The sequence below is a fragment of the Podarcis cretensis genome (assembly GCF_951804945.1).
Source record: "Podarcis cretensis genome assembly, chromosome: 10".
In the NCBI taxonomy this organism is placed as follows: domain Eukaryota; kingdom Metazoa; phylum Chordata; class Lepidosauria; order Squamata; family Lacertidae; genus Podarcis; species Podarcis cretensis.
Genome location: NC_137179.1, coordinates 37,025,949 through 37,134,871, shown reverse-complemented (window position 1 = coordinate 37,134,871; position 108,923 = coordinate 37,025,949). Strand labels below are relative to the sequence as shown.

The window sequence follows — 108,923 nt, the reverse complement described above, 5'->3', positions numbered from 1 at the left end:
CCAACCCCACTATGTATATTTTCCTCTCTTATTGGCAATTATTGTCATTCTGAAAACAGAAAATATGTAATTTATAGTGGACATATTTTAAATAAACCCAGCATAATAACAACTAAATTTAAAAACCTTTATTTTGTTTTTTTAAAAGGTGGCTCCTTGGGTCAGTCATTATCACCTTATGAAATCTACAGAACACAATAAAGAATGCAAATACATTTATATTTACACAGTGCCACACAAAATGTAAGTGGTATGGTTACACTGTATGTTACATACACGGAGACAAAATTGTCATTCAGTGAAAATGGATTGTTCTGAAGACTTTTAAGTAGACTTTCCCCACAGTGCCTAATTGGCATTACTTACAAAAACAAGAGGAAGGAAAAGTCTGAGGAACAACTTAATTCACTAAACATATGCAATAAATTAAAATCTTACATGACAGCTCAACCAGTCACCATGCAAACAATATGTACAGTGTTTTAATTCATACTGAGAACAAAGATTCTAAACCTAGATTTGTACGATAACTCAAGACATGAAAGATTCCATGAGTATTTCAGGAACCTGAAAGGTTCTGCCTGAAATCTATAATCTTTTTTTAACGCAGAATTAGCTTACATGTAAACATGCTATCTGCTTAGTTCTACTTTGCACATCCTTATTCTATAGCCACATCATTTCATTTATAACCAAACCAGGCAGACACTGACACAGTGCAATATATAACTCTTAGCATTAAATTCTTTCTAAGAAGCTAAACAGTCTTATAAAATACATTGATGATTTATATTTAGAACATAAAGTATGGATTTTTGATGTTTAAAATTATATATAAATATATTCAGTAGTGAAGTAGCAAGACCTAGTATAATTGAGAATTTGACAAAGTAAAAGCACCTTTGTGTTCCATGAAGAAGACACTATAAAAGGCCAAAATAATGATGGTGATGATAAGGTAAATGAGAATTCATGATTCTGTTGTGGGAAAAAATTGTAGCAGTTAAATCTTTTGACTCAGAACTGCATCACACATTACAGTTTTACACATACACATAAACAGGATATGAGTGCAAACACATGCATGTTTGCAGACACAAGTCTTATAAAGATAACAAGAAGTCACAAAGTGAATACGAAAGGCAGTTCCAAGGGAGTCTACTCTTAATTCACTTTGGTTCCTTGGATGTTTCTGTGAACCTCTGACTAGTACACCCACAAAGAAGCTGGGTTTGGCTAAAACAAAGCTTTGTTATGAAGTAATCCTAAAATGTGGGACCTGACATTCTAAGAGAGATCATTGTTTTGATGTGTACAAATTTGATTAGAACCAACTGGTTTTGTGCCAGTTATGGTTACTGCAATACCACCAAACAATTTACTAATATAGTAGATTAATTATTTGATGGTGGTGCGGTCATTCCTATTTTAATATTTTGGAAAAGTAACTTCCAGGTTGGTTGGTTGGTTTGTTTAAGTGAAAATCTGATTAACAAATCAGCATAGATTGTGTTTGTAAGAGGAATGGTTTGCTATTGACATCATTGGAACTTTCTTCAAAATAAATATACTTAGGATCAGGTGTAAATTCAAGCACTCCATTAAAAATCAAGTGATTCCCATTTCAGTCAATTGAAACAAAATGATTTATATACTATTATTTTGGCTTAAGGAGAGTTATCAATTTCACTGAAAGCTTGCACACAGAATTTCAAATTCTGCATTGCGTCCCTCTAACAATTTGAATGTTACGACCACCTTATTCATCTGTGCCTTTCATTAGCATGTTCTGCAGTTGCAGAAGTTGCTCATGAAAAACTGCAAAGGGTTTTTTTGGGGTGGGAGGGGAAGGAAGGGGGCATCTGTGCTCAATGGTCTGCTATGGTCCTTGTGCTTGTCAAAGCCTCCTTACCAATTTCCAGTAATACTTGGGGGGGGGGGGGACTTCCACTGGCATCAGTATAACTGCCCAGCAAAATCAGTGCTACTGCAAAAGGCCTGGGAAAGTTTAAAGTAACTGAAGATTCTATTAAAAAACAACAACGGCCAAAGGGCAATAAGTATTTCTCCTTTTTAAGATATTAATGCTTTAAAAGTGTTCTGCTCTCTCCCTCTTCAGATTGCAATGCACCTTCCCCTTAGCCAAGCCAGTATTGGCTACAATGGCTCCAAACTTCTGCTTAAAATCTGTATCTGGGCATGAATTCTATTGGATTCCCACTTCTCACTTTTTCCCTTCATCCAAGTTGTTGTCTAGAAGAAATCTGGTAATGGATTTCTTCAGGTACCCAGCAATTGTCTTGCATGTCTATCTATACCCCCTTCCTACAATGGCTTACCTCTGACTCAGGAGTCCTCTGTTCCTACATTTGGAATGATCACATTGGTTTCAATTAGGCATGTCCTTATTGCAATAAATTAAAGCCAGGTCTGCAAATGCTTTTAAATTTTACAATGGGACTTTAGGGTTCTGTGAACTTTGCTGGCAAGTTGTGACCTAATATTTTTATGCAGCTACATTTAATTCCTGGACCAAGTCTGTGCAATCTCAGTTAAATGCTGTGAGATTGTACAAACCTGGCAAGATCATTATTATACACTGAGTTAATTAACAGTGATGGTTTTGTTCCTTACAAACCTGAATGTACATCCTGCTGCTGCTGTTCAGCACTGCTAAATTCTTCTGCTTTATCATTTAGATGCTAGCTAATTACAGCAGCAGTATAAATACAGCAAGCTACATCTGACACAGAAATAATGACAGTGTATTTGGATAAATGTTGAAGATTAATTTCTTCTAGGCCAGATAATAGATTTTTGGAATATAATTCTGTTCTGCAGTTTGGAAGGTGTTTCGGTGGCATCAAAATCTAAAATAATGTGAGCTGTTAAATGTTAGATTTATCTTAGCTGTTTGGTATGGAACTGAGATAGGACCAGGAACAGAAAATGCAGAGATGTCAGTTAGTCTAAAGAAAGTTTCAAGTAAACAAAGACACTGTTTGGACATAACACATGCCACTCACTTGGATAGCCTTTGGAATTATCCCCATTCCTATGTAAATAGGGAAAATTCCCACTAGAGTGTGTCTTCTGTGTAGAGTCAAGCATTGCACAAGCTCCATTAATTTCAACAGGTCTTACATAAGCTTCACTTACAGATAGGTAGCCGTGTTGGTCTGCCATAGTCAAAACAAAATAAAAAAATTCCTTCCAGTAGCACCTTAAAGACCAACTAAGTTAGTTCTTGGTATGAGCTTTCGTGTGCATGCACACTTCTTCAGATACCAGATTCGTATCTGAAGAAGTGTGCATGCACACGAAAGCTCATACCAAGAACTAACTTAGTTGGTCTTTAAGGTGCTACTGGAAGGAATTTTTTTATGAGCTTCACTGAGATGAATGGTGGTTTATATCATTACTTAGAAGACTGCACCATAAATTAGTAAGAAACAGGAAACAGTATAAAGTTTGATCTTTTTTGTTTCTTCTTCAAAATAGTAAAGCTACTAACAAGTGAATCCCACATTTTGTAAAACATAAAGTATCCCAATATTTTACATATCATCTCAATAGGCCAGCCTGCAGTACTATACATGTAAAATAGGAGAGTGTAAACAAGATATTACTCATTTGCAGCAATGGGTGATACATTAAGAAAAAATGACTGTTGCACCTGAGGGGGGTAAAAAAGAGAAAAGGATACTAAACTAGAGTCAGAATTAAATAGTATATAAGAGAATCCTTAGTAGTTTTCAGGTAGGGAGAAATAGTTTTTTAAATTGCCTGATGCAAACAGATGTATAACAGAGAAAGCTTTCTGTGTCTGGAGCATAGTGTCAAGTTCATGGTCTGGAATATCCCTATTGTCATATCCCATATTAATAAAGATGGGAAAGCACTGTTGAACCAAAGGAAAAGCAAGATATTCCACAGCTGCGTCACAAGGGCTGGTAATCAAAACAAGGGAAATCCTCCTGAACAGAAGGGAAGTAATCTCAGGACAAAGTCCCAAGAAAAATAAATGCCATTACCCAGAAGAAACGCTTGGGGCCAGAGCTGGGGAGGGTCGGGAAATTACTCAGTTGGCACATTAGCTTTAAAACAACAGCACATATGCTACTGCAAGAACTTACTATTGTTCAGGCAAGGTACTTTGGGAACAAATTTAGCCACGGTCAAAATACATAAGCAAGATGCAACAACTCATGATTAAGAGGACATAGGAGATATACTCCTACGGTGGAATTCCACATAACGCTAAAGAGAACATTTTGTCAGGCAAGGAATGATCTTCTCTCCGCAGGCTGTTTGGGGGTTCTCATGGCTCTCCAGAGCAGATTTGAGGGAGAGGGGAAAGCCCTGTTATGCTAGTGTGACTCCTTGCACTGGCTTCCACTTGTGGAACCAGAGGTGAATTTAGGGCAGCATGGCTGGTTCTGCAGCACTGGGCACTGAGCCCAGGCGATTCAGCAGTGTATCACAACTATGACATATTGAACTGAGCAGAACGGAAGTTGATAGATGGGGGAGATGCCAAATTTTGGCCTCGCACAGGGTGCCACTGAAATTTGAAAGTCCGCTCTTGAATTTGAGTTGTTGAGTTTTGGGGCTGGGGTGGGGCAAAGTTCACCAAAATCTACACTTCTGACATGGACTGCCATACATCCAGATTTCCTCAGACACTTCAGTGATTTCTGCCCAGAGGGCCAAATGGCAGCTATATCCGGGAAATTCTGGGTGTATGGCAACCCTATCAGAATCACTGAACCTGGCCTTTAACATATCTGGTAAAGAAAATAGCCAAATGTGTCCAAAGGAGGTTTGGGGAAAAGAACCTAAAAGGATCCATAAAAGGAACAAACTATTATCCTGAAAATTTTAGAGGATATGATGTAGATTAAGGCACCCAGTTTAGTCTCCTACCCCCCCCCCCCCAAAAAAAAATTAGGGGTACTTTGGGATCTTTTGCAAAGAATTCAGTTTATTTGGGTATTCTGTCTCATACTTGTTGTATGAGGGGGAGAAGGGGAGCAAGCCTGTTGGCCCTATTCCATAAATTGCACTTTCAACACTGTTTCCATGTATTGGGAAGGCAAACATCTGCAGAGGGACCTCTTTTATTGGGTGAAGCTCCTTGTGGGAACCACCAACATCCCATGCAGGGAGTTTACATGTGTAAGACCAGACTCTTCACTTGATAAATTCTTCCCTCTGTGGCATGGAGGTCAATGCCTCCACAGGCTCTGACATTGGAGGGGGGTAGACCCAGTACACTCACCCACACTCTTCCTCCCTCAAATTAGAGATTTTAATGCAACAATAAGGGAATATTGGGGAATAAATAGAAAAATAAAGGACTTTTAAAATAATATATGCCTGTTGTCTCCATTGTCTTCTCGATATAGTTAGCAATGCTGTATATATAGACAGATGTCTTAGTCTTTGTCGTCAGCAAGTTCAGTTCCACGTTTTTGTTTTGTTTTTTTTAAAAAAACAACACGAAAACAAAACATTGCACATATTGATTTTTTAAACCATTTTTAAAGTGCAAACTTTACCAGTATTTACATCGTTAGCAAATTAGCTCCTGAAATTATGTCAAGCCTCAAGGGGGCTTTCCAAACTCTGGGCTTTTCTCAGGAGAACTGCACAGCCTTTACTAAGCCTTCACTGTTCAACAAAATACAATTCTCACAAGTGCTGCCACTATTACTTTCCTAGCACTAAAACTGCTAAGTAAACACTAGCCCTGATCCTTCCATGACAGGCAGGATTCTTACTATAGCAGGCTGGCAACCGCACAGTGCTAGTCTTCTACACAATTACATTCAGAGGCAGATGCCTGCATCTGGAAGTGCCCTTGGAGCACAGTTTCTCCTGTGTGAGGTAGAGATGAGGGAGAAATCTGGTTTGGTTCACATCTTAATGGACTTATCCATGCCGCTGTTTAATGTCAACAGTAACCTACCTGTACCTCCATTAATTCTCCATTGTCCACATGGCATTCTCTTCCAAGTCACATTCTATCCTCCTCCAGATTTTCTCACGCCCTCTCCTTTTGGAGCATCCCTGGTATGAAAGAATCCAAACTGAGGGAGGTCAGTGATTTGGAGGAGAACATCATATGGACAATGGACAATTAATGAAAGTACAGGAAAACTTACTGTTCCTATTAAACTACAGTATGGAAGAGCCCAATGTGAACATACCTTATTCACACTTCCTGAAACAATGTATGTGAATTTAAATACAGGTAGCTTTCAAAATTCACAGTTCTGTTAATTTTCATGACGCAGTTCTCCAACCCAAAGATGTGTACAAAAATGCATATATTAGGGGGAAATGTACATTACTGTAAAATGCATAACTAAAACATAAAATAGCAAATGGATGCATAAATGTGGTAAACTAAACTTAAAATTATAAAAACGTGAAACTCATGAGAAACTGAAACTTAACAGTTTCATCATTCTCTAGTATGAACCCCATTAAAATTAATGAGACATGTGCAACAGGGTAATTCATTAGAATTCAAGCAAATTACTGTTACAACATTCTTCTGCAACCAGTGCTGATAATTAAATTGGCAGATGCCTTTTAATCATTTTTTAAACAAACAAAAAAAGCACCACTAATGTATTTCTCACCTTTTCACTTCCTAACCATATTTATTCACATATCTTATACAAGTATTTTCATACATGAAGTTTTATTTCAATACAAACTTCACAGTGATTGCGGTATTATTTTAGGCTAAAGACATTGATTTGAGAATACTGCCCTGCTATAGCTAGATGTTGGGAGAGCATCACAAATTATCTCCAGAGAAATACATCGGACAATGTATTTTAGTGGTTAAAAGTAAAAAAACAACCAACAACAACAAAAATGAAAACAAAAGCCGAAAAGATTATACTGTTTGGACTGCATGCTATTGTTCTTATTTGCTCATGGCAACATCACTCACTAGACAGCTGCAGGTTTCTAAAGGGATGTGATGAGTGACTCCTATCACTGCATTTCAGCCAAAAAGTAGTTCCCATTAGACAACATAGATTTATCAAAAAGAGATAAATACCCATGTTTGGACCACATGATTGGCAAATCCTCATTTATTCAACAGTTGGGACAGCTATGTATATATATTTAAGATCATGAAACAGAAGTGGAATGGAATATAATATTTAATATAAACTAAATTGTAAGGCAAAAACAATTTTGGGGCAAGGTTTAAGTAAGAATCCTCTTTGACTATTGGGCCAATGTCAGCAGCAGGCAAGAGAGATAACAAACTCCATCACAGTTTCTACCTTATAAATATCTGTCTTCAAGAGATGCCAAAAATGTCCATTTCTCCAAGGTGTGTAAATCTCAACTTTCTGTTTGCATATGCTTCATAAGGGAACAGTAGCGACTATGTAAAGTGGAATGATGCAGGTGACTGTTCATGAATATGCAACCTCCCAACTAGGATTGCTGTTTCTTATTTATACTATACTTCTCCTAAACCCCAGTCTAGTTAAGATCATGTATTCAAGACTTGACTGTTCAGGATTTCTGCAGCGTAGAAAAAGTAGATTAGATTAAGGCAGAAAGATTTACACAAGTAATTAGTCTATAACAGATTCACCTCATTTCATATAAGGTGACTGATGAGGTGAAATACACTGCCAGGAGTTATCACCATCACATTTTAATACCCAATAGAAAAGTCTTCATTTAGTCTGCACAGGTAAACTGCAAAATTAAAGATTTGGTAGTTTGTTTAGAAGTATTTCTTCTTTTAAAAACAAAAATGCTCTGGGCATCATGGATTCATCTTGGTATGATCATCTTTTCTATGGCACAGACAATGTGATCCCAGTTTTTGCATAAAATTGCAAGAAGAGTTACTGCAAAGAAGGTGCAAATGATATGGAAACGGCTTCTCATCATAGGAGCTATAAACTTGGCTATGGTGGAGACGCACACTAGGATTACGGTCATGAAGGCCAAGACTACGTTTATACATTTCCCCAGCAAGACTTTGGCATTAACGGTTTCTGACTGCAGGGCTTGCTGTTCTTGCTGATGAATCTCCAGCTTAGAGACCCGTGTTTGGCAAGATTCCAAAGCTTCCTGTCGGTATAAAATAGGAAGAGGAAGGAGGGAAATAAAAGTTAAGGAACCATCACTTTCGTACATAAAATACATTTTCATTCTATCTGATCAGTTAAGGACATTACCCCCATCTGTGCATAAATCAATTAGCAAAACAATTTACAACTCTTTGATCGCGAACTCTACAATTCTATAATTCTATGCACCTCAAAGTTGAAAATGTATTAACACAAAAACATTAGAACAGGCAGCTGGATTAGGCCAATGGTCCATCTTGTCCAGCATCCTGTTCTCACGGTGGACAACCAGATTTGAACACAAGATCACTCTTCCTCTGCCTGTCTCCAGCCATCCATAAATGTACAGTACACAGATTCACAGAATTGTAGATGTCTTTTTCCTCCTTGAAGGAGAACTGTGCAACGGCCAGTGTTCATGTTCAGTCTCATATCCTCTGATTACACAGACTGATTAAAAGCTTGGTGAACAATTCTTTCAACAGAACTTTTCTATACTTATTTTGTTCATTCCCACAACAGCCTAGTGAGGGGGGTTATAATTTTTCCCATGGAGAACTGCAGTTGTTCCTATCTTGCAAGAGCAATGTCATTTCCACACTACAGCCCCATCAGAGATAAATGTGAAAAGTTAGTGGTTAGATGTGAAAGCTCTGGCTATGAGTTTATGGCTGCAATCCTAAAAGTGAAAGGGAATAAGCTTTATTGAATGCAGTGGGGACTTACCATATTTTTTGCACCATAACACTCACTTTTTTCCTCCTAAAAAGTAAGGGGAAATGTCTGTGCGTGTTATGGAGGGAATGCCTACGGGTGGCATGCCTATGGATTTTCCTGCTCTAAAAACTACGTGCGTGTTATGGTCGGGTGCGTGTTATAGAGCGAAAAATACGGTAGGCATCTGAATAAAGCTGCATTGGATTCGCAGTATTTCTTTGAGAGGGAGATGCAAAAGTTCTTTTTAAAGACATAAAGAATAGGAAGCATGAGTGACTTCCTTCTCCATCTCCAAAGGCCCAAATCTAGTCTTAAATTGGAACTCAGATCTTTCAGTCTAAAAAATCCTGTGCTTTCATCACTGGACCACAGTGCCTAATTCTTTGGAAACAAAAAAATAATCTATTACTTAATTTCAAAAGTTGGTACCTGAACATCTCGCGACCGTTCATACGCCTGATACGCCACCTTTTCTTCAATACTAGCAAGTTCTTGCTTCAAGTTGGCTGTCTCGTGCTGGTGGAGGTCTGTTAGATCATTCAGCTGGTCTTCCAATCGCTCATACCTTAACAAAAACAAAATTTACTTGGCTTTTATGTGAAATCTAATGAAAGTGCATCCCTCCTTATTTGTAGGTTGCATCATCACCATTCTTTATCAGGGTAACTTTTTGTTTCCCTCAGCTGAAACCCTACTGGCATTAGAAAAGTATACTACCTTGAATACAAGCTGAACATTGTAAACCTTTTAAAAATTATTATTATTATTATTATTATTATTATTATTATTATTATTATTATTATTGGCATTCTCACTAAGTTGTAAGTTTTTGCATGTCATTATAGAAACTAACATGACAAGAGGTTTTTTACCCCATGAGTGCTCACCTGATAAGCCTGCTGAGAACTCTGAGAATACACTTCACACATGACCCTAACAGCAAATTTGGTAGCCTCTTCAAGTGCATATATGATGGGGAAGCATTAACATGTGCCTATGTAGTACATGCAGCTGATCATTTTCATGGGTGGAGTTCAAGGGTACTTAGTTCAATCTTCTCTTTGTTGCATTGCTTTGACACCACCTCATTCTCACCTATCTGTGAAAATCAATTTCAAATGGCCAACATAATAACGTACCTGTACCTTTCCTCCTGCAGCGTTTGAGAAATAAAGCCATACTCTCTTTTGAATTGTACTTTTAAATTCTCAATGTCATCTGCCAACTGGGATTGTGCTTCCTTTATTTCCCGCAGTCCCTCAAAGAGAATTGATAGTTTCCCATGGCTTTCCAGAGCATTTGTTCCACCATGGCCAAAGGACTGGTTTCCATTGCTGTCCGCAGAGCCAGATGTTGCACTTGAGCACTCATCATCACTGGTGTATTTTGGCTTGGCCACTATAGTAGCACTTCCGCCGTAGGCCCTGGAAGTAGTTTCCGGCCTAAAATCATCCAGGCTGCTCTTTAAGTGAGCAATATTGTCAGCACTACCAAATTTATTCCGGATCAGGTTTGCAAACTCTCTGGATTTGCTGAAAACAAACACTGGTGGTGTCAAGGAGACTCCTGGAACACCTGTTTTGCTGCTCTCATTGCTCTGGCCAGTAGTACGAGATTTCCCATGGGCATCTTTCAGGGAATGTTGGATTTCCTTCAGGCTGTCTTTGGAAGTATCCTTGGTACTTTTGGAGGAACCATTTTGTTCTATCTCTTTGAGCTTTCTGTGATATTGTTCCAATTTCTTCTGCAACTGGGCTATGGAATGGGCAGACTTTTGATTCTTCTTTTCAAATACTTGTTTAATTCGCCCTGCTTGTTGTTTGTCCGCACTGTTCACGAGCTTCAAATACTCTGCCACATTCCCATCCCGAGCTGTTTGTTCTATTTTGATCTGCTCCGTAACTTTCAGAATCTTTTGCTTCAAACTGTCTGCACTGAGTTTTACTTTGTGAAACTCAAACACACCATCAGGTACATCGAAGTTGAGGTTGGTGTCCGAACCTCCCCGGCGAATATTAAGAGGAAGGCTGAGGGTATTCATATCATGTCTTTCCACCTATAAGAGATTAAAATTCAACCTTAGTTTTCTATGAAATCATTCATAAATAATTCTAAGAAGAAATTAATATAAGATCACAAAGCATGACATTATTTGTGATGTGGGAACATTATTGCAATGCAGGAACTTGGGCCAATGGGGAAATAAGTGTTCTGCTCATTCAGCCATGCAGAACACTAGTATAAACATCGTTAGCACCACACAATCCCATAAAATAGTAAATATTAGGAATCTAATGTTGTAGTCCTATACTGTACACACTTGCCTGGGAGTAAGCACAACTGAATATAACAATTCCTTCTGAGTAGACTATGCTGCTCATACCAAAATAGTGCCATATTACCGGTACTCAAAACTGGAATCAAATGATAAAGTTAATACCATAATAAGCACAAAATGTCTTCCAGATTAAAAAAATCCATAAGGTTTTTAGTTTGATACACAAATAAATTATCCTCCATTTTCCTAACTACACTCTCTATATTAATTTTGCTGAGCAACTGTTTCTGATTTTCAGACCAAGCAAATACTTCAGTTCCTTTTTATCAACTTAGTAGCAAATGCAACACATTGCTTTTTTTTTTTACCTCTTATTCTGTAGCTCAACTGGTACCCCTAGCAATTTGATCCAATACTACATTATTTCCCTCCCCTGCAAATGAGCAGAGCTAGTTCCTCACAGCTCATGAATATTATGTACATCTGACAAATACATAGTAAGTATGCTTCCTGAGACAGTACACATACCTTTAAAGCACACTTTAAGCAAATACTCTCAATCAAAGAATGTTGGGCACTGCAATTCACCCCTCAATGAGTTACAATTCTCAGCAATGACAGTGCCTAAAATTCTTTGAGGAAAGAATAATGTGCTTTGAATGTGCTTTACAGTGCTTACACAGCCTGAGTGCAAGTAATATACCTATAATTGTACCCTAAGTCTGAAAAGCTATCCAGTCATGAAGTGGAAAAGTGCTAAGATGATAAGAGAACCTGGTTTGTAGTGCAATGTACAAGGCAGCAGTACTGTATCTTTAAGTTATAACCTACTGGATACTTTGCACATTGGACCTGATAAGCATAGTCACACAATGCAATAAAGGAGGTAATCGTTATTATCCTTATCCTGATTCTTAATTGCAGCAAAACATAATTTTAATTGCCTAGAAAAAACAACAAATCCCATAGAAATGAAAATGTTCCCTTATACAACACTTCTTATGTAGTGTTTGTGCACATGCATGACGAGGCTGTGGTCAACATTATTCTAACTAGGATGTAATATGCAGTGCAGATGAGATGTAACATGCTCATCACAAAAGATACGTGCACCATCAGCCTTAGCATTCAAATTATGGTAGGTGTTTTTAATTAAACATGAATGAATTTTTACCACACATAATAGCCAGACTAAATCGGAAGTCTCTGCTGATGAGAGAAAGCAAAGAGACTGACTATATACATACATACACCCACCATAATCCCGAAGCCCAGCAGCTCGCTTACTCAGCTTTGGGAAGGCAACGCGTGGGCTGTGTGTGTGTGTGTGTGTGTGCGTGCGTGTGCACCAAAAAAGGCCTTGAGGGGCCATGTGTTGGACCACCCTAGCCTAGAGGCCTACTTAAAATGACAGTGAGGCTGAATTCCTTCATAACAGATTTTAAGAAGAAACTATTTTCTTAGAGACTGGCCATGTTCCAAACAGGAAGGAAGAATATCACTGTTGGTATTTTAGTAAAGATTTATTAGTTTATTTCAAATATTTACATTCTACCTCCTGGCCTTCATTCTCAAGATAGCTTGCAACAAAATTTAACAATCCATGCAAAATAAAATGCAGGCAGTAGCCGAACATGTTATTGCTCGCTCAGTTCACAGTATAGGACAGTTTTGATGATTGAGATTAATGGTCTGCCATGCTAATGAAATGACAAATGCATTGGCTGAACAAAATTCAATCCAAATTAAGCAGAAGCATTTCAATATTATCTCAGATCTAACACTGGACAACTGACAAGAATTATGAATTATAAGATGCTCCTATAATATATGTGGGCATAATATTTATATTTATAAAAGCAGCATCTATTCCATAATAATGATCTAATATCCAATATGGTTTGCTTTTTGAAAGCAGTAAAAAAGTAATCTCTACTCTGAATTCGTCTGCATGTTCATCCGTCACACTTTATAACTGTTACTCAATAGGCGTACAACACACTGCAAATGTATAATCGATAGTCTGACGTATTGCCACAGGAATTTTAAGAATTATGGGAGTTAGAGCACAGAGTGATTACAGTGACATACAATACGCTACATAGCAATTCAGCACCAAAAGCAGAAACGTCCTCAGACCTTCATGATTTTAACTCTTGTACGTTAACACGGAGCCACTCATTTCCTAAAGCAATTCAGCCCTCTCGACTCATAGCAAACTCAGACTAACATTGTCAGCTAACTAACATGTTTATACAAAATCTAATCAGCAATGTTACCCAGGACAAAATGTACATACTTCCAAGGCCGGGTGGCTCTGCTCACAATCCTACATAAATGTTTATTTCCTTTAGTACAAAAGTATTCTAAAAATATTTTGCATATACCAAGACATGAGTCTCAACAGCTGCTGTTCTGACCCTCTTCCTCCCTACTTTAAACGATGGAATCTCTCTTCCTCACAGAGGTAAATTGCTCCCCAAGCTCTGTGGTTTCCTATGACATGCCATAAAACTGGACAAAAGGCAAGGGAAGGAACAGGGGAGAGTTCATCTAAGGCTGTGAACTTACCCCATTTACTCTGCTTCCAGTGCACTACCACTGCCGGTCTGAGAAGCAGTGTACACATAACATAAGTTGTAATTCGTATCTACATGTACTGTAATTCAAATCATATCTGTCTTTTTTAAAAATCAAATACTGTGTTTTGATGCATTATTCCCCACACCAGCTTCAATCCAAACTGAGAAAAAGAACAACCAATTGTATGTTAAGCTGGTACTGTGTACATAGTGTTAGCTAGAGGGAATCACATCACCTACTAACGCCATGGGGTGTAACGGGTGTTAGAGCAGGGCTGGTACTTCTGGTGGGGGGGACACATTGTGCTTTTTCTGGGGTGGTTTGCCCATCTTTGGTCCCCACTCTGCACTCAGCTCTCACCTGTGGCTCATAGAAACTATTAGCATGTGACAGTGGCCACATCCTGGGAACGGCTTCGACTGGCCTTAAACCATCAGTGAATTAAGGACTTTCCCTGCATGCAAAGAAAGGCTCTGGTGGATAGAGCAGACGAGAAAATGGAAGCTAAATTGTTAGGCTGGGATGCGCCAGATTCAGCACATCTTGCCTGTGCTAAAAGATCTATAGAGGCTACCAGTCTGTTTTCAGGCACAACTGAAAGGGCTGTTCTTGACCTTTAAAGCCCCAAATGGCTTGTTAGCAGAATTTTTAAAGGACTGCCTTCTTCAATAGAAATCTTCCCAAAAGATCTGCTTCTGAGACTGGTCTACAGATAACCCAATATTCAGGAGATGAGGTGAATGGCAACTGGGGAATTAGCTTCTTCAGTGGTAGCCTCTTACCTTTGAAATAGCTTTCCTGGGCAGATTGTGAAGTGCCTATATCATCATAAGGTGAAACCTACTACATTTTAAAAACATGTTACTGAATTCAAAGTTTCGGTGAACTGCTGTTTTTAAAATTGTTGGCTGCTTGTTGTTTCATATATATTTTTGTTGTTTCATTGCTATTGCTTTAAAATGCTTAACATAATAATTTGTTTTTGAGGTGCTGGTCAGAAAGCAACTCACCAGAGCACAATGTTAACTATCTCCCATTACAATATTCATTGTAGGTATGTGAACATGAATAAGTAAAGGGTGTGCCACACTTATCTGGGGTGGATCCAGAGCTAAGTTAGGTGAACTCAGTACACACTGAAAACAATAGGAGTCAGGTAGTTGTCAAAATCTGACCATTATCCTTTCCTCTCCTCCAAATTCCAGCAGGTAGTTATTTTTTAATGATATCTTGTTAATATTTCAGCAATTCCCCTTTGTACCTGGATAGCTAGCTAACATGCTCTCCTTTTGTTTCAACACATGAGCATCTCTGTGTGGTTTTAGCTTCTTTTCTCCTTTTTGTATGCTACTCTCCAGGATAGAAAGATGTGCTAAGAAGGAATGCACAGCAGCTAATTTTGGTAACATACCTCCAGCTAAAAGCTGAAATGGTTGTGCTCTATCATTTACACACATATACTTCTCCATATATACCCCACTGTGTGGAAGGAAAGCACTATGCGGAGAGAAAATAAACTTAACATTGTCGTGTGGAACTTCCCCAAATGCCATTGCTCAGCTGCAGCTTCCTTAACACATAATCACTCTTAGTTTGAAAGAATATATGTCTACAGCATTTCACGACTCTATAAATTATTCCATCATGCAGACAGTACACAAGTGAGTCATTTGCTTATTGTTATCCAACCCTTCCCATTTTCCTATATACTGAGAGTAAGAAAGCCTTCATATGCAGATTTTGACTGCAGAAGAGGCTGTAGATGTATACTGTAAAAGAGAAGTGATGAAACAGCAAAACCGAATACTGAACTTATTAAAATCTGCCCAGCATGTGCTATCCTGAAAAGAGTTATCAGCAGAAGGACTAGTGTTCTAAGTGTTCCATACGCCTTAACATTTCTTTTCCATGTATTCTACAGTGAAGACCAAATCTTTGTTCACATTTTGCTTGCAAATGTAGATTTGTTGTAGATTTAATTACCTATCTGTACCTTTTGTTTACTATGAGGGGAGAAAGCATTAATGGGGATAATGAAAATAATGATGCAATTGAAGGAAAATTAGACAAAGTAGTCTCATTGAAATCTTTTGTTGTTTCCAATGAACTAAAGAGCATATAGCTTTATCCAGATTACACTCATTAAACTCTAAGACGAATATACAAGCATTATGCAAGAGCAGCTTCACATCTGGACTGTCACAATCAGCAAACGAGAAATGTGCACACCCTAGAATGTGCAATGTGCTCATGCCATGCACAGTACTCATAATGTATGTTCCGGTGACCCACACAGAATTATCTCCTTTACAGTGTAGCAGAGGATCAAGCCAGGTCACATAAACCAAAAAACCTGTGCTAATCCTTGCTGTGATGTTCATGCAGCTTCCAAGAGCTGCCCAGGGGAGCAGCTTTGGCCGTCTGTGTCCCGAGTCAACTGTCAGCAAATTAGATTGAAGGATAAGAGGCAGCTCCAGATGTGCCCTAACGGCTTCATCAACACACAGTCTGTTCCTAGTATTTACGTCGCTGGAAATGTAAGATGCAATCATGATTTGGAGAAACATATTCAAACATTATTTTTGCTGTGTCCGTGACTGAAATGATAAGACTGTAAGACAGCCTGGGATTCTGCATGTCTAGGCAGGGTATTTGCAAATGCCCAGCAGCGCAATTCAGAATGCTTAACACCTACAAGCACTGGGGATTGTTCTGATTGCTGCCTGTTGACTAGCAGAATAAGCACGGGTACTACTATCACTTAACTAACATCGTATGACATTTCTGGCTAGGATTTACTTCTGAGATGCTGCCTGGTGTACTTTTTGTGCTCCTAAAGAAGCTTTTGACTGGAAGCTCCCAGTGTTTGCAAGCAGGGCTGCCTAAGTAAAGATAAAGGGACCCCTGACCATTAGGTCCAGTCGCAGATGACTCTGGGAGTTGGGGCGCTCATCTCGCTTTATTGCCCGAGGCAGCCGGTGTACAGCTTCTGGGTCATGTGGCCAGCATGACTAAGCCGCTTCTGGTGAACCAGAGCAGCACACGGAAACGCCGTTTACCTTCCCGCCGGAGTGGTACCTATTTATCTACTTGCACTTTGACGTGCTTTTGAACTGCTAGGTGGGCAGGAGCAGGGACCGAGCAACGGGAGCTCGGGATTCGCGCCGCCGACCTTCTGATCGGCAAGCCCTAGGCTCTGTGGCTGAACCCACAGCACCACCCGTGTCCCAATAGGCCTGCCTACACAACCATATATTTAAGGCACCCAGATAATCTCCAAGAATCATGGGAACTGTAGATTACCTCTCCCAGCACCCTTAAAAACCCCTACAGTTGAAATGCATGCATTTTCTCACTCAGAGACCAGTTTTATACAAATATGAATGCCACTTGGTATCATTAAGATTATATTAACCTTAACTATACCAAGTGTGCAAGCACATAGAATTTGAGAGGTATTAAAATGCACTCTGTGCGTAGTAACTGTCAAGTGCCAGCAGATGGAGCTGCTGCTTTTAATCAACTATATTGAGAGGAACAGCAAACCTGAGGGCTAGAATAATATGGCCTCTCTGGATATTGTGATAGTTATGTTTTTCTTCTTGGTCTCGTTCTCAGACTGCTTAGTGGTCTTTTTTTTTTTTTTAACCCCATATCTTTTCAACTCATCCACAGATTCCTAAGACCACTGAAGTGAAATGAAGTGAAACTCACTGGTTGACTTTGGGCCAGTCACACTCGGTCAGCCTAACCTACCTCGCAGAGTTGTTGTGAACATAAAACAAGGAAGCGGGTGAATGGTTTATTCCACCTTGAGCTCCTCAGAGGGAATATTTTATTTATTATTACATTTATAATAAATCCTATTTATTGGATTGTAGGCAACCTAGCAAATGGCATTATCAGGTACAGGGGTCACATTCACCCCAATATTTATTTTAATAATAAAATAATAAAAAATAATAAAAGTCCCAACATTGAAGAAACTAGGCTAGTAATGTGGCAACAGAAAGGGTCAACAAAAGTTAATTCCACATCAGTCATGCAAATGTTTGTAATTCTAATCCTTGTGCATTGTTTTGTACAAGAAGATCAAAACACAGAGAGCATTGACTGTTAACAGGAAATTGTGCACACAGATAAAATGAAAACATCAATGTGGACACCGCCCTAGTCCTTAATTTCCTTTCTCTCTGTGGCATTGGATTTCCACTCGTGTCCCCATGAAAATAGGTACAATGCTGTCTTATTATTGATCTTTGTTTTGCTTTGATTCTTAGAGAAAGAGTTACTTTGCTGAGATCCCTTTTGTTCATGTTCTTACAAACAGAAGCTAAAATTAGTAGGACAAATTATTATCTAAATAGGGCTCAGGTCTGTGTGCTATACATAAAATATTATCAGGAAGTGAAATATAATTTCTCATATATGTATAAACAAATGATATAAAAGTGTCATTTTTTTCTAGAAAAAACATGTATTACAGACAATATTTTTCTACAAAAATGCATCTCAGAAGCCCTGCCTTAATTCTCTTAAGTAGTATGCCATTTTATCATTTTCAAAAGTCACTTATTAGTATTTCATTATCAGAATGTCAAAACTGAAAAGATGTTTAATACCCCAGATAATATCATTAACAATTATATAGCCAGAGTACACCTGTCAAAATCAAAACTTCTCAGGACTAACTTAAGTTAATAGTTTTCCATTTATCTACCCTAAAAATGACAGGAAGTTGGCTATCACCCACTGTGTTTCACTATTCATTTTCCATTAAATTAATTAAAAATGAATTCGTCTGTTCCAGGTTCCGAAATAAAAAGTCCATATGGTATGCAAGTACTTTTGTTTTATTACATAACATCTAATTTAGTAATGTGCTGTGACCGAAAAACTCATTAAGTATCTCATTTGACCAAAAGATACAAAGATTCCTATACTACAGAGGACAACCAATTCAGCTACAAGCATCGCTTTTAATACCCTCAACACTATTTGTTAACAGCGTTCTCAAATATTATCATAATTAGCCTTCCAAAGCCATGAAAACCTCATTTGGCAGCTGCAATCTCAGTATTAACAAAGGAAAGACGAACAGCTTAGAGCCAGTGATGTGGTGCTCATTCTGTTCCCTCATCTGGAATTAGGCAGGCTAAAATAGAAGGGAGGTCCAGGAAAGCAAAAAATCCTTACAAAAACAAAGATTGAGATATTTGTAGATTGTACCCATCAATCAGAATAACCTTTGCCCATTATCTCTCAGGCAAAAACAATATTTGTTTTTTTTTTTCTACATAGGTTCTGAGTATTGAATTAATCAGAAAGCTTCAGGAAGAGGAACTGCATCCCACTGCCAGTTATTCAAAAGAAGATGGCTTCTCACGTACGTGGTACCTAGGGTTACAGATGCTTCAGGTTACAGACACTTCAGGTTACAGACTCCGCTAACCCAGAAATAGTACCTCGGGTTAAGAACTTTGCTTCAGGATGAGAACAGAAATCACGCAGCAGCGGTGCGTGACAGCAGGAGGCCCCATTAGCTAAAGTGGTACCTCAGGTTAAGAACAGTTTCAGGTTAAAAACGGACCTCTGGAACGAATTAAGTTCTCAACCTGAGTACCACTGTACTACTTACCAGGAAGGAACGTGGAGCAAAAACCAAGTATGGACCAAACATGCAAGGCTGCTTGAAACCATTGTCTAGTGACATAGGCGGTAGATACACCATGCATAGCAAGGAAAGAACAAAAATTGTTTGTTTTCAACGAGCAGCACCACTTTATTTAGACTTCCATAGATAATTTACTTTCCATGCTCCCAAACACGAAAAGGGCCAAACAAGACACATATTTAAATACATAACTATGTTGTTTTCCACAGGAGTTACAGAACCTAGGGGTGAGCAGGAAGGTTAGGCTTATGTCTTCATCACTCCCACACTGCAGTTTGAGTGAGATCATGCTCCCTGGCATGGCTAGGAATCTTAGAGGGGGAATTTTCTACCCCTGTAATTAGATAGGAAAAACAAAGTACATAGCTGCCTGCTACGTATTTAAGCAAACTTGTAGTCTGGTCTTCAGTCATCCAGTGACATAGATTCAAAAGGAAGTATTTCTTCTTACAGTGCCTAATTACCTCTGACTGTCTCCACCTTGCCCTACTTGTGAGCTCCTCGGTGTTGTGGTTCACATGTAACATTACACTATACTTAATTAAAAGCAAACTATGATTTACTGTGAATTCGCAGTGAGCTAGTGCACAATGCCAAAAACGTACCACTCTGCTCTGTCCCCGACTCCTGCTCCTCTCCCCTGCCAAGGAACAAGACATTGTGTGGCTTGGTTGCGACATCCAAACCTCTTGCATCTGAAGTACCGTATTTTTCGCTCTATAAGACGCACCCGACCATAACACGCACGTAGTTTTTAGAGGAGGAAAACAAGAAAAAAAATATTCTAAACAAAACAGTGGATGTATGATTTTTGTGGTTCATGCTGTGGCCACAGACATGTGATCTGACAGTGAGTTTGGAGTAGCCCAATGCAAAAATCCGGAGGATCCATGTGGATCCATGTTTGTAACCATGTTTTTGCACCACTGCAGCCCCAGGCAACAGTGGGTGCATGATTTTTTTGGTGCAAGATGTAGCCATGGACATGCTATGTGATCTGATGGTGAATTTGGGGTGACCCAGTGCAAAAATCCTGAGGATCCATGTGGATCCGTGCTTTGTAACCACGTTTTAAGTGGGGAGGGAAGGAAAAGCACTCAAGGGACAAGGAGCACGCGTGGGGTGGGTGGAGAAGGATGCTGCTAATAATGAAGAAGAGGGGTATAAGGGGAGGAACCAACCGGACAGGACTCGTGTAAGCGGCTCCTCTCCTCTCCCGCTTTGCTCCTTTAAAGAAGCAGGCTCTCTGTCCCTCTCTCTTCCCCACTCAGCGGCTCTTCTCCCGCTTTGCTGTTTCAAAGCGAGCCACGGAGGAGGGAAGGAAGGGGAACCATGGATCCTCTGCTCACGACTGCAGCAGATCCCCCCTGCCACCCGTAGGCATTCCCTCCATAACACGCACAGACATTTCCCCTTACTTTCTAGGAGGAAAAAAGTGAGTGTTATGGTGCAAAAAATACGGTAGTTTGTTTGGAGAGTGCTCCAAACAATCAAGTGGCAATCAAGCTTTCTTTTTTGCTTACTTGTGGTGCTTGGGGAGAAACAAACTGGTGCAGCCAGAGCCGAGGAAGAGCGGAAAAGAAGGAGCAGCATGATACGCATTCACTTTAAGCCATTGTTTTTAACTATGGTTTAATGTGACATGTGGACTGGGCTACAGTGGTACCTCGGGTTACATACACTTCAGGTTACAGATTCCACTAACCCAGAAATAATACCTCGGGTTAAGAACTTTGCTTCAGGATGAGAACAGAAATTGTGCTCTGGGGGCACAGCAGCAGCGGGAGGCCCCATTAGCTAAAGTGGTGCTTCAGGTTAAGAACAGTTTCAGGTTAAGAACTAACCTCCGGAACAAATTAAGTATTTAACCCAAGGTACCACTGTATTGACATGTGCAGGCTGCTGGATAAGATTGGCTTTTGACAAGATTTAGAATACTATTCCTTACTTTCTGAAGAAAAGAAAAAACCTTTTCTGATCAAATTTCATGTGGACTCTGATTTCAGAAACCTTTCAGTGGGCGACTATACAGGCAGACCTGCTTTCTGTACCTCAATATAGAGGGCAGGTGCAACCTGTTATATAGGGATTAAAAAGCTCTGCTTGCCAGAACTCCTACTCAACACAGACCTTAAAAGGTACTGCAGCCTTCCTTTCCCAATAGACTTATTATTCTAAAAAATGTCTCTCCTGGCTTTAACAAGAGGCACATGTACCACTTCATCGCCAGTCCACCGTACAACCACAAATCCATTAACAGAAGCCATGTGTGTGAACAGGTAAACATTGATTAGCATCAAGCTGCTGTTTCTATCACAAAATAAACTGAATGTATATAGAAACCAACCAACAGACTAAAAACCTCACTAGACTGCCACAAGAAAAACTGTTAACAAGTTTAGAAAATTGATTCTTTGACATATTACAATATTTGCAATGATCTAACATGAAGAAAGTAAGATACCCAAGTCTTCTGTTCAGCTCTCAGCAGGCAGATGAAATTTTATGTTTCCTATTAAAACATCATTTAAAAATATGGTTTCTGTGCAGTGATCCAAATGACAGTTTAGACCTATTACAGTTTAACACAGTAAGTTGATAACCTATGCAGAATGTTCCACACTGGAAGTGTGAGTGTGTGTGTGTGTGTGTGTGTGTGTGTGTGAAGCAAGCCTTAGGAATTAAATATACCTACCAGTTATACTCAATGGATTCTACTTTCAAGTGGAGAATGTGATTCAAATGTTGTCTTGTGCCCACAGTTGCATTAAAAATATGTTTGAGTATTCCAGTAGTTGCTGGTGAGTGACTGGTGATTAATAGTCAGGGAGTGGATTTATAATCATGCAGTTTAAGTGGCTACACAGGGAGTAAGGGACTTGGTCTGGCACAGACTGAAAATGATGACCAAAGAGATAATAAAACTGCCCACTCACCTGAAATGGTTGGTGGGTTGGCATGGGGGGTGAATTATGGGACTTGGGTACCAGGGCTTACTTGGCTATACTAGGCCTTGGTCAAAGGACAGGAATGGAATAACTTCTCTAGGTTGCTTTTGGCAACTGGTGTCAGAGATCAAACAGTTCATGAAGGAAACAATGCCAAGCCACTGCTACCACTAGTAGCAGTTTAATTTTAGTGTCCCATTAGCAATTCCCCCCACACCCCTGGAGCTGTCCCATAATATCTCAGGAAGTCCAGCCAAAGGGAATGAATAACACTAGCTGAAACTGAAACATGCTATTTGTGAAGAGTAATACTCAGAGAGAAGGCTATAAACTCAAGTTTAATCACCTGGCTGATGACAGCATTGTTTACAATTCAAGCAACAGCAAATGCTTCAAAGCAGCACTTTGGGTTATGAAACTATTTTTACAAAGGTTGCACCACCTCCAGTCTCTGCCAAATGGTAGCAAGATTCCAGGGGGTTCCAGGAGCTTACCAAAGGTTGTGTTTCCAGGTATCAAGGTATTGTGTCTTTAAGAAATATGGTTTATTGTACACATATTTACACCTGGGTCTACTTTGGAGAGAGTTCATCTCACGAGGCACTTGTTCCTCCGAGCAGTGCAACCCTGGAGTCCAAGGCATCCTGCATGCCATCTCCATGCCTCTGTCCCACCCTCCCAAGGTGGTTCTGGCCTTGACAGAAGCTCATGGAGTTCTGCTCACTTCTTCTGCCCTACAGCCTTTGCAGAAAACAGCTCTTCCCCATCTCTCTGTTCTCTCCCCCCCCCTTCCAGAACTCTGATTTTTTTGAAAGGGCAATATTTTTCCTGTGTGACACAACACCCACACCCTGCCACCTTGGCAACCTCCTCCCCTCACTGCCAGAGCCTCCATTGATGAGTTAATGATTTGCTTCCAGCATCTTAACAACAACTATACCAGGTGATCACACAGGGTCCCCGGACGTTTAACAGTCTACTGATCCCTGTGCCACCACTATGATCACTTCCCCACTGACACCAACCCATTTCTCTCGCGTACACACTGAGTCCAGACAGTTGTTAACATTAAAACAAACAATCAAGTTTGTTTTATAAGCATTAACAAGGTTATGGTTTCAGATAATTTTTCTTGTCAGTTTCTTAATCTTAGTTTCTTTACTGACCTATACCTTCCTAATAACTCCCAACTGATTATCCCACTATCTATCTGACTCCTCCTAACAGTTTCTCCCACTCTCTCACATCAGAACCAGGCCAACCCACAGACTTATCCTCCCTCTTCCTTCTCCAACTCTCAACTGACTCCTTAACAACACTAACTCTAACTCCTCCCCTTGGGTTCCCACTGGCCAATCACTTCACACTCATTTAACCCTTTCCTTATGACCCACCTAGGAGGGCAAACGCCACAGGCCCTGACCTGGGAAAGAAGCTTAGCCTGTATCTTTCACTGGCTTTGGCATCTTCCCTACAAAACTCCAAATAGTATATAAATTCTACTATTTATTACTTTCTAACATTCACTAAATCTAGCAGTTATGGGCGCCCTTGCACCCCCCCAAACTCTGTTACCCCAGATCTGTTACCCCAGATCTGTAACATTATGCTTTATGCATGCCACACTGTGCTTCCCAATAATGTTTTTTTTAATCACTTCTATCGTTTCCCTTTTTTATAGTTAAGCGTTTCTGTTTCATGTCACAGTATTGTTTAAAATTATAAATATAACCCCACCACCACCCAGAAAAACCCAGCAACAACTTGAAGCCAAGGGCTGAAAATGAGGTCAACTAATGTAAATAGTGGTTGCAATTTATGCAAGACAGGGAAAAGAAGGATTAAAGAACCAGATTATCTTGAAGCTCAACTAATAGTTGATTAAAGGAAGGAAGTCGCTTTCCTGATTTCGTTACTGTGAAAATATTCCTTTTGCTCCCATGGAGAATAAAGCTTTCAATGGCTGCTAGCCACATTGGCTAGGTTTTACCTCCAATGTCAGATCAGGGGCAGTACTGTATGTCTCTGAATACAAGCTGCTGGGAACAACAACTGCTGGGAACCACAAGTGGGTGGAGCCCAGTTCTGTTCAGATCCTGCTTGCAGTCTTCCCATAGGCATTTGTTGGTCACTGCAGACAAAAGAATGCTAGACTAGCTGGACTGATCCTGTAGGGCTCTTCTTGTGTTCTTATGTACATTTAGGATAAACATACTAGGATGCAAGTCCAAGACTTACTTCTGAGCAGACATGTTTGCATTTACAAAAACCCTGCCACTACATTGTTGCTATGTTGCTTTGTTTATGTTTTGCACTTGCCAACATTTAATTTCAATCTTTGCTAGGTGCTATTTTATTCAGACCTAAAGAAATACAGAAAATGAATACAGTAATTAGGCCTATCTCACCTGCCTTTGTAACATGCTGAACAAAGCAGAGCATATAGCCCTGAAAACCTACAAAATGCAGTGCTCTCTGTCTTAACATAGCTATTACAAACAATCCTTCCTTAATCTCATTTTTGTAAGCTAACTAAATCAAGAAGACATTTGCTTGAACTTTTAACCTTAACGTATTCTGAACTTACTTTTTTATATTAAAAAAATGCTGTAGCTAGTCCAGATCTTTGTTAGCTGAAATTGTTCTTGAAAAAAGGTGCTTTGAACTTCAGAATTTTGCCAAAGTACCATCAAGTGCAGCATGAGTACTGACTGTGTGGATATACTATCACAGATCAAACAACACAGATGGAACAAACAAAATGCTTTTCAAAAGAGGTAGTTTATAGAAGGGGTAGCTAACAAATGTTGTTGGACTACAGCCTCCATAATCCCTAACTGTTAGCCATGCTGCCTCAGGCTTATGGGAATTGAAGTCTAACGACATCAGGAGGGCACAACATTGACTAGCGTGATTTACATTGTCAGTGATAAGTTATCATGTACTGAATAAACAAGCAATGAGTGATAAAAGTGATGTACAAATTGCATAATTTGCCTATGCACATCTGAAAAGATTGCATACACAAATGTAGAAAGGGGATTACATAGTGGTTTTGTTGCCCAATACTTCAAGATCACAAGTATAAAGTTCCCAAGTATAAGCATGCAAGGAATATCAGTATGATATTCTGAAAGAATATCTAAAGAAAGAAGAAGAAATAATCTCAGAATCAGCATCAAATTAAGAAGAAGAAGAAGAGGAAGAAGCATTATAGAAGAATAGCTTCTGGAAATAAAAAGTAGAATTACTATAACATAACATTTCCAGATGAGCAAAAACAGAAGAATGATTTGTGGCACCTCAAAAACCAACAAATTATGATTGCATACGCTTTTATGGACTACAGAAAATTTCATCATAATATAGATTGGTGTTGTCATCTCTGAGAGTTTCCTATTGCTGTTATTCAAAGTCTGGTAGAGTGTCTATTTTATATTGTCACATGACCAGGTATCACTGCAACACAGAATGCTTTACAACCACCCACCAAGAAAATGTAGCTCTTAATTTGTGTGTGTCATCGCAGTGCAATTTCAATGTCATTGTGAAAATATAGAAGCGAGAATGAAACCAGTTGTTTGTTTTCCCTGAAATCTGAGTTGACATTTAAATTGGCTATGAAACTTGCATAACAGAATAGTAAACTGATACACCATAACATGCTTTCTACAAAGGGTGGCTTAACAGTTACCCAGTGCAAATACAGTAGAAATAACTGCTCTGCAATACTAACATTACATGGCAAAACAAAACAAAACATTAGGACCAACTACAACAGCTCCTTTCTTACTAGCACTTTTGTTCAGGTTTTACACCATTTGCTTATTTAGTTCTGAGAATACAGAAAACATTCATTAAAAAAAAGTTTTTGCATCTCCTTGTACTCCCCTTCTCATTCCATTTTTGTTCACAGGCTAAGAAAAATTATTACATTTTCAACACAACTGTACTATATTTTTTTAGGCACAAACTGAGTGTAGAACCATTGGCTCACTAGGGGCTGAAGCATGTGCAGTGGCTTTGCTGACAGTGTGCAATCTCTCCAGCTCCAACAACATCTGACAGGATTCCAGAGAAGGCTAGTGATATTGACATATCAATTTCTCAAGCCTTTGTCAAACTTGCTGAAGGAAAATGTCTTGTCGATTTCATCAGCGCTGCTTATCAGCTGGAGAACAGAACAATGCAGTTAACAAGTCCTTCCCTCTACCTCTGCCTCTGTCTAGAAAACCCTGGTGAAAGCCTTGTCAGTTTCACCAGGTTCCCCTGGAATCACAGCTACAGGTGTCTGGAAACACAATAAACTGCATATTTCTGTCAACTCAGAAAATAAACCTATAGTCCATAATGCTAAGGCTCTATGAGCTAAAGCCCTCTCCACTGCCCATTGTTAATCTGTTGCTGCTTCTCATCAGATGATAATGTTTTCAAACAATACCAGCTAAATTACAAATGAAGGAGATTACGATATTGTGTGCAGAGAAAAGCAGAATGACTCAGTATGAGATTAATCGCCAACAATCTTTGCAGTTCTGAAATATATACACATTAACAAAGAAAGCTCTCTCTTTTTATGACCCCAGATTTTCCATTGAAATAATATCTTGTCCTTTGTGACAACGATCTCTCACAATCTAGTGTCATGAAACCTAGGATGATATAAAACTTTTTTATTTCTCTCTCACAAATAAGTATAAAAGTTAGACATGGAAAAGTCAATGATGGAAATTTCTGTCTGTTGGGGCAGGGGAATCTGTACTTTAAAATAAAAGCCAAGCTGTACTAATTTTAGTACATTTCAAATAGAAAGCCTACCCCTGCAATATGCTGACTCTCACAACACTGAGAACCTAGCTCCCTTAGCCTAATGAGTTGTGATCCATCATCATCTCTCTCTCTCTCTCTCTCTCTCTCTCTCTCTCACACACACACACAGCATGGGGCTTAATTTGGCCAGTAACTATAATGCACATATCTCCCTAATATACAACTTCCTCCAGAGGAACAGTTTGTACTTCCTCACCCTCCAAGGCTAACAATGTTTCTCCAGCCAAACATCTACAGTATTTGCAAAACACAAGGACTTGAAGTAAGACTCATTTGAGGGTTGACAAAATTCTCCATTGAAAGAATTATAATTATTTCTCAGTATTAACCCCTGCCATAGTGTGAGGTTGGTGGGGTGTTTTTTTAAGGTACAGAAAATTATTGAATTTAGGCACACTTTGCCAAACAATCCAAAGATTGATAAGTGACTATGAAATGGGATCATACTGATTAATTATGGCTTTTAGTACTCACACTGTACTGATTTCTGTACTTGCAGTAGAATCATAGCTGGGAATAAGCCTCACAGAATTCATTTGTAATTTCATGGTGAGGATTGGGCAGTTAGGCCTGAACTCCACTAAGACTGCATAGAATTGCAGCCACAGAATGCTATACAAAAGCGACCTTCAAAATTATCAAATACACTGAAGGAAGAGGAAGCAATAAGGGATTTGCGTTTCTAGATAACATATAGAAATAGTTAGCTGTGGTGTTAGTTTCTAAATAACTGCTATCCATTTCTAGATACAAAGATTCTATTTGTAAATTCACAGGGTAAGTGAATCATTTTTCAAAGCACAGGATGAACAGTGAAAACAGCATCAGCTATCTAAATACTGCTTAAAAGGGCAATCAGGTCCCTGTAACAATTAAATTCTGTGTCATTGATTCCTGTTCCTCCCCCTACAAACTTTGGAGGTGCTTTCCTGTTCAGAAGTCACACCACCAACCCTCCGCAAAGCAAGCGTTTTTCTATACTCTGTCTGGGTCTTTGTCTTACGTTGCGTCCTAATGTCTGAGCTTCTTTGCCTTCTTTTTCTCAAATTCCCCAGTGAAAATGCTTGTGACTGTCTTCTAACATAACTAGCAAAAACAAAACCTTCAGGGTGCATTTGTGCCACTATTTAAATGGGTGGGAAATAAATCGCTTCAGAAGCTTATAGGGCACGGTCACATTGTTAGTCTTGCAAGCTGCACAGAAAATATTTAAAAGGTTTTGTGGTGAGAGGGGTGCAAGGGAAAATACGTTGCTCTCTGAAGCACATATCCTTCAAAAGCAACATATGTACAATTAGGTAGTTAGGTTATTTATAAATATAACCAAGGAGAATAACAACAACCAAGAATTCTTCAGTTACTACCATCACCATTGCAACATCTATGAATCAGCTGTTTCTTAAGTGCATAGGCTCCTTTACAAAAGAATGCTATGAATGGGATTTTTTTAAAAAAACAACTAGATTCAAATATTTTTAAATGGTTTATTTTGCACCATTTACCCATATGGCAGTCTAATTTAGCTGATTGCTACACACAAATGCTCTCATGGGACAGGGATTGAAACGATCTTTCCGGCAAAACCCCCCATGGAAATCGTACTTATCTGTCTAATCTTTTAACAAGCAGACCTACTTTTCTAACCCCAACTTTCTCAGTCATTTATTCTTAGTGAAAGGTCTTTGAAATAAACAAGGTAACTGCAAAGATGTTGACCAGGAAAAGGCTTTGACCTCACCATGATTTAGGAATATCTTTCACCAAAATTAATTATTTAAAAAAACAAAAACAGGAGGAGCAACATCTTTTTAGCTAAGACAGAGTTCAAATCTAAGGATGATTTGTGGCATCAGAAGTTCCACATTACCTCCAAATACAACCAATCTCTTCATTCATGCTATGAGGGAGTGCTGATCATTATGTAGCCACATGCAAGAGGGAGATATTATGAGGCTTGGTGAAATCCCAGGATTTGCAAAAGTACAAAACATCTTTAGAAGACAAAAAAAGCTAACCCTCACCCACCTCCACAAACAGAGTCTAATGGTGACTGAACATGCTCAATGACCATTAAATGCTGCCCAACTGTTGGAGGGGGAGGGGAATGAAATGGAGCAGTCCACATTGGAGAATCTCTACCCCTCTCCCTTTTTTGCAGGTCCCTCTTGCTTTTCAGAATTCAGCTCTTTGTGTCTGAGGTGCAAGTGGCTTCCAGGAAGTGAAAGTGAAGTACTTGTGCAGATCAAAGAAGGCATCAGAAATAAAAACTGTCCCTGTATATACTTGTAAGAAATAATCTCCATCGTACCAGTCAGCGACACATTCTGAGGAAAAATACATACATACATAAATCTCTATTTATTTATTTTTATGCCGCTTTTCCATAGTTAAAATCATGGTCAAGGTGGCTGACAACATGAAAAAAAATCACATAATTTCAGAGGTAACAAAAGCAGTCATAAAGAAAACACATCAAATAGAATACAACTAAATTGATCTGAAAATAAAGAATAGAAGACGGAGGAGGAAATGGTGGTGTCAGAATAATCTGCAGCATCAAAGTTAGTGGTTCAGCAAAACCACAGGCCTAGCTGAAGAAGAGGAAGAAAATAAGACAATGGCCTCCTATAGTAATAATCATATCTGGACAAAGTCTAGAGAACAAATGGTGGCATCTGTGGAAGGCATGTTTGCAGAGAAAGGAGAGAGAACAAGAGGCAGCGTGTCTTCTGGTATACACCAACCTCCTTAATACTTCAGCATCTCCTCTGGGCTTAAAATCCACAAGCATGGTCACCTGTACCATTGCAGGCACACGTTTCTAAACAAACATAATGGATAATTTCAACACATTAAGTACAATAGTTTATTCCAATATTACTACAGTGGTACCTCGGGTTAAGTACTTAATTTGTTCCGGAGGTGCGTTCTTAACCTGAAATTGTTCTTAACCTGAAGCACCACTTTAGCTAATGGGGCCTCCTGCTGCTGCCGCGCCACCAGAACACAGTTTCTATTCTCATCCTGAAGCAAAGTTCTTAACCCGAGGTAATATTTCTGGGTTAGCGGAGTCTGTAACGTGAAGCGTATGTAACCTGAGGTACCACTGTACTCACCAAGCTGTATACAGTACTTGACATTAGTTACAACAAATTTGTCTTTCTAAATGGTATGATATTTTCCCCTATTTTACTATCAAGACAACACAGTGGATCCAATTCATTTCTGTACGCCTTTGAATTAGAGAAAAGCTACTTCGGAATAGGACGCACTAAAATTCTATCTTATATCAGCAGACCATTGTCCTTCAGAGTTATCATGTTACATATTTTTCAAAAGGAAAATACTAAGCAAAGGTCATGAAGATAATTCAGGTTTGCAGAAAGAGGCAGGAATGCATGTTCATAGAATCATAGAATCGTAGAATCATAGAGTTGGAAGAGACCACAAGGGCCATCGAGTCCAACCCCCTGCCAAGCAGGAAACACCATCAGAGCACTCCTGACATATGGTTGTCAAGCCTCTGCTTAAAGACCTCCAAAGAAGGAGACTCCACCACACTCCTTGGCAGCAAATTCCACTGTCAAACAGCTCTTACTGTCAGGAAGTTCTTCCTAATGTTTAGGTGGAATCTTCTTTCTTGTAGTTTGGATCCATTGCTCCGTGTCCGCTTCTCTGGAGCAGCAGAAAACAACCTCCTCTATGTGACATCCTTTTATATATTTGAACATGGCTATCATATCACCCCTTAACCTCCTCTTCTCTAGGCTAAACATGCCCAGCTCCCTTAGCCGTTCCTCATAAGGCATCGATTCCAGGCCTTTGACCATTTTGGTTGCCCTCCTCTGGACACGTTCCAGTTTGTCAGTGTCCTTCTTGAACTGTGGTGCCCAGAACTGGACACAGTACTCCAGGTGAGCTCTGACCAGAGCAGAATACAGAGGCACTATTACTTCCCTTGATCTAGATGCTATACTCCTATTGATGCAGCCCAGAATTGCATTGGCTTTTTTAGCTGCCGCATCACACTGTTGGCTCATGTCAAGTTTATGGTCAACCAAGACTCCTAGATCCTTTTCACATGTACTGCTCTCAAGCCAGGTGTCACCCATCTTGTATTTGTGCCTCTCATTTTTTTTTTTTTTTTTTGCCCAAGTGCAATACTTTACATTTCTCCCTGTTAAAATTCATCTTGTTTGTTTTGGCCCAGTTCTCTAATCTGTCAAGGTCGTTTTGAAGTGTGATCCTGTCCTCTGGGGTGTTAGCCACCCCTCCCAGTTTGGTGTCATCTGCAAATTTGATCAGGATGCCCTTGAGTCCATCATCCAAGTCGTTGATAAAGATGTTGAATAAGACCGGGCCCAAGACAGAACCCTGTGGCACCCCACTAGTCACTCTTCTCCAGGATGAAGAGGAACCATTGATGAGCACCCTTTGGGTTCGGTCAGTCAGCCAGTTACAAATCCACTGAGTGGTAGCATAGTCAAGACCGCATTTTACCAGCTTCTTTACAAGAATATAATGGGGCACCTTGTCAAATGCCTTGCTGAAATCAAGGTAGGCTACATCCACTGCGTACCCTTCATCTACCAGGCTTGTAATTCTGTCAAAAAACGAGATCAGGTTAGTCTGACATGACTTATTTTTCAGAAATCCATGCTGACTATTGGTGATCACAGCATTCCTTTCTAGCTGCTCACAGACTGTTTGCTTAATGATCTGCTCCAGAATCTTCCCTGGTATTGATGTCAGACTGACTGGGCAGTAATTATTTGGGTCCTCTCTTTTCCCCTTTTTGAAAATAGGGACAACATTTGCCCTCCTCCAGTCTGCCGGGACTTCGCCTGTTCTCCAGGAATTCTCAAAGATGATTGCCAGTGGTTCTGAGATCACATCTGCCAGTTCTTTTAATACTCTTGGATGCAGTTCATCTGGCCCTGGAGACTTGAATACATCTAAACTAGCCAAGTATTCTTGTACTATCTCCTTAGTTATTCTGGGCTGTGTTTCCTCTGCTGAATCATTTGCTCCAAATTCTTCAGGTTGGGCATTGTTTTCTTTATCGGAGAAGACTGAGGCAAAGAAGGCATTGAGGAGTTCAGCCCTTTCTGTGTCCCCTGTTTGCATTTCACCATCTTCTCCTCTGAGTGACCCCACTGTTTCTTTGTTCTTCCTTTTGCTACGAACATACCCATAAAAGCCTTTTTTGTTGCTTTTAACCTCTCTAGCAAGCCTGAGTTCATTCTGTGCTTTAGCTTTTCTGACTTTGTGTCTACACGTGCTGGCTATTTGTTTGAATTCCTCTTTGGTGGTTTCCCCCCTTTTCCATTTTTTGTACACATCCTTTTTTAATCTTAACTCAGTTAAAAGTTCTTTAGATAGCCACCCTGGCTTCTTTAGGCACCTTCCATGTTTCCGTCTCATTGGTATTGCCTGAAGTTGTGCTTTTACTATCTCCCTCTTAACAAACTCCCAGCCATCATGAACTCCCTTTCCTTTTAGTATTACTGTCCATGGGATCTCACCCAGCACTTCCCTAAGTTTTATGAAGTCGGCTTTCTTAAAGTCAAGAAATTGAGTCCTAGTATGCTTGGCTGCTCCTTTCCTCTGTATAGTAAACTTCAGAAGAGCATGATCACTCGCGCCTAATGGTCCTTCCACTTCTACCCCACTAACCAGGTCATCAACATTGGTTAGGACCAGATCTAAAATGGCTGTTCCTCTTGTTGCTTCTCCCACTTTCTGGACAATGAAGTTGTCTGCAAGGCCAGTGAGGAATCTGTTTGACCTTATGCTCTTGGCTGAGTTTGACATCCAACAAATATCCGGGTAATTGAAGTCCCCCCTTACTACTATCTCCCTTCCTTTTGCATGCTTGGCCATCTGTTCCAGGAAGGCATCATCTATGTCCTCCGTTTGGCTTGGGGATCTATAGTAAACTCCCACAATGAGGTCACTGTTATTATTCTCTCCCTTAATTTTGACCCAAATGCTCTCACTTTGGCTTTGAGGTTCTAAATCTTGGATCTCTTCACAGGTATACACATCCCTGACATATAACGCCACTCCTCCTCCTTTCTTGTCTGGTCTGTTTCTCTGAAATAGATTGTATCCCTCCATTATTACATTCCAATCATGGGACTTATCCCACCAGGTTTCAGTGATGCCTATTATGTCATATTTAGTTTGCTGTACCAAGAGCTCAAGCTCATCTTGTTTATTTCCCATGCTTTGCGCATTAGTGTACAGACATTGAAGTCCATTAATCATTCCCCCGTGTCTCTTATTTAAGGATTTTTTCCTCCCACCACTAGGTCTGCGTGCTGTTTGCTCCATTTGGTCTATGACATTTGGATGATCATCTTCATCAATTGATAGACTCCTACCTTCAGGAGCACTGTCTCCCTCCCCCACATTAGTCAGTTTAAAGCCCTCCTGATGAGGTTTCTGAGATTTTTGGCAAAAACATTCCTCCCAACCGTTGTGAGGTGCAGCCCATCGCTTGCCAGAAGTCCATCTTCAAGAAACTGCAGTCCGTGATCTAAGAATCCAAACCGTTCCTGTTTACACCATTTGCGAAGCCAGCTGTTCACTTCCACTATTTTTCCCTCTCGCCCTGGGCCACGTCGTTCAACTGGGAGGACAGATGAGATGACAATTTGTGCATTTAATTGCTTCAATTTCCTGCCCAGAGCCTCGTAGTCTCTTTTGATCTTCTGGAGGCTATTGCTTGCAGTGTCATTGGTTCCCACATGAACCAAGAGGAAGGGGTATTTGTCAGTGGGTTTTATGATTCCTTGCAGTCGTTCAGTTACATCTTGGATCTTAGCCCCGGGGAGACAGCACACTTCCCAAGACATCTTGTCAGGCCCACAGATCACTGCTTCTGTTCCCCTCAGTAGGGAATCCCCTATCACCACTACACGCCTCCTCTTAGGGGTTCTTCCGTGAGCTGTCCGTTCCAAGGTCGCCTGCACATTCCCTGAGGACTGACTTTGCTGCTCGTCTTCATATACCTGATCGACTGTAATGAGGGAGAGATCCTCAAATGGAGTCTGCTCTTCGTCTTCCATGCTAGGGGAGAGGACCTCAAAGCGATTGTGTATTTCTAAACAATCAGAGCGAACCCTGGGCCTCCTACTTCTTTGAGTCACGTTTCTCCATATATCTGGCTCCTGTGTTGGTGAACTAGCCTCCTTCTCAGGGGAGTCCCCTGTCTCCTCCTAGTAAACATTTAAACATCTGCATATACAGAAACATCTATTGGTATTTAGTTGTTTAATGTTTTAATGGATACACTGCTTTGCTTTGCTATATAGTATTATCTTTTTTTAAGTGACAGCTTATTTTAACAGAAATATACATAAAGATGATCACAGACAACACATAGTGTTCAAGGGTTTGTCCCAAAAGACTTGAAGGTTTAGATTCTTTTAAAAGCTTAACATTTTCTTCCATAATTAACAAGAACTGTTACAAATTTTGTTATTCCCACTTCTCAGACATTAGCAAGATGACACACCTACTCATAAGGTAACATATGAGTTGTTGTTTTCTTTAAAAAACTCACCACAAACATAAAATTGTAACTTTAATTATGTGCATGAAACTATAATTGATACAATGATTCATTTTGTTCGGATACGTCAAGAAGGTTAAGTGTGACACCTTACCTTAAACTACCTCAAAACACTTGACTACCTTAAACAAATTGAGTCACGGAGTATATATTTATCTGTCTAGCCAGCCTATTAGTCATCAGTCATGAAAAAAACATTTGTCACTATATAAAAGGATTCAGAAACATGCTTCTGAAAACATTTGGAAGCTGTCATTTGGACCCTTGAGAATCAGAAGACACTTTGACTACCTTTGTATTATTAAAAGCTACAACTGCCTTAATTTGTTTAGCCACATAGGATTATGGTTCTTCCTATTTTATTTTTTTTAAGTAACACTTTCTTGTTTCCTATGTTTCCTATGGGCGAACTGCTTAGAAAGTACCTGCACATTTTGTCCTACAACTTTCTTTTTAGGAGGACTAGCAAAACTGGGAGGAGCCACTTTATACAGTAGGCTACATTCCAATAAGGAAATGTCTGCAGTTTCTAGACATGCACACATTTCTCCATCTTTCAAGCAGGCAAGCAAGAGTTGTTACTATAGTTTAAGAACACACTCCACACCAGTAAAAGCATTCAAGGAGACTGCAGAGCAAGTGCGGGGACAGGAATAGCCTGGAGGGAGGGCATGGCTTAAGGAAAGCCCAAACTGCCAGACAGAGAGACCTGGAGGATTACATTCATTCCCAAGGCCTGAGGTTCCCACTCCTGCAGCAGGCAAGGGACCTGCTATTTCCTCAGACCACCACCCTTCAGCTCACGTGTTACTTTCAGGTTGTCACAGTGTTTGTTCAATACAGTGGACGCTTGGGTTGCGAACGTGATCCGTGCGGGAGGCACGTTTGCAACTCGCAGTGCCGCGTCTGCACACGCGCAGGTCACAATTCAGCGCTTCTGAACATGCGCAAAGAGTGATTTAGCAGTTCTGTGCATGCGCAAGCGCAGAAACCCAGAAGTAACCCATTCCAGTACTTCCGGGTTTGGCGCGGTGCGCAACCTGAAAACGCACAACCTGAAGCGTCTGCAACCTGAGGTGTGACTGTATTTCATTTGCAAATATTCCAGAATAGTATATATTTAGAAATACAGCACTGTCCTTGTCTCATAACCTCTGCCTACCTTAAGAGAGGCCTTTGAAGAAGACACTTGTCACAGCAACTTAACTTTCATTTTGTGACTAAGCATGCAAGAAGCTACATGGAATGTAGAAATTAATTCAGCTCCCAGCCTAGAGATCTTATAATCTATTTCAGAGGCACAAGGCAAGAGGGGTATACACATGGCCACACACTGAATGAATGCATGGAGGCAGTCTGGGGGACAAGTGAAGTAGCCCTGCCAACCACCACTGGCACACACACTGGCACACACCAACAAACATCTGTTTGGCATTCATCAGTAACCTGCACGTACAACTATACATGCGGAGAGTGTCATGAGCCCTGCAGAACTGTCAGCCTCAGGCTGGGATTGGCAGACTCTGACACAGGAGGAGGAAGAAGAAACAGAGGAGGCGGTTGAATTGTGGGAACCTGGGTTCAAGAAGGGGGCATTTCCCATGTTAGTAGCTTTGGAAGCAGGACAAGGGATGCTGGTTCTCCCCTCCAACCTTTCTGCAAGGCAGAGTGCTTCAGGGGAGGGCTCTGATCAGCTGAGGCAGGAAGCTGAGCACAAAACATCTGAGACTGTGTGGTGTACTGTGGACTGCAGTGGACTGTGTGGAGAGCCAGTGTGGTGTAGTGGTTAAGAGGGGTAGACTCGTAATCTGGTGAACCAGGTTCGCGTCTCCGCTCCTCCACATGCAGCTGCTGGGTGACCTTGGGCCAGTCATACTTCTCTGAAGTCTCTCAGCCCCACTCACCTCCCAGAGTGTTTGTTGTGGGGGAGGAAGGGAAAGGAGAATGTTAGCCACTTTGAGACTCCTTCAGGTAGTGATAAAGCGGGATTTCAAATCCAAACTCTTCTTCTTCTGACTGAACAACAACCTGGACAGGAGGGTCCAGCCTTGCCACCTAGAACCAGGCACTGCCTTTACAGATTGGAGCAGGTGCTTGCAATATTGATAGAGAAACGCTGTAGGAGAGGCTCTTTGCTTCCATCTGGTTATGAACCTCTTTCTGTGCTCCGGAACTCCTGCACTGTGAGTCTTAAGCACTATGTCTACTGTTCACAGGGCTGGCCAAAGACATTTTGATACCTGAGGCAAAATCCCAAAATGGTGCCTCCTCTGCCAGGGAAGAAGGGAATGAGTGAAGAGCTACATCAGGAACAAAGGAGCAATGATGATCTACTTTGGGATTTGCTGCCCATCTGAGGCGGTTGCCTCACCTTGCCTAGGTTGGCCCTATCTGCCTAGCCTGCATTGTCACTTGCCTGAATAAAAACCTCCTTTCTACTTGCAAGTAACAGCTCTGTCTTCATGTTTGGGGCAAGAGTCAGGTCAGAGAGCTCATATATGCAGGAATGGGTCCTCTTCCAGGATTGCTGGAAGACTGGATAAAAGGGCAAGTATGTGTTAATAGAGAACTAGGCAGCAGTAGCAGTGTACTAAGTAAGGATGTGGGATGTGAGGATAGTAGGATGGCTCAGAAAACAGAGCACAGTAACTATGAAATAGAGGGTGTTCCAAACAGAGAGAGCAGCATGGCAGAAGGCACAGAGGTGGGAGTAGAACAGAAATATGAAAGGAAGCAGATAAGAACACAAGATGTGCCCTTCTGGATCAGGCCGAGGGGCCCATACAGTCCAGCATCCTGTTCTCTGCGTGGCCAGCCACATTCCTATGGAAAGCTTGCATGCATGAAATGTATCTGAGAAATGGCAAGCTGCTGGCCTTGGTGACAGTAACTGCACCCTATACTCGCTGACTAAGAAAAACAAAAATACAGAAGCAGTCCACCCATAATAAAACACAGACCAATTTGTACACAAAACCTGCTGTACCTCTCTGCTTTCCAAAAGCAGTACTCACTAGACGAGGATTTGTTTTTTGGGAATATGATTTCCAGTAATATGGCCAAGTCCTGTAGCTTGTGAAATAATAACAGAAAAACAGTGTCTCTAAACATGCGCAGAATGCTTTTCCCCACCACAAAGAAAGCACGCAGCCTGTTGCCGGACCATGATGGTTAAGAAGCAGGGTTTTACAGGGCAAATGCTAAGGGTCAAAACCACAGGATTAATTACAGTAGCAGAAATGCTGGCAAACATAGATAGCTGAAGAAAATTGGTATGATTCCCACAACGATTCAAAGAACTCTTTATCAAGTGAAAGTCTGCTTTGGAATGCTGCAGCATGAAAATACATTTCAAGCAGTTGCAACAAGCTTGGTAAAGAATTCTTCAAAACCAACTTATATCTTTGTGTTTGGCAAAAGCTGTAACTCACAGGTAGGCTTGAGCCCCAGGACTACTATACCTGGAAATCAAGCACTGCTCTAGATTCAGATAGGATACTGCTACACAGGCTGGTCAAATGATACTCATGTTGAGACTGCCGTTCTTCCTTTCCAACGCTTCCTAGAATAGAACTAGGTTATTTGTATTAGGCATCACAGATTGTGCTCTTGTTCAACAGGGCACAGAGTACACAAGTTCTCAAAGATACCATTTGTTCTTCTGTAATTTTGCAAAATGATTGCATAAGGCTTCATGTTTTTTAGCATATACTTTGCAAGTGTAAAAAAAAAAGGTAGCCTTGTTTGTTTTCTGCGTAAAATCCAATGTGCCAAGTCACAGAGTTTCAGCATCAGGAAGGAACTGAATCAGTCTGAGGAAGACTACGAAGGACAAACTTTAATGCGTGGTTTGATTAGTCTTGTCAGCCAGAAAGGTTGTTTCTAACTTTAATTACAAAACTAGAGTCCAAACAAAATGTGTTGCACAATGATAAGTTTAGCTTATATTGTAACTTTGAAATTATCTTTCCCATATTTATTGAAGAGCAGAAAGCAAGCTGTGCATTCATACTAGTGGTTATGACAACTGGTTGTTAGAGGTTATGGGAAGGTCAGTAGGAGAGCAGATTTTCAGAAAATTAAGCCTTTGACTCTCAACTACATTACAAACATGGGAGCAGTTTAAAAATGCCTTAATTGTTGAAGGCAAAAGCACAAAGTAATTAGAAAAAGTTAAGGGTAATAAATGCATATGAAGCAATTCCACATCAGAAGCAAAAGCCCAACGCAGTAAAAAGAAGAGGAGGAAGAATAATAATTAAATTCAAACTTCTGCAGAACTAATTAGAGTGTATGGAAATGTTAGGTAAATCTGAAGCAAACAAATTATTCAGGAATATTCTGGATTCTTCTTTCTGTGAGATTGACTAGGTAAGCAACCAATAGTTGTTTAAATCTAGGATATCATACCTCAGTATGAAGTTCCCTTTAAACACAGTGACTAATTCTCAATAAAACACCCAAGAGAAGGGAGCACTGTCCTAAATCACTTAGAAATGTATAGGTGAGCTCCAATGGTCCAAATTTGAACTGCAAGAAGAAACAAACAGAGCACGTCTTGGCATGTTTGCTTCAGCCAATGTATGGGTTGGCTTGTCAGCTGCTGTTCTAGCTCACTGCAGTCTAAAATAAATAGTGAGAATAAAGTTGCATTCCAACTATTTACTCCCCAGGCTATTTAATATCTACATGAATCGAACCACTGCCTGAGTTGTCCAGGGGCCAACGTGATGATAATCCAACTCTATTTCTACTTTTTAACTGAGTCAAACAAATATGTGTCAGGATTATGGAAAGAGTGACAAGATAGGGGTATTGTACAGGTGGGGAGAACTTAATCTATGCAAGAGCTGGTTCTCTGACTATGCTGGATAGAGTCACATTTTGCTTAAAATGTCAGGGCTGTAGCCCGGGATGTTCTTGCCTTTGGAGTCCAAGTGGCATCCATGTCTACTTGAAGCACCTCTTATCAGCTGCAAACGATACATCAGCTGCAGTAGTTCTTGAACAGGAATGACCCTCCCATAGGAGATATCCATGCTTTGGTCACATAAAGATTACTCTAATGTGTTTTACGTGGGCCTGCCTTTGATAACCACTCATAAACTTCAGTTGGGCCAAAAATGTAACAGCAAGACTTCTGATTGCATTATCTCACAATGGACTCATTAACCTAGCCTGCAAAATCTACATCAACTTCTGGAGTGTTACCAAATGCAATTCAAACTGTTGGACTTTGTCTATATAGCCCTAAATAGCTTGGGACTAGTGTATCTGAAGATTTCTTCCTCGTGTACAATCCAGCTCATATGCTTTGGATGACATTCTCCCCCCCCCCCCCAAGATGACCTGATAAATAACTAAAAATGTCTTCACCACTGGGCTGGCATGCCTATGGAACCCTCTTCCCTAAGTGTTTAGGTTCCAAGCAAAGAATTACCCTACCCAGACTAGCCCTAACCATTAGACAGAATGAGGCAGCTGCCTCAAGCAACTGATTTTCCGTGTGAAAAGCAAGCTCAGAAAATGGTCCTATTGGTTTAATTGGGCCAACAAACTGTAACTGGCTATCCCACAATGCCAGGGGGACTTCTGACCTAAACTGTAGTATTGAGTAACAAATCAAAGTCTAACTCCAAGAAGTGAAACTGACAGCCTCTGGAGTGCAGAGACATGGTGCCAGCTGGCATTGCATCTGAACATTTTGCACAGAGACAGCAGCAACGACAAGTGAGCAAACTGGAACTCCTTAGTTGTCTGTGTCCCACCAGGGAAATGCCAAACTGACAGAAGGAGAATTACATGTCCTTCAAAGTTTTCCAGAAGCACGATCCATGGTTTCTCAACAGAAATGTTAAGAAAAAGGAAGGCATGCACAGGTTTCAATATAATGCTGCCTTCAATCCCAGTCGGTCACTCAGTCACGTAACAAACATCTCACTAGCCAAGTCAAACAGCTACTAAAATGCTTTAGAGAGGTAGGGCTGTCCACAAGCTTTAGGCCAGGGACGAGGAAGCTTTCACCCTCAAGATGTTATTAGCTTGCAACTCCCATCAGTTGCAGCCACTATGTCCAGAGATGGTTGGAGCTGTAATTAAACATCATCTGGAAGGTCATATATTTTACTGGATGGTCACGTGTTTTATTCAGAAATAAGTCACCCTGTTTTCAATAGGCCTTACTCCCAGGTTTATGCTGATGGCATTGCATATCCTGAGTACATGGTAAGCTGAGTTAGGTTTGATAAGAATATAATTACAATGAATATTTTGGTTTTTCACAAAATTCCCATTTACCTCAATAATAATAATAATAATAATTTATACCCCACTCATCTGGCTGGGTTTCTGTAGCCACTCTGGGCAGCTTCCAGCAGGATATTAAAAACATAGTAAAACATCAAACATTAAAAACTTCCCTAAACAGGGAAGTCTTCAGATGTCTTCTAAAAGTCAGATAGTTGTTTATTTCCTTGAAATCTGATGGGAGGGCATTCCACAGGGTGGGTGCCACCACTGAGAAGGCCCTCTGCCTGGTTCCCTCTAACCTCACTTCTCGCAGTGAGAGAAGTGCCAGAAGGCCCTCGACGCTGGAGCTCAGTGTCTGGGTTGAACAATAGGGGTGGAGAAGCTCCTTCAGGTATACTGGGCCGAGGCAGTTCAAAATATAAAATAAAACAGAAGATTTCTCTCCCAGTATCTTCAAATTTTCCACCCACTCTGCTCCTGCTTCCTCTTGTTTGAAACTTATTTGGAATAAACAACTTTGGAAAATCTGGGAGAAGAAGCAGTAAATCAGACCAGTGAGGCTGATGCATTATTCAGAATTTGACAGCAGATAATCCCATCACTGAGCTTCTGACTGCTTTAAGTAAACCAGTTTTCTGTTCTCTGTATCTGTGAAGAAAATATTCAAAACAGAAAACCAGGTTACTTAAATGATACACTAACCCAAGGTTTTTAGTCCAGATTGCTGTATGCGGTTGAAACAGTCCTTACATTGGGGGGAACATAAATGTGCCCGATGGAGTATGTGGCTTAGAATCAATATCATTTTGTCATATTCGTTATAAAGCATAATGAAAAGCAATGGCATTACTGAAACTTCATAGGAGCCCGGAGCTCTGGAGCCCTGAATGATTCAACAAAGTGGCTTTCAGAAGAAAAATGAACCTGGCTGGCTGTTTCAGTGGGAAAACCTCCAGAGTAATATGGTGTAATTTAAAATATGTAAAAACTTCAGTGACTCCCAAGTTGCTTACACAACTATTTAAACATGATCCTCTAGGAAGAGCAGTCCCCTATTAACTCATACTCTACTTCTAGAATGTTACCGTCAGCTTTGAAAAACATATACCGGTACTTTACAAATCGCAGCAGATCTCTGCCAGAATATAAACAGAACCATCTTAGAGCGGTATGTATCTCTGCATTTCAATTTGATAAGAATGTCACTGTAATTTGGACCCGTTACTCATTCAGTTCTCTAACAAAGAGTAACAAATAATAAATAATAATAAAGACTAACGAATTTATTATTGCATACAGTGGCGTAGTGGGGGTGAGGTGGGAGGGCCATGATACCTGCCACAAATTTATGAGGGGGTGCAACGAGGCACCCCCACAACAGGCTGCCTCATTGAGGCCGGAGCTGCAGGGAAGCAAACCACACCCGGCTGGGCCTTCAAGGCTGGGGTTGCGCCTCTTCATGCCTGGCAAAGGGACACCCATATGCGCCCTGACCCTTGGCCAGCAGAGAGAGAAGGAGGGGGAGGGTGCTGCAGTTGCCCACCAAGAAGGGAGGGAGGAAGAGGAAGGCAGGAAAGCACTGCCGGAGCCAGGTGCATTGCCTAGAGTGCCTTGCTACAAGGACAGGAGGGCGACACATTTCTCTGCCTTATCTCTGTTTCCAGGTCGGGGCTAGTTTGCAAGGACAGACTCCCTTGATTGGATGCTGGCCAGCGAAGGAAATGATCACGGCCTAGTCCACCAGGGGGGCACATCCCACCCCACGCCGGGCGCAGGCAACCCATGCTATGCCCGTCATTGCATAAGCTGTCATGGATCACAGTCCACTGCATCAGATGCATAAAGCAATACTTATATTTATAACAGCGGTTTCCCCCCAAAATACCACCTGCATAGGGTGGGGGGAGAAAGAGTTTTCAGGGAGGAGACTGTAAACAAGGAGGTCAGATGGAAAGCTGCTTTTAAAAAGAACATATACTGTACGTTTTCATTGTTTTATAATTGTAACGGTTATATTATATTGTTGTAACCCGTTTTGGAACTTATAGTAAAAATTGGGTAAGAAATCTTAAAAATAAATAAATGGATCAGGATTTTTTTTCAATAAGGAGACAACTCAAAAGAATGGGCTGTTTTTGAAGTTATCACCCGAACTTCATCTGGTTTTTATCTGTCTTCAGTTCGACTTCATGAGTTTGAGACACCAAGAATCATCCATCAAAACACACAAAAATATTTTGGGTCCCCGCCACTTACCACCCTGCCCCCTGCCAGTAGTCATACTAAATTTCAATCCATAAAGTGAACAAAAAGTTCACTGTTTCCGGTACTGTCTTGTAGAGAAATAGCACTTGAGTTAAGCACAGATTTGTACAATGATGACAGTTTGCTAACAATCAAACCCACAGCAAATGACCTTATTTATTTTAAAATGTTTAATTATGCAGAAACAATCTGAAGCACACCCTCTGTTTAGCACTGTCCCTTAATGTGACGAGGGGAGCAGAAAGAGAGCCTAACATTCTGTTCAGGAAGATTACTTCCTTTCCTACACAGATAAATAATCCAACTGCTTCAAGCTGTGAAGTTTGTTTCTTTTAAAGCACTAAACATCTCATCCTAGAAGAGGAGAAGCAGACTTCTCATCTCCAGAGCCAAAACCAGCAAGGTCAAATTATAATGTAAACAAGACTCACTTGCTTTGTTTTTTACTAGACTGATATTACTTTACTTACTCATAGCTGACTGCCTAAATTTGTGCAAAGTAGGCAATTCTTTTAACTACTGTAGTCATTTAGGAAGCAAACTTGGTGCAGAACAGTCATCTAGGTTTATCAACACTGCATACAACACTTATCCAATCTCCCAACTAAGAACAGCTCCCCATGTGACATTTTAATATTAAGATATCATGTTGGGGTAAGAAAAAGCATGTGCAATGCATGCAATCATATGCAAAAAGCCTGGCCATTTTATATGCACATACATTGAGAAGTCATAGTGGATAACTGCTCCCCACCAGGTAGTTACTCAGGTGTTCATGGTGAGTTCCAGCACCTCTCTTTCTAGAAAAAATGGCACTGGAAATACTACTATATTTGTCCAATTGTTCCTATACAGGGGTAGGGGATATTTCTGGTCGGGGACATGTTGTGCTCCTTCTGGAGTAGTTCATCCACATTTGGTCCCCTCCATGCACTCAGCTCTTACTTCTGGCTCCTAGAAGCTGACAGCACTCACACCCTGGGAAATTGATTTGACTGGCTGGCTAAACCAGGCGAGGGTAGCCAACGGGTCTTAAACCCTTGGTACTGGTAAGTCAGGTGAGTCTCCTGCATGCGAAGACAAGCTCTGGCATATTGAGCAGACAAGGCCAACAGTGGGTTCAATGGTCAAGAAGATGGTTTCTGTGTGTGCTGTTGAGGGAAATGAGGGGGAGATGGGCCTTGTTGACCAGGGAAGATAGTCCATCTAAAAGAAGGAAAACACTGGTCCTAAACCTCCACAATGCTCCTTCATGAGAAAAGCTTTGGGAATAAACCCCGAGGAACAATCCATACTCATTGCCTCATGGGACGTCATGGAAAGAAGATATGGTTAAATAGTAAACAAGGGGTTCTCAAGCTTATTTTTCTGGGCCACACTTTCAGAATATAAATTTGCTCACACCACGCCAATTTTTCAATTGCTAAGAAATACACTGGAAAACAAAAAGAACTCCTGGCAGTGTTTGATTTACTACACAGAACACAACTACTTTAGCCTATGATCACGGGACACCCAGAAAGTATTAAAAAATGCAGCTATGAAAGAGTATGAATCATTCCCAAAATATAATTATAGACGAGTCTCTTACATATGTATCTTAAGCATGTACACAAACTCAATGTGAGGTCTGAGCTTGCTTTTGCCGGGTAATCTCATTTATATTTGAGACAAGCAAACTCTAATCTCCTCATCAGCATAAAGAAGCCTTTCTCTTTTCTGACCTTTTATATTTGTCAGAGTTGAAAACCCCTCTTCACAACAATATGTGAAGAACTGTAGAATCTCCCCGCCACACTTGGCATCCTCTCTTGTCATATCAGTGTGGCAGTCGACGACACCCTTTCAGAACCAATGGAGCAAACCCTACACAAATCCAGAGAGGAGTCCTGATGGCGGGTGGAGTCTTGTACACATCCTTCTGGCAGCTCCTGCAGCCAAGCTGGTGCCAAATATATTGCTTTCCTTTCCTTTAGACCACATCAACAAGGCTGAGAGGTGAGCTGTTTTGTCTGGGCAGCCCAGGACCTCCACACGCACTGCCCTGGCTTGTGCCCCGGAGAGTTCACTTTGGTGCTGTTAACACAGCAAAAACAACACGGGAGGCAGCAGTTATGATTTATAAGCTCAGCCTGATTGTTGCAAGATAGAAGTGCTATGGGTTGCCTTAATTGGTAGGAGTAATCATCATGTCTGACTGGTCAGCTAACACCCGCCTTAAGCTCGGCAGCTCCTGGTCCATAAAGTACTGACCCAGCACTGTCAGCCTACTTCAATGGGAGCTTTGAGGTTAGAGCATCATTCAACAAGCCAACCAGGCACTCTCCTGCATCAATCTGTACAGCCACAGCAGGCGCTGTAACTCTCCAATGGTTTTATTTCACCCCCGAAGGTACACTTTCCCATTGTCTTCTAAGATAGATGCCAATGAATAGTTCCTATACAGGGCCAAACCAAGAGCAAAACTTTGTTTCAGTGATTATATCTGGCAGCTCTTGGCATCAGTTGCAGGGGGATTCAGTCACAGTGGGGTTAAGATGTTGACAACAGTCCTGTTTAAAGGGCCCTGGACCCAACCAATGGAACACAAATGTTACAAAGAGAGGAAAATCACATGGGGTTAGAGGATGAAGCAGGCAAGGTGGCAATGACAAGGAGGTGGAGCTGTGAAAGTGGCACAGAAACCTTCCCACGCACTGTGTATTGAGAACTTGGGAGGAATGACTTAACACCTCTGCCTAGACAGAATTCAGGATAAAAGGCATGGGGCAATCTTAAAGTGCCTGGGGAGAGGGAAGACCTATGCCATACGCCACCCCTGTTTAGACACTCCAATAATAAACACCTGACTTGCTTTTCACTCTTCAGATTTTTGCATGTGGTCTTCTCATTTACTTAACTTTATTCAAGCTCCATCTTCGCAATTTTGGCCTTGTACAAATGTCAACACATTTTACCACTTAAACAGAAAGCAACATAGACTTGGTTTAAAATGAAGGTATTGTGAAGATCTTTCTTCTAAAACCAAAACCCAGATCTTATAATAATTTCAATGTGGCACTCCAGTTATGAAATAATAATTGTACAGAATGGATCATACCGCTATCCAAAGTTGCTGGTTCCTGCCCCACACTCCAAACAGCACAATTATTGCTGAGCAGAAGCTGGCTGCAGTAAAATCTTTGGCACTGGCAGATACTGCCTGTGATGTCAGTGGGATCTTCCAACTTTACTTTGAAACCAGCCCTAGCGTGCTCTACTTTTTATTAGATCATCAACACTGGCCAAAATGGGAGAGTTAACCCTTTCCCCTGTGCCATTTCCCTGATCTATTATTAGCTAAGATACTATTAGCCCATATTTCACCCAGGTGAGACTAATAACTCCACAACAACAATTTAGATCATACAAAAACTCTCGTGGGTGTAACCCTCCATCCTCAGTCCTCTGCCCTGATCGCATCTGAGCAGGTCCTGGCAGCTTTAAGCTGTGCACACATTACCATTTACTCTGGCTCCTGTGCGCTCCCAGCACTGGTGTTTGAAGCTGCGTACACATGACATTAGCTATAATCCCTATCTAGAGTTCCTCGAGAAATACTGCTATTTGATGTTTTCCCCACCCAACCGCTTAAACCATCTTCCATTCAGTTTGAAAGCATAAGCCACTTTCACTCTGCAGTTATACGGAAGTGTGTAAATTTGAGACAGCCATTGCACATGCGCAGACGACAGCATATGCACAGATGACAGCCCCATGAATGGGTTGCTGGGTGGGTTTCATGAGTGAGAAAACCAAAAAGGCAATGTGCTTCAGGTGAAGACATCCCAGCCCCCTCCCTCTCTGGTGTGTACAGAACCATGGAAATGCAACAGGCAGACACCGCAACCTCAATGCATTTTAAACCGCTAATGTGTACCTAGCCATAAGGTCAAAAGAGCGAATGTTGAGTGCTCAGAACCACAGACCCAAAGGAGGGCCTAGGTGAGTAGTTTGATGCAGGGATACAAAAAAAGGCTGTAAAAGTGCCAGAATGGCCAGCTCTAGTGCTTTATTAATTAAGAGTGCAAACTTTACAACACGGCATGCAGAACATCACTGCCTTTACACATATGGGACAGACACTGCAACAATGAGAGGTTGTCATGACTTGTCTGCACTCAAGCAAACGTATACAGTACATCCTTTATGCAAAAAGCAGCATATGTCAGTTTGCCCAGAATCTCCCATCACTCCTGGGATAGGTGACAGCTATCCAAAGCTTCTCCCCTCTCTGGGTCTAGAACCCATCATCCCAAGGTCCACAGATAAGCATAGCATCAAAGCAAGCCAATTAGCATATATCAAAGCAAGCGAATACTGGATAAACATATGTATAAGCTCATTCTTGCCACAACTACCAGTTAGTTTGGGGGTTATCCTGTCTACGAAGATGGGATTTGTAGGCCTTCCAGAACATTTCATATTTGGTTCAGCATATCAAGCTCCTGGTTCCTGACTGTTCTGACTGCCCTGAGTTCCAAGGGCACTGCCCACCTGTTTCAACACAGCAAACAGCCACATACTGGCTGAGTTCAGAGTGCCAAACACTTGGTTCCAAACGTCTGCTAACCTACATTCAAATAGTTAGGGAGTGGTTAATCCTAGCTTGTAATAATCAGAGCGTCTTTGCCTGTGCAAAATGCCTGCATGGAATGTCTTCAGAGAAAGGGGGAAAGCCCTTCAGAGACTCTCGTCCTATTAAATTTTAGCAGCTTCTCCCAACCCAGGCGCCCACAATGTCCCAAGTCCGGATAACTGTTACTAAACAACAGAGGCGCAAATGCAAGCGGGGGCCGGATGCCCAGTCACCAGCGACTGCTCCTCTGGGCAGCAAGGCAAGTTGAAACCTGACATTTGACACATCGCAAAGGCACGCTGCTGAACTGGAGCCTGTTTTGGGGACATGACACCTGCCTCCGACAACACCCAGAGGCGACGAAAGGCGCGTCCCCAGAGGGAAACCTGGAGCGAGCTTAAGCCCTGAACCATCCCAAAGACTGCAGGGGCGACAGGGACGCCGGCGGGTATCCTGAATCAAACTAAACAGCAACGAGGTTTTGCAGCGCCAAGGTTTTGCAGTGCCGATGAGAAAAGCAGCGCCGGGCGACGGAGCCCTGCAAGAGGAAGGAATCGAGGGGGCAGAAAGATTACCCGGGTCTTGAAGCGCCGGTGCCTCTCCGGGTCCGAGTAGGTCCTGTCCACCGCCAGGGCGGTGTCGCTGCCAGGCATGGTGGCCACGTTCTTCCCTGCGCCCTTCGACACCTAGCCAGAGTCCCAAACCTCCGTAGTCGAGCAGCGAGGCTGTCGGAGTCCCTCTGCCTGGCCAGGCACAGCACCAGCCTGCCTGGCTTTCGCCGCCTCCTGGGCGTGTGTGCGAGAGGGGGCGGGCGGCTGAAGCGGTGCGTTTGGACGGGGCCCGCCCCCCAGAGGCTCCCCGAGCTCGACTGACGCCCTCCAGCCTTCCGCCGTCTCGCGGCGCGCCTTCCTGAAAAGCGCTTAGGAGGAAACGAGCGGCGTCTAAGCCAAAGAAACATCGCCGGAGACAGAAGCGCCCTCCCTCGGAAGGCGAAAGGCAGGGGGCCGCTTGGGCGCTCTGGGCTAAACCGAAACCCAAACCCCCACCCCCAAACGCGCCGCCCCACTGGGCTCGAAGCACAGGTTGCTGCTCCACTCCCACCCGCACATCCCAAGAGACCGCCAGTAAAAAAAAAAAAATTAAAGAGTCACTGGGGCTGGGGGCGCTTGGAAATGCGTGGAACCTCTTAGTTTGGCAATCAAGCCAAAGGAAATGTACGTGCGCGCGCGCACACACACGCACACACACACAAAACAACAGGAAATCTAACGCTTTGCTAGCGAAAGTTATCAGTAAGGCAAAGTGCTGTAATGGAAACGCGGGACTCTTCAGGATCCAGATGGGAAAACTCCTTTCCTTGATACCATATACGAATATGAATCGGTAATCAAATGTGATTTGAGCAGGGCTGCGTGAAAAGTGTGAGCGGAAACTGTCCAGTTAATTCATTGGGGGGGGGGCACAGGTCCAGCTGCCCTGTTTTTTTTTAAAAAAACAGGATGGTTGGAGAAATGGCAGAAAGGAGCAGGCCAAATTGATTAGTGGGACACCTCTTCTTTATAAGGAGAGGCGAAATTGTTCGGGACTTTCTAAATTGGGATGGGGAGGTAACTAGGGTGAGGGGGCCTGATATTTATGAAATCACAACTAAGATATTGTAGCGTAGAGTGCTCATCTTTTTAGCTTTCCTGCCACCCCATTTCTGCTCCCATCTGTCAGCCAGCATCCCCTGATCATGGAGCATGCACAGAACACATTAGGAACATAGACGGCTGCCATACTGAGTAAGGCCCTTTGAGTCATCTAACTCAAGACTGTCTACACGGGCAACAGTCTGGGTTCATTTAGAGGTTATTTTTTCCTTTAAAAAAATACTACAAATCTTTGGGTTCCTCCCCCCTACCTGCTCTTCTTTAGCGATCACTCATAGCCGAGTAAGATTGTCTTCCATGAATATGGTCTTAACAGTGTGTCCATAAGTGACTGTGGAGTCCAATTCCAGCTAATACTTTATCGACCTAAGGACTGACACCTGAGCTATATTAATATTTAGGTTGAGGCATGGTGGGGAGAAAGTGAATATTTTTACCCCACCAACTCCCTCCTAACATTAGGACTCAAAGCAACCCAGAAGAACAACAGACAAAAGAGAGTTATTATTCATCAAAAAACACAATTAATGTATGGAACCCCTTACCATAAGACCTGGTAATGGCCACTAGCTATCACAGCAGAGAGCTACGGATAGTTGTATTCATTCCTGGGAATCTGTCCAATCCTTTATAAAAGTTAATGGTACTGTATTCCCTAAGCTAATTACATATATGCTACAAAGTAACTGAGACTCAATTTTTTTATATAAGCTAAACAAAAAGCAGATGTTTTAAGGATTTATCCTACAATATTCTCTCTGGTGCAGTGAATATTTCATAAATCATGAGCAACGGCTGTCTAAGTTGACTGATGAGTAGAAGAAAACCACTCAGGAGGTCAAGCTGAGCAATCTAAGTTTTATTTTATTCTCTCCCTGCTCCCCATTTCTTCCATCTAGTACAAAAGTCTAATACAAGATAGCTTTCCTGTTTTTCTCAAAAACTGCCGGACCATGTGGCTCAATTAGCGTTCTTGAAATGGAAAGGCATTGTGCTGGGCAGCAATGCCCTCCTATCGTCACTTTTTCATCTCCTTCTCTTCAAAATCTATCTGTGCTCCCCAGATGTTATTTCAGTCATTATGCATTTTGAAAAGAGAACCATGCAGTGATTTTCTGATGCCGTTGTGGTAGTATAAGATAACATGAAAGGAAAAGCAATTTTCAAGAAACTCTACTTATAGCTTTGCTTCACTGTCTAAGATTCTACGAAAATGTATAAAAATAGGATGTAATTTCTAGTGGTTCAAAAGATGGGTGGCACCTTACTCTCTAAACTACCTGCTCTAAAAATGTTTATTGGGACTATTACACAGAGGCTGACGTGCAGAGAAGCCCACTAATCTCCCTTTCCTTTCCTCTTATCATGCAGCCGCCTTACCCAAGGAGTATGAATGGGACTGAGAAGAATGCTTTCTTTGGTTCCTAAGAAAACTTCCTTGCCAGGGCAGTCTGTTCACCTTGAAACAACAACAAGTAGTCCATGAAGTTGGGATAGCTCAGTTGGTTGAGCATGAGACTCTTAATCTCAGGGTTGTGAGTTCAAGCCTTACACTGGGTAAAAAATCCCTGCATTGCAGGGGTTGGTTTGGATGACATTCATGGTCCCTTCAAACTCTATGATACGGCAAGAAGCTGAATGCAACATATAACTTATACTCTGATTATCACAATAACTGGTCTCTACACCTCAAACAGGATACTGTACAACTGGAACAGGGTGACGAATAAGTGCTTCTCAAGCTATCTGAGATGGTGGACTAGCAACGCTCCCACACAATATGCCAAACACTGGTATCATGTTTGGTCCCTGAAGTGCACCATCCAACCTGGGCTCTGATGGTGTTGCCTTTGAGTAGCACTGACCTAAATGGGGCTGGGACGCATTTGCAACATTTGGGGCTTTCTCATTTATTAAAGGCTTAAGTAAGGAGTAATGTACTAGTGAGACATAAAATTATGCCCTGAATGGTGAAAGGAAATTAGAGCTTTCCTCCCTCTCTCATAATAGCAGAACCAGGCTCATCCAGTTAAGATGACTATTGGAAGATTCAGAACAAACAAAACAAAGTACATCTTCACATAGCACTGAGTTTAACTATGGAAGACACCACCCACAAGATGTAGTAGTAATGGATGCCAACTTCAGTAGATGTAAGTGGTGCAGCAGTAAAACTGCTGGCACATGTGCAAAGCTAAGCAGGGTCCGGTATGGTTTCAAATTGGATGGGGGACGACGTGTTGAGATTCCTGCATTGCAGGGAGCTGGACTAGATGACCCTCGGGGTACCTTCCAACTATGATTCTATGAAAAGGGGATTAGACAGATCAATGTCTATGTAGTCACGATGCCGAGATACTACGTCTAGTATCAGAGGTGGTACACTGCTGAAATCTGAATGCCAGTTGCTGGGCAACAGGAGCAGGAGAGCCCTGTTGTGCTCATGTCCTGCTTGCAGGCCTCCCACAGGCATCTGGCTGGCTACTCTGAGAAATAGATGGGCATTTGTTCTGATTTTGTAAAGCTCTTCTTATGTTTGTAGGATGACCAGAAATGTGGGGATCAGGAGTTCAAATTCACAAACACAATCTGAATTCTATCTACTCATAACAGTTATTGTGATGCATGCATGCTGGACACCTGCACAGAATTGTCTAATAATAATCTGAAGGACATTTGGTTCAATCCTTCTGTAAATGCAACAGTGTTATCCACATTAAGTACCCTTTACAAACTAGCTGGTATGATCAAGGCTGCAGCATATTCAAATTGTAAGCAGAAGCAAACATGGTGCACTATACAACTTTGTTTTCAAGCTTCAAGTAACAGCACCCATGAGACACGCAAATATATATTGCACCTGCAGATGCTCAAGGGGTTTAATTCAGATTTTGAAATATTCCCATAATTGCTTGCATGGTTTACTAACCATTCTATGCATAGGAAATACCACAGTCAGCAGTTAATTGTGCAGAAACAAAATATCAAGTAAGCTGTGTGGAAACATTGATAGCATAAAGAAGAAAGATAGCTCACAGGGCAGTTTTCCATCTGTATGTATAACTACATATATAATATCAATTGTCTTCTCCTTTCAGAAAATTATTACCATTTCAGTGCATATGCTTGTGGATAGATAGCAGAATTACCCTCTGTAATGAGTGCAACCTGGTTCATAGAAACTTTAGGCCTAGTTCCACAAACAGCTGTTGAGGCAGTAAACCTAGGTCCAAACTATGCAGACATGAACTCACATGACTGAATTCTCCTTCCCCAATTTACATTAAATCCACAGGGAATTTTTTGTATGAAGGCTCATTTAATCATGTACTCCCATCTGCAGTTTGAGGTAGTACAGTTCAGACAGAGGTTCACTACCTTATCTGTTGTTGTTTTTTGGAAGAAGCAAGCCTTAGTGTGCTACCAGTTAAGGATGACACATGAACTTGATCAGAAGCTGCCAAATGTATGCACTTTGCACAAAACTAGCTGTCTAATCCTGTTATGTCGGGTGAGTTTCAGTTAGTAAGGCTTGAGGGTGCAGACAAGGTGCTTGAATTGGTCAGGGCAGCCACTTGCCCCCTTCGCTGATAAAAACTAGCAGGGAGGGGGCAGCTGGCTGGGCCAGGGAGATGATTAATGCCTCCTTGTGTGAGAGAGTGGTCCCTGCCTGCTTCAAGCAGGCAATGGTAAAACTGCTCCTCAACAACCCCTCCCCGGATTAAGAAAATCTAAGTAATTATTCCAGCCAGTTACCAATATCCCTTTCTTGGGCAAGGTTCTTGAGTGGGTGGTTGCAGACTAGACCCAGGTGCTCTTGGAGGAAAACGGTTTTCTAGATTCATTTCAATCAGGGTTTAAGCTGGGTTTTAGCACAGAAACTGCTTTGGTCACCCTGTATGATGACTTCTGTCAGGGGGGACGGACGGACGTGTTCTTGTTCATTCTCCTTGACCTCTCAGTGGCTTTTCATACCATCAACCATGGTATCCTCTGGACCGGCTCTTTGCTTTAGAGGTGGGTGACACTGCTTTGCAGCAGTTCCAGTCCTACTTGGGTGGTTGTTTTTGTGAGATTTTGACCAGCTTCAGCCCATCTGAAGCTGATACAGGCTCGTCTTATCTTGAGCCCAAGCAGAGCGTCGTCACACAGCAGAAGGATAAGCAGTATGTGCTACATTCTTAATTTTTATTTACAGTCTATGCTGAGAGAATACAAACATGCATCTTGCCTCTGTGAGAGCAGAGAAGCAACCTCTCGGAAACAAAGAACACCGAGAGAACAGTGAAAAACAGGAAACCAGTGAACGTCACATCCAGTCTCCCATTCCCGTGGGAATCCAACAGTAACTCTGACTGTGGAATGCAAAACAATGTCCCGTGACTACAGTTGCTGCTCAGTGAGGGAAATAGAAACCAACAGTTTTCAGAGAGTGGTGCTTGGGGGGTGCTCTTCAGTTCCATGGAACCTTTAATATGGGGTTCCTCAGGGTTCTATTTTATCCCCCACTGTTTAACATCTACATGAAACCACTGAGTGAGGTCATCGGGAGTTTTTGAGAACGCTAGCAGCAGTATGCTGGTAACACACAGCTCTACTTTTCCTTTACATCTGCAAGTGTGGCAGTGGATGCACTGGACCGTTTTCTTGCCTTGGCAATGGGCTGGATGAGAGCCAATAAACCAATGCTCAATCCAGGTAAAACTGAGGCACTGTTAGTGGGTGGCTCCTTAGACCAGATGGATGGGACTTGATGGAGTTACAATCCCTCTGAAGAAGCAAGTATGCAGCTAGAAGGTTCTTCTGGATCCACTGCTGTCACTTGAGACTCAGGTGGCCTTGGTGGCATGGAGTGTCTTCCATCAGCTTCAGCTGGTGGACCAGCGCCCTGTCTGGTGTCATGGCTGGATGCAGAGGAGTGGTGCGAGGCACAAGCTGGGGAACCCCCAGGGGAAGAAGGCTCAGAGGCAGGGGATTGGTGGTGGGACAACAATGAGTGGTCAAGAGGGAGCAGATTGGGGGGAGGTGGTGTTGGAAGCTGACGAGGTAACAGGGTTTAGTGAGCAGGAAGAGCTCTGTCTGTGAAGCACTGCATCACAACTAAGGCTTCTTCTTATTATTGTATGAGCTCTCTGTTGTTGACAGAAAAAGCATTTCAGACCTTATCTGTTTGACCTTGTATGACAGATAATAGCCACTATGCAGGAAATCACAAAGGTTTGACTGTCCATGCTTTTCTCATTTTCCAGTACGCTATGATCACAAGGAAAGTAACTTTCAACCAAATGCTATTTGGCCTGCCATGTAAATAGCAATAAGCTGCAGCGACTATCAGTGCCAGTTCTGTATCAGCCAAGGAATGAGCGGCATGGCTGTGTGACACAGGACATGCTGTATTTCACAAGAACACTATCAATGAACACTCCAAGTAACTGTCATCCTTTCACGATCTCATTAAATGAGGTATTCCAACTGCTAAGGCAAATGCATCTCTCAGTCTATTACAACAGACACAAAACCACACCAACTGTTGTGGCACACTACATAAACTTACTCAGGTAGTTGAAACCATTTGCCATTTGCCCTAATAACCCAAAGTAATCATAAGCTGAAAGCAACTGGCTTGCATTATATTTATGAATCTGGATTTACTTTTCTCACCTATGTATAGAAAGTAAAAGCTAAGCAGAGAATAAAAGAAGTTCTTCAAGTTTGGGTTCATATGTTTGTTGTTGTTGTTTAGATTTGTATACCGCCCTATACTCATTAGATCTGAGAGTGTTTCACAACATAAAAATACACAAAATACATAATTTATATTATATTATTTATAGTGTGCACGTGAGGAGACGGGCCTCTGCCTAGAAGAGATTGCACTTTAAAACTTGCCTATGGCAGGGAAGTAATGACTGGGGTAAACAGGGCAGCAGTATATGATTCTTTCTGTTGCATGTGCTTTGACTTAGGCCGCTTTCACACCATACATTTAAAAGCTCTATGATACAGTGGTACCTCGGGTTACAGACGCTTCAGGTTACAGACTCCGCTAAGCCAGAAATAGTACCTCGGGTTAAGAACTTTGCTTCAGGATGAGAACAGAAATCGTGCTGCGGCGGCACAGCAGGAGGTCCCATTAGCTAAAGTGGTACCTCAGGTTAAGAACAGTTTCAGGTTAAGAATGGACCCCCAGAACGAATTAAGTTCTTAAACCGAGGTACCACTGTACTACTCTAAACAGTTGTGGCTTCCCCCAAAGAATTCTAGAAGCTGTAGATTACTAAGGGTGATGAGAGTTGTTAGGAGACTCCTACACTTCTCACAGGGCTACCATTCCCTGTGAAGAGGGATTGACTGTTAAACCACTCTGTAAATTGTAGCTCTGTGGAGGGAATTGGTGTCTCCTATGTACCACTACACATTTATTTTACAACCTTGGGATCAGTCCTTAAAACCAGCCATTTAGCATGTTAAAACCATTTGTCAAAAACTGGGTAAAATCATGGCCTTTAGATAATGTGTGCATAGCCCATTTTTCTGCAAGTGATTTTCCCTGGCTTGCCCCACATTATGCAAATCCTCCTTTGAAATTAGAAAATCACAGTTCTGTAACTATGTAACCTATATAACAGGGTAATAGAATGGGTAATGATGCATTAAGTAGTCTTGTGTAATAGTCCATTTAAAAAGGAATAGTCATAGAGGAAATATCTGCATGCTGTACATTACTTAAAGCGCTTAAACTGCTAAAGCCCAAAGGTGTATTGGAGGTGTCTCTCTAAATCTCCTAACACAGAAATTATGAATGTGTGTTCATTGCATTTAATAAGGGTTTAGTTTCCAATCACAGTTTATTTTGTGGCCCAAACATTCAATGAATACTTAAATGGAAAACAGCAGACAATCTATTTCATGCTACATACATTTGGAGTTTAAATGAACTGAGGCCATCATCAGCTACTGATTCTCATAAATGCAAAGTCCATGTCCCATTTTACAATTACTGCCAAGGGAGCTCTCGACTTTGCCTGCATAGGTCTAAATGAGCTTTTCAAGTCAGATGAAACTGCTGCAATTCTACATTTCTGTAACCAAGATCATATGCTTTTTTAAAAAAAAATCCACTTGTGTCTATTGGATTTTTATAGAAGCCTTGTTCATATTGCACTGATGAATTGCTGAATTATAGAGAGACACAGCGTTAGCAATTTACTGTTACACTGTAATAATTCAGGAACAACTTACCAAAAGCATCAAGTTCAAAACATATTTAAAAGGCTATTAGCTAATAAATTACATATCTTTAGTGTCTACAATACCCAACACTGCTGCATTTATGTCAATGCCCTTTTAAAATGCTCCAGCATCAACTGAAATTGGCAATAGAAGTATTCAGGAGTTCTTTATTTTCTAAAAATGTTTGCTGTTTTATCACTGGGATCAACGGAATGGAATAATCAACAGACTAATTAATTAACAGGCCAGTTATGTTTTTACTCTTTTATGCAAGGACATTTGGAACATCTGCCCAGCCCTTGAAAGGAATCTCAAGATTCCTGCAAATTTTATGTTGACCTCATAACTACTTTCCCCTCAAGCAGTCTTGACTCTTTGAGAAATGCATTGTTTTGACAAAAAGCAGAGTTTGTATCATTAACATAATATTTTAGGTTTAAAAATGTCTTATAACTGACTATACACTACTAGAATGTCAATGAAATTTATGTTTCTTGCTCTCTGCCACCTGTTTAGACTTGGTTCTTGTAAACTGTGTTGGGAATAATTTTATCATATCCATACTTCCCATAAATATAGCATCTATGACTTAGCTGGACCATAAAGAAGGCTGATGGCCGAAGAATTGATGCTTTTGAATTACGGTGCTGGAGGAGACTCTTGAGAGTCCCATGGACTACAAGAAGATCAAACTGATCCATTCTTAAGGAAATCAGCCCTGAGTGCTCACTGGAAGGACAGATCGTGAAGCTGAGGCTCCAATACTTTGGCCACCTCATGAGAAGAGAAGACTCCCTGGAAAAGACCCTGATGCTGGGTAAGATGGAGGGCACAAGGAGAAGGGGACGACAGAGGACATGATGGTTGGACAGTGTTCTCGAAGCTACCAGCATGAGTTTGACCAAACTGCGGGAGGCAGTGGAAGACAGGAGTGCCTGGTGTGCTCTGGTCCATGGAGAGTCGGACACGACTAAACAACAACAACAATGACTTAGCTGGATTTAGAAACTTTGCCTCCCCTGCTTTTATAACTTAAATACAATAAATTCATTTTTCCTGTCTGAGGGTTTGTATTTGTTGCATGGAACCAATATTTAGGGGAGAGGGGAGCCAATATGTTGTTTCAGCATGCAAAGGGCAACAGTTTTTCTGCCACTCATTGCTACATGATGAAAAACTGAATCATAGTTATAATTCTGATAATAATTCCTGAAAAGAAGTATTGCAGTGATTAAATACTGAAAATCCTAGATATTCAATCTGTAATATTTTACTTACAAAGATTTTCTGAGCGATGAAGTCACCCTGTAGATGATTTGTAGAGGAACAAAGATGCACATCCATTGATAAATTTGAGAATGTGTCAACATACAGACACTTTGCAACACACCTCGTGTTGTAATCCTGCACTCAGTTATGCAATTTTCAGACTGTAGATGTTAGTATTTTGCAGAGTACAAAAGACTGACAGCAATAATTGATGCTCCCATTATTTTCCTTTCAGTAATAGAAATCTGTGTGAGCCAAATGTTTTTAGTATATGAGGAAAAGGAATTGGCATAGATAGGGTAGTTTCAAATCCTAACCAATGAGCTCATCAACATTTTTCTCTCTCTCTCTTTCACACATACACACAGAGATATCTCTTTGAAATGAGAATGATGATAGTTATGTCATGCATTGGAGACCAAGCGCTATACGTGTGATAAATAATAGCAAAATTCAGTCAAGCAAGAAAATCAGAATGACACAAGACATAAAGCCTAGTTTTCTTACAAGACAGACCACTTACAGATTTTCTCTTGTATATCTTAACCATCCAAAGAATTGTGTTCCCTCTCTCAAATATTAAACTACATTTGTTCTTCTACAGTTATCATAGAAATATGACACAAGTCAGCTATCAACAGTGGTCAGATTACGACATCTTGGGGACATGCATATGAAATGCAAAACAATATTAGATTACATATTCTGCAGTAGCAGAGATAAAACCATTGTCGTGGAAACTGTCATGAATTGCTGTTGGTTAAAGTTTCTTGCTAGTTCTTACCCTATGTCTGATTCAACAGATGATTTCAGAAACATACTCATTATATTTCTGCCTGAAACACATTTACACTGAAAAGTAATCAACCCCATTTGATTTAGACAAGAATTTTCTTCCAAGTAAAAGCTTTGAAATGTCACTTTTCTGTTTTGAACTTCAGAAAAGTCCCAAATTAGTTTAAATTAGGCCACCATAGTATATCTACTATAGATAAAGCAGTACTAAAAACCTAAATACGTTCAACTAAAAATCATTTGCAGTATTTTAATGTTCCCTGCCCAATCAGAGTTGGGAAGTGGAGTCTCAGAGCGAGCTTTAAGGGTTCACAACATGGAACCAGACAGAGACAGCCTTGAGTCGCATGACCTATCTTCTGAGCTTTAGTCTACCTGTGGGCACCTGTACATATGGGCTGGGGTGTGCTGCTATTTTTGGAAGATGCATTACACCATATTGTCTCTTCTGTCATGGTGACAGAAAAGGACTGTAGTTCAGTTGTAGAGCATCTGCTTTGCAAGCAAAAGTTCCCAGGTTCAACTTTGGCATTTCCAGATAGATGAGGAAATGTCCCTTATCTGAAAGCCTGGAAAGTTGCTGCTGGCCGTTGTTGACAATACTAAGCTAGATGAATCATTGATCTGACTCAATATAAGGCAGCTTTCTATGTTCCTATGACATGGCTGGTGCAGATGTTGCTCCTAAGTGTATATAGGTAGGGAGAGATTGAATAAATAGGCCATTGGGGTGTATTTGAAATTGCTAGCCTAATTCAAATTCCTGTCTCCATATGAGAGGGCTGTCATACGTCCGGATTTTCCTGGACATTACTGGGATTTCAAAGGCGGAATTGACGTCCAGGGGGAATTTCCAAAAGGCGGTGCTTTGTCCTGGGATCTTAGGCAAGTCAATCAAAAAATCACAGGGTTATTTTTTTGGCATTTTTGTAAAAAAAAAGCTCAACAACTACCATATGAACCTATTCATATATTAAGATACTGTATTCAGTACAGCACCACCTGCAGGTGCCCTATGGCCTTTCCAGGTTTCAGCCACATCCAGTGCCTCACTGCTTCCAAGCACTGGTCTAGCACCTCAAATGCCTCTCCAGATTCACACGGAACAGAGAGACAGAGCTGGGAGCCATCCACATATTGATGACACTCCAATCCACTCCAAATTTTAATTTTAGATTTATATTTTAACAGTTTTATACTGTTTTATACAGTTTTATACTATCAAGTGCCCTGGAAATATAAAACAGATAGGCAATATAAATAGATTCAAAAGAAGTAAATATTGATTGAGGCCAAACTATACATCAAATACAGTTTTATGTAACTATTCCCAATCTTTTTTGTTTTTGTTTTTAAATAGAAAGTGGCATGTTTGGAGCACGGGGGAGTGGCTGCTTAACCCTTTGCCTTCAGGCTTAGTTAAGGAGTCCCTCCTAATTTCTTTTGGGTGATGGGAAGATTAAGTGGCGAAATTTCCATCCATGCTACTTTTTTCTGGGGGGATGCAGGGGTACGCATACCCCTAAACACTTTGTGAATCTTTGTACTTTTGTCCATTTACTGTATTTATTTTTCCCAATTTGAACTATGAAATGTGATTTTATTGAGTCAAAATGAGAGTACCCCTAAAAAATGTTTTTAGAAAAAAAGCACGTCTGTGTGTGTATATATAAAACAGCAGGGGAAGTTTTATGGGACAGCTTGCAATGAGCCCACTAGGCAGGCAGAATCAGCCAGAAGCAGATTGTTATTAAATACTCTGGGCCCAAGCTCTATAGGACCTTTTAAAGGTTATAAGCTTGAAAATATACCAAAGTCCAATACAGACCTAACAGTACTGGCAAAATATGCTCCAAATAACAAAGCCCTGATAACTTCCTGGCTACAGCATTATGCACAACTGTAGTGTACTGTAGTTTCCAAACATTCCTGAAAGGCAGCCCCTTGCATGTGCATAACCAAATCTAACTAAAGCATATGTGGCAGTGGCCAGAGCTGTTTTCTCCATGAAAAGTAGCAGCTGGTATACCGCCTGGAGCTATAAAAAGGTGTGTTAAGAGTGACATCCAATGGTGGCATCCCACTTGTGGCAATGGACTTCCACCTACACAAATGGTACTTCCCCTTCCTGTCCTCCCTCCCCTTACCTGCTTCCCTCCTCGGCTGAGCCCTCTCCCCTGCAAGAACTGCTCCAGAGAGAATTTCAGCAAGAGTAGCTTCCATGATAAGCTACTCTTGCTGAAATTCTCTCTGCTACACAATGATTATTAAAGCTGCAGGAGTCCTGTCCTCTCTCGCATTTGGCAACCCTATCTCCAATCAAAAGAAAGGGATGCAGACAGAAGAGAAAGGTGGATTTTTAAAAAAGGCATATTGATACTGAGGAAACTCTGTCACTTAGAAAGGAGTTTAGGCTCGGGACAGGACAAAAGTCATGCACCACACCTTCCCTCACTCCTTTAACACAGTTTGCACGGTTACATGTCTTATATTGACAAAGTCACTATGCAGATCCAAGTGCTAGGTAACAGCTTTCAGTGGAAGGGCTGCTTTGATTCTCTATGAAGTATACACATAAATGTTCACTTTCTTGAACATTTCCAAGTGCGCCACAGGTTGTTTGGAAGTCGTCAGTGTGGAAGAAAAATGCAAACAAAAGGAACTGGCAGCAGTCAAAACATTTTAACTCATTCAAATTTATCAAGGCCGCACAGAGTAGGATGCACCTGAAGATTATTATCTACTTCTTTGTACTAAGGTTAAAAAGTCCATACTTAAAACAAACCTGACAGAAACCACCAACATACAGCATGTTAAAGACATAAAACAAGAAGGATCAAAGTACATGATACCTGAAAATTTTGTGTTCTTTAACCATTCTGCTTCTCTTATAGGTTTAAATATCTATTTTTAAATGGCTCAATTTATGTATCCTTATTCTTTTATTTGTTGAGTTTCGGTTAAGTATCCTCCTGTTCTTAACAAATTTTAAGAATTTTAAGAAGTGCACATAATTAAAATAAAGTGTCTTAAATGAACAGATCTAGTATGAATATCTAAGTACGTTACCTGGCCTTATTCATCTGTGGTTACTCATAATCATTAATACCAAATTACTGGCAAATTCCACATTAAGCACTTACCAAGACCACAGAGACTTGGTTTCACCTACCAAAAACATTCTTTGAAAGTGTTATCTTATTATCCCACCAACTAAACCATAGCTTTCCAAACTTTTCATGCTGGTGACACACTTTTTAGACATACATCATTTTACAACACAGTAATTCAGTTTTACTAGCAAACTTGAGGTTAAACTAACCCCTTTCCAGGTGTGTTTGTGCAACACACCTACACACTGGAGTTAACACACTAACATGTCACTACACACAGTTTGGAAAGCTCTGAACTAAACACACGCAGTTGGATCCAGTTATTCATGCTTTAGTCTCAATGATTTTGATGGGACTAAACCCTGACTAATTTAGTCTGGCTTTAAGCCATTAGTTGGATCCCACGGCAGCTAGACAAAGTGATTCATGATCTCTGTGAAATGTAAGTCCTAACAGAAGTCACTCTTTAAAATGAGCTTATGTTAAAGGTAAAGGTAAAGGTACCCCTGCCCATACGGGCCAGTCTTGACAGACTCTGGGGTTGTGCGCCCATCTCACTTAAGAGGCCAGGGGCCAGCGCTGTCCGGAGACACTTCCGGGTCACGTGGCCAGCGTGACATCGCTGCTCTGGCCAGAGCCAGAGCCAGAGCCAGAGCCGCACAAGGAAACGCCGTTTACCTTCCCGCTGGTAAGCGGTCCCTATTTATCTACTTGCACCCGGAGGTGCTTTCGAACTGCTAGGTTGGCAGGCGCTGGGACCGAGCAGCGGGAGCGCACCCCGCCGCAGGGATTCGAACCGCCAACCTTTCGATCAGCAAGCCCTAGGCGCTGAGGCTTTAACCCACAGCGCCACCTGCGTCCCTGAGCTTATGTTGCTTTGGTTGAAATTCTCTGAAAATGAAACTCCTTCTGAACTCCTGACACGAACTTGCAGCTCATTTATCATGACATCAGTAAATTTAGAGTCGAGTATTTGGACTTGGACTTAGTTTTGCCTAGATAACACATTCTCTGATGTCATAAGGCAATTAGAGCACCTGAGAATTTCACTGGCAGTAAAGTGAGTGCACTGCTAAGGCACCTTCCTTTCATCACTGTGAAATGCACTACATTATGAGAGCTTTGCAAAGCACTTTGAGAGCAAAATCATTCAGATCCATGCTGAACTAGTTGCCATAATTGGTTCATGTTCATTGGAGGTCTCTAGAGCATCAGTGAATTACACCTAGTGGGATCAGTTTCAGCTGTTGCAACCTGAGGGTGTGGATATGATGCTTGCAGCAATGAGGCAAACAATGTGCCTCCTTGGTCCATTATGGCTCATGAAATCTAGCAGGAGGAGGTTGACTGGATGGCACAAGGGAGTGGTCAGTGCCTCACTGCAGGAGAGAGTTATGCCCACAACCTAGAAAGAAGCAGTGATGAGGTCTTCCCTGGATCCAAGTTTTAGAAAACTACCACCCAGTCTCTAATATTCCTTTCCTGGGCCTTTAAAGTGGTTGTTCCCCATTTGAGGATTGCCCTCCCCAGTGAATGTTCCGGTGCCCATAATTAATAATTTTCAGGAGGAATTCGAAAACCTCCCCATATACCCCGGCATCTGGTGGCCAAAGAATACTGTCCCTGTCAACCAGGGATCACTAGATGGAATAATGTTTAACTGGAACTGGTGTGAATGTTTTTAACTTTTATGCTTATTGTTATAATATATGCACTGTTCTACATTTAAAGTGATGAAAAGTTCACAGATGTCCTGAGTAGGTATACATTAGCCATCCAATACAACTCTCCCCACACCCCCTGGAGATTTATATTGCATGGCTCACTGCGTGTTTTTGCAATGGAAATTAAAACTGCCCTCAGATATTTTGGCTGCTGTGAGTTTTGTTACTGTTTGTTCATATTGCTTTACTGGTTTTAACGTATACCACTCTGACCAACACTATTCCAAGCTAGTGCTTAGTAGAACATTGTTTTTCCTCAGTGTATAGCAGAGATTGGGAACCTGTGGCCCTCCAGATGTTGGGACTACAACTCCTATCATCACAGATTATTGACCATGTTCACTGGGGCTGATGGGAGTGGGGAGTCCAATAACATATGGAAGACCATAGGCTCTGCACCATTCATGTATAGGAAGCAGTTTGCAATGAAGGATTTCCTCTTTTTGTATACACATTCATTTATGGTCAACTTCCCCCTCCAGTCTCCCATTTATGATCTTCACTATTATACTTTCTGACCTTTCATAGAATCTCAGTTTGTTGGTGTGTGCTCAGTGCAAAGAGTTCATGACTCAAGGGAGTAAGTGCATCACTTACTCCCACCAGTTCTACATGGGTAACCTAGAGAAGTTGAGAAAATCTCCAGGGTACCTAAGCATCACATCAGTTACGTTCTATTGAGTTCCCATTTCCAAGGCAACAGATGTGTTTCTTCTGAGGAGAATAAAGATCTTAGATAGGGTAACATAATACCAGGGAAGTGGAGGGGGAAAACCCTTAGAAGAGATCTTAATCTCAGATGGATCAGCTGATCTACAACTGTCTCATACATGACTGGATAAATATTAGTTTTTAATTTGTTTTTAATTTCTTCTCCTTTGGGAAAAGAAACTCCAGTTGGAAATAATTTATATAAATAAACATGGAAAAAGTGAGGGCATGGGGGTTGTGTTTTTTTTTACGTATGAGCTGGTAGAGTTTATACAGAGGAGGACAAGCAAATGCTGTGTTTGCTTATAGAAAGTTGCCCCATGCAAGTGCTGCATCTCATCATATACCTCTTTCAAGGTAGTTCCAGGATATGGTGACGGTTGCCATACTTCTGGAATTTCCTGGACATATCTGGAATACTGCTGTCTCTTGCAGTGTCTAGGCGGACAACCAAAAAACAACTTTTCTGTCTGGATTTTCACTGTTTGAAATATGGCAACCCTACCCTATGTGCCAACCAGGTTTAGACAAGCCTACTTCTGTGGTGGAGCACAATAGAAGATTCCCATCAGAATCATTCCTATGTTCAGAACTGATTGCCATATTTATGGTTTTATAAATATAATAAGTAAATGTGAATGTATCTCTCTAGTACATAAAGCTGTGGCAAAGTTTGAGCTGGAAAGCAGGAAGTTCTGAAACAAAAACAGCTAGATAACATCAGCCATCTCATACTGAAGACACATTCACCTGGCTGCTAATTTTACTACAGCAAGCCTGGTCTGGTTTCACTGAGTCACACACAAATACAGAGTTGCCTATCCCAGCTAAATGTGCCAATCTGAGCCAATCTAAGCCAATCACCGTAGCTTGGTGTTACTTCCCTTACAATCATCACCCAATCCACTGGAAACGAAGGAGTGTTGATTTTTACTCAATGAGTTGACAAATGCAATGTACTGAAATGGGAAAAGTAGGCTACAGAATTGACACACCTTCTAGGCAGTCAGTCTGACATATCTCTGATTCATGCATCACACATTTATTCAGTTGCCACAGCCAACTATTTCTAGGGGCATTTTGCACTCATTTACACATAACATAGTTATGTCCTTTAACCAAGTCAATACAGACAGCACACATTAAGTGGGTGATCAGGGACCACGGGTAGGTAATAAATCTAATTAATAATAATAAATAATAATAACAGTAGTACTAATAATGCTTCAGTGAAGGTCCATTCTAAGGGATTTTGTATTACCATTTAGGTAGAACACATCATCTTTCCTTTCTATGATGTGGCAAGACGCATAAACCAGTCCAAAACTCTGTCTTACCTACTGGCTGCAGATTGTTAAGTGACTCCATTGTCATTTGCAGATTTTCCCAGCCACCTACCTGGGAGAAAGTTTAAATGGCCCAACCGCATGACTGGGGGCTGCATGCACAGGCCTTTCCCAAAGTATTGTCATTGTGCCTGAACAGGATTCAATGGGAAAGCCCCACCTATGTAGGTGGGTTGTTTAAAAATATTGTCCCAGTCAGGGTAAGCGATGTGGTTCCCATATAGCTGTGAAAACATCTAGAGAACATTTGACTTCTGGAACAAAGACTTGATCATTTAATATAGGGTAGACATGACTTCGTTGCCAGGCTGCTCAGTTACAATGACGGTTCCATTCATACGATAGCTGCTCCTAATTTAGAGCAAAATCAGATCAAAAGCTCATTAACTGGAAGACAAAGGAAATTTTGCTTAGCAGGGAAACAAATCAGATTTATTTTCTTTTGTATAGTTGATGGACTGTTTGCCTTACAGGAAGAGTAGGTGGTTGACTATGACATCAACCTAATGTCTGTTTCTAATTTAAAAACATGCCATGTTTTGAGAGGCCCATCCATTTGCATATTTGCATAAAGCAGCATAATTGCAGAACAGGTGTTGACTGATCACCAATGCAGTCTACAGCTTAGTAATCTTAGCATATTCACCCTATAACTGGAAAAGAATGATCATAAAGAGCACATAATTGCTGCCTGGACACTATACTTTAAAAGCCCCTCTGTTCCCATTTGGAAGTTACTACCTATGCGATCCTTATGTCGTACAAGGGGGCAGATGGCAAGATTCAAATATGAAGTGCCTTATGCTGAATCAAACCATTGGTCCATCAAGCTTGGCACTGTCTACTCTACACCAACTGGTAGCCAGCCTCCAAAGTTTCAGACGGAAATTGTTCCCAGCCCTATTTGTAGACGCAAGGGATTGAACTCGCAACCTTTGGCATGCAGACTACATGCTCTACCACTGAGCTACGTGCTAGGGGAATTTTCTTCCATTCCTCTGGTGGGGTTCAAATGCCTGAAACCATGGTATGAAGTGAGTTTCTGATTCCAAAGGACAAACTTTATCAGAATCTTTTCAACTTCCACATAGGGAGGATTTTTAGCATACATATTGACATGTGAAATGCCCACTTTTCCTACAATACCAGGACTATGAAGACACCATGTGTACACAACCCACACTCATTTCACCTAAGTGTGTGAACGAATGCAAAACATCTTTTAGAAAACAACTATTCTGAATCCTGACATTTTATGCCTTCAAATAGCACGTTCTTATTAATCCTACACATGTCAATGGGACAAGGCACTTACTCCAATGTGTTTTCTTATCATAGCTGTAATGCAGTATGTCGGCTTTTTGAGGCTCTTTCAACTTGTGCAGATAAAAGTGAACTGGTCCTTTCTAAAGTGGGTCAGACCTGAACAAGCAGCAAGCAAGGCAAGGCATAATCTCAGTTGGAAAGAATTATTTTCTTTGTGTTCATTAGGATGAAAGCAGCTTCTGTCCCATTTTGGACAATAGGACTTTCATAGTGGTAGGGAGATAATGGGAGAATTAACGACATTAGCCCAGAAATAGCATTCAGCAGTCTGCAAAGTGGCCTACAGTAATAACTATCTTTCACAATGTTCTTGTGAGGCAAATAAGTATGTACTATTAGACTGATATAGAACCTGTTTGCTGATAAGGAAAACCTATTCAAAACCCATATTTTTAGTAGTAGCCTCTAATTTTGATACTAGGGATGAATTCCCAAATAGCAAAAACATTCAGGAGGCTGTATTGCAGGCCTGCATTCATGGTTCTTAGCTTGTGGTTGTCAGAGTGGGAGGATAATCTCCCAAAAGAAGCAAAGGCTGATAGCAAAGAAGCTGGATTCTTCCTACACTGTTCCACACTCTCCATTCCCCAGCTTCCTTTTCCCATCTGATTAAAAGAAAAAACACAGAACTAGCCAAAAGCCTTCTACAATATATCGTTAACAGCTGGATGAGCTGTGTCCACTCCAGTGATTTATTGCTATACAGAGAGAGCCTGCGAAGAAGCCATGAGCTCAGTGGTCTTGAAAACCTTGTTCTCTAAATCTAGATGTGCTCTGAGTGACTGTGGTTACCCACTAGTAATGGGAATGCCATCTGCAGTAGAAATGGTTAAAAGGAAGTTACACCTCACATTCCAGGGTGATGTCCTGCCGTAAAAAAAGACTCTTGGACTTAGTGAGTCCTGTCTAAATTAGCCAAAATCCCATCCATTCCTTACTATCTCTTTTTTTCATTGCAGTTCCTACACATTGTGCTACCATGACTTTTTCTTTCATAACCTACCCTGGTAATCAGAACAGCAAATGTGGGAAACACAATATTGTGCACAGGTGAAAGGGATTCAGCTCATATGTAGGAATGGGGGAGACATACCATTCAGTCCACACTTTAAGATGAACCTAACTAATCCACACTTTCCGAAACAATATGAGAACTGCGCAGCTCATCCTTAAAAATTTTCACTTCTTCAGATTTTGCAACATGGTTTCTGATTTTTGCAATACAATTCAATGCAGCTGTACACAAATACTGTGTACAAAAATGCATACACTGAGGTAAAGTGTGTGCAAAACACATATATTAGTGAAAACAATATACAAAACACATTGTATCAGAGGAAACTGATTTGCAGTTTTTTGTATTTTAGACAGAATTGTATACAAATGTGTATATTAGAGGAGATATTCATGAAAAAATGCAGGTGAATTTCCATCAGTGTGGAAATGTGGAAAACTGATCTTAAGGTTGGAAAAATGGGAAACTGAATGAATCAAAAACTGACAGATTCACCCATCACTATCCATAGCTGAAAGCTCCATATCAGTGAAAGGTATTCCAAGGAACATTGTATCCCATTACTGAGGCTACTGCCTTCAAACACACACACATAGGAAAGTACAGGGAGAAAAGTTCTGTCCAAGACCTTTGCCTGCTCAGTTAATTTTGTCTTTGTAGGGAGTATTTTATATAGGGGAAAATGTGATCACCCATGCAATCTGAAGTGGTATACCATTCTACCACCTCTTTCTGATCAAAATAACCTAACTGATAATACAATAAGTTCCTATAAGATAATAAACTCCATGTCGTTAAATGAGATATTTTAATTATCCAAGAAATGAAAATTGTAAGAAAACATACTTTGTAGTATGATAAAATCCTGATTATTAATATCAACAATTATAGAATCATAGAACTGTAGCGTTCGAAGATACCACGGGGGGGGGTCAGCTAGTCCAACCCTTTGCAATGCAGGAATCCTGCCCGCAGCCATCCTTAAAAAGGTAAAGGTAAAGGTAAAGGGACCCCTGACCATTAGGTCCAGTTGTGACTGACTCTGGGGTTGCGGTGCTCATCTCGCTTTATTGGCCGAGGGAGCCGGCGTACAGCTTCCAGGTCATGTGGCCAGCATGACTAAGCCACTTCTGGCGAACCAGAGCAGCGCACGGAAACGCGATTTACCTTCCCGCCGGAGTGGAACCTATTTATCTACTTGCACTGTGATGTGCTTTCAAACTGCTAGGTTGGCAGGAGCAGGGACCAAGCAACGGGAGCTCACCCCGTCGTGGGGATTCAAACTGCTGACCTTCTGATCGGCAAATCCTAGGCTCTGTAGTTTAACCCACAGCGCCACCCACAGCAGCCATCCTTGGGTGGGCTCAAACCACCAACCTATGACCCACTGCACCACAGACACCAATGCCCATATTGATATTATGTTTACAGTTGATGTTTGCAATTTGTTTTATTTGTATGTTAACTTTAACATTGCATGACTCTTTCAAACGCAGAAGCGGTTTCTATGGCTGAAGCTTAAAACTAAATGTTATGCTTTCTTGCTTTCAAACCCTGTTCTCGAGCAAAAATATGTTCTCTTTGCATAGCTACAAGGCAAGAAGGAACAGGATTGTTTGCTCTTAAAATGCATTCAATATGCTTTCAAAAACATGTTAAGAATGTGCTCCATTTTATCAAGTCAGATGCCTGCAGGAATATCTTCTTAATATGGATTTCAAATTAAAATACTGTACTGCTATTGAATGATGCAGTCCATCAAACCCTGGTTCTGCAGAACTTCCATTCAGTTGAAGATTCATTTTCAAGAGACTGAAATGTGAAAAGCCATTCCTAAATATATACAGTTCTACAGGGGAAAACCCTGATGGATAGAGGACAAAAATGTACATTATAGAGAATATATCTGTTCACAGTTGATGAAAGGAACGTTGAAATGCTATTTCAAGTCCAGAGTCTTGCATGGCCATCAATAAATTTTAAAACCATATTACAAACAAATTTAATACCAAATTTCTGTCTTGCACCCATGTACTCTGACAGCAAGAAAGAAGCGCAAGAGCACTTCAAGCGAGACATGTGAATATCATTCTTCATATTCTAGTTTTTCAGGCATCAAAGACTCTGTATGCATGCATTCATCTATATCTCAGGGACTACCATACTAAAAGCAAAGCCTTCTCAGCAGTGTCCCTCTCTGTCTAAGGAATGCTTTCTCTAAAGAGGCCTACCTGCACCAGGAAAAACATCCTCCCATTTTAATTAACATTATTATAGACTATTATTTACACTTTTGTCTCTATTTTTGTCATAGTTGGGTTGTTTCTAGCTTTTATTGAATAGTTTTAGCTTTATTGTGACTGGGTAATTTGATTGTGACTGCTAACATTTACTGTACGTTCTGTACTGCTTTTGGGAGATTATATATATATGCATGTTTTAAATTCCTTGTACACCACTCAGAGAACTAAATTATGGGAAGATTTATTGTTATTTTATTATTATTTATTAAATTTGTATACCTCACTTCACTAGAAGATCCCAGAGAGGTTTACAATAGAAAAACTACAAAATGAGAAAACAAAATACCCAACAAAAACAAACACAAACCAATAACCCCCCTTCCACAAACACGTTTTAAAATGTTATTTTATAGGCCAGGCTTAGGGTTTCAACTCTAAATGATGTAGGCTTGGAACTGGTTAGCAGCAAGAAGGCAGGACAGAACTCCAAGTGAGCTGGAGATGACAGGCTGGGTAAGAGACAGAGCATGGCTTTTTGCTGTCCTTTGAATCCAAAGAGGAGGCTTATGGAGGAGGCTGGACCCTCCTGGGATGTGAATGCTCTGAAATCCCTTCATTTAGTTTCAGGTTGTATATATGTGCAAATAAACCATATATAATAAAGACACCATAGTCTCTGCTGTGCCTTATTCCCAAAAGGAAACAGGTAAGTGACTGAAACCCCTGGAATCTTGCACTGCTCACGGGGATTGGGGTGACATCTAACAATATATGTTTATGTTGCATCCTGCTCTGGAGTTGATTTTAATGAGTTGGTTCTAAATCACCTAAGAAAATAAATATTGTAAGCCAACTCAGGCATTACAGAATTAGAAATTACACGTATAGATCATAGACTCATAGAACTGTAAAGTTGGAAGGGATCCTGAGGACCATCTAGTCCAACCCTTTGCAATACAGGAATATGCAGCCGTCTCATACGGGGATCGAAGCTGCAGCCTTGGCATCATCAGCACCACAGAAGATGTAAACAGAAAAGTAATTTGTGCATGAGATTCAACTTGGATGTGGATGAAAAGAAAATGTCGCATGCAGCCCTACATAATACAGTGGTACCTCGGGTTACATACACTTCAGGTTACATACGCTTCATGTTACAGACTCCACTAACCCAGAAATATTGCTTCAGGTTAAGAACTTTGCTTCAGGATGAGAACAGAAATCGTGCTCCGGTGGCACGGCAGCAGCAGGAGGCCCCATTAGCTAAAGTGGTGCTTCAGGTTAAGAACAGTTTCAGGTTAAGTACGGACCTCCGGAACAAATTAAGTACTTAACCCGAGGTACAACTGTATGCTAGTAGTACCTAAGGGAAGACAAACATTTCCTTTTGCAAACTGGTCCTTAGATGTTTCATCTAAATTCGCAAGGTTTTAGTGCTTAAGAATCCATAGTCCCCATGGAACCTATTGCTCCACAAAGATGCAAAGTCACTAAAAGTATCCTTCACATTGCTACAGTGGTGCCTTGCAAGACGAAATTAATTCGTTCCGCGAGTCTCTTCATCTTGCGTTTTTTTCGTCTTGTGAAGCACCCCTATTAGCGGCTTAGCGGCTTAGCGCTATTAGCGGCTTAGCGACTATTAGCGGCTTAGCGGCTATTAGCGGCTTAGCGGCTTAGAAAAAGGGGGGGAAGGGGAAAAACTTGCAAGACTTGCAAGACTTGCAAGACGTTTTCGTCTTGCGAAGCAAGCCCATAGGGAAATTCGTCTTGCGAAGTGCCTCGAAAAACGGAAAACCCTTTCCTCTAGCGAGTTTTTCGTCTTGCAAGGCATTCGTCTTGCGGGGCACCACTGTACCAGAAACAAAGTACCGCACATGCAAAAGCATAGCTTACCTCCCACCTTTATTATATTCTTTCTCACATTTTCTAATCCTATGAGGTCAAACCACACGTCAATGTGATGAGTATTCAGTACCCAGCAAAATCAAGACCCTTAATGAGAAATTATGCACAATTTGCAATGGCACTGTTTCTTTCTGGCTTTCTTGCTGTTTTACATGTTCTTTCTTTACCTCAGGGAGAGGGAGAGAATAATTTGGAGAACTTCGAAAGCTCATTAATAACAGACTACAGTAATTGCTGCACAATTTCATCTTAAGCTTTCATCTGAATATGCGTATAGTAGTCATCCTGCTCTTGAAGTATAATTTAAAAATATGTATGCATTTCAGATACAAATCAGTAGTGTGTTTTCCTTACATTTTAGTCATCATGCCAAGCTTCTCATACGAAAATGTTTATCAGGTCATTTATCTTTTTCCATAACATGAGCGTGCACACAAACATTTCAGTTTAATCAAAAGATACAGATATTTGCACATGCTCACTTACAGTAGTTATGTAATTCAGGACACAACAAGGCATGGGATATCCAGCCATCCTGTCTGATCACTGCTGTTATATTTTATAGACAATCACTTCATTTTAACATCTATCCATTTAACACCCCAAGGTCTCAACATATTATCAGGCCGTCATAAGCACTTGGTGGAACTGAGGCTTGTAAACCACGAGAGTACTTTTTATGAGATAATATTCGTATTTGTAATTTGGTTTTGACTGTCTCTTCAAGTTTTTGTATAAGGTAACATACAACTGGAGAATGAAAAGAAGTAAAACTGCTCTGGTGATCAATTCATAGGAATGCGTTTTCCCACTTCAGGCAAACATGTATTAGTGATTTGAGTATCCTCAATTATTTCAAGGTAATATACAAATGTGTTCTAAAGATTGCATGGTTCATATATGGATATGTGCTTTTGAACCTATGATAGAGGGCACTAGATCTATAGGCCAAATATATATTTTAAAACATTAAATTGAATATTTAAATTGTACACACGCGCACACAAACACACAAGGAACCTTAGAAATAACAAAAGACATTATCAAAAATCTTGTTTGGGATTTTTTTCATCCCACCCACAAAACCACACACTCCTTTGCATTAAAACAAAACAAAACGGCAGGTTAATAAAACGCACAATTTGTTTACCAGAGACCAAAAGGTCAAATTAATGATTCTGACAGAATCTGAGAAACCTTGGTGTTCTTAAAGACATTGGACCACCATCAAAATTTCTTAACTCCTTACCAGCAGATCTGCACAAGTCTTCTGCTTAAATTTCAAGCCTTCATCTGAATCCCCATCTGGGTCTGCCATTTAGTTGGTCAAAAAGAATTATTTCAGGGTCCTGGGTTTGCCTTCACAAGGCAGCCTGTACACCAGCTTGTGCCATGACTTGTACTAGCACTAGTACCTACAACAAACAGCACAACGCGGCAGGTAATACCAGTTGAAACCTGTAACACAAAAACGAAGTCTGCTTTCCTAAGGAGGCAAAGTTCATGGATGGCATTTGCAGTTGATGGCCAGATAGGCTGAGCTGCTGCAAGTGACTGCGATACCAATTAAATTCTAGTCAGTCATGTGACTTCCAAACCGTATGTAACTATGTAATACAAAGGTGTGGCAACTACTAGAGCAGCCCTGAATCATGCTGATTATAGAACCAGGACGAACATAAAAGACTTGACTGAATAAAGATGAGAACACATATAAGTAGACTGCTTCCTTTCTACAATAAGAGCTGATTCAACTAGGCTTCTCAGAAAGTATTTACCTGTTCTTCTTGGGGTGCTCTTAAGCTTCCCAGGAAAATATATTATCTAGGTAAGAAGAGGTGGAACCACATTCGTTTGTTAAAATATACAAACAACCCCAGAGGACTTTGGCCATTACAGCACAGATAGCAATCTTAAAATACCTCTGGCGGTGTGCCAGATTACCAATTTATAATCCTCACTGAGGTTCTACATTTTCAGATATTGTTCCAAACTCTTGTTCAGAGGTGAGGAACAAAATAAACCCTAGCCCCTGACATTCATCTCTTTCTACCCCTCTTGCTCATGTAGGGGCAAACCTCCAGTGTCTAATTACACCAGGTTGCTCCACACTCTTTACATAAATTAAGGGGAAAGGTTTCTCACCCCTTTGCCCTCTTCTCCCCCTTAGCTCTCTTACAAAATAATATTATAATAATCAGCTTTTATCACCAGAAGCTTCCTTGGATCTGCTGCTTGGAACAACAACAGTATCAAAACAGAATTCACTCTCATGGTAGGCAAAACAAGGGCTTCTATAATATAATAATAATAATAATAATAATAATAATAATAATAATAATAATAATAATTTATTTATACCCCGCCCATCTGGCTGAGTTTCCCCAGCCACTCTGGGCGGCTCCCATTCAAGTGTTAAAAACAGTACAGCATTAAATATTAAAAACTTCCCTAAACAAGGCTGCCTTCAGATGTCTTTTAAAGATAAGATAGCTGCTTATTTCCTTCACATCTGAAGGGAGGGTGTTCTACAGGGTGGGTACCACTACCGAGAAGGCCCTCTGTCTGGTTCCCTGTAACCTCACTTCTCACAATGAGGGAACCGCCAGAAGGCCCTCAGCGCTGGATCTCAGTGTCCGGGCTGAACGAGGGGGGTGGAGACGCTCCTTCAGGTATACAGGACCGAGGCCGTTTAGGGCTTTAAAGGTCAGCACCAACACTTTGAATTGTGCTCGGAAACGTACTGGGAGCCAATGCAGATCTCTCAGGACCGGTGTTATGTGGTCCTGGCGGCCACTCCCAGTCACCAGTCTAGCTGCCGCGTTCTGGATTAATTGCAGTTTCCAGGTCACCTTCAAAGGTAGCCCCACATAGAGCATATTGCAGTAATCCAAGTGGGAGATAACTAGAGCATGCACCACTCTGGCGAGACAGTCTGCGGGCAGGTAGGGTCTTAGCCTGCGTACCGGGTGGAGTTGGTAGACAGCTGCCCTGGACACAGAATTAACCTTGCGCCTCCATGGACAGCTGTGAGTCCAAAATGACTCCTAGGCTGTGCAGCTGGTCCTTCAGGGACACAGTTACCCCATTCAGGACCAGGGAATCCCCCACACCTGCCCGCCCTCTGTCCCCCAAAAACAGTACTTCTGTCTTGTCAGGATTCAACCTCAATCTGTTCTAATTCATTGCTCAATTTTGTGGTGTACTGTACAACTCTAAATTCCTATCTGCCTGTATACAAGAATGATTTTGGGAGGAGCCCTATTCTTGTAGGTGTATGAGAATGGTCAAACATCTGGTAACACAGTTTCCTAGACACCACTAAGAGATGTATGCATGACTCTTCTGCAACATTAGCCTTCAAATTGCCAGACTGGTGCCTACACCTTGCTACACTAACAAACTGATACCTATTAGAAGCAGACATCACTCATCACGGCTGCAGTGCTTCTTTCAACATGTTGGCACATTTGTTAGTAAGCCAGGGTAGCAAATGGGTTGACCTTATGCTGTCTCATAGATTACAGAGAGAGGCAATCAAAGGGAAAAAAGTTGTCAAGTACAATTGTGGCTCACAGAAACACTGGGCTAAATCAGCACACATACTGCATAGACAGACTCATAGCATTATATAATTGTAGAATTGGAAGAGATCCTGCGGGTCATCAAGTCTAATATTCTGCAATGAGGAACCTCAATTAAAGGCATCCAACAAAGGCCCGTGCAGAGCTCATCTGAGGCCCAGGGAGGGAGTATTGTTAGAAACACAAGAACGGGCCTTCTCTGTAGTGGCTCCCCATCTGTGGAATGCTCTCCCCAGGGAAGTTCGCCTGGTGCCTTCATTATACACCTTTAGGGGCCAATGCAAAAATGTTCCTTTTTAACCAGGCCTTTGGTTGATTTTATTGACACCCTATGCCCTTTTAAAATGTATTTTTTTCTTGGGGGGGGCTATTGGGTTGTTTTAATTTTGATTATGTATTTTGTGGCTTTATATTTTGATTTTATTCTGTGAACCACCTTGAGACCTCCGGGTATAGGGCGGTATATAAATTCTAACGATGATGATGATGTTATAAATTCAAACAAAAAAGCAGCTAATGGAGATATACTGCAAAATTGTACTGCTGCAAGCCCAATTTCTTTCATATATATTACTCATTGGCAGTACAGGAGTTCTAGAAAATACATATACAGTAATCCACTTTCATCCTCACTGACAACTAGCCTTCATTTTTATCTATAGATTACCAAAATCACCAACAGGCTTTAACATCTTTTCCTGGCAAGATAAATACGGGTAGAAGTATTCCCAAACTAAAGGTAATCTGTTCTTATCCAGTTATTTAGGACTGGATCCTCTCTTCTTTTGTTACAGAAAAAGAAGCTGCAGGAGAAAATATATCTAGGAAAATCAGTGTGAAATATATTTCTGCTCTGACTTTTCTGACAGCTTCATTGTTTAAGAAGGCAAGGAGCCTATGTTTTAGCAAATAATTGTATGATACTCCAAAGCCCTGAAACTGTTGTTTTTTACTAGTATTATTTTCCCATGCTTTCTTCTACAATATATTTATAATTCAGATTCCTGCAGTAGGAAAACAGGGATTAATTGTCAGAGCTAGAGGCAGAGGATGATGATACTCAAGGGATCACTGACCAATTCCTTTTTCACTTTTTCTCTCATCTGTTTTGCTTTTCCCTATCCACTGAAAATTGAAAGGAATCTGATGAGGGACTCAAGGCAGTGGCAAAGGGCCAAACATTGCTTACAAGACAGCTGCTTGTTTTGTCTTGACCCTTTGACACAGTGCTCAAATACTGCTTTCAAAAAGTTAGGGCTTAGAAATGTGAACATGGTTAGTAGCCTCACCTCTGGCCAAGACAGCATCAGCATATGACTATTCAATGAATCTTTCCCCCAGCATGCTAATAAAATTCATTTTAAAAAAGCTTTAAAGTTAAACACTTATTAAATAGGGGAGGGGTGAATATAAGACTTGTTTAAAAGCCAAACAGATAAATTATTTATTAAAACTTATACAAAATATTGTAATATATTTGCAGGTTAGATTTTTAAATGACACTTTCTGTAAACCTACCTAGATATTTTTCCTAGTCTAAGCCAATAGCCAAATGCTCTTCTCTTTTCCTCCCCAGACAACTCACAGGTTTATACTGTCTTCTCTCTAGGCAGGAACTTACTGCTTCTTGTGGACAACTGCCAACAGCTGACAATTTGACTCCTACTATTCTGGAGGGCAGGGACGCAGGTGGCGCTGTGGGTTAAAGCCTCAGCGCCTAGGACTTGCCGATCGAAAGGTCGGCGGTTCGAATCCCTGCGGCGGGGTGCGCTCCCGCTGCTCGGTCCCAGCGCCTGCCAACCTAGCAGTTCGAAAGCACCTCCGGGTGCAAGTAGATAAATAGGGACCGCTTACCAGCGGGAAGGTAAACGGCGTTTCCGTGTGCGGCTCTGGCTCGCCAGAGCAGCGATGTCACGCTGGCCACGTGACCCGGAAGTGTCTCCGGACAGCGCTGGCCCCTGGCCTCTTAAGTGAGATGGGCGCACAACCCCAGAGTCTGTCAAGACTGGCCCGTACGGGCAGGGGTACCTTTACCTTTTATTCTGGAGGGCTGCTGCTGGAGTCTTGTTCTCCCTGTAGACCTCCTCAGTTTCAGCCTTCTGCTATTTCAGCTTCCTGATCTTCTTCTTTGGACAGCCACTGCCTGCTGCTGCTAGGACCTCTCAGTTCTACTCTGGCTTCTGCTTCTTCTACCAGCAAATGCTGCTGCTTCAGTTCCCAGATGCAGACTCTCACATGAGCCCTTCACATGCTCTGCCACTCAGACTTCCTTTTTGTTTTATACAGTCAGAACCCTTTACCTATCAAAAGATTTCATTGGTTTTTAATCAAGGACCATTATCCCGTTTAAGGTGGTCTCTAATGCAAACTGGCATAACAAAAAAAACTGACAAGGCACATAGTCAGCCTTTGTAGCAACACAGCTGTCTTTAGCAGCCTGTGACACCTATGTATTATAAATCCCAGGCCTCCATTAGAAGTGAACTGCAAATATTCCCTGTGGGAAACTGGCATGCACAGAAAATGCAGAATTGAACCCTGCCCATTAGCTGATGTCACACACTCAATGGTTAATAGGAAAGCGTGCTTTGGGGGGGGGGGGAGATCTTGTAGGCCAAATTAGAAATCTTGGTGGGCCAAGACTGGCCTACAGGTCAGAGATTGTCAACCCCTGCGCTATACAAATAATACACAGCATCATCATAACACCTTCAGTTAAGAATAGAAGATACGATGAAATAAAAACTCCCCACATTATCGATCACCACACAGGCATTCAACTTAGCACCTCTACAGTTATACAATACAATACTAACATTGAGATGATTATTTTATCTCCTTCCTCTTCTTGAAGTTATAAGTTTCGCTATGAGCAATATCAAATCCCAGAATAGAGACAAAATCAGAGGAACACAATGGCAATGCTGTAATACTGACAGGCAACTGCAATACTGTGTGGGTTATAACTAAGAACCAAAAGCAGATTTGTCGAGTTTACAGTAACAAGATGTACTTGTCAGGATCAAATGCGCTGTGTGACACCATGCCATCTTAGATAAGCCATCTTAATCAAGATAACAGCATCCTGGAGCAAAGACACATTGACTTGAAGAGGACACATCTTGCTGATTAAATAAAAAAACAATGTGCTTAGGATCACAGCCAAAGTGCACATCTTTAAGTTGTCAGTAAAAAACATACTGTTTCATCAGTTGTTATTAAAGCTTGTCAAGCAGCATTCAGACCAAGGTTTGATTCTAGTTTCTTCAGCTTATCTGCACGTTAGGTTAGCCAGTGACACAATGTGTATAGCTTACATCTGAAGCAAAGGCTTCTTGTTATAATGCTCCTTATTCAGAGCATTCCCATCACTGATTTGGGAAGTGAAGGACATGCGATGATAACCACATTTCATATCTACCCTGTTGTTCCATATGAAATACTGTGTTTGGATTAGTTTTTCCCTATACTGTACCAGCTTTGATCCAAACTGAAAAAAAGAACCATCTGCAGTAGCTGTGTTTTAACTTGGTAATGTAGACAGCCTGAGACACACTGAAGGACCGAATTGACAATTCTAAATGAAATCTAAAAGGTAGGCATAACCATACTATCACAGAGCAGCTTATCACAGAGCAGCTATCTACATATCGTCACATGGCATCAGTTCTGATTTTTTTTAAATGCCATTCTTCCTGGAGATAATTTCAACCATACTATTTAATGTGGCAATGGAATAAAAAGCATATATTTTAGGTGTACTGTTAATGAACTACAGACATTTAGTAAATGCAAATTACTTGGGAAGTTGACCAAAATCGTATATACACTATACTTTAAAGCACCTTTGAAACCCAAAATACAGAACTGTTGGATTTAGACGGTTATGATAATAGATTTGGTTGGCACGCATATTTATGGTATGAGAAAAAAAGAGTGCATAAATGTTTTGAAAACCACATATTCCGAGGTCCGTTGATTGAAGTATGGAATAGGTACAAAAACTTACTAGAGTATAAAACCCCATATTGGTTATCGCCACTGGAGGTAATGAGTGTCAAGAAGATCAATATGATGGGGAATTGGATTACATATGAGAATTTAATTATAAAAGAAGGAAATAAATGGAAATTGAAACCATATGAAGAAATTAAAGAATATGTAAATGATTGGTTACACTACTTCCAACTAAGTGCGATGTTTAAAAAAGAGATGCTGGAGGGGGGCCACTAGGGGGCGCATCGGAAGATGGCTGACAATAACATCTCTCCGACCCACACGAGGTAATTTGGAGGCTATGATGGGGGTAATTAGCCTCCTTAACCCCCCCAGGATTATGGGGGGGACGGCCCTTGCCTGCTGTGCCCTATACCACCCCTGAATTTGTGGGGGTGGGGGCACTAGGCACAAAGCCCTCCTGTGGGATTTTCGGCACTCCTCGACGCCGTCCCCGATTCGCGCCGCTGGTTGCAATGATCTTTAAAAGAAATAATTTGGACATGATTAATTGCACATACATCAAGGAAAAAGGGGAGTAAATGCTGCTGACAGAAGAGATCTCTGATAACAAGACAACAATAAAATACGAGAAGAACGTCAAGATACGGTAATGACTGAGGGGGGAGGGGGGAAAAACCTGCCTCTAACTTTTTATGTGATTTAACAAGAATCCCCCTCCCCTAATGAGTCAGAAACTAAGGACTTAAGCTGTGGATTTAAGGCTGTGTGGAGATAAACTTTCGATCCAAAGCAATGTTTCAAGATGAAGCTGGAAAGCTAAGAGTTTTGGAGTGACGCAGTCAGGAAAAAATGCCGTTCGCCATTTTGTGAGGCATTGTGGGAGCTCTTGGGTCTGGGAGGAGAAAGAGAGAAATAGAGTTGTTTACATATCGTGAATCAACTCCTCGGTGGGACTTAAGAGCGACAAATGCCAAAATTTACGATGGATAAAGTGATGTTATTTACGAAGGAGATATATGGAAACCATCTGGACTTAGCGGAGGAACGGGAAATCCACACAGGATTATTACACTTGCTATCGGCTTAAGGAGACTAACAGAAGAGATCGTAAAGGAAAAAGAGAAATTATACGAACAAGATATGATGTGGCAACACCAAGATAAGACTGGATAGAATTATGAACTTTGTTTGGACTGATTGGGACTGATTTGGACATTAACGCAGTAATAAGAAGATGATCTGAATTCCCCTTTGGATCTTGAAGTATGGGTTCCCCCAACAAAATTTAAAAATTTGGCTTTGTAATTCGGAATTTATATGATGTGATTTAATTTGATGTGATTGGCCAGTTAATAAAAATTATTAAAAAAAAAGAGAGAGAGAGAGATGCTGGAAAGAGGTTTTCAAGAAGAAAAATCTAGATTTCATAAAGAAATTTTAAATAATGAGGATAAAATCTTATCAAAAATGTATAAATTACTACTTGAGTGGCATACAAAGGATGAAGAGGTTAAGGTTGCAATGATTCAGTGGGCCAAAGATTTTGGTTATAATATTCAATTTGATGATTGGATAAGACTGTGGAAACAAGGAATGAAATTTACTGCATGTACTACAATAAAAGAAAATGTTATGAAAATGTTATATAGATGGTATGTAACACCAGTAAAACTTGGAAAGATGTATAAGGTTAGTAGCAAATGTTGGAAATGCCAGGAGAAAGAAGGAACATTTTATCATATGTGGTGGGAATGTAAAAAAATGAAAGGCTTTTGGTAAATGATCTATAATGAATTGAAAAAAATGTTGAAATATACTTTTGTTAAGAAACCAGAATGATATAAAAAAGAATGATGAGAGATTGCTTTTATATGCAGTAACAGCGGCAAGAATTTTGGTGGCACAAAAATGGAAACAGGAAGAAATCCCGACGAAAGAAGAATGGAGAATGAAGTTGATGGAATACGCAGAACTAGATAAATTAACGGGGAGAATTCAGAACCAACGAGACCAGAGATTTACCGAGGACTGGAATAAATTTACAGAGTATATTAAAGATATATGTGAAGGACAATTAACGTTTGTAGGTTTTCAAGAAGCTATGTGATAATAATGTAAAGAAATATTGTTTTATAAATTTGTTATGATTATTATGGTTAGGGTTAAAAAACAATAGTGATAGAAGAAATGTGATTAATTGTGATAATTTGGAGAATTCACAGAAAGGCTGAAGGAAGTTCAAATGTATAAATATTAGAATTGGATGTAAATCTTGGATTGAATGTTTTTTCTTTATTGTTATTTTGAAAAATTTGATAAATTATTTTTTTTAAAAAAAAAGCACCTTTGATTTTTTTATATATATAATTTTTATTAATTTTCCAATTTTAAGACAAAACAACATACATACATCGACAAACAAAAACAAACACAAACACACAGATATAATTTCATAACCTCATTTTCATAAGCCTTCTTTCTCGGACTTCCCCATACCTCCCCCTTTTTGCATCCTTATTTTACAATTTTTCAGCAACCCTTTACTCCAATTAATTAATTAAAACTTATTATCTTATTATCTTTCTCAATTTCATCTTATTTCAACAAACAATTTCCGCTGCAATTCTGTATCTTCCTTTCCCTTGACATTTTAGCACTCATCAATATTGTAACTAGGATTAGGACTGCCTTCGTATTAATATTTACAGTTAGCAGTTCCATAATGTCAATTATGTTCCATACATGTTCCTTACATTATTTGATAAGTGTCTTCCTGGGAGAAAGCCTGCCTGGTCCTTATGAATCTCCTCCATTAACACCCTCTTCAGTCTTTTTGCTAAAATGTCAGCAAATATTTTGTAATCCACATTAAGTAATGATATAGGGCGGTAGTTCTTGATCTGTTTTTTTTCAGTTTCAGTCTTTGGTATAAGTGTAATAAATGCTTCTTTCCACGATTCAGGTGCCTTTTTCCCCTCTAATATTTCGTTACAAACCTCCTTAAGCGGCTGTATTAACCATTCTTTCAATGCTTTATAATATCTGGAGGTTAGTCCATCTGGTCCTGGAGATTTCCCTAGTTGCATGTTTTGAATGGCACCCTCCATTTCTTGATCTGTTATTTTCTCATTTAAAATCAACATACTTTGTTGCGAAATTTTTTGTAATCCATATTTCTTAAGAAAATCTTCTATGTCTCCTTCGTTTTCCGGCCCTTGTGCATATAATCTCCTGAAGTAGCTCTGAAAGCAGTTGCTGATCTCATTTGGTTTAAAGATGTTCTTTCCATCCACCTCCAAGCTTGTGACTGTATTTAATTTCTGTCTCTTCTTCAATTGCCATGCTAGAAGTTTCCCACATTTGTCCACTGATTCAAATGTCCTCTGTCTCATTTGCTTGATTTTCCATTCTATCTCCTGGTTCATCAATTCCATATATTGCATCTGATAAAACTTAATTTCTCTCAAAATCTCATGAGACTTTGGTTTAGACCTCAGTTTCTTTTCTCCTTCTTTTATTTTTTCCAGAATCTTATCCTTCCTTTCATTGTGTTTCTTTCTCTTTAAAGAGTTCTGTTGTATCAGAAAACCTCGCATCACGGCCTTGCTTGCGTCCCAAATCACTCTTTTCTCAACATCTGTCCTCAGATTTATCTCAAAATAGTCCTTCAAGGTTTTTTGGGCCTTTTTGTAAATCTCCACCTCTCTGAATAGGGTGTCATTCATTCTCCATCTGAAGGATCCAGCTGTTGTTAGTTTCATTTCCATCTTCACTGCGTTATGGTCGGAGCATGTCTTTGGGCAGATTTTCACCTTTTTTATCCTTGGAGCCATTCCACTAGTAGTCCATATTTGATCTATTCTTGTCCATGTCATTTGTGCCTCTGAAAAGAATGTTCCCTCTCTCTCAAGAGGGTTTCTTGTTCTCCAGATATCAATCAGGTCCATGTTTTCAGTCATTTCAAAAAAGGTCTTAGGTAGTCTCCCGTCCTTAGAGACCACCTGTCTTTGTGCTTTATCCATATTTGTAGAGACCACGCCATTCATATCTCCTAATAAGATCACCTTATAATCCAAATAATACATTAATGTCTCATGCAATTTCTTGTAGAATTCTGCCTTCCCTTCATTTGGTGCGTAGATGCCAACTATCAGGAGTTTTTCTCCTTGGATTTGTATCTCAATTGCCAAAATTCTTCCATGTTCATCTTTAAAGATCAATTTTGGAGCCAATTTTTCCTTAACATAAATCACCACTCCTCTTTTCTTAACTTTGTCTGATGAAATAAATTCCTGTCCTAATCTTTTATTTATAAGTAATCTTCTGTGTGCCCTTGTCACGTGGGTTTCTTGTAGACATATCAAATCCAATTGTTCTCTTTTCAAGATGTGAAAGACCTCACGCCTTTTTCTGGGAAGGTTCAGTCCATTACAGTTCCAGGTTAAAAATTGCAGAGACATCATTAATTAATTACCTCCAGCTGCTCCCTGCAGCTGTTCTTCTTCCGTTGGTGACTTCAGTCCAAATATCAAGTTTCCAAGGTCTGTATCAGAGGTCGAGTCTAGCACTCCTTTCAAAAGGTCCTCCTCGTTTCTGTCTAGGAATTGTTCTTTATCTTGCACTGTTCTTATTTTGACTTTCTTTCCTTTGAAGTTAAAAGGCAAACCTTGTGGAAATTCCCACCTAAAAGGTATGTTATTCTTCTTCAGCAGGTCAACCATGTTCTTAAAATAAGTTCTTACCTCCAGAATGTATTTTGGGATGTCCTTGTAAATTTGAACAGAAGCATTTCCAATCTGAAGGGTTCTCTGGTAATGTAAATTTAAAATTTTATCTCTTTCCTCTTTAGATCTCAGAGTTATCAGACAATCCCTTGGGATCTTCCTGCCTTGCCTTCTGCCCAATCTGAAGGCAGTTGTTATCTTAAATTCTTCTTCCTCTGAATTTACCTGCCAAAATTCTGATAATTCTTTTGTGAGAAAGTCCACTAGGTTGTCCCCTTCACTTTCAGGGACCAACCTAAGTCTCAAATTCTTCTCTTTCCTCTGCATCTCCCACAAAGACAAGGCCGCCTCATGCTGGTCCAACTTCTTACAGACTGGTATTAAACTTTCCTGTGTGGTTTCTGCAGTAAATTTAGCTTCTTCTGCAATTTTTCGAATTGTGGCGTTTTCTTGAACCAATTTGTTTATGGTTTCTGTATTAGATGTAATGCTTTTGGTATTTAAGTCCAATTTTGTTGTAAGTTCTGTCAGTTGTTTGGTGTTCTCCGTGCTCTGCTTAGTCAAATTTTCTAAAGATTCATTTATTTTGAGTAATGCTTGAGTCACTGAATCCATGAATACGTTTATTCCTTTCTCCTGTCCAGCTGTGCCTATTGGCAGTAAGCCTGATATTGAGCCTCTTTTCTTTTGTGCTGCTCTAGCCTTAGCCTTAGATCTTTAGCCTTAGATCTTGTTGTTATATCTTCTGCAGAGCCACTCATGTCCCAAGGTCGTTCCCACAGGAACAGCTCTTGAGTGGAAAAATCCAGTGACTTGTTTTTATTTGACAGTCTATGTTACAACTGTAGCCTTTCAGCCCTCTAGAGGGAGCAGTACATTGTGTCCAATAAGCAGAAGAAACAAAGAAACCAAAAGCCCTCTTGGAGAAAAGTTTTTTTTTTTTTACAAAGAAACTTTCAATCTTCCAATTGCAACAATATTATTTCTGTAAAGTCCCAAAAATTGTATCTATTTGAGCTCTCCGCTTTGCAGCAGGTTCTGTCAGACAGTTCCTGTCAAAGCGCTTCACCCAGGCAGTCTGTTCCCAGAGTCGGAGACAGCAGGAATTAATCACTTAATCACTTCCTCTCATGCAGGTTAAGCCAAGTTCCCTTTTCTTCCCCCCCTGCTCCTGCTTGCTGGAGGGGTAGTTAGAGTTCAATGCCAAAGTTAAATAATTCAAAAGTTCAAAGTTACTTTTCCTTCAGTTGCAGCTTTCCAGTTCCGTTGCTTTAAAAGCCATGCAGTCCGGGGGGGGGGGCAGACTTCCTTTATTTACCATCCCCGTTTTGGGCCAAATTTCAAACTTTTTTTTATAATCCCAGTAGATTTCCCAATCCTACTTACGGGTATTTCAATTTCAGTCCAGATTTCAGGAAGGAATCGGCGCTCTCCGCCTATGGCGACGCGGCTTCACTTCACGGGCTGGGTAGCAACTCTCAGCACCGCACGATCCCCCGATGCTCCTCCGGAGCCTTTAAAAAGGCTCTTTTGCAGTAAAGGGGGGCGCAAATGGTGCCCACCGAGTCTCCTTGTTCACAGGCTTCCGCGCCTGTGATTTTAGGGGTCCCCGCTTCGCCGTAGCGGTCAGACCCGAACTCGTGAAGCAGCCCTCTCTCCGGAGATCGGGGAGAGAGCCGCCATTAAGTGCTGGCGCCGACCGGAAGTCTCCTAAAAAAAAAAAAAGCACCTTTGAAACCCATCCTTTCCCTCTATGAATTTTGGGCATTGTAGCTTACCCCTCACAAAGTGTTGTTGTTGTTGTTTAGTCATTTAGTCGTGTCCGACTCTTCGTGACCCCATGGACCAGAGCACACCAGGCACTCCTTTCTTCCACTGCCTCCCGCAGTTTGGTCAGACTCATGTTTGTAGCTTCGAGAACACTGTCCAACCATCTCGTCCTCTGTCGTCCCCTTCTCCTTGTGCCCTCCATCTTTCTCAATATCAGGGTCTTTTCCAGGGAGTCTTCTCTTCTCATGAGGTGGCCAAAGTATTGGAGCCTCAGCTTCACGATCTGTCCTTCCAGTGAGCACTCAGGTCTGATTTCCTTAAGAATGGATCGGTTTGATCTTCTTGCAGTCCATGGGACTCTCAAGAGTCTCCTCCAGCACCATAATTCAAAAGCATCAATTCTTCGGCGATCAGCCTTCTTGATGGTCCAGCTCTCACTTCCATACATCACTACTGGGAAAACCATGGCTTTAACTATACGGACCTTTGTTGGCAAGGTGATGTCTCTGCTTTTTAAGACGCTGTCTAGGTTTGCCATCGCCTTTCTCCCAAGGAGCAGGCGTCTTTTAATTTTGTGACTGCTGTCACCATCTGCAGTGATCATGGAGCCCAAGAAAGTAAAATCTCTCACTGCCTCCATTTCTTCCCCTTCTATTTGCCAGGAGGTGATGGGCCCAGTGGCCATGATCTTCGTTTTTTTGATGTTGAGCTTCAGACCATATTTTGTGCTCTCCTCTTTCACCCTCATTAAAAGGTTCTTTAATTCCTCCTCACTTTCTGCCATCAAGGTTGTGTCATCTGCATATCTGAGGTTGTTGATATTTCTTCCGGCAATCTTAATTCCGCCTTGGGATTCATCCAGCCCAGCCTTTCGCATGATGAATTCTGCATATAAGTTATATAAGCAGGGAGACAATATGCAGCCTTGCTGTACTCCTTTCCCAATTTTGAACCAATCAGGGGCTCACAAAGTTAACCCTTAATAAAATACAGTGCCCAGAATTCTTTGGGGAAAATAATGTGCTTTGAATCTGCTTTAAATGCATAGTACAGAGTGCTTTGAATAAAGAGATACCACTTTTTCCAAGTTCCAAGTTTTTCCAAGTTCCAAGCCCACTATTTTAGCTTACATGTAATTTCGCCAGTAAATGCTTTAATCCATCCACTGAACAGCCACTGTGGGAGTTTGCTCTACAGAAGCACAATATCCACAGGTATATAATCCATTTGTCTGAAGCCCCAACAGTCAGTTAATACAAATAGCTCAGCAGGTGCTGGAAGAGCCAATGCAAAGAAAAACTGTTACACTGACAACAAAGATCTTCCTCAAACAGCAGTAAAATCAATTGGAATTTGCAGATGTTAGTACCACACTGATACACCTTGAATTTTTGAAATGAACACCACTCTGTTTAGATCTTGGCTCCTTTCCCCTGAATAATGCCCTTGAAATATGCCTTACAAAATTATTAACTTGTCATGTCTACCACAATTATTAAGATATTAAAATCCGGAGCTCTAATGCATAATCATGGGACATTTTATAGAGGTGCAAACTACTTTGAGTGCACTATAGATAGCCTTCACAACATTGTGAAGTCAGTGATGTTGGGAATGGTTGTCCAGTTGGAGGCCCACTGGTTCCACATTTGAGTCCTGAAGCAAAGCTCTAGATCTTAAGAACCGCTAGAATACTCCAGCTTGGCCTGTGAAAGGGTAGACTAGGGCACCTTGTTGCAAGTGGATTTACTCACTGTCACTGATTAAGTACTACAGCCTTGCTAAGTAAAGCAGCAGGCTAAAAACCTTCTCACAAGTATATTTGCTTGCAAAACAACGCATCAGCCTGCTATTTCAAGTGACAAGCTGAACCATGTGCTTTGAAAAGTCTGCCCTGACATCAAAGAATACTGCAGGAAAAGACGGCAGCCTGCAACTGAACTTATGTTTGCCTCTCCCACTCTCTGCTAGGAGAAAACCATGGTATTGCTGGTTCAGCTGTCTTCCTGTATAATGTTATGTTGTGGTTCTACAATATTGCATTTGAGGACCTAGTTGACTGTATTATTTGCATGGTAGCCAACTTAAAAGAAGAATAAATAATTTTTATTTGTGCTGTGAAGCCTAACAGTCTTATTATAATAACATATTATCTAATTAGAAGAAATGTGGTTTCTATTCCAAAGGCAAATGAGATAGTTTACATATATTAGCCCGTCACAAGACACTTTATCTTCACACTTTACAGGTTAATCACTTGTTGGCCTTGGGTTCAAGACAGTAAAAACAAAAAAATGATAACCACTTTGTTATGAAAGGCAAATTGAGTCAGTTCTTGAGAATAGTCTTTCTAAAGCCTTCCTGGCATAGCAAGAGTAATCTTAAGCACTTCATAATTAGAAGCATATATTAGCCAGTACACAAAAAGAAAACCCTTTATTGCTCTCAGGTAATTGCTGTAATCTGAATCCACATTACAGTTGTTGTAGCTTACACAAAGATCATCTGTGGGTGATCTCAAATTGTTTTGGATGTATTAATAGATTTTCATCCGAGGGGGTTCTTTTTTGTACAGGAATGTGAATCAATGTTTCAGTAGCCAGGTGATAATAGTGCAAGGAGCTTAGCAATGAAGAACAATATGTACAAAATTGGGCATGTGGGAACTATTAAAACCCATCAGTTTGTACAAATGCATTTGTATGAAAATCATAGTGTTCCCAGCTGGAGGCATATTCTGGAGTACCCTGAAACAGTTGCAAAACTCATAACTGGCAGTCTTAAATGCAGACAGCATATCTGAATCTTAATACAACAGCCCACCAAACAAGAACTACTGTTATATAAAGGAAGCTGGATATATTTCAGTCTTGTTAGTCCCAGAGAAGCTGAATATTTTGTATCTTACAGGATCTGAAATGCAGGAAACAATTTTCCTGCTGGACACCCATGGCAACGAGACAGGATTTTAACTTTCTTCTGTTACTGTATTGTCTATTCCACTGCCCCATAATGATAAGTGAACAAACATAATAATAAAAATAAAATAAGTTCTCCCCCTCTCTAACCACTAGAAGTCTACCAACTCATTTCCTCTTCCATCAGCGGCCTCCCAAGCCTGAGCAACATGACAGAATTTCTCCACTGTAACATGGAGTATTTCAAAAATACACTGAACACCTCCTTCTACCAATATTTTGCACAGAAATAGGAAAAAATAATACGTTTCAAGTTTAGGAATTAATGTTGGGAACTATTTGTTTACTCAAGTCCCTATTCTCAACAAATATTGCATATCTTTGACTTCCAGGTTCAAGCCATCACATCATCATCATTAAGATATGAAGAGGTCAGTTTAAGAATCTTTACACCCATAAGTTTCAAAGTTCCTAATTACAATCCTGTAATATTCTTTCTTTTTTACATTTATATACCTCCCACACTCTCAAAGGAGCCCAGGGCAGCAAGCAAGAAGTGATAAAACAATATAAACATCTTAAAAACAATTCCATTACAGATACAGACTGGGAAAGATACCTTAAAAGACATGCTGAAAAAGAAAGGTCTTCAGTGGGTGCTAAAAAGACAACAGTGATAGCGCCTATCTAATATCCAAGGGCAGGGAATTCCAAAGGGTAGGTGCTACAACACTCAAGTCCCCAATTTGTACATGGTGCAGAAGAGACCTCTTGATAAGATTGTAATTGCAAGAATTCCTCACCAGTGCTGGATTTAAGTCAGTGCAGGCAGTCCCCCCCCCCCCAAGGGCGCCAAACCGAAGGAGCGCAAAACTGAGAAGATCCATTTGAGGTTGCCAAATTTTGGGCTTGTGCAAGGCGTCATATTATGAAAGATTACCAAAGTCTTCCACCTCTGTCCTCACTTGCAGAGCACATTGGGTATATAAGGTGTGAGGTGATCTTTCAGGTATCCTGGTCCAAGCTGTCCATAGCTTTATACACAAAAACTATTACCTTGAACTTACTGCAGTTGCTCATTGGCAGTGTGTGCAATTCTTTGATAGCAGGGTAATGTGTTGGTGATATCCTGCCCCAAGTTGAGCAGCTGAGCCACTGCGTTTTGCACCAGTTTCAGCTTCCAGACCAATCTCAAGGACAGCGCAACATAGAGCACATTGTACTACTCCAGCCTGGAGGCTACCAGAACATAGACAACAGAGGTCAGGCTATCCCAGTCCAGAACAATTTCAGCTGTCTTACCAGCAGAAATTGGTAGAAGGCACCCTTAGCCATTGGGGTCACCTAGGCCTCTAGCAACAAAGAAGAATCAAGGATCACCCCCAGACTACAAACCTGCTCTTTTAGGGGGAGTTCAACCTCATCCAAAGCAGGCAACCACCCACAGTGCCTCCATCTTGCCAGGATTCAGTCAGTTTATTGGCCCTCATCCAGCCCAGGTCCATAGAACTGCTTTATCTAGCAATCACTATTCAAGTATTATTGTATCAATGCCACACCTTCAGGATGCTCAGTTATTCATGAGCATGCTGAAATTTTGTTGGTGCAAGGCTTTATTAATAGCCATGTTCCATTGTAAATCCCTAGAGTACTTTTAATATCAGGAATTATAAGAAAAGTAACAGAGAACTAATGGAAAGGACCTGCCTACTCTCAGTTCTCCCTTGCTGGTAGAACATATTGAATAATATGTTCTAATGAGAATTCTTACTCTGATGCTAAAAATGAACCACCGGTGGAGGCACAAAGCTCTGAATGCAGATTTCAAAACTTTAATTTTATAAGCTCTGCACTCAGCTCAACGCTACACTTCCTCAGGTGGGATAATAAAACGTTAATGTGTAAGGAAGTACAAACTCAACAAGCAATTAAAACTCAAGCTAACTACAGAGTTCCTTTCTTTTCCTTTTTTAGTTGAGCCGTTTGATTTAGCAAGTTCAATCACTGTAGTAAAAGGACTATTTACAGGGGGGGGGGATGAATAATTTCTTATAAACTGTAGCAAACTTATGTTTGCATGCATCTCACAACTCCTGCAGGCACATTTGCTGAAATATTAGATAATGACCAGCATGGCCAATGGTCAGGGATTATGGAAACTGTAGTTTAGCAAATTTAGTAAGCGATTAAGGGAACTGTAGTTTAGCCACAAGCTTCCTGCCCCTGAGTTAGAACAAGTTCTTTCTGTACCCGATGGCAATGAATGGATGGCCACCTGGCCTCACTCTATACATGTGCTTTAGCTTCTGTCACAAAAGCAATGGTTGTGCCTGCAGCATAGCATGGAGAATGTTAAGCAAGAAAAGGCTGCTTACAGTGGCTTTAAAAATGGCCAGAGCTTTTATTGACCAGAATGCTAGCAGAGTTTAGTGTAGCATAAGCTGAGGATCCAGTCACAGGACAATCTTACTACAAACTAGTACCATGGCCCAGTCTGCATGCCAAATGCATGTTGGGGAGTAGAGAGTTGAAAGGATTTCAGGCCCACAACCATAAGAACCATGACTGTGAGCCTGTCCTGTTACCTGACTGTATGGCAAATGTGCTAGTCCCCAAAATGGGCTTGGGCCTTGAAGGGGCACCATAAAAGGTAAAGGTAAAGGTACCCCTGACCATTAGGCCCAGTCATGGACGACTCTAGGGTTGTGACGCTCATCTCACTTTATTGGCCAAGGGAGCTGGCGTACAGCTTCCGGGTCATGTGGCCAGCATGACTAAGCTGCTTCTGGTGAACCAGAGCAGCACATGGAAACACCGTTTACCTTCCCGCCGGAGCGGTACCTATTTATCTACTTGCACTTTGGCATGCTTTCGAACTGATAGGTTGGCAGGAACAGGGACCAAACAATGGGAGCTCACCCCGTCATGGGGATTCGAACCACCGACCTTCTGACCGGCAAGTCCTAGGCTCTGTGGTTTAACCCACAGTGCCACCCGTGAAAGGGACACCATAATATCCGTTAAAGGATCCCCTGCTTACCTCTGCTGTTGATATAGCCAAGTGCTTTAAAGTGCCTGCTATGAAAAAGTTGTGACAGAAATATGGAACACTGGAATTAAATGATAAACCACACATATTGCTATGAGGAATGTAGAAAGTACCACATTGCAGAGACCATCCCATTGCAGAGACCAGCAACTTTGTCTAAAGTAAAGGCTTTTTAAACGTAGGTTAGTATGTGGGCAATAGCAAATCTAAAGCTTCTGTTTAGGAGTGGATCAGAAAGAAAAGGTTCTCTTTTGGGTCTGACTCCCCCCCCCCCTCCCAGGACCCGCCCACTAAAACAGCCTGTTGCAGGCTGCAGCCCACTGGCTCCCGGACAAGGCCGAGTCACAGCATGTTGGATGATACGCTAGTTCATTACGTCACCCATATTTGCAGGAAGATATCCTTGATGCCTCCCACATTTTAAAGTGGTGAACTAATCCTGGCAAAATCCTGGTAATACTGTGATTCAGGCAGCGCAAGACTTTCACCACCCAGAACGCTTTAAGTATGCAGGTATTCACATGATACATTCTACTTATACAACTGCGCCACCGAAACACACACACACACCCTCTCACTCTTTGCGGGGGGAGGGGAAATAAATTTCATTTAAATGCATCTCTGCATCAAAACCTCCACTACATATTTGGAGGTGGGACACACTCAAACAAGGCATGAGGCTGTGCCAGTTCTGTTTGGAGCCTAATTTCCTTCGGGATCTTAGAATTTCATGCAATAGACCTCCTGTCCTTGGCACCTTCCTTTCCTCCCTCAGTCCTGTTTATAAGGGATTCATTAAATAAACCAGAACTGAAACATATATTATCTTGTAAAGGAGGGTTTGTTGTTAATCATGTATATCCAAAATCACATACTACAGCTTAACAAAATGTTTCTTGTACATGAAGAATTCCTCTTCGATTACAAGTCTATTGTTGCTGCAGTACTAGAAGGGTCTTAGCAGATGTGCTATTATTCTGTAATAATTTAAGTCATTTATCTTCAGCTTAGCAGTTTAACCATATTAAGTGATTGCTTAGCAATGAGAAATAGTCATGAACAATTCACGAAGTCTTGAGGCAATTATGGGTACGGCTTGCATAAACAACAGACTGTGGGAAAATAAGCACACTGTATAATAGTTTCTGCATAGTTAGCGTATTTTGGTATTCTGGGGTGAGAACAGAAAATGTTCCCATCTAATTTTTAAAAGCAAATGGGTTTATCTTCCTACCCTGAAATTACATGTATTGGCTGTGGCACAGACATCATTCTGTATTACAAATTTAACATTCTTATTCCATAAGCCAGAGCTGTATCACAACAATACCTAAATTACATGCCATAAGTGAATTAATGAAAAATGTACAGTATCTGTGATTTAGGTAAAGGTAAAGGTACCCCTGCCCGTAGGGGCCAGTCTTGACAGACTCTGGGGTTGTGCGCCCATCTCACTTAAGAGGCCAGGGGCCAGCGCTGTCCGGAGACACTTCCGGGTCACGTGGCCAGCGTGACATCGCTGCTCTGGCCAGAGCCAGAGCCAGAGCCGCACACGGAAACGCCGTTTACCTTCCTGCTGGTAAGCGGTCCCTATTTATCTACTTGCACCCGGAGGTGCTTTCGAACTGCTAGGTTGGCAGGCATCTGTGATTTAGTTATAACCAAATTTATATCAAGGACTAGAAAATTAAATAAGAGAAGCACATGCTAATGCTGAACTCCAAATCAAAATTTGTCTTAGGAACCAAAAAGGCATTTCTTTTTTAGTCATTTTTATTAAGTTTCCCATTTTAACAATCCAATCAAATCACATTGAATGTTCCAAATTATACAATATACATATCAAATAGTCCACATATTCTGCCTAAATTATATATATTTTTGTTGGGACTTCCCATGCTTCAAAAAGGCATTTCAAACACTTCAAAAGGAGCAATTTCTTAGCCCATTTCTTACTCAATGGCATTTAAGTCCAAGTACATTTAAATAGATTTGTTCCAATTTATCCCTTGTTAGTCTTGTCCCTCCTCTCCTTCTGTCCTCTTCCTTCCAAACTTTGACAGGAATCTGTATGGCATTTTTACTTACCCTGTAAAACAGGTGTGATAAACCTTTATCTTTTCAGATGTTGAACTACAACTCCCATTAGCTCCAGAAAACATGGTTATTGGCCAAGAGGATGGGAGTTGTAATTCAGCAATATCTGAATGGCCAAATGGTCCCCACACCTGCTGTACTGTAGTGCACTAATGCCACTAACTAAGATGTTGGTGGCGGTGGTGATGATAATGATGGAGGACCAGCCACGATTTGCTTAATTTCCAGAAATGTTATAGCTTTAGAAGCCAATGTGAATGGCTATATGTACCCTTGCTATATGAACTAAGCATACAAACAGAATAATTGAGTGTATCATAGAATCATAGAATTGTAGAGTTGGGAGGAACTCAGAGTCCAACCACATGTAACGCAGGAATTTCAGCACGTGGTCCCCTATCCAATTTGAAATCATCCTGGACCCTGCTTAGCTTCGCAAATGGACTAGCAGTGGGCCTAATAGATCATGTGTAACCAGTGTGATGCCCTCAACAAGTTGTTGGACTACAATTCTCATCAGTCCAAGCCAGCACGGCCAGTGATGAGAGAGGATGGAAGTTGGAGGGGGATACTAAGTTGTAATAGATTATGTTGGGGCAAAGGGTAGTATATCATATTCAAGGTATGCAGGGCCCAGCCTAGTATAGTCATCTATTCAAAGCTACTATTCTTGTTATTAAATTGTTAAAACAGCTTTTTAATTATAAAAAGCAGCCATGAAAACCTTAGGTTCCCTAAGTGTTATCAATACTCTTAAGTGCTTCCTCTTTGGAGCCTGTTGGACATTAAAGTCTGAACCAAATCCAAATGTAGGTTTTTGGCATTTTATTTTTATGTGATCATTTGAGCCGTTCATTCTGTTCTTCCAGGTTCATCAGTACTTTGGCAAACTACATTCAGTCTAAGCGTGGCCAAAAGGTTAACAAACGCAAATGAAAGTTCCTTCAAAATGTTTCTGATTTGCAATGCAATTTTTGTAGAGTTGAAGCCTATGAGTCATGTAAGAGGTGCTTCAGATCTTCCAGTCAGTCACTGATTGAAAGGAAAGTCAAATCACCAATAGGGAAAATCTTTGATTCATACCCCTGATAATTCAGGCAACAGGTTTGTTCGTAACAAACCATATTTAAAATCCAGTTCACAATTCTACAGGTCACAATTCAAACACCAATTTGACCCTGGTACCTATTTTCAAGGGGGCCAGGAAGGATGTAAAGAGCAACCCAGTGCAAAAGAGTGGTGTAGCTTGCAGAGTGCTGGGCTGGAGACTCTGACTGGCTGCAGGTACAGCTAGCCAGAAGAGGGGGTAAAAATAGCACTTTGGGAAGGAAAAATAAAACTGGAGTATGGGTTACTGGCATTCAGTTGGATAGGGGTATATTAAACACGTAAACTCTGTATGAGAAATCGGGTTGGCAAAATCTGAACTCCACAGCGCCATCTGGTGCCACTGTGTTATAATGCATATATAACGCATATAAAGCACTTTCTCTTTGCCAATGTAGCTGAGTCCTCTCAGGAGATATCTACAGCTGAGAAGGAAGTCTCTGAACTGGGGTGTTCTTTTAAGAGTATATAGACAAGTGAGAACTGGTAGCTGAATTAGAGAAAGGAGAAGTGGAACCATGAAGGAACGCTCTACTTGGGTTTCAATTCAGTAAGAAGGGGATAGATATTCTGGAGAGAGAAGAGGAATCCCAAACCAGTTAGGATGGGCGTATGTGGTGATCCCCTAGTCTGGTATACTAATAGAGGAGCCTCAGGAGGAGTGAGATTTATAGAAAGGTGGGAAACTGACAGTACCAACTTGTTTCAGAACCTAAGTATTAAGACCTAAGCAGTAACAACTTCAATTAGTTTAAGGAATTGAAGTAAATATAAACTGTGATTATGAAAACATTGCCAAAAATGTGAATGACTAATCTAACCAGAATAAATATTATATGATTTATTTAAAAATTCCAATAGCAAAAATGTTTTCACATTACATAGTAATAGTTTCAGAACTACAAAAATACTTCCTCCCCCCAATCTGAAATAAACATCCGTTTGTACGATGCCTACAATGAAAACATATTTTGTTTAATGTTTATTGCTGCTCGCACTACCCACAACCTCTTTCTTCCTCCTCCTACCAAAGCAGGCAAGCAGGCCCAATCATACTTCAGTCCTCAAAGGGATGGAATTACTAACACTGCAGCAAACCCAAACACATTTGCCGAGAGAGACAAACCTATAATTCCCTCAGAGCAGCAGGGTCCGACACCAGACTAGAACTGTCTAATACAAAATGTCAAATTTCAGCCTGAGCATTTCAGCCTGAATGCATTTACGAAGTGATGCAATTAACTCTGTGAGAATAACTGTGAAAAACAGAGCCTTCTCATCCCTGTGAGCTGCTATAAGCTACTAAGCCTTTCAATAATTGCTACATCCAGCAAAACACAAATAATGGCACACAGGGAAAAAAGGAACATGGAAAACTACTGTATAACACATGTGACTTCACGTGTTCGTATGAATTAGCGTAAGAAAAATGGGAACATTATATCTATGGGATTCTGTTTTACTGCATAATAGTCCATCATGTAATACAGAGTCTTTATATTACACTTTCATTCAGCTTGTCAAAATGCCTTTTGGAGGCAAAGAAAAAGCAGTTATTCCCGTAGTCACAGTGTTATTATGCCTGCTAACATTTCAAAGTTATTTAATTCAAAATATGTATACTGCTGAGAACAACACAGAAACTTGGCCCACTTTTCACAACGGGAAACAAAGGTTACAGCCTTTCTAATCCAATGTCAGACATGAAGTATTTCTGCCAGACACAGAGCACACCAGATTTGTTTAAAACAGAGCAGTTGCTCTGTCTACACTGCAGCAAGGTAAAGGAAAGGGACTCCTGCCATTTGCTCCTGCAGTGTACAATCCAAGTGCTTCTGTTACGCAAGACCCATGGAAATGAAGGAGGTAGTCCATTTCTATCCTGATCCTGATCCAGCACACCCAGGGAAACCCTCGTGTTGCTATCACATTTTATCCTAACAGCAACCCTGTGAGGTAGGCCAGTCTGCAAGAGTTACTTGCTAAGGGCCATTCAGTCAGCTTCATTAAATAAAGATCTTCCCAGTCAAAGGCCAAGACTTTATCCACTGAACAACATCTCCTTTATACAATGTAGAAGGAAAGCCTGGTGGCTTTGGCTTTTAGGTTCCAGAGCCAGCCTTACCATTAGGCAGAATGAAGCGGCTAGTTTGGGGTGTCACAAAAGGGCAGCATATTCCTAAGTATTTATTATTGTGTTTTTACTGCCAGGGAGGAGAGAACAAATAGTACTTGTGGGATTTTCTGCCTAATGTGCCACAATAATTTGGCTTTCCTTTGATATTATGCACCTTAACAAGGAGGGGGGGAGGGTTTGTCTCCGTTTGCTTCCTTGCTCAGGCAGCAGAATGTCTAGTACCGGCCCTGTCGGGTGCCATGGTTTAAAAAAAAAAAATTCATTTTGTTAAGCTGGTAACTTCAAATACAATAGTATTTCCATTGATTGTGCTAAAAATACCCAGGTATGATGATGATTTAAGGCCTTTATTGTCTTTGGATATATAAAACAGAAAATAAAATAGCTTAACATTGTCATATCCAAAAAAAGGAATAACTTAACCTTACAGTTTATTAGTAATATACTTCTGGAATATATTGCTTCGTATAATTTTTGTTTAGATTTAATTAGCATTTTCCTTATACAATAGCCTGGCTTAGAGTTGTTATTGAACAGGGTGCCATGTTTAAAGGGTTAATAAAAATGGTACAGATTGAATCCTCTTTGAATCTGGTGTGTGTGTGTGTGCGCGCGCGCGCGTGTGTGTTTGGTTCTCAGAAAAATTAACTGAGTCCTGCAAAAGAATTTTTTTTAATTGCCATTTAAGGCAACAATATGTGTTTTACCATTAGCCAAAGCCTGTGACGTGATTTCAGAAAAGTAATTTATTTGCATTTTAAAGTGGCAGGTTATTGCTAGAAATAGCATTTTCTTATCAAACTTTGCAGCCTTTTCTCTGTGACACGGTGGACCAATGAATCACTTCATCTAACAACTTAAAAAAACAACCTGCTAGATCAAACTAAGGATGCACTTAGTCCAGCATCCTATTCCAAACAGCAGCCGCTCAGTTGCTTCCAGAAAGTTTATGAGCAGGACATGAAGGCAATGTCTGCCTCTACTGTGTGTCCTCAGAAGCTGGTGTTCAAAGTACACTGCCTCTGTACATAGAGGTTCCATTAACTGAGCAGCAAGTTAAATCCTACTGCTTTGGCTGAGAACTCTGCTGAGAACAGGTGTGGAGCCAATGCAGGATTTAACCCCAACTATCTGATGACATCACAAGTGACGTCAGCTGATAGGCAGGTGGTGTGGGTTTGGGGGAAATGGCCTCACAGGTTGTGTGACGTGATACTTTGGAATACAATGCTGACAATTTTTCACTGTAGTAGTAGTAGTTGTTAGAGAGAAAGAAATGTTTCTTCCTTGGAACTCTTTCTTTAAACCAGTGCTTCCCAGCTGGCGGACCACGGACCTCAGGGCGTCCACATAAGCCACTCAGGGGATCCCTGGCACCATTCACACAACAAAAACTGCCACTGAGATATCAACGTGGTATAATGGTTAAAGGGTTGGACTAGAACCTGGGAAAGCAAGGTTTGAATCCCCACTCAGCCAAGGAGCTCACTGGGTGAACCTTGGGCCAGCCACCGTGTCTCTTAGCTTAACCTATCTCATAGGGCTGTTGTGAGGATGAAATGGGAGGAAAGAGAAACATGTACACCACCTTGAGTTCCTTGGGAGATAAAAGTGATCTATAAATGTAATGATTAATAATAATAATTTCTAAAAAGTATGCAGTCTGTGGCTTGGCTTAGTTAGTTTGGAACCACTGCTCCAGACCATTCAAAATTTGGTAAATCTCAATCAGGTCCCCTCTCAATAGTCTCATTTCTTAACTAAAAAGCCCTAAGCACTTTAGCTTTGCCTTGTTGGGAAAAGCCACAATCTCCATGCTACTTAAATTGCTCTTCTCTTTTCCAGTTTTAATTATATCTCTTTTTCATTAGAGGACCTGAACTGCCCTTCCAAACGTAGCTATACTACAGATTAGAGGTGACAGACGTGTAGTTTCCCAGAAATTGTTGGATTCCAATTCCCATCAAATATTGGATTTTGCTCTAGTATGCCTTTCATCCAATTTGGAGAGATATTTCTGGAGTTCTTTTCAGCCTGCTTGGCTATTACCATCCAGAATAAACTGCTGTCCCCCACAAACTTGGCTACCACATGGCATACCTCTGATCCCAGATAATAAATTAAAATGCCATGGGTCCAAATATAGATTCTTGCAGAACTCCACTACTTTCTTTTTTCCTTTTGAAAACAGTTAAGTTTATTAACTCCATTTCCTTTCCTTTACCCAGTTACTGACACAGAAAAGGACCTGCCCTTTTAAACAGAACTTCATAAAAGGACTCGTGTCCTCTCCTACAGGAGCGCGAAGTTTATTTAGGAACCTTTCGTGCTGGGTAAAAAGTGAGTGCATGACATCATCAATAGCCTTTCCAAAGTGAAGGCAATGTTATCACTTCTTTTTGACTTTATTATTTGGCTGTATGAGATCTCTCAGATTCGACTTGATGATGTCATCAAATCTGACTGGCTGAAAAAAAATGGCACCACATTGCTTTGGGGATTCTTGAGGGGAAAGGGGCAAGGACACTGCTCAAAAGTGAAAGAAGGGCAAGGAAGGATTTTTTCTGAAACTTATTCACACATACTAGCCAGAATGATTAATTTCCCACAAATATGAGGCTAAAGGTAAAGGTAAAGGTAAAGGACCCCTGACAGTTAAGTCCAGTCACGAACGACTCTGGGGTTGCGGCGCTCATCTCGCTTTACTGGCCAAGGGAGCTGACGTTTGTCCGCAGACAGTTTTTCCAGGTCACATGGCCAGCACGACTAAGCCGCTTCTGGCAAAACCAGAGCAGCGCACGGAAACGCCATTTACCTTCCCACTGGAGCGTTTTTCCAGGTCACATGGCCAGCACGACTAAGCCGCTTCTGGCAAAACCAGAGCAGCGCACGGAAACGCCATTTACCTTCCCACTGGAGCGGTACCTATTTATCTACTTGCACTTTGACGTACTTTTGAACTGCTAGGTTGGCAGGAGCAGGGACCAAGCAACAGGAGCTCACCCCGTCGCGGGGATTCGAACCACCGACCTTCTAATCAGCAAGTCCTAGGCTCAGTGGTTTAGACCACAGCGCCACCCGCGTCCCTAATATGAGGCTACCTGCTGCTTAATTATTAAGCTAGACAATGTAAGCACTTAACCCAACCTTCACTAACCAGGTGCCCTCAGGTTTTTATAATTCCCATCATCTGTAGCTAGCACAGAACTGCAGCTCCAAAACACCAGATTTTGGTGAAGACTGCCTTAACCAAATAATTAAATAATCTGCCCTTAATCATGTGTTAGCCTGTGCATATAAGGATTATCCACATGTAACCACAACAGGAAAATGGATGGTTGACCCACTTCAGCTTCCATCTATGCCAACTGTGGGAACACCACTAAATTTCATAAAACTTGGGTTAGTTTCCCCCTCCCTAAAAGAAGTGCTACCATGCCACCATTCTCTGTACAAAAAAATGCCATTGTGGATGAAGATTCCAACCTGCCTGTTACTAATCTTAACAGGTGTTTCTTCACATTTCTGCTTGCCAGTTTTAATGAACATTAAGATACCTTGTGCTTCTCTACTTAAAACTATTATTACGACAAGCTTTACACAAAACGAGCAATGAAAAGTTGTGTTATCTAATAAACTACCTTCCTGCCTGAGATGTTATGCCAGTGAAATAATTCATGGCCATGCAACCAACAACAGATGCAGGCAGAACTGCCACACACCAACAATCCCTAAAGATAGCTCACGGCTGTTTCTCAGCTCTTATTCTTTGACTCAGCGAAGGCAAGGGCAAGTTGCTTTCGACAATGCAACCCCTGTATCAAGTAGCTGCTGTCAGTGCCTCTTCTGTGTTTAAGTACAATGTAGAAAAGGATTCTTCTTAGCCAACCTGAAGTCCTTTATTTAAGCTTTGCAAGAGCCATAAACAATAGCATGTGCTATGAAGTTGACTCAGAGGCTGCAGATAACATTACGTTTAAGTACAGGATTCCATGGCAACTAAAAGCACATACTGTAGTGAGGAGAGGCTTCTGCTGTAGATGGGAAAGTTTCGCTACCCAACAGCTCCAAGCTTAAATAGGTATTTACTGGGGAGCAATCTGATTCAATGCCAACAGGATTTACTATCAGGCAAATGCAGAAATGAGGGGGTGGGCAGATGGAAGGCTTTGTCGAACCCCAACACAAAACAATCTCAGGCAACTTTAATCAATCATGTTTCAAGCCAAAAGAGTAGCTACATACACTTGCGCCCTTTTTACTGACTTCAAAAAGTGCTTATGTTGAATAATCCTAATGCAAATCTCTCAAATTTTCCTCTGACTAGCACCACTGTGACGTAGCAGCTGCAAGATTGACACAGGTTTAGTTGTATATCGCTTTAACCATTTGAAGCAGCACAGTGGATTTTTTTCCCCAAACAGAAGTTGCAAAATGGAGCCCACAGTCCTGTAGGTAAGCAAGTGCAGTTGCCACGAATAAAAAGTGTAATGGTGGCATTCAGTCATTCGCGGCTCCATGCTGTGCGTGGGATTGATTACAACAAACATTGTGAACTAGGAGGTCCATAATAAAAGCAGCATGTACAAATCTACACTGCAATGCTATACAATATTACTTAAGATTCTTTTTAAAAACGCCTTCAGGTGATGCTGCAATTCAACTTCTAATTCAGAATCCTCTTCCATAAACCTGAACTCCTCTTAGGTTCCCCCACATTTTTTACTTCATCTTTTACTAGCAGGACCTAGTGTTTATCAATTTTCCACCCAAAACTGACTCCTGGCATCCTGGTGACACACTCATGGCACACTAGTGGATCTCATCCCATGATTCAGGACATTTTTCCTTAGATGGTTTTAAGGAAACTGCTGGGCGCGCATATTAGATCAGAGGCTTTAAGTTTGGACTGAGCAGGCTTGGACTAGATAACCTCCCAGTAAGAGTGGCCAAGGGTAGCTCCGACCTACACGCTTTCAATAGTGATGTAGAAGAGGGAATTTCAGTCCCAGCTTTTACATCTGACTATCCTGCTTACCAGGTCCCATGACATTCTCTAGTTCTGTGAATCACTGCACTTATTAGATTCACATCTGAGTGCTCTTTAACTAGACACAACTGAGAATGATTGTACACAACTGGAAGGCAAAGGAGATTGGCACAATACTGGTCACAGTGATTGCATCAGAGTCATGATGGGAATAACAGGGAACTACATTGACCTTAATAGGTTTCCACACACCTGGGCAATAGCTGTGCTAAGAATCATACCCAAGCATGTGAACTCCTTGCAGGGAGTTGCCAACTGTTCCCAGAAGAGTTTACAATTACTAGGACTGCCAGGTGTCATTTGAGACATTTTCTTACCTCAAGACATCCAAGCATCACAGGTCCTATATTTGTTGAATTTTTCAGTTCTGCAGGGCATATGGCTTCAGGGCACACCTCAAAACTCACCTGTAGTGTTTTTTCTTTTATATGCAAAATGCTTCTCTGGACACCCTTAACATCATCATTTTGCTACAAGTTTAATATTGGAGAACTATTTTTGAATGAGTTGGTTTATCACCCCTTCTAATAGCGAACTCAGTTGCTGAGTGCAGGCAGGATTGTACTGGGGCAACTGGAAAACAAACAGTCAGTATCAGCATGCTTGGGCAAAACCTAAGGTCTACGGAAGTACAAAAAATACTTAAGGGAAGTAAAAAGCAAATGCAAAACAATTTTAAAAAAACAACCACATACCCAGATGCTGAGTGACCAGAAAGTGCTCAGTGTCTGCTGAGGAGGGGGAAACCCAGAAAACCAAAGGAGGTGGAATGGAGTCTGCTGGAGGAAGTGAGGGTGGCTGCTCACTGGCACCCTAAAATAAACCCTGCTACAAATGGGGCACAGCAAGTCCTATTTGAATATTACAAATGAGAAAAATCAGGTACAAGGTCTGGAAGTCCCACTTCATGAGTCACAGCAGGAACTGCCCAAAAAGTACTTCCTCCACTTCCGTATAGCGTATGAACTGCTTCGGCACAACATTCACGGGGTGCATCCTCTGGTCCACACAACTGTCCATGCCCACGCCTGAAACGGGCCAAGTGAGCCACGCACATCCCACAACCCAGGATGCTCTTCTCAAGCAGTTGTATGCGCAGGTGGGCAGGCTCCAGGTCCACTCCATATATGGGCAGCTGGGCATATTTGGATGTGCTGGAGGTGTGTCCATGAGAGCAACACATGCCACACTCCGGCAGACTAGAAACAAAAACGACACCTTGCACGTCAGTGGGAACCTTGCCCATTGATTTGCCTGAGATTTTGTTTCGCGCCCTGAGCAAAAACACAGCCGACATCCAAAATGAGGTGAAGCAGTCAGGTCAGATGGCTCCGAAACAAGACCTTTCGCTAACTGCCTTACCAACAGTCCCCTCACGATAAGGCAGGCACATATTTGAAGATAAACATCTGCCTAGGGAAAGGTACCACTTGAGGCCGAATTACTGGAAAGCCCCCCCCCCCAAAAGCCCCCAAAGATTCATCACTGTGAGGAACTGGGAGAGATTTTGGGGGAACTGCGCACTCTAACGGCCAGATCCCGCAAAAACGCCTATGAGAGCCGAGCAGCTCCGTCTCGTGCGTGTAATACAGTAAATGGTAAAAGGGCGCCGGGTCTCTCTGTCACACAGACACAGCTTTCGTACGACCCACAGAGCCGCTTGCAAGGCTTGGGACACACTGAAATAAAAAGACACCACTAGCCGGCAAGACACCGGAGAGCCGACGGAAAAGCCCCCTCTGCAATGTTTCCTCCCTGTCAGGAACGTGTGGCAACCTCCCCATTTTATTTGCCTTGGGGGAACCGCACGGAGCAGGTGGTGGCCCTCCTTTCCTTCCCTGGGTCTCAACCAAACGAGGCTCCCATATGTCGCTGCCCCGAAGCGCGCCAATTCCGAACGCGAAGCCTCGCCGGCGCCGAGAGCGAGGGAGGGAGCGAGCGCGAGAGAGGCGCAGCTGCTGCTGCTGCTGCCCGGGATTCCTCTCAGCCTGGGCGCCCCTTCGCGGCCGTGGAGAGAGGAGCGCCGCATCCAACCATGACTTACCTTCCTCAGCATGCTGGGCAAGCAGCGGCTGGGGCTCCTGGCTCCGGCCGGCTCTTCCTCGCCTTCTTCCTCCCGCTGCCCCCTCGGCCATTCAGCGGCGCCTTTCTTGCTGGGCGATTTCGCCAGCCCGAGGAGCGCACATTTCATGCCCGCCGAGGCAGCGGCTCCGATCCCGGAGCCTTCGCCCGCACATGCGTGTGGCAGCATGCACAGGGTCGCTCCCCCGAGAGCCAGGGCTGCCTCGGCTGCTGCGAGCCCAGCGCCGGCTCCTTTGGGCGCTCGCAAAGCAGCCTCCGGCTCGAGCACGCGGCGCAGCGGCAAGCCAACCAGGCGGCAGGGGCAGCAGCTGCTGTTGCTGCTTCTTGCCGGCCTCAGCAAAGCCGAGGAGGGAAGCAGGCGGGGGGGGGGGACTACCTCGCGCTCCCGCTCCCTCCGCCTGCCCTTAGCCTCAGCGCGCGAGCTCTTCCGCGCGCTCGGAAAGGCGCACTCGGAGGTGCCCAAAGGACGCTCGCTACCTCGCTCGCTCGCGCGCGCCCCGACGCCGCCGGCTGAGGAGGCTGGAGTGGCCAGGCGCTGCAGGAGCGAGCCGCTTTACAGAACGCGAGGCAGGGGAGGTCCTTAGCTGTGGGGACCACTCAGGGCTCACACGCTCATACACCCTCCCCAAAAGAAACCAGTTATCCAGTCATTTCTAATAGGGTCAGACTGAGCAGCGTGTGAAGCTCCCTCGTAGCGAGGCAGATAAACCTGGCTAGCCCAGAGTGGTCTTCTTGCTCCCCCCGCCCCCTTTCCCACTCCTGCTCTGCTGTTTGACGTCCTTTGGCTGGAGCATTAAATGCACGGCTTGGGGCCCTCCTACCGAGCTTTGCCCCCTCCCCTCATTGGCGTCTTAAAAAAAAAGTGCAGCCCCCCCCCCGAAGGAAAGCTCCTGCAAGCGTGCAATGACACATCTGACACATTCTGGTCACGCTCTGTGAGCTTTTTTTGCAAACTGGAGCGTGGCTTTGGTCGTTAGCAGGGCAAAATGAATGTTGGCCTTGGTGCAGCGGAAGCTAGGCCTTATTTACGTTATTGCATTTATACCCCACCTTTTGCTCCAAAAAAAACCTCAAGGGGAAGTACATGGCTCTCCTCCTCTTTAATCCCAACAACCCCGTGGGGTAGGTCAAGATGAGCAGCAGTAATTGGCCTCAGGTCACCCAATGAGCTGGGGGGGGAGAGAGACTTGAACCCTGGTCTCCCAGGTCCTGATCTGACACTCTAACCACTACACCATGTATGTTGAAGGACTGCCTAGAGGGCAATAGATGTAAAAAGTGGCAGTAGTTCTTGGGCTGGCATGGAAATGAGGCTGGTCATCACTGCATCCTTCCTCACCTCCTCCCCACTTTTTTTCCCTTTAAAAAACTCATTGGAGCAGCTGTACATGTGAGTAGTTACAGAACCATTTTGTTAAGTTTTCCTTAAAACTTGTATTAGCCATTTCTACAACAAAATTGTGCCTTTCCCCAAGTAAATGTGTTTGGTTAGCGTCAGGGCAGCAGAAGCAAACTCCTTTTTATTCCTGTAGTGGCACTCCTGACGGTACTACAATTTAAGTGAATTTAAACTGAAATGGGCACATGCTCAGAGTGTTCCACCACCACTCCTCATTCATGCCTGGCAAACAAACCTGTGCGTACTCCTACTTCAGGAGTGTAGGAGCAGTTGTAAGGGCATGGAATAGCAGTGATAGAGAATGGTGTGCGAATGTATGTAGAAAGAAACTGCAGTACTGTACAAAGGCAAAATCTGCATTTGTTGCTCCGCCACTTTTTTGCCTCCAACTCCACCCACCACTGATACGTGGCCCTTAGAATGTTCCCTACCCAGTTTCAGTTGCCTCTTGTTACTGGATCTCTATGCTGTTGCAGTAATCACTTAGCTTTTATTTTCAGTTTTTATGTGTTGATAACCAGCTTGGGTGGTGCTGGAGAAGACTCTTGAGAGTCTCATGGACTGCAAGAAGATCAAACCTATCCATTCTTAAGGAAATCAGCCCTGAGTGCTCACTGGAAGGACAGATCCTGAAGCTGAGACTCCAATACTTTGGCCACCTCATGAGAAGAGAAGACTCCCTGGAAAAGACCCTGATGTTGGGAAAGAAGGAGGGCACAAGGAGAAGAGGACGACAGAGGACGAGATGGCTGGACAGTGTTCTCGAAGCTACCAGCATGAGTTTGACCAAACTGCGGGAGGCAGTGGAAGACAGGAGTGCCTGGTGTGCTCTGGTCCATGGGGTCACGAAGAGTCGGACACAACTAAACAACAACAACATCAACTAGCCTGGGATCACCTCAGATGTGACGAAAGGTATTCTATAAATGCAGCACGTAACTAACTAAATACATCAGGTTTGAGGTCGATGGTTTATTTTTATATGATCATTTATTTCCTGTTCCTAAGAGAAATCAAATGCGTTGTAATTACAGCTATATGCGCTTAAAGGTACATTATGCTATAAATCTACACTTATACTGACAATGTCATTTTATTTTTCTAGTAGAACCACTGTCACCCCGTCCTCTCCCCTAACACCCAACATTGTGTGATGTCAGTACATATTGTGATGTCATCACCTTGCTTTATTTTCTGAATTGATCTGATTGGAGCAAAGGGGCCTTGTTGCCATGACAATGTTGTTGTATTGACGCTCGCAGGAAGGAGAGTGGTTTGAAGTGTGTGGATTGCCCTTATATTTCTGTACTTTTAAAAGCCACACGAAGCTTGGCTGGAGACAACATAATAAGAAATATCTCCGTGCTCAAGGCACTTACGGAGAAAATATATTGAGTTTTATTCACATTTATTTATGGAAAGTCAATATGCCAAAAATAGATGCATTCTTACAGTGTGATAATAGAGTGTTCAAGTGTTGTAATGTTCGATGGGGCTTATTATCAGGTAAGTGTGACATGTTTGCAGCCTTAATATACTAAAATACCTTGGTGGTTAAAGGTATAAATATATAAAATTAACATAAAGTTTAATATTCTAAGGTGAAATGAATCATGAAATTCTAGAAATTAAGAAGGTATGACACTAACAGGGATTTTCGTTTTTCCACATTTCATTAGGTATAGCATATTTTTTAAAGCACCAACACAGTTTTATTCACAGTTTGCACCTGGGAGGTAGGGAGACACCCAATGTCAATAAGTAGAGAGTTATCCACATACTTTGGTCACCAGCTCCAATTTGTGGGACACTCTTCCTGCAGAGATTCAGTAGGCATCCTCACTTTTGACTTTTAGGCATCTCTTGAAGACATTTTTTATGCCAACAAGTCTATGCAGTTAAATGATTAACATCATTTAATGATTAACATCATTTAACTATCCTAGTCACTATATATATATATATATATATATATATATATATATATATATATATATATCTGGCATCTGGAAAAGAGAGGGAAAGAAAACTGAACTCCCCAGGGTATTGGAAGAGAAGACTGAGCAGACTGGTTCCACCCGGCAAGTGACATAAACCAATAGATATTCAGGAATGTGAAAAGCCTGCAAGGGAAACATATGGGAATGTGTTTTGCTGTTTATGCTAATGAAGGGTCCATTTGCACTAAGCACTCTTAATGAATGACAAGACAGAATCAGGAAGGAGATAGCGGCTACTAGACACCACCCCACAGATTAGTCTTAATCACAATCATGAAAACCCTCAAAGGATTTGCAGGACACTTAGAGCTGATGGATAACTGGTAAAGCAGAATGGCAGACAGGCATTATAAAGGGTGGTAGAAGGGGTGCACTGAGGCATTTGTGATGAAGGCAGTGAATGTATTCAATCCACTTCTTCTACCCCAGTTCACAGTGCTTTCCTGTCTTCATCCAGATGAACAGCATGAAAAGGGAGTGGGTGGGTTCTAGATGATTCTTGTCAATGCTACAGACCAGAAAAGCATATATGCCTAAAGCTAACTATAAAACGGGGTTTGGGGCACACCATTACAATGGATAGCAGAATTCAAAGCTGGAAAATTTAAAACATTATGACCAATACAGTCTCACGTTCCAGAAGAGTAGTCCTTTTGGTCTGATGCAGAAATGAAAGAAGTTTTGACCTTCAGTCAAAACTAGCAAACCAGCATACTCATTTGTGGGCCAGAGCTCCCTTTGTCAGGTGACAGGAGGATTGGCAAATATGTGTTTTACAAAACTGGAAAAAACAAAAGAAAGAGGGTGTTATTTTAAATAAAAGTGAGGCCAGTGCAAGAGACACTGCTACAAA

General features: G+C 41.4%; 1 protein-coding gene and 1 long non-coding RNA gene across 4 annotated transcripts; one reads left to right on the top strand and one right to left on the bottom strand.

Moving 5' to 3' along the window:
* Positions 1-5,493: 5,493 nt before the first annotated feature.
* On the bottom strand, positions 5,494-104,820 carry TMCC3 (transmembrane and coiled-coil domain family 3). 3 transcript variants are annotated; one of them, XM_079993454.1, is made up of 4 exons: positions 104,634-104,820; positions 9,977-10,893; positions 9,267-9,402; positions 5,494-8,121 (listed from the first exon to the last, which is right to left on the bottom strand). In XM_079993454.1, exons 1-4 carry the CDS (start codon positions 104,778-104,780, stop codon positions 7,819-7,821), a joined length of 1,503 nt encoding a protein of 500 aa, XP_079849580.1. In that variant the 5' UTR covers positions 104,781-104,820; the 3' UTR covers positions 5,494-7,818. The 3 variants fall into 3 exon arrangements, with proteins under 3 accessions (XP_079849580.1, XP_079849582.1, XP_079849581.1); XM_079993456.1 differs by lacking the exon at positions 104,634-104,820 and adding an exon at positions 73,443-73,670; XM_079993455.1 differs by lacking the exon at positions 104,634-104,820 and adding an exon at positions 48,437-48,638.
* Positions 50,959-55,330, top strand: LOC307225578. Its single transcript, XR_013843087.1, has 3 exons — positions 50,959-50,988; positions 54,132-54,211; positions 54,763-55,330. It is a non-coding gene; the product is annotated as an uncharacterized lncRNA (long non-coding RNA).
* Positions 104,821-108,923: the final 4,103 nt, after the last annotated feature.

What these genes read in the sequence shown, in the direction of transcription:
- TMCC3 (XM_079993454.1), bottom strand. Translation starts at nt 104,780, where the DNA reads ATGAAATGTGCGCTCCTCGGGCTGGCGAAATCGCCCAGCAAGAAAGGC. An exon ending in TGCCCAGCATGCTGAGGAAG is followed by an intron (nt 10,894 to 104,633) that starts GTAAGTCATGGT and finishes AATCTCTTATAG; the next exon opens with GTGGAAAGACATGATATGAA. An exon ending in AACGGTCGCGAGATGTTCAG is followed by an intron (nt 8,122 to 9,266) that starts GTACCAACTTTT and finishes TTATACCGACAG; the next exon opens with GAAGCTTTGGAATCTTGCCA.